The 117,799-nt window shown below is 41.2% G+C and overlaps 7 protein-coding genes across 13 annotated transcripts; 6 read left to right on the top strand and 1 right to left on the bottom strand.

Annotated features, from left to right (window-relative positions):
* The first annotated feature begins 6,433 nt into the window (after positions 1-6,433).
* Positions 6,434-16,345, top strand: tmcc3 (transmembrane and coiled-coil domain family 3). The gene is made up of 6 exons (XM_028953972.1): positions 6,434-6,604; positions 11,523-11,777; positions 13,032-13,717; positions 13,904-14,039; positions 14,541-14,633; positions 15,491-16,345. The coding sequence occupies exons 1-6, from the start codon at positions 6,602-6,604 to the stop codon at positions 15,698-15,700; spliced, it is 1,383 nt and encodes a 460-aa protein (XP_028809805.1). The 5' UTR covers positions 6,434-6,601; the 3' UTR covers positions 15,701-16,345.
* Positions 16,346-20,409: 4,064 nt separating this feature from the next.
* Positions 20,410-44,063, top strand: lamb1b (laminin, beta 1b). 3 transcript variants are annotated; one of them, XM_028953970.1, is made up of 33 exons: positions 20,410-20,544; positions 21,197-21,369; positions 23,246-23,378; positions 23,550-23,623; positions 23,901-24,089; positions 24,182-24,245; positions 24,475-24,677; positions 24,767-24,887; positions 25,060-25,248; positions 25,415-25,591; positions 25,885-25,997; positions 26,079-26,158; positions 26,620-26,755; positions 26,988-27,146; positions 27,295-27,404; positions 28,281-28,401; positions 29,870-30,050; positions 30,754-30,843; positions 31,190-31,226; positions 31,309-31,472; positions 31,665-31,889; positions 32,878-33,092; positions 33,178-33,274; positions 35,106-35,475; positions 37,317-37,501; positions 38,087-38,328; positions 40,264-40,464; positions 40,976-41,120; positions 41,829-42,033; positions 42,142-42,283; positions 42,384-42,560; positions 42,683-42,842; positions 43,792-44,063. In XM_028953970.1, the coding sequence occupies exons 1-33, from the start codon at positions 20,514-20,516 to the stop codon at positions 43,926-43,928; spliced, it is 5,046 nt and encodes a 1,681-aa protein (XP_028809803.1). In that variant the 5' UTR covers positions 20,410-20,513; the 3' UTR covers positions 43,929-44,063. The 3 variants fall into 3 exon arrangements, with proteins under 3 accessions (XP_028809803.1, XP_028809802.1, XP_028809804.1); XM_028953969.1 differs by having other exon boundaries at positions 30,754-30,897; positions 30,995-31,226; XM_028953971.1 differs by lacking the exons at positions 42,384-42,560; positions 42,683-42,842; positions 43,792-44,063 and having other exon boundaries at positions 30,754-30,897; positions 30,995-31,226; positions 42,122-42,262.
* Positions 44,064-46,487: 2,424 nt separating this feature from the next.
* On the top strand, positions 46,488-57,076 carry slc26a4 (solute carrier family 26 member 4). Of its 2 annotated transcripts, XM_028954878.1 has the most exons (21): positions 46,488-46,594; positions 47,873-48,018; positions 48,343-48,482; positions 48,566-48,676; positions 48,771-48,937; positions 49,401-49,565; positions 49,637-49,789; positions 49,897-49,979; positions 50,258-50,405; positions 50,900-51,013; positions 51,120-51,197; positions 52,201-52,296; positions 52,696-52,802; positions 53,442-53,511; positions 53,808-53,900; positions 54,034-54,129; positions 54,258-54,494; positions 54,980-55,034; positions 55,904-56,049; positions 56,380-56,448; positions 56,533-57,076. In XM_028954878.1, the coding sequence occupies exons 2-21, from the start codon at positions 47,885-47,887 to the stop codon at positions 56,554-56,556; spliced, it is 2,286 nt and encodes a 761-aa protein (XP_028810711.1). In that variant the 5' UTR covers positions 46,488-46,594; positions 47,873-47,884; the 3' UTR covers positions 56,557-57,076. The 2 variants fall into 2 exon arrangements, with proteins under 2 accessions (XP_028810711.1, XP_028810712.1); XM_028954879.1 differs by lacking the exon at positions 53,808-53,900.
* Positions 57,077-61,255: 4,179 nt separating this feature from the next.
* LOC114765195 (chloride anion exchanger-like) lies at positions 61,256-71,156 on the top strand. Its single transcript, XM_028955276.1, has 20 exons — positions 61,256-61,386; positions 61,498-61,637; positions 63,199-63,309; positions 64,568-64,728; positions 64,797-64,961; positions 65,458-65,610; positions 66,056-66,138; positions 66,233-66,380; positions 66,454-66,567; positions 67,438-67,515; positions 68,107-68,202; positions 68,281-68,387; positions 68,811-68,880; positions 68,984-69,076; positions 69,550-69,645; positions 69,835-70,062; positions 70,170-70,224; positions 70,753-70,898; positions 70,991-71,059; positions 71,130-71,156. The coding sequence occupies exons 1-20, from the start codon at positions 61,256-61,258 to the stop codon at positions 71,154-71,156; spliced, it is 2,271 nt and encodes a 756-aa protein (XP_028811109.1).
* Positions 71,157-71,870: 714 nt separating this feature from the next.
* Positions 71,871-76,013, bottom strand: cbll1 (Cbl proto-oncogene-like 1, E3 ubiquitin protein ligase). 2 transcript variants are annotated; one of them, XM_028954724.1, is made up of 6 exons: positions 75,958-76,013; positions 75,251-75,418; positions 75,057-75,157; positions 74,265-74,348; positions 74,105-74,178; positions 71,871-73,437 (listed from the first exon to the last, which is right to left on the bottom strand). In XM_028954724.1, the coding sequence occupies exons 1-6, from the start codon at positions 75,968-75,970 to the stop codon at positions 72,408-72,410; spliced, it is 1,470 nt and encodes a 489-aa protein (XP_028810557.1). In that variant the 5' UTR covers positions 75,971-76,013; the 3' UTR covers positions 71,871-72,407. The 2 variants fall into 2 exon arrangements, with proteins under 2 accessions (XP_028810557.1, XP_028810558.1); XM_028954725.1 differs by having other exon boundaries at positions 71,871-73,362.
* Positions 76,014-76,860: 847 nt separating this feature from the next.
* On the top strand, positions 76,861-86,695 carry LOC114764784 (sortilin). 2 transcript variants are annotated; one of them, XM_028954706.1, is made up of 21 exons: positions 76,861-77,128; positions 77,324-77,386; positions 77,477-77,553; positions 77,639-77,741; positions 78,200-78,367; positions 78,774-78,847; positions 79,166-79,212; positions 79,302-79,438; positions 79,525-79,608; positions 79,997-80,057; positions 81,229-81,384; positions 81,734-81,831; positions 81,939-82,038; positions 82,471-82,642; positions 83,988-84,181; positions 84,528-84,720; positions 84,800-84,916; positions 85,047-85,122; positions 85,491-85,594; positions 85,706-85,823; positions 85,933-86,695. In XM_028954706.1, the coding sequence occupies exons 1-21, from the start codon at positions 76,898-76,900 to the stop codon at positions 85,945-85,947; spliced, it is 2,388 nt and encodes a 795-aa protein (XP_028810539.1). In that variant the 5' UTR covers positions 76,861-76,897; the 3' UTR covers positions 85,948-86,695. The 2 variants fall into 2 exon arrangements, with proteins under 2 accessions (XP_028810539.1, XP_028810540.1); XM_028954707.1 differs by lacking the exon at positions 81,229-81,384.
* A 2,718-nt stretch (positions 86,696-89,413) lies between these two features.
* Positions 89,414-96,522, top strand: fam3c (FAM3 metabolism regulating signaling molecule C). 2 transcript variants are annotated; one of them, XM_028954639.1, is made up of 10 exons: positions 89,414-89,488; positions 90,056-90,093; positions 90,462-90,566; positions 90,717-90,743; positions 91,373-91,496; positions 91,991-92,049; positions 92,429-92,479; positions 92,573-92,657; positions 92,767-92,893; positions 95,308-96,522. In XM_028954639.1, the coding sequence occupies exons 2-10, from the start codon at positions 90,081-90,083 to the stop codon at positions 95,395-95,397; spliced, it is 681 nt and encodes a 226-aa protein (XP_028810472.1). In that variant the 5' UTR covers positions 89,414-89,488; positions 90,056-90,080; the 3' UTR covers positions 95,398-96,522. The 2 variants fall into 2 exon arrangements, with proteins under 2 accessions (XP_028810472.1, XP_028810471.1); XM_028954638.1 differs by having other exon boundaries at positions 89,421-89,488; positions 90,042-90,093.
* Positions 96,523-117,799: the final 21,277 nt, after the last annotated feature.

The following is a 117,799-nucleotide window of genomic DNA, read 5'->3' as shown; positions in this document are numbered from 1 at the left end:
GGCTGATTCACAGGGGTCAGCGTTGTAGTGCACACTTCTAGTTATTAAGTTCTTAGGCTTGGTCTCAGTCCAGACTCCTGTTTATGTGTATTGTGTTGTAATAAATGTCACCTTTATGTTAACTACATATCTCTATATATACATATATATTGTGTTTCCCAGGTCCCCTGAGACAGAAAAATCGTTTTTTTTCCATTTTGTGTGCTAGCTCTTGCCACGCTGAGCTACAGTATTTCACACGAGGGTGTTTGTTTCACGAAGTCAGGTGACCTCTGGATCAAGGTGTAAAGCTCATGTGAGGGTGTGTGCCATCAGAGGGGTGTGTCTTAAACCACTCACACCACCTTTACTGCGGGCTATTCAGAACAGCAGGGACCAGCGTGGCAGGTTGGGGCGTTTTACACGTCCCACTTCTGCAATAAAACGTTCTGTTCTGTTGTGCTGATATGTTGGAGTGGTGCTCTTTTTTTAGGTGTGTTTTTGAGCGGATGTGTGTAAAGGTTTTGTGAAGTTTTTTTTCCCCCCTCTGTTCCCTTTTGTAAATGAGGAGGTTCACGTTGGGAACGCTTTTTGTTCGTGATGAGGTTAGTGTCTCTCTCTCTCTCTCTCTCTCTGTCACACACACACAATGTCTTAAAGACGATCTGACAGTGTCCGATAGAAAAGGTTGACATTGGAAGGAAGACTGCGGTGTCTTCCTAACTGGGAGTGTTGTACAGCCTTGGTAGATCATTTTTAGTTCTGAACCGAGCGTCTCTGTTTATATGTGTAGGGGGCAGTATTTGCCCTATTTTTTACCACAACCTGGGTTATTTCAGGGCCCCTGCCCTGAATTACAGGTCTGATTATATAAATCAAACACATGGGGCTCTTGCACACCAATTCCTCCAGAAATGCTTTCCTTCCAACCCAGGGAGCCGCCTGGTGTATGCACGGACATGCTAAACGTGTCTTAACATTTGCACACTGAGCATACGTGACTTAGCAGTGCTTGCCCTTCAAAACTATCCATGGCAGACACAAGCTCACCTGTTGGAGAAAGGGCTTGGCATTTAGGGCTTTGTGTGTGCCTGAGGCCCGAATATTAATTTGTTTCCCACTTAGTTTAATGTGCAAGCATTAAACTCTTAATTGTGGGCATGCTAATTCACATTAATACTGTTGCTGTGTATGTTTGAATGCACACATATTTATATTAACACAATTTCTACATCTCTGTTGAATATTAAGCAGGAACAATCACATTAATGGCATTTATCAGGCAGTCGTGTCCAGAGCAACTTACAAGCAGTAGTTACAGGGACAGTCCCCCTGGAGACACTCAGGGTTAAGTGTCAGGGTCTCAGTGATAGTAGGTGAGGTTTGAACCTGGGGACTGAATGTGTCCTCTGCTTTTAACCCATCACCCTTGGTGAGCAGTGGGCAGCCATGACAGATGCCCGGGGAGCAGTGTGTGGGGACGGTGCTTTGCTCAGTGGCACCTCAGCGGATCGGGATTCGAACCGGCAACCTTCCGATTACGGGGCCCACCACTACTCAACAGGCTACTACCATCTCCTGCCTTGGTCATTTTTGGTAGCCATTTCGATCTTGCTCATCTTGAAGCTACACTACACAACACTCCTCTGAATTTCCTCTAGAAAAGAACACGAACTGCAAACGGGCAGCGCGCTGCACACACCCCTTCTCCTGCCATTAGATAAGGCTGCAGCGCGTTTCCACGAAAGGAAATGAGGCCATGGCTTTGTGTTTGACATTGCGTGTGTAGTCGGAGCGCAGTCCTCTACACGAGGACGCACCGGGCAGCATGTGTGGGTGGCATGTGCGGTATTGGAGAAAGGGAGGAAAAAGCGATGAAAGGATCCACAGAAACAGAGAAACAGAAACATTAGACCCTGACAAAAATTTTTTACATCAGAGATCAGGGCTAAATGCTGAAGAACACATACGACACTGAACAATAATACAGTTAAATGAATACTTTAGCAATTTTTTGGACCAGTTTACTCACAAACAAAAAGATTCAGCTGCAGATAGTGGACATTTCTGAACCAAACTGGAATGACCACTCCATGCAGGTCATGTCTCTGCCAACCAGTTGAATTTCATTCTTTTTGTCAGCCTGTAAACATCCCCCAGGCTGTAAACAAGTATCAGTGACCTCTGACCCTTCGAAATCTAATCAGTTCAATCTTGACTCGAGTACATTTTAAGAATGAAATGCTATTGAATCATGTGTGTCTCGACCACAACAGGTCGACTCCGTAGCCATTCTAAAATCTAAATCAGAATTACAGAATTACTAAATGAAAAAGTGTGAGCAGCTTTAGAAGAACACTGATGAATAAAACGTAATAAACGGCTACTTACTACGCTGCTATGCTGTAAAATTACTGATGGAGATAACATCACTGTAATAGTAATGTAATAATATGTTTAAAAAAAAACTTAAATACACTGGAGTAACTTAACCATAACGTGATCAAATGTTTATTAAAATATCCTAATTCTGATTACAGAATGTACAGACTGTCACTGGACAACATTACAATGGTATTTCCTACAAACAATGGAAAAAAGGTCTTCAGCCATTTAAATGAACAAGAAAATTATGTTATAATACTAGATTTTGTGTGACTGCAGAAAAAGTATGTGATATTTAGGCTTCCCAGCAAGACTACTAAAATTAAAAATCCTCCCAAAATCACAACACTTTCATGCACCGTATTGACTATTATAAAAGGTGTGTTTAATATATATTAAAAACTGGGTCACACACACCTTTACAAACTGGGTGAAAGGTACGGTGTTGTCAGACTTTGAGTCTGGTTCAGCATGAGAACAGTACGAGTAGAACAGGATCTTCTACATTCTCACTGCAGAACTAGAAACAAACACATTAATGAAGACTGAAAGCATCTCTGAGTAACATGCACATGTGCATACACACACACACACACACACCTACCTAGTTAAAATCCTGTGGCTCTGTGTAAATAAGTAATTAAGTGGACAAACGAGTCTGAGAGAGAGGCTGTGGCCTCTTTCTGTCTAAATTGTCCGGCTTCACCCCACTCTACACACACACACACAATCACACACACACACACACACACACACACACACACACACACACCTGCCGTCCAAATCAATAATTCAGGCTCTGTTAAAGGAAGGAGCTGAATCATTAATACGATGGCAGCGTGAAATCAGATCAGGTTGACTGATGTGATCCAGCCTGTGTTCTGAGTTGTCGTCTCTGTCCAGGCTGTGTGTCCCGTCATTTTTGAGCTGCTGAGTCTGTAAGGGGTAAAAGGGTGTGTGCTGACCCTGCTGGGCTTTTAGCTCCAGCGTTTACCGGATGCACAGAAACAGGCCCATACAGTTATGTAACATTCTGGTCAATAGCACTAATTTAGGTCTAACACACTCACCATCCACTTTCTTCAATCAAGCCAAAAACACACACAGCCTGGGGTCTCAGAACCTTTCCACTCTTGAACTCATGGATGAATATGTCAGTGTAGAATAGAATAGAATGAGATTTAAAGCAATTCCTTCAGTGCAGACATGAATGTAGAAAACAGAACAAGATCAATACAAAATGTACAAAAATACAATATACAATAAGGTGTCAAGAATTACAAAGTGGATGTATGCATATGAAAAGAATACATAACTGAGTACGGGTTTTTATATACTGTACAGTCTGTGTGGGTTGCATGTTATTGCACATTGATTTCAAGGTATTTACAGTAATGATGAACGTAGTGAGTAGTGTGTAGTATGTAGATGTAATTGCATGCAAGTTGAGTGGACTATGAAAATGTTAAATCTGGATACATAAAGCTGGCACATTTGTGTCATTTACATTTACAAAAGACAAGGATTCAATTTGGAGACTGCAGGAAAGAGAAAATTCCATTTTGTAGCTGAATTTGTATATATGGGTTTAAGACTGACCTTACACCTTTATGATTCAGGTATTACTTATTTATTAGCTATAGAAACAAATATCTTGTTCCGAGTTCTGTGATGGAAGGAGTCAATATTACTCCTGCTAAGCGAGTGTGTGTGGAATGATTCATCTGGCCATCAAACAGGCCAAACACACACACAAACACACACAAACACACACTTCATAAGGTTGCATCAAAAGGTTTAGATCTCTTTGTCCACACCTCACCAGTCATCTTTGTGTTCAAACGTGGGAGCAACATAATGTCTGTCTAGTTAGTGAACATTTAGCTAAGTGCCATTGGGTGAGTGCACTAATTCAATGTGAGTGACCTTTTATCTGTTCACTGCTCACAGATACATTCACACATGATAAATAAATTCCAAAAAAACTATAAAAAATATATAAAATATTTTATGTGTGCGTGTATGTGTGTGTATACACACACACACACACACACACACACTTTTGGTACAAATCCTGCTGTAGTTACAAACTATGGATTCAAATAACATTGAATATAACACTGCCCATTCTTAGGCTGCTGATGTTTCAGACCCGTGCAAAAAAACTGTAAAAAAACTTGCTGAAATTGTAGAACACAAATATTATAGTGCAGACAAAATGTCCATTATGAAAGTGAAAGTGAAAGTGAAGTGATTGTCATTGTGAAACACTGCAGCACAGCACACAGTGACACGACAAAATGTGTCCTCTGCTTTTGGTGAGCAGTGGGCAGCCATGACATGCGCCCGGGGAGCAGTGTGTGGGGACGATGCTTTGCTCAGTGGCACCTCAGTAGCACCTTGGCGGTTTGGGATTCGAACCGGCAACCTTCTGATTACGGGGCCACTTCCTTAACCACTAGGTCACCACTAAAAATCATCATTAAATTAAATGATTAAATGTCATTTTTAGGGTCAACACACATGAGTGACATACATACAGAAAGTTCCTACTATGTGCTGTGGATTGTGATTTGCTATTTGAACATGTTTGTTGAGTCCTGTTTACTTTTGCATGATAATGGAAGATCAGATAAACAGAGGAGAAGAATTTCCTCTCATGTGATGACCATTATGGGTTGTATATCACTCATTTCCCTTGTTTTCTTGTTCTTTTTTTGGGGAAATTGGGTGTGTGAATGCCCAGTCTCCCAATTTTTTTGTCACATTATTAATATATGAATAATAATGATCAGTGAGGGTTGGGCAACACTTTGAATAACTTTAACTTTCTAGTGATCGGGATGGCGGGGGGTGGGTCTACCTCGGCACTCAATTGCGTCCCAATTGAGTTTTGCATTCCTCTATAGACCATGTGAACTAAAGCCAGACGATCGCACTGAAGCCAGAGACAGGAAGTTTAACAGGAAAACGAGCGAGCAAACACTATCACAAGTATGTTGATTACACACAAACATGGTCTGACCCTCCACAAAGCCAAAGAGTCCCCCCGCCCCCAGTGACTGTAATTGTCAAACACACATTTCTGTCACTGAGTCGTGAATCAGGCACACTCACAGACTCTTGCAAATGATCACTGGCCTCAGGTTGATGGCTCTGAACCCCCATTTCTGTACACATTCTGGAGACGCCCACTGCAGGTTGTTGAGCGGTGGGCTTAGACACCAATGGGCAGGGCGCATTGCACTCGGAGCAGTCGGGTGTTTAAAAATTCACAACTCAATGAAAGAGTTTCTCTCTGAAAAATTAATGCCACGTGCTCTGGTCTGAAGCGGCTGTAAGATATCGAGTTTCTCACCTATCTCACTTTCTTTCTGCAGGCCGCTCTTCGCGCTTCCCCTCTTTCACATGATTGTTACCGACGTTTGATTAAAAAGGTATTGCAGTAAAATATAACTCGCTCTTTCCATTGTGAAGTGAATGTGAAGTGATTGTCCCTTGTGGTACACAGCAGCACAGCGTACGGTGCACACAGTGAAATTTGTCCTCTGCATTTAACCCGTCACCCTGAGTGAGGAGTGGGCAGCCATGACAGGCGCCCGGGGAGCAGTGTGTGGGGACGGTGCTTTGCTCAGTGGCACCTCAGTGGCACCTTGGCTGATCGGGATTCGAACCGGCAACCTTCTGGCTTCCTTAACCGCTAGGCCGCCACTGCCCCCAATTTCCAGTAGACCATGCTCCTAAGGTGCTCCACATCAGTTGGTAGTTTTTTTTAATTACACAGCATCAGAAAATACAAAACATAAATCAAGAAGATTTAGGTTTTTAGTTTCATGTGAAAGCTACAAGGAGAATACAGTTCATTTTTTTTCATACACCTAGTGACGAGTCTGTGACGTTGTTCACCGATTAAAAAGTTAACAAAATAATACTTATTTCATTCCAATGCAGAGACGAGAGATAAATCGCGAACTTGAGAGGAATGATAATTGGAAGTCTTTGTTCAGTCGCAGGCCCCGCCCCTTTCTCGCCCCAGCCCGGGGGGTGGGCGGAGCCTCGGTCCCAGCGCGTCGCGCCGCGCGTCCCGGTTCGGAGTCAGACCGACGCGAGCGTCCGTCGCTGCCGCTGGCGGGACGCAGGACGGGGCGATGCGGCGGCCGCCGCTGGTTCGCGGGAGCAGGTGCCGCGGCGGGTGAAAGTTTGACGCCAAGTCCGAGGCCCGAGCGTCTGCGGCCGAATGGTAACTATGCGCGTTCCCGCGCAGCCCGAGTGGCGGCCGCGCGCCGCGCGTGTTTTTGTGGGTCATTGTGCTGTTCGCGGGGACGCGCCGCTTGTATACACGCTCTGCGGGTTGTGCGTTAATGGCACATCCGTGGAGTTTTGATTGAAAGCTTTATCGGCTCTATGTTTGAAACAACAGTGGGACGCCACAAAAGCACATAATGGAATAAAACCTACTAAAACAGTAACGTTCTGCAAAAATCTGAAACAATCTTAACAAAGTTCTGCTAAGAAAAAAAAATATATATAGACCTTTCCTAAATTAGTATATATGGTTAATACAGTACTATATACTAGCATATAGGAGTGGGGGGAAATGTTATTAATAAATTATCTTCAGGCAAGTGACGTTTAAAGCCATAAACTGTTACATATTTGGTTTTGTAAAGTCTAATGTGCTGGAATTGTCGAGTTGTAATATCATTGTTATAGCAGGCAGCATATCAGTATACCCGTGTGCTGATTCCGTAGTCGCCTGAACACTTCCGTATACATGCCTGAGGATTTAAAATGTCACATGACTGGAATGGTGTCTGTTCATTTGGGTTACTTAAAGTAAGTACGTAAGTACTTTTATTTTAAGGACTTAACCTTTCTGTGTAAAGATAAAAGAAAATCTTGCAGAGATAAAATGGCATGCAGAGTCCACGTGCACGCACACACACACACACACACACACACACACTCTGTTGTTGGAGAACTGTGGGCATTCTGTTGTTCTGAGCAGAAGCCCTTACTTGTTGTCAGGGTAACCACAGAATCCGCCCCACCCCCATGCTGAATGGTCAGAGGGCAGACTTCTGTCCAGCCGTGTGCACCCCACTCTTCCTCTCTCTCTCTCTCTCTCTCTCTCTCTGTCTCTCTCTCTTTCATTCTTTCGTTCTTTCCTTCCATCAGAAAGGTTGTTTTTTTTTGGTTGTCAGTTTGGTGGTGGGATGCGCGTGTGTGCTGTCACACTATGTCACCAGACATCGTACGCACAGTTGCGCAGGCGTATAAGAATTTGTTCCGCCCGACCGCGGCATGCATTTGCATGTGTTTGCGAACGTGTGTGTATGTGTGTGTGTGATCCTGTAAAGATCCTGATCTGCAGTTGACGTTTTGTCAGGATATGCGGACGCGCCGCCCCGTGTTGCCGTGTGTCTTCATATCACTTTCACCACATTACCTCTGAAGTAGTGTTGCTCTGACAGGATTACACAGTTCTCTCTCTCTCTCTCTCTCTCTGTCTCTCTCCCTCTCACACACACACACACACACACACACACACACGCTCATACACACAGAATTTCCCATTCACACCAGCTGGGCCGCTCGCTTTTCTTGAGCTGAAGGACAGGGCTGGTAATCTGTGATCTGGACAGGGAGGATTAAGAGCGAGGGGGGAGAGAGCAGGAGAAACAGAGATGCGGGGATTATTGCTTTTCCAGGCTTTTCACGTGCGCCGCTGCCAACTATCGCATACCTGCTGTACAGGCGCCGCTTTCCCAACACGCCGGTACCAGGGGAACAACTATTGGCCGAATCATCACGATACGGGGGACACAGTTCGCCGCATTATGACACATTTAGACGCATTGAACCGAACCCTTCAGCCACAATGTTGAAAAGGTTGCATGGATTATGAAGTATTGCAGAAATGTTTGAGAGTCTATTTTACCCCAGCTGTTTGTTTAATTGCCATTTCTTTTACATTCTTTTACTGTCACAGGACTAGCTGCTGCTAAACGAAAGTGAAAGTGAAGTGATTGTCATTGTGAAACACTGCAGCACAGCACACGGTGACACAACGAAATGTGACCTCTGCTTTTAACCATCACCCTTGATGAGCAGTGGGCAGCCATGACAGGCGCCCGGGGAGCAGTGTGTGGGGACGGTGCTTTGCTCAGTGGCACCTTGGCGGATCGGGATTCGAACCGGCAACCTTCTGATTACGGGGCCGCTTCCTTAACCGCTAGGCCACCAAATGATGTTTGCTCACGAGCCACTGGAAGATGAATTTAATTGAGGCCTTTTAAATACTTTATTATACCAGTGTACAGTAACAGTATAACTGGTAAATAACAGCACACGTTCATCAGGCAGGGGCTTCTCATACAGTCCACAATAACACAGATAACAGCATTCAAGTTTAGAATTTAGAAAAAAAATTCTTTTAGTATTCAGAATACGCCATTGTGGTTCGTTAAAAGAGTTACAAGGTGAAGGTGCTTCTTTTTTTTGCTGTTGTTAAATTACAATAAAACATAACTAAATTATAACAATTTTCTTATACTTTTATGGGGAAAACACGACCCGGGCTACGGTGCTGCCGCTGCTGGTAACTCGTGACGGTGGGTTCCGACTGCAAGCTGCAATCACCAAAAAAACGTTTTTTTCTATACCACCATGAAGTTTCTTGAAATATTGTGATATAATTTAGAGGCTCCATCGCCCACCCCTACGCAATATATCTCGTAACTTAAGATGTGTGTGTGTGTGTGTGTTGTTTCCACGTGTACAGTAATTCCTTGTCAGAACAGGTTTGTGCAGGATTCCCCTCCCTCCAGCAAGACAGCACACACACACACACACACACACACCTAAAACAGATAAAGTTGAGGCAGCTTTATCTTTAGCCTGCTGCATCTGGACATCTGGATGGTGCAACATTTCGTCTGCAGGGCCGCAGATGGCACCTGCGTCATCTTACGCGATCGCCCGGCGCTTTGGAATGCTGCCGCGCCAGGTGACCAGCTGACATCATTTTAGGCCGTGGCATCGGATTGCCTGTTCTCTGTGTCTGGGATAAGAATCACTTCATCTTAATCACCTTTTTCTCGTCCATTCCATCTCGCCTCCCGCCCTTCCTGTCTCGCAAAAAACACAGACACGCTCATTGTCTAATGATCTTCACCCCGTGACTCTTTAATACACGTACAAACCCACGTGGCTTTAAAGTGCTTTCAGGTTTAGCTTATTTAAATGGAGATGACTTACACGACTGGTCTGAGTATGGGAGCTGAGAGAGATAAACCATCATGTTGGACTATTTAACATTAAATATGAACGGCAGAGAGAGAAGCTCAAATATATATGAGCACATGTGCATGTGCAGGGACAGGAATATTGGCCAACACCCTTGCAGCCATATGTGCCAGTGTGACCCAGATATGTAGCCTCTTTGGGTCTTATGGTAGCAGCACGGTCTATTGAGAATTCAGACGTGAAACAGGACACACACACACACACATACTCTCACACACACATTGCACATGGTCGAACAATGTCGTCCCCGAGTAACAAAGAGTCCCTGAGTATTCGGTTGCCCTGCTGTCATAGTAACAAAACCTAATGGAATTTAATTTTGACCCAAGAGTGGAGTGTTATTCTGAACCTTCGGTGTGTGTGTGTCTGTGTGTGTGTGAATCTGTTTTTAAACTATCATTAGCCGTCCTAATTGTTGTTGTGTCATGGTGTGTATGTGTTATGGGTGTAACCGCTCTGTCCATAGATGTACCAATCTGTCAATTATTTCTCATTGCTTTCCCACTAAATGCGTTCACTGGTCACAGTTTGCGAAATCTATTTACTGTTCGCCGTTGGCCTTTTCTGCAGCTTTTATTTTGCGAGTCATTTTGAGATCTCATTCTGATTTTTTCTTGTATACTTAAGACTAATGTACTTATACTTATACTATATACTTATAATATACTTATAATATACTATCCAATAATTATGTAGTGTTCCCTGTTAGTGTGTTAGTGGTTAGTGTGTTATTATACATTAGCCAATTTAGATCATTTGGAGACTATAAATGACCAAGGTGCACACTTGCCATGATGATTGTGTGTCGTGGATTGTGATTGTGTGTTCATTGTGTTTTGTTCATCGTTATCCTGATCGTGTGCAGCGGTTGTGAGTGTCTAAATGTTACCTCTTCTATCGCCTCCCTGTTGGGTCCTTCATCTGTGAGTCCTGTTCTGATGCGCGTACCTGTTTTATTTTTGGGTACCCCCCAAGGTGATCAAGGTACACGGGCGCTTTTCTTGGCTGATGGGTTAAATGCAGAGGACACATTTCATAGTGTGCACCGTGTGCTGAATGTTTCTGTCATTGTGAGTCACAGCAATCATTTTCTCTGCATAATGTGCTACACAATAATGTCCCTTTCGCTTTCTTTCCTTGTTATACCAATGTTCATATTGCTGTTGGTGGACATCTTTGGACCACGTCCACTTCCAAACCAATAATGCAGATAGAATTTCAACGTTTTAATCCAAGACCTCTTATTTGCAGACAATAGTTAATGTTACATTCATGAACGCCCCTAATGTTCTATATCTTATTTAGCACAATGAATATGTCAGAATCAGTAGAGCACACAAGCCATGTCTCAACTTGGGTGCAGCAATGTTGTAAAGGTGCTTTTGAAGATCGAATATATCACTGTGGCATGACAAGGCTGCCCCATTTCAGAGACATCAGTATGCAAAGGATTTTATATGCGGAAAAAAATATGCATATCCTGGAAGGGCCCTGTCATACCGCGATGATGCATAATGCTGCATTAGAAGAATGTGTCCCTTAAACTGATACACACCCATTGAATGTAAGTGTCTTTTTTTTCTGCTATTACAATCATGAGCGGGTGTATTTCTGGGGAAATGCACAGCTCAGGAATTCCTGCTTTTTTGGACCATGCTATCTAAAAGGCACCAGTTGTTCTGGTGCTTCTCAGTGATATGCTGACAAAGATTTTCAGTGAAACATCGGCTAAAGATACTAAATATTATTAATAAACCCCAGACACAATGGAATCGTTACAACCCTTAAATAAAAACTGCATTTGTCAGTGAATTCGTTTGTATTTACTGTATCTGTGTGTGTGGTTCCAGGCGGAGCGTTCTGGTGAGGGTGGTGTTCTTGGTGCTCCGGCTCTGTTGAAGGGCGCGTCGGAGCCAGAGCTGGACTGTGATGGAGCGGCACGGGACTCCCTGCGCGCTCGGCCACGATTGGACAGTCTGCAGCAAAAGGTGCTTAAGGTCACGGAGCAGCTCAAGATTGAGCAGACAGCCAGAGACGAAAACGTGGCCGAGTATCTGAAGCTCGTGAACAACGCCGACAAGCAGCAGCTGGGCCGCATTCGCCAGGTGTGTAACAGTTCCAGTATTCCAGACATAAACCTCACCGTTGGTTTATTATCCATTGATTCAGTACATAAGGTATAAATTATATGTCTATAACTAGAATACTTTCAATTGGTAAGAATGCTGTAAAGTAGATGTGATAATTGAGCAATCAGAACCGGTGAGCTACAGTTATAAGTTCAGTGCATCAGCACACCGGTGCCAGTTTCTCATCACGTATCGTGTGTATTTGCTCCTGATTACTCATGTTTGGCTATGAGTGTAGGTGTCAGAATAAAGCTGAACTCTGGGTCGACTACATGAGAATTTAGAAGTGCTTGGTTTTCAGTAAAACCTTTTCTAACGTTAAAGTACTTTAAGGCATCAGATTATAATTTCATGGTGCAACAAATCAAAATTTCATTTGGAACTACCTGGAACATATTTATGGTATAATTATAAACTTTATTTTTCAGCCACACTTTACGGCCTATTTAACAGCGTGTCAAAATCATGGCCCACGGGACACCTCCCACGAGATCACTTTATATAGATCTATTATTAAGGCCCAGCGATATGAAGCACTGATAACACACAAACTACAGATCCCATAATGCAGTGCTTCAGTTACCTTGCCGAATGCGAGGAGCTGAATTTGTACAGGTGCAGTTTCCATGAAAAAAAAAAAAACGAAAAAAAATTGGTTTGTGCTTTAAAGTCACCAAAGTGCAATGCGAACCATGTGTAGGGCACTCAGTTTGTCAGCAAAGTGTGCACTGCATTATGGGATCTGTAGTTTGTGTGTTATCAGCGTGTCATATTGCCGGGCCATAATAATAGATCTATGTAAAGTGATCTCGCGGGATGTGGCCGAGTTTGATACATGTGCTTTTAACTTCCTGACCTCATCAACATCCCGAGATTTGGTGCATTCTGACGTCCCGCTGGTACACTCTAGTACATGTCACGGTGGTTGGTATAAATTGCTGGTGAAAAAGAATAGTACCATTCTATTTGGATCTGTTCTAATCCATAATCCATTTCTAGTTTTTGCTGTTTAATGCGTGTTAGTAGCCTAGTAACACACTCGCCTATGAACCAGAAGACCATGAAGTCACAGGTTCAAACCCCACTTACTACCATTGCCTCACTGAGCAAGACACTTAACCCTGAGTGTCTAACTACTTAACTACTGATTGTAAATTAATCTGGAGAAAGACGTCTCATAAATACCACAAATGTGAATGTAATGGACCTTTGATGAATCTTCTTTGTAAGGTATTTGAAAAGAAGAACCAGAAGTCCGCCCAAACCATTGTTCAGCTGCAGAAGAAGTTGGAACAGTACCACCGCAAGTTGCGAGAGCGTGAGAACGGACCCAAGCAGCCCTCATCCACCGCTGTCAAAGAGGACAAGAGCTCATCCAAAGACAGTCTGAAAGATTTTGTTATAACACTGAAGCACCCCTCCCTGGACAAGGTGAAGACCGTGGGGCCGGGGGTGTCTCTCTCGTCCCCGTTCTTCTTCAGCAAGCCCCGCGAGTTTGCCAACCTCATACGTAACAAGTTCGGCAGTGCGGACAACATTGCCCACCTCAAAAACTCCATGGAGACGACGGGCAGCTTCCAGGCTGAGGGGGCCGGACGCACGCTAAGTGGCAGTGCCACCATAACGCCCAAAAGCAAATACATGCCTAGCGATGACGAGTGCTCAACAGGCACCTCTGTATCGGCCGACAGCAATGGCCACACTCCCGCCGTAGGCTCCCAAGGCGCCGCCGCCCCGGGAGGCGGGGATGGGGAAGGCCAGGGCGAGGCCTCCTACAGGCTGGTCGAGGCGTTGCAGGAGGTGCGAGAGGTCAGGGAGTCTCAGGCACAGCTGGCAGAGGACATGGAGGCTCTGAAAGCCCAGCTGAAGCGGGACTACGGCTTCATCACACAGACCCTGCAGGAGGAGAGATACAGGTACCCGTGCATTTAGACATGGGACTTAAACGCGAGTGTAGGAGGGAGGCCGAACAGAGAAATACGCTCTCTCGTAGACGGGAGGGGATTTAAGGTTTATCTCATTTGCCAGTCGATTTTGCGTCCATTTCAGTGTGCACATCATGCAAATCACCACACTTAAACCTGCCTCCATCGCCGCCTCAGGTACGAACGACTGGAGGACCAGCTGAATGACCTGACCGAGCTCCATCAGAACGAAACAGCGATTCTGAAGCAGGAGCTGGCCAGCATTGAGGAAAAAGTGGCCTATCAGGCTTATGAGAGAGCACGAGATATACAGGTGCATGCAGATACACGTTCGGGCAAATGGCCCCTTTATTAGAAGCACCCTCTGTAGGTGCAGAGTGAAATTCCCACTTCAAATCCAAATCTCTATCCTTTCAAATCACCATTGCAATATTTACCTGGTTTACATGGATAGACACGAATAAAGTGGGCCAGTAAAAGCTGTAGGTCTGTACACACTTTCTGGTCTCTCGTGTGACACTGGCTAATTGGAAATGCTCTGGAACATATTTTCCTCAGAAGACAATGTAGACAATGTACTGAGACTGAACGAAGCAGTGTCACCGTCACAGCCGCAGTCACAGCCAGGAACATTAGCTGCTTTTGTTTGTATGCAAAGTGTATGTTTTGAATTTGACTGGCTGCGTCCATTCGGTCAGTAGCAGTGCTACTGTGTACAGAAACTGACGATGATCATTATTATTATCATGAAATCAATGAATTCACCTGTAATCAGCAAGGCCTTGTCTCTCTGTCCTCTCCTGTCTGTGTGTAGGAAGTATTAGAGTCGTGCCAGACTCGTGTCTTTAAGCTGGAACTGCAGCAACAGCAACAGCAGATTGTCCAACTGGAGAGCGCAGACGCTAAGGTCATTATGCACGTGCACACACACACACACACACACACACATAATCACACATGTGCTTTGCAGGCAATAATATTGATTCTATCCATTCCCATATCCATACCTTTTGACCATATATAGGGTGTAAATGGTTCAGTTCGGAAAACAGATTTACATTTGCGGCATTTATCAGACGCCCTTACCCAGAGCCACTTACAATCAGTAGTTACAGGGACAGTCCCCCCTGGACACACTCAAGGTTAAGTGTCTTGCTCAGGGACACAATGGTAGTAAGTGGGATTTGAACCCGGGTCTTCTGGTTCATAGGCGAGGGTCATACCCACTAGGCTACTACCACCCACACACTGGAAATGACACACTGGAAATGCATTTTTAGAACAGCTTTTATGAAGAAATGGGGTTTGATTAGAGTTGGCAATTGTATTCTTTGCATAAATATAAAAAACTGCTCTGTACCGTTTAAGTGGCGTCATGGGCATTACACAATCATCCCTTTATACAGGGAACCAGCATTTCTGGCATTCCACCGTGTTACATTGCCAGCACTGTGGGAATCCTGCAAAAATAATCTCTACTCCTGCTGTTTTTGTATTTGTACATGTAACATTACAGCCAATATGCACATATATATCTGTCATATATTTTGTTCAAAGGTCACCCCCCCCAATTATTTTTTCTTGACATCACTGAATAATGGAGTGTATGTTATTATAGGAAAATTATTTATAATGATCAGTAAAATTGTCTTCTAAGCTAATTAAAACATTAATTTGACCACGACTGTCCCTTATATATACAGAGGGGCATGTGTTACTTTTGGTGGGGTGCTTAAGTACCTATTTCAAAATGTCTTTTTTCAGGTCCTGTTGGGAAAGTGCATCAACATCATGCTGGCCATCGTCACGGTGATCCTCGTGTGTGTTTCCACGGCGGCCAAGTTCACAGCTCCGCTGATGCGCAGTCGCCTACACGTCCTTGGGACGTTCCTGACAGTCTGTGCGCTCGCCGCCGTCTGGAAGAACTGGGAACAGTTGCACTGTGCTGTGGAACGCATGCTGCTGCCCACTTGAGCATGAATGTCTGTCTGTCTGTCTGAGAGAGAGAGGGCAGGGACGCTAGTAGCATCTCAGGGTCTGGAGTCAGGCTGCTGTTTTGAGGTGAAGGATCAAGGTCTCCTTTTACCTTTTTGAAGCCTTTGTTTCACTTTGTGATACTGTACTTTCGTCTGGTAGGCCTGATGTGTGTGTGTGTGTGTGTGTGTGTGTATGCGAATGGTGGTGTGTGTAGCTCCTATGCAACTGTGGTTTTAACAGGGATTTTGTGGTTTGCAGCCCAAGGTGGAAGGGTAAAGAATCCCCAAAACAACCTGCATCTTTACACAAAGAGAGAGTCAATGACCTTCTGACTTCTGAAGTGAACTGGGGTTTGAGCATCTTGTCTCTTTCATTTTTTTTGTACATCACATTGAGAACCTCTGATATTTGCTGAAGATGACTGAAGCCCCCAGCTCTTTGTTGCCAGCTCTTTGCCTAACCTGTGTGTGTGTGTGTGTGTGTGTGTGTGTGAGAGCTACCAGATGTGTTCATTTGAGAGTGAAGGTCAAAATGTACATAAATGAACTGTGTGTGTATATGAGTTAGCTGGGTAATCCGGTTTTGAGCTTCTTCCACAACCCTTTTACAAATTGAAAAATAAATCCTCTTGTATTTGTAAAACCCTCTTTTCATTTAGCTTTCTTTCTGTCTTACTTTACCTGTACACTCACCAGCCACAGCATTTAAACCACTTAGAGCTGAAGTCAATGGCATTGATTCTTTACATTGGCACCCGGCAGTGGTTGGGATATATATGGCAGCAAGTGAGCATTTTGTCCTGGGACGTTTAAGGGTGACTGAGCGACTCCAAAACTGCAGCTCTTATCTTATCGTGGTCTGCAGCGATCAGGTCCTATCAAAAGTGGTCCAAGAAAGGAACCCTGGTAACGTGTGCACACCCACCTGCTGGAGCCCATCCTGTGTGGCAGGGCGGTGTGCCATGCCCATTACAGGGCACATACACTGTTCTTCACCATTTTAAAACGAATACTTAGTTGCACTGTTTGATTTAATTAAAGCATTCAGTCTTTGTGGGTAGGATGGTGCATCTTGGCATGGCAATATTTGGCAAAAGGCATTCTTACATTTTCTTCATTATGCTCGATGTTCATTATTGTCGTGTTGAAATGTGAATTTCCAGATTTCTAGCAGACACCCAAAAACTTTGGTACTAAAGTGACTGGTATTTGGAACTTTAAATAATCACCTTGTCTGAAGCCCCCAACTGCCACCACCATGCTTCATTATAGGTGTGAGGTTATATTGCTGAAGCAAAGTGTTGTTTTTGCACCAAACAAGCCTATTGGCCTAAAAGTTCAACCTTGGTCAGGAGACCATAACACACCTTCCCACATGCTTTTGTGAGACTGGATGTATTTTTGCACATTTAATCTGGGCCTGGATGTGTAAAAAAGGGCTTCAGTATTGCAACCCATGCCAGAAATTCCTGAATTTCAGAGTTGCTGTAGGACTCCACTTGATGGAAACTGTGTGCAGAAAAAAAAATGAATTCTGTATTTAAATCAAAAGATATTCATTTGAGGTTGTGCACATTTATGCAATTTTTGTATTTATCCCCTCAACTTATTTGTTTGAATTACACAGCTTATAGGTCACATTAAATGAGGGAAATGAATAGTTAATTTTTTTTACATGAGAAAACCATGGAAGAGTTACTGCAGAACAATGTGTTGAAACCCTGAATGCTGCACATACCAGAAAGGTGTGAGAACAGGCAGTGCCACACAGCTTCCTGTTTATGTGTAGATTTGTCACCCGTGAACCACGTTGGCCCCTGCCGCCATCTAATGTTCCTACATTGTGAGGAGCATCAGAACTGGACTATGGAGAACTGTAAGGTGAATTTTTAGACTGATGAACCCCATTTTCTTGAGGACACCAGGATGTGTGTGTTGATAACCTGTAGAGGAGGTGTTAAAGATTTGGTCGTAGCACTGTTAACATGGACAAAACCAAAAACAATCTAATGTGTCAGTTAAGTTTTTACCTCAGAAAAATTACACCGTATGTGTATTAATGATGCAGTAACCCATCTGTGTAGAAGAAGTGTTGATTGCCTCTTCTGAAAGCTGAATCCATGAAATTAAGGTCAGCATAATGGGCTCATGAGTAGAAACCTGATCTGGATATTAAACTCTAATGAGCCTAATGCAAGTGATAGCAGCACCCGATGTCATCCAGGACCGAAAGGCCAAAGAAGTCGCTTTAAAGCACACGCTTCCTTTAAATGTCGCTTCTTGCTTTGTGTTCCAACATCAGATAAGAAAAACCTTTAGTCACTCTCTCATCACTTGCTCAAAGCATGTCATAATGAAATAGTGTTTATGTCATAGATAATGGCTTTTATTTAACAGACCAAAAGCATTAAATGGCTCTATGGCCTTCACCAGCTTGAGTAACAAAGAAGCCAAACAGCAACCAAATTGTTGTTGCCCTCATATAAGGTATCAGCATGTGCACCGCATTATTTTGACCACTAGGGGGAGGTAATAAAAAAATTACACAGATTCAGCATGCATTTAATCCTACAAAAATTAATCTGATTACACATGCAGAGCTATGTATCATTACACTGAACCAACATATAAATGCAACACCTTCGTTTTTGTTCCCAATAATCATGAGCTGAACATTTTCTACATACGCAAAAGACCAATTATTCTCAAATATGGTTCACAAAACTGTGTTAGTTTGCACATCCCACCTCACAGTTGTGGCATATCAAGGTGCTGACTGGACAGCGTGAATATTGCGCAGGTCTGCCGTGGACTGCCCACACATGGGCTGGTGTGAAGCCGGTTGGATGTACTGTCAAATTCTCTGAAATTCTCTGAAACTCCGTTGGGGATGGCTTATGGTAGCAAAGTGAACATTCATTTCACATGCTGCAAACTGCACATTCCAGAGTGGCCTTTTATTGTGGGCAGGCTTGAGGTGCACCTGTGCAATATTCACGCTGTCCAATCAGCACCTTGATAGGCCACGCCTGCGAGGTGGGGTGGATTAACCCATTTACATTTACATTTAGAACACTTATCCAGAGCGACTTACAATCAGTAGTTAAAGGGACAACTTAGGTTTAAGTGTCTTGTTCAAGGACAATGGTTCATAGGCAAGTGTGTTACCCACTAGGCTACTACCACCCAGTGGGCAGTGGGGAGTTCAGGGGAGTTTGATTAGAGTCCCTATCAGTGGGGACGGTGCCTTGCTCAGTGGCATCTCAGTGGCACCTCAGTGATTTGGGGCATAAACAGCCAGTAGCTGTGAATAAATGTAAATAAATTGATTAAACAAAACATAATTCTCATTAAGAATACAGAGTACAGAATACAGTATTTGCAATGGTATTAGAATAGTGTCAGGAATCCATAAACATAAGCCACAGCACCAAGTGTTAAAAAAAAAGAAGCAGAGATGGTTTATAAAGACCAGTATAAAACCGACGGAAATTACGGGGACAAAAGACAGAAGCAGGTTCTGCAAGTCATTTATTGGTCTACCTGGTAGATGCTCTAAATCTTCTTGGATTTTGGGTATATAAAAAGAAGGCAAATGTGGGTGTTTGCAGAGCACAAAAAAAATTTATTCTTAGCTATTTGTGTGTGTGTGTGTGTGTGTGTGTGTGTGTTTTTTTGTCATGCTCATTAGTTGCTCCATCTTTAGTTGTTTTCATCTTGTCCATGAGGTTTGGCAAAATACTTATATACCGGTTCCAGCCCCCCAATCACACTAAAAGTATATTGTGATCATGCAAAAGCTATTTTAGTGCTTCAGATTCTTTTTTGTGTGTGCTTAGTATATACTCTTTTTGGTAATGGTGGGAATTATAGCAGGTTAGTATTCAAACACTAGGTGGTGCAGCATGTATTTTGTATTTGTCAGGGAAAGAAGAAGAAAAAAAAGACAATTTATAGCCATGTCAGGTGTCTGGGGAGCAGTGTGTGGGGATGGTGCTTTGCTCAGTGGCACCTCAATGACACCTGCTTCCTTACTCCAATGTTATAAAGACTATAAGAGTAACAGCACCAAGGCAGCTTCCTTCTAAATAACCCACAATGCTGCATTTGAAGGTTGCAACCCCTAAATCCCAGACTCATTTTAAAATTATATTTATAATTGTATTATCTTTTGTATATTTCGTATTGTTGCTGGATTAAGTAGAGGTTAAAAAGCGTTTAATACAGTCCAGGCCACCTTCTCATTCAATGTGTTTTCTTTATTTTCAGTTATGTACTTAACAAAAAGTGGAGACCTGGACTCCACAGTCACCGGACCTGAACCCAATCCAGATGGTTTGGGGTGAGCTGGACCCCAACAAGTGCTAAACACCTCTGGGAACTCCTTCAAGACTGTTGGAAGCTCATCGAGAGAATGCCAAGAGTGTGCAAAGCAGTAATCAGAGCAAAGGGCGGCTATTTTGAAGAAACTAGAATATAAAACATGTTTTCAATTATTTCACCTTTTTTTTTGTTAAGTACATAACTCCACATGTGTTCATTCATAGTTTTGATGCCTTCAGTGAGAATCTACCAACGTAAATGGTCATGAAAATAAAGAAAACACATTGAATGAGAAGGTGTGATCAAAAAACCTTTGTTGCCAGTTTGCGCTCTATTTGCGAGCTCCGTTTGCGGCGTTGGGCGTGTTCGTGCTCGGTTGGGTAACGGGATCTGGCAACTGCGCACTCCGCGCTCTGCTCCGCTCCAGGGTGGGTCAGTGGGAGCGTGGGATGTTCCTTCTCATCCTCGGCGCGCCGTGAGACTCCGACATGCTGCTGCTTCACCTCGCAGTCCTTCTAAGTAACTCTTTTCTTCTTCTTCCATGCTTCCAGAATGTTTTACTATTAAATTAGACTTGTTTTCAACGTTCTCGCTCAATGCAGTGTAATGGAGAACATGTGTGGACAGAGATGAAGAGCGGTGTTTACGTGCTGTTACAGACTTTCCAACGAATTGAAATTAAAAAGTTATGTGTTGTAGATAAAGGAACAATTCCTAACTTACAAACTTATTGAACTGTGCTGCTGCAGGACGATTATTTGATATTTTCCAGAACTGTCCGGTTTATCATTGGAAGCATATTGTGCAATCAACTCCTGAAGGTTCCTGACATTTTTCTAACATTTGTAAAGCACACTGAATCTATCTATCTATCTCGTTATTGGGATTGATGTTTTTTGCATTGATAATCAGAATAATTTCCAGATCATTAATCAATATATGTATTGTTGCCAGATCACTGGCTTTCCTTCCAGAACACTACAGACCTCATTACATCACACCTTTTTCAGCTTACGTCTGTTGTACTTTGTACAGTGAACACCAGTAACGGCAGCAGTGTTCTCTGGAGAGAGTCTCAGTTTATTGAATCTGGCTGAGCAGCCATGAGCAGGCGCATGATTCCTGTTTCCTGGCTGCCGTCGTGTCATGTGCTATTCCCCCGACGTTTCAGGCACAGGGTGGCGTGCCGGAGCACAGGGCCCTGATCTGGGTGATGTGTGTGCTCGGGGAAGCTGTTATCCCGCGACCGGAGACCTGCTGATCGGCAGAGCCCACAGGCTCACTGCCTCCTCCACGTGTGGCCTGTCCGGCCCAGAGCGTTTCTGCATAGTGAGTCACCTCCAGGTACGCCGGCACCGCTTCAGTTTCTTTCTGCTTTATACACAGCATTAAGCAGAATTCATCAGGTAAAAATCCATATGTGTGTACTATTAGAAGATATTTTTATTTCTTTATTTTTAGTATTTATGGCTTTTGTGATTCTAAAAAATATTTCTGCTCATGTTGGGCAACTTTGGACCATAAGGCTTTATTTGAAATGATGCATTAGCACCATTAAATTGTAATATAGTTTAATTCTCAGACATTTACATTTTACATTTAGAGCATTTATCAGACGCCCTTATCCAGAGCGACTTACAATCAGTAGTTACAGGGACAGTCCCCCCCTGGAGCAACTTAGGGTTAAGTGTCTTGCTCAGGGACACAATGGTAGTAAGTGGGATTTGAACCTGGGTCTTCTGGTTCATAGGCGAGTGTGTGTGTGACCCACTAGGCTACTACCACCCTCTACCACTACCAGACAAACAAAATGGCAGAACTGTGGGGAAATAGGGATTAAATATGTATTTGTATATGTAAGGGTTCTTTGGTGTTTCCATATGAAAGAATGTTGTGTCTTTGAGGCCTAAAGAACCAGCATAGCCGGACAGTATATCTCTGTCTGTGTGAAGAATAGGGATCAGTGTGGGGGTGTTAATGCTGTCCCTGTTCACAATCAGCCTCTTTGTATGAAACCAGATCAATGTGTGGGAATTTTTTTTCTCAAAAATGCTGTAAAGATGGGCTGCGTGAAAGATGCGTTCATCCGGATATGCGTTCATGTGGTACTGCATGCAATGCGGTAAGAGTTGCATTAGCGCCAGGTCATACAGCTGCTTTCTCTGGGCCACGAGGGACTATCATTTGGTTGAAAAAAAACAAATGATGTGTTGTATGAATATTTACAGCTGTATTTTTTATTGGGCAACTGGCAAATGATCAGTGAAACCTCTGAGCTCCTCTAACAATGTAGCCCATCTGTCCATTATCAAAATCCCTTAGTGCTTAGTGCAGTGAGATTTATTCCCTGGCCAGCTGGTGGTTGTAATCCTTTCAGTGTTTTCCCAGCTCTACCTTGGGATGTGCCTGAAACATCCGTGGTGGAATGGAACAACCACGCCTTTTAGTGCAGGAGGTTGGCTTACACTGTCATAAAGAGTGACCCCTGGAACCCTGTGGAACCCTGTGTAAAAGCAGACATTTCAAGACTAGGCTCCCTACTTAAAACACCATTTGACTGAATAACTTGGTCCATTTCCGTGACATCACTTTCAGTCAAGACATGACTTAACAAGACTGAAGGTTGATATATTAACACGTATTGTGTATAAATGTATAACTGGTTCGTGGTTCAGTTAAATACATTTGGATCATATTATGGTAATTGGATTTTATTGACCAGTCAGCTATTATGACACACATATTGATAACTTACAAATGACATGAAGGAAATGTAGTCTGATCCCTACAGGGCCAGGTCCAACTAAAAGGGCAGTGTAGAGGACCAGTGTGGGATCAACTTTTGCATTGTTGGGACAAATCATCACTCACTCAATAAATCAATCACTCACTTATGACGGCATCATGAGAGACAACAGAATGCCCCCACTCTGGACCAAAATGAACAATTTGATGTGATCACACATACAAAAATGAAATACTTTCTTATACTCACATTTTAAATACACCATACTGAGTCTTAATTAACAGGAGTAACATATACATTCACTCTGTAATCACAATGCCACACATTACATATTGGTAAACAATCATTATTTTATTATTTCTAATTCAAGTTAGTTTTATTATTTCTAATTCAAATCTGTTATGTGATTACACATCACACTTGGATTACACAAGCAGAGTTTGCTCACATTTTGCTATGCTAATGCTGTTGCAGGAAACTCAGAAGTGTTTCGAGTGTGATTCCAGAGAGAATTACAATAAGAACCATCTAAACAGCCACAACATTGAGAATGTGGTCACCACCTTCACACCCGACCGCCTCGTGACCTGGTGGCAGTCAGAGAACGGTGAGTAATGTAGCCTTAAAATGCGGAGTTTTACGTTTAATTGCATTAGAATTTTACCCAAGGCTATGTATAAAAAGAATAGAAGTTTCATGAATAAGAACATTTATTAACAAAGATGGGAAAGAGTCTCCATTTGCTCTCTTTCCCTCCACTTCTTTTTCTTTCATTCAGGAGTTGAGAATGTGACAATTCAGCTGGACCTGGAGGCAGAGTTCCATTTCACACATCTCATCATGACCTTTAAGGTCAGACAGTAAGATAGTGACCAACAGAGAACATATGTCCATTGCTTGGAACACAGAAGCAATCATGGCATATAAATTGATTCTTTAATTAACATTCATGAACCTAAATCTAAAGAAGCATTGTAAATAATTAATTTTCATGAAATCTACTAAACTCGCAAACTTTTTCCTAATTCTTATTCTTTGTGCATCATGCATTGTTTGTTTAAATTCATATTATTCCCTGCTAAAGGAATGGAAAGTTGTGTGTTTCTATAAGGTTTGTTTATCATTACAGACTTTCCGTCCTGCTGCTATGGTGATTGAGCGGTCCATGGACAATGGGAACACCTGGGAGGTGTACCGTTACTTTGCTTATGACTGTGCTACCTCCTTCCCTGGTGTGTCGCGGGGACCACTAACCAAAGTTGACGACATCATCTGCGATGGTCGTTACTCCGACATTGAGCCATCTACACAGGGAGAGGTCAGCGATCCCTCTAAGCACGCAAACCCATGACCATACAATGGCATAGAATCTCCGTTTCTCACTCACTTCGAGCCTGTATGCTTTTCAAGGTGATCTTTAGAGTTCTGGACCCTGCATTTGAGATCGCTGACCCCTACAGCACACGCATTCAGAGTGAGTCATGTCACATTCAAATATGGCACAGTTTTGGGAATCCCACTTTCAGAGTGAACTGATGGCAAAGTGAGAATCTCACGCTCTAGCTCAAAAAACCAAAGGTTACACATCAATGGTTATAAGACATTCCTCTACACTGACATTTCTACATTATGTTGTTATATTATTGTTATGTTAATCTAGGCACGTTGGCATGTTAGCATATTAGCTATGTAATGTGTTGCAGACCTTCTGAAAATCACCAATTTGCGTGTGCGCATGGAGAGGCTCCACACCATGGGTGATAACCTGCTGGATTCTAGGGAACAATTGAAGGAGAAATATTACTATGCCCTGTATGACATGGTTGTCCGAGGCAATTGCTTCTGCTATGGCCACGCCTCCAAGTGTGCTCCCACAGACTGGAGCGAGGGGGATGCAGAAGGGATGGTGAGTCTCGCTCAGATGAGGCGGACAGATGAAATGCACAAATACTGAATTTCTTTTCATGGTGTGCGATTGCTATTATTTTTTTTCAGGTTCATGGGAAATGTGTCTGTAACCATTTCACTACTGGCTTAAACTGTGAGAAATGTCAAGACTTTTACCAGGATCTGCCGTGGAGGCCTGCTCGGGGGCGCAACACCAATGCATGCAAGAGTATGTTAATGCTGCACACACTAACACTCACACAAGTGAGCACACAATCAGGGTTTGTGGGCAGAGCTATACTGAATGTATGTAGCTTTAACCATCATCAGAAGGAAGATTACATATTAGAATCAAATCGCCTCAAATTAGATATACTGACCCATATTTCCCCCTCCCTTAGGGTGTGAATGTAACCAGCATGCCAGTACGTGTCACTTTGATATGGCAATGTACCTGGCATCACGTAACATTAGTGGAGGAGTGTGTGATGACTGTCAGCATAACACCATGGGTCAACACTGTGAGCTCTGCAAACCATTCTACTACCAGCACCCAGAGAGGGATATCAGAGACCCTGAAATCTGCGAGCGTAAGTGTGCGTTTGGGAGTCCCACCTAGCATCAGTGCATGTCTGGAAGGAATGTTTTAGAATCTACTCGTAAAAGAATGCGGGAGCACTGAACTTATGTTGTCAAATGTGAGTTCTGACTTCTCTCTGCTTACCTGTTATGCTGTTTTACACACCTCTCCTGAAGAGTGCGACTGTGACCCTCGAGGCTCTCTTCACGGAGGTGTGTGCGATGCTGTGACTGACGTGCCGAAAGGACAGATTGCTGGCCAGTGCCACTGTAAACCCAATGTGGAGGGCGAGAGATGCAGTGAATGCAGACAAGGGTATTACGGACTGAGCCAGAGTGAACAGGGCTGCCAGCGTGAGTACTGAAGCATTAACCTAAACACATTACTCGCTCACACATAAACACACACATGCACAGTGTCAATGATTAAGCAGCATTTGTACTGGAAATGCCTCTGTGTACCAAAACCTTTCCAAGTCTTAACCTCAATTCTTAGCCTCATTTTACTTAATGAAAGTTTTTTCAGTTTTTCGAGACACATGTACATAAGCCCACATGCAACAGTTGACGATTATGTTGTGTTATTGTTTTAAATACCTTAGAGACGTAACTTCCATTTTGCGTTATCCTCCCATTGTTTTCCCAAGAATGCACCTGCAGTCCATTAGGCACAATCCCTGGAGGAAGGCCATGTGACACAGAGACAGGAAACTGCTTCTGCAAGCGGTTTGTCACCGGCAGGAACTGCGAACAGTGCTTGGTCGGTTTACGTGTGTGTGTGCGTGTCTGTTCAAGCTCTCTGCGTGTTGTGCTTGTTTGTGACCATGTTTGTCCCCCTCAGCCTCAGCACTGGGGCCTCAGTAACGATATGGATGGCTGTAGACCATGTGACTGTGACAAAGGTGGGGCCATCGACAACAAGTAAGCAGAACCGACTCTACAGTCCACCGTTCAAGCTGAATGTGAAAGTGAAGTGATTGTTATTGTGAGACACTGTAGCACAGCACATGATGCGCACACAACCCTTCGCTTTTAAGGTACTTTGCTAGGCCACCACTGCCCCAAGCTAATTATTCAATCACGGGTTTGATTTCAATGAAAGTAATCAGGCACCGCACTTCTTCCCAAATGCACAAGTGAACGGCTGCATTACTTGCTGTGGTGTTTCTGACACAGTCTGTGTGGAAGAGGAGGCTCGTATATTGATAGGGAGGCTGATCCTAAGATTTTAAAAAGGCAATGAAATATGAATAAATACTGTTTTCCGATTCTGCTCTTAATAATTTCTAAGCTATTGCAATGGGCTTTTTCATTTTTTGTTATCTTAGACGAGGATTGAAAATGTCCATTTTAACCAGTGATTTTACTGTATTCTCTTTTAGTTGCTCCGCCTTGACAGGCCACTGTGTGTGTAAGGAGCACATCTTTGGTCGTCGCTGTGATCAAGTCGAGTCTGGTTTCTACTTCATTTCTCTGGACCATTACACTTATGAGGCTGAGGAGGCTCGCTTTGGACCGGTTTGTAATTTTGTGTTTTTATCTACAATTGTGTTTAGTTTTATGCCGCCGCTCTGGATGGAGGCATGAGGTTTTTGGGTTATCCATACATATTTCATCCCATTTTTGTCAGTATGATTTTTCTGGGCCGCAGATGGTTCTCTATGGGGTTGGATGATGTTTACCTCAATTGGTTTCATTGGATGCCTAAAGCCAAAAGTAATTTCAAAATGTTTTGTGTATTGTAACACAGGGTGTTACTGTGGTCCCAAGAACGCCCCCTGTGAATCGTGAGCCAACCTGGACAGGTATTGGGTTTGCAAAAGTTCCAGAAGGAGAAAAAATGGAGTTCAGCATAGATAACACCCCAAAGTCAATGGAGTATGAGCTGTTAATACGTTATGAACCTCAGGTACCACAGAAACTAGATAATCACACTCACACACACACACACACACACACACACACACACACACACACACACACACACACACACACATTACATATATAAAACACACACACACACCTGGAGTAATGTGGAGTGCATCCTGTTACTGTAGTTACCTGATGAGTGGGAGCAGTTGTTAGTAGAGGTGAAGAGGTCAAGGCCGCTGGAGGGACAGTGTAGCACCACTGATTACCAGAGTGTATCACTACGCCCAGGATCCAGGTGTGTATTTGCTACTTTTCGATACTCATGCCCATGTTTTAATAAATATTAAAAATAACACACATTTTGGATTGAGTTAAGATCAACTAATTGTAATTGAAAGTTGTGGGAATGAGGGTCAGCCAATTGGCATGCAGTGGCTGCCCAGTATAAATAGTTGCAGAGAAGCGGATGTTTGAGTGTGTTTTTGTGGCAAGTCACCGGCCCTGACATCGAACATGAGTTCGGTTGTTGGCGATAGACTGTCCGTGTTCTGCATCCTGCGGTTTGCCAGTAAAGGCTCAGTTAAACTGCATTCTTGTCATATGGTCCTTTTCCACACAAACACACAGCATATTTACTGGGCATACTGGTAATCCCAGTAAATATCGGCCTAGTAGCCATTATAAGGAAAAGGGACGTAAAACAATGTTATTGTTAACATTGAATGATACACTTAAATGGTAATATGAACATCAATTCTGATTTCATTTATATACATATATACATATTTTATTTTTTTGTTTTTTTTTACAATTTTTTACTTTACCTACCTGCCTATCCATTTCTAGATATGATCAATGCAATTTAGAATATTTCTCTGCAAAAATGTTCTGAAGACCTGAAGTTGCAGTTATTCCCTTAATCATCATAATATGTTCAGTGTGTACACCGTATCATATTAAACAAAGCTCAAAATTATAGTTGCTCTATTGCTCTGAAATGCACTTTTATTATTTCATGTTCATTTTAAGTGAATTGCGTATTGTTAGATACTTAGATAATGTTATTTTATGTTAATCTGTGTTTTTTATGGCAGATATATTTCACTTTGGTGAGCATGTGCATAGTAAATATGATATTATTTCTTGCTGATTTGTGTGTATTTTTTGGCAGATACGTATCTTTGCCGTGGCCTGTGTGTTTTGATAGAGGACAGAACTACACTGTGGAGCTCAGCTTGCCTCACTACTCCTCTCACAGTAACCACCAGTCTCCATACATGTACATTGACTCGGTAAACACTCCCTTAAACTGTTGTTCAGTAAATATTGTATTGTGATTTCAGTGTAAATATCATTTTTGTTAATGATGTAATCCGAACAATTGTTTTAATAATTTTCATGAGCATTTACATTGGTAGATTCTCACTGAAGGCATCTAAAACTATGAATGAACACATGTGGAGTTATGTACTTAACAAAAAGTGGAGACCTGGCCTCCGCAGTCACCAGACCTGAACCCAATCCAGATGGTTTAGGCTGGACCACAGAGCGAAGCCAACAAGTGCTAAACACCTCTGGGAACTCCTTCAAGACTGTTGCAAAACCATTTCAGGTGACGACCTCTTGAAGCTCATCGAGAGAATGCCAAGAGTGTGCAAAGCAGTAATCAGAGCAAAGTGCGGCTATTTTGAAGTACATAACTCCACATGTGTTCATTCATAGTTTTGATGCCTTAGGTGAGAATCTACCAATGTAAATGGTCATGAAGATAAAGAAAACACATTGAATGAGAAGGTGTGTCCAAACTTTTGGCCTGTACTGTACCTCTCACATGTTGTGTATATATTTGTGTATATATATTTAAAAAAAAAATTTAATCATCATTTTTGCACGGAAAGTATGGAAGGTTCGCACTGCTTTGTCTGTAAGTGTAATTCCATGTGGGGTTGAGGTGAGGAAGACAAAAACACCAATTTTTAAAGTGAGGGATGTTTAATGAACGGGAAATAAACAATGACATGATGGCCAGAAAAACAGAAAGACCTGCTGCATACAGCGATCACCAATGCACAACAAAGGCACACAGTGGCACACAGTCTTACATTTAAAGGGTCCTAATCACCCAAATATATTGGGCGGCACATGTGGGTGATTAAGACCTATGCAATAGGTGGCAGGGCACTAAGGCATCACTGTTAGTATATGCCAAAAGGGAGCAGGTGCGCACTTGAAATTCTTCACATTCAAGCACATTTGAAATCTTCATTTAGAGAAGATCTAAGGACAATTGACCCCTCTTTGACATGCAAATTAGCAAAAGCAACCATGTGTGTAAACTTTTGGATCATGTGCTCCTAGACTACTGTTTTCTACTTGAATTTGAGCATTGGGGGCATTGCCTGTGAATAATTAGAATTGACCCTCACTGCTATCTACTGGACTGTAAGGTGAAGTGCAGCTAAACTAAAGTGAAAGTAAATTCCTGGATCTGTCCTGTGACATGGATCAATTCTAAAATTTAGCTGGTTCTTTATTGCCACATTCTAAAACTGTCTACCAAATTTCATGGAAATCAGGCTAGTAGATTTTGCATATTTTTACACAGAATTAAACACAACTCAGCTAAAAGCATCAATCCTTGGTGGAGGTAATAATGTCTTTTTGATGTCATACTCATCCACTGACAAACACTGCCTGCAGTAATCTGTGTTTCGTTTGTAAATGCTGTTCAGGGTCAGAACTGTGCCCTTTGCCCTGCAGATGGTACTGATGCCCCGTGTGAATTCGCTGGACTTGTTCTCTGGCTCCCAGTTTGACTTGGACATGTTTGAGCGATACCGTTGTTTGGAGCACAGCCGGAGTGTGGTCAAAGCACGGACGACTGACATTTGCAGGGATTATGTATTCAGTTTGTCTGCAGTGCTTCACCAGGGCACCATGGGTAATAATGCTCTTATGATCATGACCATTGTGTGACATACCTCACAGACTGAGGTAACATTGCCTTCTCCATATATGCTAATTTCAGATTATTTCTGACAGTATAGATTCAACTTTTTTCACTTTATGTCATGATTTACGAAACAGACATTTTGTTAATCATGATTATATCTGGAGTGTTCGCTGAGTGTTTAATTACATGTTCATGTGTGGTGCTATTGTTTGCAAATTCAAACCCCTCCATCTGCACAGCTTTATGTTCAATTTCACCCTACTAAATCCACAATGCAGTCATTATGCATGGTGCACCGGTTCAATATGTCTGCTGCCCACTCTACCTTCAGGTTGCGGTGGGATGGGATACGCCTGAGACAGATTGTATTTTGTTGGCAAAAAATGTATCCTCTCTTTCACCATGAGCTATCCTGCCACACACTCCTGTCCTATCCTAGACAAATATTTAGAATAGAGTAAGAGAGACGCTCAACGCACAAACCACCCCAAGTATGGCCAGCTGCAGATGTTCTGTGCTCTGCTTTTCTTATTTGCATTTATGCCATTTAGTTCAGTAGACATTGTAGATGGAAAGGCAGATTAGAAACATGGTGATGGGCCGAGCTAAGCACGGGCACTAGACCTGTGGTGGATTCACTTTTAGGAGAGGATGTGATGTCTGTTTTAACACATGAACCTCTATCTTTTAGAGTGTGTGTGCGATCCAACTGGCTCCTACAGCTCAATCTGTGACCCTGATGGAGGCCAGTGTCAGTGCCGAACAAATGTAATGGGGCGGAGCTGCAACAGTTGTAGCCCTGGCTATTTTCTCCTTGGCCCATCAGGCTGCAAATGTGAGTACAGTTCAGGGCTCATTGTTTTCATTATCCGTTTCTCTTTATTCTATTTCATTTTCCCCCCAAAACCCAAACACACGTTGTCCATCTCCAGCTTGTGAATGTGACCCACAAGGAGCAGAGCACCCATTCTGCCACGAGAGCACAGGCCAGTGTACATGTGTGCCTGGTGCGTATGGTCGCCAGTGCGCCCACTGCTTGCCCAGCCACTGGGGATTCCCCCACTGCCAGCCATGCCAGTGCAATGGGCACACAGAATTGTGCCACCCACACACCGGCGAATGCCAGGGCTGCAAGGGGCACACTACTGGACACAACTGTGAAAGGTCAGCAACATAGCAAAGCATGGATGCACAAACACTGTTGAAACTCCCACAAGTGTACACAGTCATGCCATGTTGCCTGTAGGTGTGAGCGTGGTTACTTTGGAGATGCTTTGCTGGGTACAGGGGGACAGTGTCGTCCCTGCTTGTGCCCAGAGGGACCTGGCAGCAGGAGGCAGTTTGCAGAAGGGTGTTTCCAGGATCTACGCTCCCAAAAGATCAGCTGTGTATGCAGTCCTGGATACAGAGGTGTGCATATACACACACACACTTAATAAAATATATTTAATAATATATCTCTAAGCCTCAACATCGCTTTTTGTTTCATAATTAAATCTTAAATCTCATTTATAAATAATATTTTAGAAATAAACATAGTCTGATGGAAATATTTGTTATAGGTGAGTGAGAATGTGTGTGTGAAATGTTTTTTCTGTTTAGGATCAAGGTGTGATGAGTGTGCACCAGGTTTCTATGGGAACCCCAATGTGCCAGGTGGGCGATGCCAGCCTTGCCAGTGTAATGGCAACATCGACACACTGGATCCAGAGGCTTGTGACTCACGTACTGGCACCTGCAGGAAATGCTTGTACCACACCCAGGGCACAGCATGCCAGTACTGCAAGAGAGGTTACTATGGTGATGCCAGACTTCAGAGTTGTAGAAGTGAGTAATCATCTGAATTGATTTCTGAATTTCTAAAAGTAACAAAGGGATTCAAAATATATACTATTTGCAAATGCACTTCATCCTGTTAGTAAATGGCAGGTGTGACACATCTCTTATGATAAAAACAAGTCCTGCCCCAGTCCCATGCCACTCTATTGGTGTGTAAACAGAAACTGACATATTATGATGATTCCCACACACTCCTGTCCTGTCCCAGTCAAATACTAAAGTCAAATTGACTTTTTTCCCATCCCCCAGGAATCTCATAGTATTCCCACGACCACAGGATTCTCAAAAAAAAAAAATGTCGGTCTCTAGTGCAAGGCTTTGACTTGCTCCTGTAAATGGGAATAATACACAATACAATATTACCTCATGCATTTTCCTTATTTCATCTTTTAAACAACTAAGGACACTCTCACACCTTAGTACATTTGCTTTTGGGAGTCTGTAACATTGTATCATTTTCCTCTTGGATTGGGGAGAAATCCAAGGGAACCAAAATGTGTCACTTCGAATCACTTCAAAAAACGTTCTCTCTGCTTATTGGTCAGATGTGAGACATTTTCAATTTACATGGGTTGCTGTTGCCCTGGCAATGTTTTAGCCTTTTGCACTGCAGCTCCTCAAGTTTGACCATGACTCATCTAATAGGATGTTGAGTGTGCAAAAAAAATAACTACACTGTTACCCATAATTCACTGGATTTATAGTGTTTGGTCCTGTGTTAGTTCTCACCATGGAGATCGCACCCGAGATTCGGATCGAGACCACCTCTTTTTGGGGGTGCGGTGGTTTTGGTGCACACCTGAGTTCGATTACTGTGTTCAAACCAGACCAAACGAAGCCCACCAAGGGTTGAACTTGACTGAAACGGACTAAAGACTGTAGCTGCGAAAGCACCCAAACCAAATGTTGGTCATTAATATTAAGCATTTTCAACCCTTATGCTGATATTTTAGAAGGTGTGTAATGTGTTTTCTAGGGTGCATGTGTAATGAAATTGGCACTGCCAGCCACGGCTGCTTGGATGGAGAGTGTGTATGTGATGGAGCTACTGGACAGTGCCCGTGTCGGCCTGGCGTGGTGGGTCAGAACTGTGACCAGTGTGCCAGCGAAATGTGGAATTTTGAGAGTGGAGATGGATGCCAGTTTTGCCAGTGCCACCCTGTCCACTCCTATGGATCGTCCTGCAACCTGGTACATTTGTCACACACGCAAACCACACAAACACTGGGAGTCATGCTTTGGTGTGTGTTTATGTGTGTGTGTATCTTTGTTTCAGCTCTCTGGCCAGTGCTCCTGCAAACCCGGTTTTGGAGGCAGAACGTGTGATGAATGCAGGGAACTCTTTTGGGGAAACCCAGAAATCAAGTGTCATGGCGAGTCCTTCAGTTTTCTCTCTCTCTCAAATTTTATTTTTAGCACCGCATGATTTGTAAGGCTGCCAATCGACTAATTAATTGCACATTTTGCAATCCTTTAAATGCTCAGCGGTGTCTCCATTTGAAAAGAATTAAATGCACATGCAAAAGAAGCCTGCAACTCCCTCACCGACCGTCTCCATCTTTCTGTAGAAAATGTCTCTCGGAAGAATTTAGGCCAGATCAACACAGGACCTTACAGTTCTGTAGGAGAGGACACAGAAAGCTTGAAAGCTTGGCTGGTAATCAGCAGGGGTCAAAATCATAGTTAGATCTGCCCACACAGGGACATACACAATCTGTAGCCTGTCGGCATGGGAACAGATCACATGTACCAAAGCTGGCCTCCCTGTCACCGATGCAGAGCCCACATCCTCCAAGATGCTGGCCTTGGTCTGACATGGTCGCCTTTCTCACAGCATAGTTGCAGAGCTCCTGTCCCAAGAGGATTGCTCTTGCAGCGTGCATGCTGGACAGAAGCAGTGGTCTCTGTGAATTGTGGGAAATAAGGGAGTTCCAGCTGTTCTGGAACACTTTGCGAACTTGGTGTAAATCCGAGCATTCCTTCATGGCGGGATAAGAACCAGATGAATTCTGATCTGTAAAACTTGGAATTGTGCTCCCACGGCAAATACACATAAACACTACATGGAAAGATCTAGACACTTGCTGCAATCTCTCACACACACGCATAAATATACAGACTGTTAAATATATAGTTTTAATTACTTGTTTGTGGCGATGGAAGTCATAATGCTCTACATATTCCACCAGGAAACTCAGTCTTCTCTGTGTTTCGCACACATAATTAAAAACAGACATCTGCATGGTGTTGGCTGCAGCTGTTTATATTGGAGGTCTGTTTGAACATATGGTAAAAATGGGGACATCTGTGATCGAATGTGTGTGTTTTTGACCAGGAATGGGAGCAGTATAGAGCATTTCCTTGGCAGTTTGACCTTCACATTCCTGCAGTCTGACTCGATGCCTTAGTGTTTGTTTTTGAAGCAGAAAGAAGAAGGGAAATTGAGAGATTTTGGAAGAGGTCCTAGCTGGCAGGGCTGACTACAGCCATATCCAGCAGGCATGGGAATAAAATAGGTTTTTAGAAATGAAATAACTTTGAAACATTTTCAGCCCATTTTTTTTACAGCACTATAGTAGTTTTTGTTTTATAAGCAATGTTTAAAATGGGAGGAGCCAATAGTGATGATTGATAACCCTCTTTTTTTTTCATGCTTCCCTCGGCTGTCTTTGCTCATATTACCCATATCAGCAGATATCACCAATGCAATCTCTCTTATAGACACTCCCAATACCAAACCAAACATGGAGATAGTTCATTCAAGTGTTCTGATGAATAAACTAAGGAAATTGTCATAGCCTGACTTTGCTGGGTGCGCTGGTTCTGCTTCCAGTCTGGAATTTAGTGTTGGGTCTGTGTGTTCCTGATGTCTTGATTGTGTACACGTGCTGTCAAATGTATTAATGTAGCCTCATTGTGTCTAGTCCCCGTCGGGTCATATAGTTTAGTAAAAATATTTTTGTGTGTCATGTCTTTAGTAAATCCCCTGCTTTTGTGAGTTGTGCGATTGTGTCCTTTTTATCCTGCCATGTCTTGCCACTGTGACAAACATACGTTAATAAACACTCATGACATGCTATGTCCTGTATAGCCTGCCCAAAATGTTTATGGTTGTAAAACATATATTACAATCCAACGACTTCCAAAGCAGTGTAGCTGATCTGAGAGTTAATGCATTTATTTGTGTTGATGTGTGTGTTGCAGCTTGTGACTGTGACCCTCGAGGCATTGCATCTGAGCAGTGCAACAAGATGACTGGCGACTGCGTGTGTGTGGAGGGTGTGGCCGGGCGCCGATGTGACACATGTGGGCGTGGCTACACAGGCGAGTTCCCCAACTGTGAGCCGTGTCATCAGTGCTTCAGCAGCTGGAATATCGTTGTGAGCGAGCTGACCAATCACACTCAGTATCTGCTGCAGCTAGTGGACAATATCAAAGTGAGCGGGGTCACCGCCCCATACAAGGTCACAATTGACAGCCTGGAGAAGAGCGTTTCTGAACTCACAACCATTCTGGAGCATGACCCTATCAGCGAACCCCTCACACACACAAAGCTGCTCCTGCAGGACGCTACGTATGTACAGACCAACACACACACACACACACATACACACACATGGCCACCCGTATTTGTGCAAGCAGGATTATGCACATGTCGAGATTGCTTTACTTTTTGGGATGTAACAATTAATAATTAATTAATTGTTAAACAAATAACTGTAACTAATGATATAATTAACTTATTTTTGTTAATCTGGCTAAGTTTACCAAAAAAAATTAAATGGATATTTCTGTGCAGGTAGACCACAGCTTCCACAGTGAGTCATGCTCCTTATACACTGCTCAAAAAATAAAGGGAACACAAAAATAAGACATCCTGGAAATGCATGAAATATTCTTTTTAAATACTTTGTTCTGTACATAGTTGAACGTGCTGACAACAAAAACACACAAAAATTATCAATGGAAATCCAATTGATCAACCCACGGAGGTCTGGATCTAGAGTCAGACTCAAAGTTAGTGGAAAAACACACTACAGGCTGATCCAACTTTGATGTAATGTCCTTAAAACTAGTCAGTAGTGTGTGTGGCCACCACATGCCCTTCAATGCCTGGGCATGCTCCTGATAAGGTGATGGATGGTCTCCTGAGGGATCTCCTCTGAGACCTGAACTAGGGGCAGGGGTGGCCTAGTGGGTAATCAGAAGTTTGCCGGTTTGAATCCCAAACTGCCAAGGTGCCACTGAGCAAAGCACCGTCCCCACACGCTGCTCCCCGGGCACCTTTCATGGCTGCCCACTGCTCACCATGGGTGATGGTTAAAAGCACATTTCGTTGTGTCACCATGTGCTGTGTTTCACAATGACAATCACTCCACTTTCACTCCTGGAGTGACAGTCTGTGTGAGACATGATGTCCCGGATGTGCTCAAGTCCATAGCATCAATGCATTCATCTTAAGGGAACTGCTGACACACAAGAGGTCTAATAGTGTCTTGCATTAGGAGGAACCCAGGGCCAACCACACCAGCATATGGTCTCACAAGGGGTCTGAGGATCTCATCTCAGTACCTAATGGCAGTCAGGCTACCTCTGGTGAGCACATGGAAAGAAGTGCCACCCCACACCATTACTGACCCACTGCCAAACCAGTCATGCTGGAGGATGTTGCACATCCTCCATGAATGTCCTCCATGGCATCTCCAGAATGTCACATGTGCTCCTGATGCACTCACCTGTCTCCTGGTAGCGCCTCCATGCTCTGGACACTACGCTGACAGACACAGCAAACCTTCTTGCATCGGCTCACAATGATGTTCCATCCTGGATGAGCTGCACTACCTGAGCCTCTTGTGTGGGTTGTAGAATCCATCTGATGCTACCACTAGAATGAAATCACCACCAGCATTCAAAAGAGACCAAAACATCAGCAAGAAAGCATAGGAACTGAGAAGTGGTCTGTGGTCACCGCTTGCAGAACCACGCCTTATTTGGGGATGTCTTGCTAAAATTTCCACCTGTTGTCTACTCCATTTGCACAACAGCATGTGAAAGTGGACTGTTTTCAACGAAATGTGATTGACTTGGAGTTACAAGTGTTCCCGTTATTTTTTTGAGCAGTGTACTTAGTCACTTGGCTGAAAGCTTCAGCAGTAGCCAGTTGCCAGGATACAACTGCATTTGCAGTTGTCTTTTGAAGTTCCAAATATTGGGTGGGGTGGTGAGTTTGAGAGAGCACTTCATCCATGAAAAGAGGACTCTCTCAAAAAACTGATTTATCAAACACATTTCACTTCCTCCTGCTACAAAAATTCTAAATATGTTTCTTGCATTGGAATCTTCCAAATGCCCTACATTTTAGTCTCCATAACCACAGTAGGAATAATTATAATGTAATAATGTTGTCTCTTCCAGAGCTCTTGTTGCACGTTTGACTCAGTCTTTAAACCACACTGATTTTACTTTGGAAGCAGTCTCTGAGAACCACAACAGAACCAAGATCAAACTAGACTCTGTAAAGGATGATGCTCAAAAACTGGATCAAACAATCAAAGACCTGCAGGAGCAAGTGGAACTTGTGAAGAACTCTGACATAAGAGGTATGTACTGATAATGGAATGTCCACAAATGGCCCAGAACATCATTTGCTCTTAACATCTGAACAGCAACAAGTGTTTCATTGAGGCCAAGCTGCTTGAGTCTTTTATGACTCAAAAGTTCTTTACATTAACGTTTCACTTTTCATATATTTTCATGCATTTGTCTGATTAGTGCCTCAAGCAGCTGTTGATGTACATGACATTGGATCTATCAAAATAAATCAGATATTGACAATCACATAATGACAATCAAATATTCTCTCATATTGACAAAGATAATGTGGCAGTTGTACTAGTAATAGCACATGGAGTTTTAGTTTGGAATGTGTGTTGAATGATTTGCATGCTTCATAATTCATATGAAGTAGGAAAAGTGGTCCTTTGTGGTCTGAGGTCTAATTTGTATGTGTATTGATATCTCATTCATTGTCACAGAAGAACCAACCATTGATTCATACTAAAGCATCTGTATTAACATAAAGTGAGATGAGCACAGCACGTTTTGATCCTGAAACCTGTAGGACAGAAGAGTTTAGCACCAAAACCTAATCCATGCAAACACTTCACTGATTTTTGTCTGGACAGGAGCGACTGATAGTATTACCAAGTATTACCAGCACTCCATCATGGCAGAGGTGAAGGCCAACAGAAGCACTGATGGGCCGGGCAGCACAGTGCAGCAGTCTGCCGGCCTGCGCCAAACAACAGAGGACATACTGAAGCACTCAAAGGAGAACTTTGAGAAGAGACTTGAGCAGAACGCTCAGAAAATGAATGAATTTGCCAGTCAGCTTGAGGCCCTCAACCTTTCCAAACTTAGTGACGAGGTTAGTATACATATACAGTGGGTCAAAAAAAGTATTTGGCAGCCACCCATTGTGCAAGAGGTTCCACTTAAACAGATGTGAGATTTCTTTATTTTCATCATATGTGAGAGACCGAATGTAAAAAAAAAAAAAAACAAGGAAATCAAATTGTATGTTTTTTAAAGAATTTATATATATATATATAATGGTGCAGAAAATAACAACAACATAATCACATACATAATCACATCCATAATCACATACAGTATGTCTGTATGTGACAAGCCCTACATTTGACATGCCCCACACTTGACCCTTCTGAACATAGGGAAAAAAAAACTCTACACAAAAAAACTCTAGGAGAGAGAAAAAAGAAAGGAAGAAACCCTGGGAAGGAGTGATACAGAGTGGGAGGCCCTTCCAGGGTAGAGTGAACCTGCAAATGGTGTCAGTGCAGGGTTGGTGATGATTTGTTCAAGATAAGAAAAAAGTCAAACATGTTTAGTGGTGGAAGAGTCCAAAGTAAAGAACATCTGTCTATGTTTGGAGGTACAGGACAGTGCAGAGTAGGTTTTAGTCCAGTGTCATGGTGAACATTATGTGTCCATTATAATGAAACTGGTTCATTTGAAGATCCCTGAAGCTTTAGCCATTACGGTGGTGCTGACTGTGGTGGCCCTCTGGTTCGTTTCATGCTAAGTCGTGTCGTTAGCAGTTGCCAGGAACCAGTAATAAGTATTTAACACCAACAAACAGGCAATAATTCTGGCCCTCACAGACCTGTTACTTCTTCTTTAAGAAGTTCCTTCACTCGTTACCTGTATTAACAGCTCCTGTTTGAACTTGTTATCTGTATAAAAGACACCTGTCCACACCTTCAATCAGTCAGTCCCCCAACCTCCACCAGTGTCCTCAGAGAGCTGTCTGAGGACACTAGGGACAAGATAGTACACCAGCACAAGACTGGGATGAGTCAATCTACAAGCAGCTTGGTGAGAAGAGATCCACTGTTGAAGCAAATATTGGAAAATAGAATCACTGACAATCTCCATCGACCTGGGACTCCATGCAAGATCTCACGTAATGGGTGAGAACGGTGATCACCTAATGATCTTGAGAACGTAGACTTCAGGAGACATTCCCCAAAACTGCTCCCCCTCACCATATCAGACAGCCAAGTGCTTCTGTGGAGCTCTTCAAGTTCCTGGCTACCGCCATCTCTCAGGACCTGAGGTGCGAGACATCTTCTCCATCCTCAAGAAGACCCAGCAGAGGATGTACTTCTTTCACAGTCTGGAATGGAGCAACCACCAAACAGGACAGGGTCAGAGTGCAACAGACTGTACGGATGACAGAAACGTTTATTGGTGCCCCCTGCCCTCCATCCAGGACCTGTTCCTCTCAAGAAAACAGGAAATGGACAGGCAAGATCATCACAGATCCCTCACACCCTGGACATTTTGATCTGCTGTCTTCTGCCAGATGATACAGAACTCTTCAGACCAGGACCAGTCGACACAGCAACAGTTTCTTAAATCTTGCCATCACCCTCCTAAACAACTGAAGGGTTACCAATTGCACTTTATGTACATCTGTTATCTCTGTAGTCTTTGTATTTGGTGTATAAAATATTATATTGTATATTGTCATTGTTTTTATTCTATCGTGCTTGAGAGACAGCATCGACCGGTTTCAAATTCCTTACTTGGTTAATAAACACGATTCTGATTCTGATCAGGGTGATACAGAGGAGGAATGGGAGAATGTCATGGGAAATGTACCTATGATGAAAATTACAGCCCTCTCTCATCATTGTATGTGGGACAACTTGCTCAATCGTTGGCTGCCAAATACATTTTATTTTGCACCACTGTATGCATAGCTATCTAACTTTGAATAACCCACCTTGTTTACATGGTAAAAACTTTATTTATATCTGTATGTGCATATTTACAGGTGTGCGGAGACTCTCAGGATACCGAAGGGTGTGGTCCTTGTGGAGGTATAGGGTGTCAGTCAGAAGACAGACAGTCACACTGCGGTGGAGAAGGGTGTGGTGGGGTGCTCACCACAGCAAAGGATGCTCTGACCAAAACCAAAGACTTTGACAGAGAAATCACACAAGGCCTGGAGGAAGTACACAAGCTTAACAAAATGGTGGGTGGTCCATGATGAAAGGCTTCTGATCGACGAATCAGCAGCTAGTGTTGTTTATAAGCGGTGTCAGTCGCTAGCTCAGTTCGGGTACAACTGTAAATGCTGAAAAGGCGTATATATTGTATATAGTGACGCTGATACTGTTGGGACCCCTTCAAAATCCCCGGCTGGTACAGTGCTGTGCAAACGTTTTCAACAAGCCATTCTCAGGGGAAACAGGGAGACAAAGTACACTGCACTGAAAATCGATTTTTGATTCAAATTTAGAGGATATTTGGAGGCGATCAGGAGAGAGCTGTGGCAGTGGGTGTAGAACATAGTGGAGGCTCTGTGGTTTGGGGCTGAATGTGATTGAAAACCAGCAATACCAAATATTGACATGAAAGCTTGTTAAATTACTATTCTATCTCTCTTTTGAGCACTGTATTTACAGTATTACATGGTGCAATAAATTATTGTCCCTGTTGTGTCATTGTCCCAGGTGAATGATGTCATGTGTGTGTGTTTGCAGGTCACAGAGGCTCGTATACGTGCTGATATTGCCAGAAACAGTGCTCATGATGTTATTCTGAAAGCCATCCAAAGCAAAGAGAGGGTGGAGCTAAACAACCAGGAGCTTCGTGAGCTTATCCAACAGATACGAGACTTCCTTACAAGTATGACCACAGAGAACAACAGTGACAGAAATCTCATGACTTGTAATAATGCTGAGAAGGCAGAGGCCTAATTTATGATAGGTTTTTCTGATGATTAAAAATATATATGTAATTTTCCCCAATTTAATTAGTTAAATAAACTCACTCACATGACAATAACGGCGCATAAAAGAACTGTCTACATATTCAGAGGTGTTTTGTGGGTGTAAAATATGGTAAACCAGTCAGTATGGCATGTCACCTCGAAAAGGGCAGGGACGGATGACCTATGGCAGAAATGGTGCCGTAAAGTAGATTAGTTTTCAGCCGACCTGAACATACACAGTAGAACAATGTTCAAAAAACAGCATTCCGATTAGCATGAAACACGTATAAAAGTAGTTTGAGTAAGAGATAAGTAAATGAGGCAAGAAAATGGCAAGCATGCCTCCAGACAATACAAGGTGGAGGTGGAGAAATTGCAGTGTCATAAAAAGAAGCACCATTTTATGGCGCTGCCTGATTGCAAACATGCAAATGAGTTGTCAGATGGTGAAGTAAACATGCATAGAGTTTATATCAAACTTTGCTATTTAAGAAATTATGATTTTATGTATTTAAATGTGGGCTAGTTTTGATACAACACTGCTTTGAAATGTATTAATAAATACAGCACAATGATTAATAATGTGTTTTATGATGATTTTTGTTTCATGTGTGTCTGTCTAGATGGCACAAACCCCAATACCATAGACGCGCTGGCCAATGAGGTGCTGAAGATACGTTTACCTGTGTCATCAAGCGAGTTAAAGAGCTTGACATCTGACATCAGAGAAAGTGTCAGCGGTCTGACCAGAGTAGAGGACGTTCTGTCTCAGAGTGCTGATCACATTGCACGTGCGCAGAACCTACTGCGCAGTGCCAAAGAAGCCAGGTGAACACACACACATACACACACACCCATTAACACACATTCTCCAATTGAAATCCTTTAATCCTCGTCTTTATCTTTGTGCTAATAGTTGAGTGTGCCTCTCTGTAGTGAACATGCCACCGATATAAAGAATCAAGCTGACCAGGTGAAGGAAGCGCTGGAAGAGTCTGAGCGCGCTCAGTCTGCTGTGAGCAACGTTACCCAACAAACCAAAACTGTCATTGAGTCAACAAATGCCCAGCTCACCTCTGTGAGTGTGTTGGATTACCGCATACAGCGGAAAGGCCACAACGTCATTGTGTTTGCTTTGAATGTAATGTGCGTGTGTGTATATGTGTGTTTCTGTGCAGGTTGAATCTGAAATAGCAGACTCTGAATTTAAGATGAACAACGGCACTAAGTGGCTGTTCAAGATGGAGACAGAGGTTGGCCTGCTGAGAAACAAAGAGCTGGATCTCTCAAACAGCATCGATCACACACAAAGAAGTGCAGAATACGTCACCCAGCAAGCTGAGCAGACCAGACATGTACAGAAACACTATAAACTTTTTTGTTAGTAGTTGGGAAGAATAAAATGAAACATGAATCATATGCATTTGATTGACATGTACAACACAGTGCTCACTGTTCTGGGTGTGTCCCTTTATAGGAGCTTGACTCTGAAGTGCAGAGGAAGTTCTCTCGGGTGAAGGAGGTCATGGAGACGAGGTCTGGGGGTGTCCTTGATGCTCACAGGAGGGCAGAGGATCTCCAACAGGAGGCCAAAGCGCTGCTGGGCCATGCTATTAACTCTCTTGAAAGGCTGAGAGGTAGAATAATAATAAATTATGGCCACACAGTACTGGGTAAAGGCATCAACACTCAGTGTGACTACTGCCATAAAATTCCATAATGAAGGCGGTGTATGTGGGACACCCGTTTGTCCGTGGGTCATTTTTTTCTTCGCTCACATGACCGGACAGGTCTGGAGAGGTACACTGGACAAGCACGGCCACTATTTCTTACATACTGCCACTGAACTAATGAAGCCGTACTGTCAAAACTAATAGAGCAAGGAATGTTCTGCTAATAGGTTAGTCTGGGTTCGAAAGGGGAACAAAAGAACATGTGAGTCATACTAATGCAGAGTTTTCTAACAAGGACTCAGCTACTGCTGGACACTACTACTGTTGAATCTGTTGGATACTGCTACTACCCAGCCAACTGACCGAAGGAAATGCACCAACGTGGGGGAGCATGCAATCTCCACAAAACCAAAGCTGGAGCCTGGATTCTAATTGCTGTCTGTTTGGTCACTTGATTGATTTATTTTTATTACGTCTTAATGATTTGCATGTGGCAGCCTGTGAACAAGAGAGTGGAGACACTTTTTTCCCACTGAACATGATTAAACCGAATGGTTGACAGAACTGTCCCTTCAGGGTTCAGTGTGCCAAGAAACAAAGGTGACCTCATGCAGGTTGTCTGGAGAGTGTGTAGCTGAACTTGGGAAGGGTGGTAGTAGCCTAGTGGGTAAGACACTCGCCTATGAACCAAAAGACCCAGGTTCAAATCCCACTTACTACCATTGTGTCCCTGAGCAAGAGAAGTTGCTCCAGGGGGACTGTCCCTGTAACTACTGATTGTAAGTTGCTCTGGATAAGGACGTCTGATAAATGCTGTAAATGAAACGAATGAACGATGGGCAAGATGTAGAGCTACTATGGTGGCGTCCTAATAACTAATGCATTTTTTGCACATTTCTCCTGTTTGTGTCAGAACTGGAGAGGTCTTATGCTGTGAACCAGAAGATTCTGGAGGAGAAGTCCCAGGACCTGGAAGTGTTGGAGAATGAGGCACAGGAGTTGCTGCAGGAGATCAGCCAGAAAGTCTCAGTTTATAGTACCTGTGCATGACCCTCACATTTTTACTATTGAGTACTCTCAGCATTTAACTATCACGAGAAGCAGTATTGTTTCAATATTGTACTTGTTTTTGTCTCTAACATGTTTTATATTGCACAACATAATAAAATAATACCTAAAGCAGAATTTTTATTAATTGACAATTTAATTGCCACATAAGACACTACACATACACAATGGTTTAATGTCATGGTTGCCGGCGTGGAAATGGAGGATGCAATCGCTTGAATTATACACATGAAAGGGGATTTATTACAAATAAGGAAGCAAAGCACGCATGGTAACTCTGGACAGGACACATAAAACGTGCAATAACCCGACAAAGACATGATACAAGCAGGGAAGATTTATACACATAACAGCAGGTGCAAAAACTCCAGAGCACCCCACAATGCCAGTCCATGACTGAAATGGATGGAAAGCTTCTTTTATGACAAAAGTGTCTCTGGCATGTGTTAAATATTAATTTCACTATTGATAGGTCTGACTTTACTCACAGTATCAACACTATGAAAGATATTTTTCCATTACACCTGGACAGGGAAGATTTAAATAAATTCAGAATGAGGACGTAAGCTGTCAACAGGCTCAGAACACCAATAAAAATGTCCCCATGCTCTGCATCTGTTATTTCACAGTGACACCAAGGCTCTAAGCTTTTAATTAAACAAAGCATTTTATGTAAAATTATATGAATCTAAAATATTTATTCTGTATAATATAGATTAGCACTGCTTTGCTGAATGATGGTGTATGGTAACAAAAACACATCCACATCTAAATCAACTAAATCCTCCTGAGCTGCACTATGGGCCACTGCCTGAAATGACCTCTGTGGTTGTGGTTGGATTTTAAATATCTCAGCTTTCCTCAGGGGGCCTCCCTGTGATCTTTCAACCTGCAGGTGGAGCTCCTTCCTTGCATGATGGTCCATTTCATTCTCTGCTTTGTTTCTTGTCCAAAGATATTATGTTTATAAAAGTCTTCAAAATATATGGTGCATTTTAACAAAGGTTTTCAAGGTTGTTAATGTTATCTGCACCCTGGTGATTACAATTTTACATTTCAACTTAGCTAAGAGCAAAGGAGGACCATTCTTCAAGATGGTGCCATCTGATATGAAGAACTGCAAATTCAATTTTCTGTTACCTGTTGCTGAGATGTTTCATAGACGTTTACAAAAATCAAAACATTCAAGAATACAAAACGACCCCTAAAACCCCTTGGCATTAAACCATAAAAAACTTGAACGTCAGCCCATTATCAGTAGCAGAGAAGCCTTTTTAAAACAGATTTGAGTAACATTTTATATTACATAATATACAGAGTGACAAATATAATTGAAATATATCACAGTTGATAGAATGCCCAACATCTGTCTTTCATGACAGAATTCAAAATGTTAGACCAGGTCTGAATTACCAACTGTGCAATATCTGCAATATCAGTATACGGTTACACTGATACAATCATCAGATTAATCATGATAATATCAGATTAGAGTGAAAATTTTCACTTAAATTTAATTACAACGTACCATACTAAAGAGATCATGCGACTTGCGTCCTTATTTTTCAAATTGTCATATGACTTGTGAAGAAAAGATTAGCAGTTAGATTTGATCATTTATCAGGAATGAATAGTAAGAAAAAGGCTGTTATAATGGATTCATTTTAGTGTTTCGGATTAGTATATTACCATTTTACATCACTGAATATATCACAACACAAAAGGTTTTGTCCCCATATTGGGCCTCTAGATTTTTGAAAGGGTTCTCCTGTGTATTAATCCCACAGGACTTTTGACCATAGGGTACACACACTCACACCTACAGCCAATGTAGAGTCCACCTAGCATGTATGTTTTTGGGAAACCGGGGAACCCAGACAAAAAAAAAGCAGGGTTTTAATGGGAACAGAGCAACTGACTGGGAAAACATAGTATTCTGTAGTAATGAATTGTAACAGGTATGAGGTATGTATGAATGAAGCATATGAAGTGCTACTGGTGGTGCTGTACTATGAGATATCATGACCAGCTGTGGGCTTCTATATATAGAAACAAAATGTTATTATCTACTCGGTACATTTGAGTAAAAAGCTTTGCATCATCTTTAACGCATAAAGAAGGAATTCCAGGGTGGTGTCAGTAGCTCCCTGGAAGCTGCAGCATCACTATTACTCACAATTTTCCTAACTTTGTCAAAGGGACTTGATGTTCTTGTTGCTTTGACAAATGTAGACATCATGGGGACAATATTTCTAGATATATCAAGTGAAGTTAAGCTGACATGATTTCAGAATGGTACTGGATACACTGAGATCAGAGCACACCCAGTACCATCCCACCCACGGGGAGCCAGAGCTTTTTCTGTTAAAATGTGTGCGTGTATTGTAAACACCCAGATACTGTGCACCCACACGCAAATGATAGTGAGGCCGTCCACCTTTGGCAGGGTCCACTCTTTGGTGATGTCACCCTGTCACTCCCTCCTCTTTCCTCTTTTTGATACACCTCCCACAAGCACCGCTGAATATAAATGAATAAATGAGGGCTGAAGGGGTCAATGAAGGGAGCATCTGCATGAGACCGAGGTTATATTCTGGATCAACGTTTAAGGAGACTACTGCTCTGGAACACTCTTCTTCACCTGACAGGTACGTTCATATAGAGGTCAAAACAGTGGGTTTTGGATTCTTGTACTGGGGAATCAGAAACGAAAATCATGACCAAATGCTTGCAATCAGGACCAGTGCTTTCTTCATGAAAACGCAATGAGGCTTGATCGGTTCCAAAATCCTCCTTCTTCTGAGGGCTGTGCTGGATTAGGAACCGAGCTTCCCCGCTTGATTATGGTGTCTGATGTCAATAGCGCGGATAAAATGTGAGCAGGGTGAAAGCAAGAGTGGATAACTTGGGAAGAGTGCATGTCCTTGGATGAGGACAGCAAAAGGAGATTGATGGCAGAGATGCCAGAAAATGTGTGTGTGTATGTGTGTTGATATTTGTTCAGATAAGAACTGAGCCTTTGTTTCTCTGTTTGCTTCATCCTGACGGCCCTTGACCATTTCAGTAATGGTGGAGTCAGGACATGATTAAGGACAAGGGACAAGAATGTTCCCATGGCCTTCCTGCACTATATAAACAAGTATAACAAAAAAAAAAAAAAAGAAAAAGTGAAGTGATTGTCACATGTGATACACAGCAGCATAGCACACGGTGCACACAGTGAAACTTGTCCTTTGCATTTAACCCATCACCCTGAGTGAGCAGTGGGCAGCCATGACAGGCGCCCGGGGAGCAGTGTGTGGGGACGGTGCTTTGCTCAATGGCACCTCAGTGGCACCTTGGCGAATCGGGATTCGAACCGGCAACCTTCTGATTACGGGGCCGCTTCCTTAACCGCTAGGCCAGTTTTTTTGTCATGTAACTAGCTAAAACATACTAAACATATTTAGTAGTTCAAGCACTAATCATTTTTTTGTCTATTTGTATTATTTATACTATGGTCCCTATTTAGAAAAATGTCCAAGCGCGATTTTGATATTAACATCCCCATCCCCTTGTTGGTGGAAAATAAATTAGATTATCTGACATTTTCTAGGGTAGGAAAACCAATGTCCATGTTCCAATGTGAAACGTCCTTTCCACTTTTCAAAATTAACTTGCCCTGCATTGTTGTTCTGTGCTTGCCTACTGTTGAAATGTTATAACTGCTCCAGTCCAGTCCTCTTCAGAGCACATGAGCAGCATGTGGACAGTCATCAGCTGAATATGAATTTTAGAGCAGATTATTAGAAATGCTGCCAGTTTCATGTTGAGGGAGGTGTGCAGCACATTCGGATCTCGCAGCTAAACTCTTGGAGGGTTCAGGTCCAGAAACACTTATTAGCCACAGCGTGCCTGCTGATGCTGTCTGCTTTGTTTGCTGTTAGGTGCACGGGATCATGAGCCCCGAGCCTTCAGACACATTGTACTCCATCTCCCGTCCAGTCTATTCCACACCCACATTCGAGCATGACCACGAGAGGCAGGAGCGGGCGCCCCAAAGTCTGAGAGAAAGATTTGTTAATTCCTGCAGGTGAGACCCGACAAAATCTATTCTCCCAAGTTTGTTTCAAGAACTGTTGCATGCCTGTCAGGTACACATGGCTGGAAGGTTAAAGGGTCCACACACTGACACCTAATGGTGAGCACAGGATACAGCTAGGATACATTTATACAAATGATCACAGATGCACACAATCAGGTAATCAGGTTACCCGACAACAACTTACTACCATTGTGTCCCTGAGCAAGACACTTAACCCTGAGTGTCTCCAGGGGGAACTGTCCTTGTCACTACTGATTGTAAGGCGTTTATTGTGTCACTCCTTGATTTGATATTGCTGCCTAATCATTACAGATGTTCAGGAAAAGGGGCCTTGCGAGTTCTGAAAAGCCACTTTCCTGTCATAGACTGGCTCTCGAAATACCCTGCTAAAGAATGGTTCATCAGCGATTTGATCTCTGGAGTCAGCACAGGACTGGTCTGCAGTTTACAGGGTAGGTGTGATACTTTCTTGACTGACCATCAAGATACTCTGTGAAGTATCTGAGATCTGCAGTAAATTCACTTCATCTCACAGGCATGGCCTACGCCCTGCTGGTGTCTGTGGCTCCAGTGTACGGACTCTACTCTGCATTCTTCCCAATCCTCACCTACTTCCTGTTGGGCACATCCAGGCACATATCTGTGGGTAAGGTGTTAGCGTGGCTCGTACAAAATACACAAAACTGAATTATTCATGCATGCACACATCCTCTGCTGAGCCATATTGTCTCCTCCACCAGGTCCATTTCCTGTGACCTGTCTCATGGTGGGCTCCGTGGTGCTGACTCTGGTACCCAACAACCCTACCTTGCTGGCTCTTAATGGGACAGTTTTGAATGACACAGATTTACAAGCAAAGAGAATTGTAGTTGCATCCACCATGACTGTGCTGGTGGGATTATTTCAGGTAAAAAATAGATTAAGTCAAATTTAAGAAAACCAAGTAAATGCCCCCTTTAAATTTTGTCATTTAGGAGCAAAATCTGCCTTTGAGATTTCTGGATACATCGATAATCTTAAATGCTATTATTCTTTTTATATACATGTTTTTTACTTGATAATCCATACACACAAATCAAGAAATTCTCGACAGGACAAGAGCAGGTAAAATGTCTGTGATGGATCAGTATCTCATTGGTCTGCCAAGCACCAGACTTGAACTAGGCCACCTTATCCAAAGGCCATCTTTTTTAACATTGTTTTATTTGACACAATAAACCAATTAGAATGGGATGTGCGTAATCTTTGCCAGATTGCTATTATGATCACATGTATACGTGGTAAAGCAGGGCTGTTTTGTAGCTGTCTTAAGAAAATGGACCTACCCGCCACAAAACATTGTTAACAGTGGGCACTTTCTTCTTCCACAGCTGGCCATGGGGTTTCTGCAGGTGGGCTTTCTGGTGCGGTACCTGTCTGAGCCGCTGGTCGGAGGCTTCACTACAGCTGCTGCCATGCACGTCTTCGTCTCCCAGATTAGCATCATCCTCTCGGTGTCCACGGGGAGTTACAATGGCCCCTTCTCCATGTTCAAGGTAAGGGGGGCAGTCAGCGATGCAGACAGTCCTTCAGAGAAGCATATACATTTTGTGCTTTTCTCCTGCAGACGCTCAGTGATGTCTTCAGCAACATTCATCTAACCAACATTGCCGATCTGGTGGCGGGCCTGTTGACCATTGTTGTGGTTGTGACCGTTAAAGAAGTCAGTGCCAGATTCCAACATAAGATTTCCATTCCAATCCCCATTGAAGTACTAGTGGTAAGAGGGTTTAGGCCTTGGGTAGAATCTTACCCAACCCATCATATCTCCTTTAGGAGAACATGCTGGCCATTTCTTTAAAAAAATGTCTGCCTCTATTCCTTCAGACCATGTTAGCAGCAGGAATTTCATATGCCGCGGACCTTCACTCCATCTACGGCGCCAGTATTGTCAGTGAGATCCCGATGGGGTGAGCAAATTTCCTGTGGCATTTCCTACTTCCTGTGCTGCATGGAGTGGAAGTTCTGCTCATTTTATTGACAGTCTATTATTATCTGTGCTGTTAGGTTATTTAACAGATACCATTCTAGGCCGAGAAATGTAATCTCCAGAACAATAACCAACCAAACCGTTTAAAAAGCAGTCTCCAACAAAAACAGAGATTGCATGACAGGTTATGCTTGCGCCACAGCATCCAAATGAATGTACTGAATGGAATTTATTGGGAAAATGACGTTTTCCCTCCAGGTTTATACCAGTCCAACCACCAAACACAGAACTGTTTTGGGACATTCTCGGACCGAGTCTTTCCACAGCTATTGTGGGGTATGCTGTCGCTGTTTCTGTGGCCAAAGTCTATGCATCCAAATATGACTACACCATCAACGGCAATCAGGTGTGTGATATGTGTGTCTGTCTTATCTGTCTGGTGGACCAGGAGCCCATGAAATTGTAGGATAGAGTCAAATCAGGGGGCAGATACACACATTTCATTTAGATTCAAAACCTGCTCTTGACCTCGCAATCCTGTAGATGGCAGGAAAGTTTCACAATATAAGTCATATAAATTAGTTTACAACTCAGTGCAGCACAAATATGTTGTACCTCTTTAAAATAGACCAAGTGAACCAGAAGGCTCGATTCAACTGCTGTCATTTTGTGTTCTCCTTTCAATCTTCAAATTATATTAAAACTGCTTTTGTGAACATGGCCGAGAAACTTTTGTGCTGTTCCTCAATTATTGGAAGAAAAGTCCAGCATCCATATTTACTCTTTTATTATATAGAGGGCTCAACATGGTGGCAGCAGGTGAGATACTGAGTCTCTGTTCCTGAACATCACCGACTTTACTCACTACGTTATATTTACCGCGCTCTTTTGCCTTTCTAGGAGCTGTTAGCATTTGGGGTTAGCAACATATTCTGTGGATTTTTCTCCAGTTTTGTGAGCAGCACAGCTCTGTCCCGCACCGCCGTTCAAGAGAGCACTGGGGGAAAGACACAGGTGGAGGAAATTCACACACACTAACTCACATGCATGCCATGTGCATCCTGTACGTCTCAATAAGCGCTTTTGTTCGTTTGTGATTCCATGGTTTGTGCTCTTGCAGGTTGCTGGCATCGTCTCTGCTGTTTTAGTGATGATTGTAATCCTAGCTCTTGGGAACCTCCTGGAACCACTGCAGAAGGTCAGGAAAAGTTCAAATGCTGTATGGACAATTTTTAATTGCTTATCAGTGTGACATCACATCGATATTTGTTTCATACTGTGCTTTTTTTTCACAAAACATTTACATTTACAGCATTTATCAGACGCCCTTATCCAGAGCAACTTACAATCAGTAGTTACAGGGACAGTCCCTTTGGAGCAACTCAGGGTTAAGTGTCTTGCTCAGGGACACAATGGTAGTAAGTGGGATTTGAACCTGGGTGGGATTTGAACCTCCGGGTGGTAGTACAAATTGATGGTAAAACAAATCTATTGATCATATGATTATATAACTAAAATGATTGATTGTGATAAATTCAGGTCGATCATTGATTTTCCCGCGGGACTTCCATTTGTAATGGTACGCTCATGTGCGTCATGTCACTGTTCCTCAGTGGGCATGTCTACCATGCAGAGACCACAGGAGCTTAGTATTTTAATATTATTTCAATATATTTGTACTTTTTGTCACCTGCAATGTGAAGTGACAGACCCACAATCCCGACGACATGTGAGTGCAGCCTGAGCCTGAGCAAAGCGCAAAGTGCAAAGTGAACGAAGGTGGAGCTGACAGCAAGCAGAAGTTCTCAGAAACTGATGTCATCCTTGATTACAAAACATCAGTTGTCAGGCGATGGTTTGGTTATGGCCATAATGGTGCTGAAATTTTTTTAGCGTTATTTTGTTATTTTGCTTGATTTTGCTTAATGCTCTGAAATTCTCAAACTTTCAGTATCAAAAAAGAAATTCTGACAATTGATATCACTCAATATGGGAAAATAACTCCCTTGTGATCAGTTTTTGCCATATCACCCAGTTTAACCATAAATATGGTTAAGATGTCTGACCTGTTTAAAATATGTCTTTTCATGCTGGTCATACCAGTTAAGACCAGTTGTTACCAGCCACCAGTATTATGCTGTGTGATTGAATTGCCTATGTGTGTAACTAAGATTGCATTGTTCTCCATCAATGTTCCGCAGTCAGTGTTGGCGGGTATTGTGATCGCTAACCTGAAAGGAATGTTCCTTCAGATGACTGAAGTTCCATCTCTGTGGCGGAAGAACGGAACGGACTGTGTGAGAGACATTAATAAATAACATGGTCGAATGACCCGAGAGGTCAAGATTGTTTTAATGAATAAAGTGGTTGTGAAAAAAAAGGGGATTTTAAACACATTCCTCTGTTTCTTTTAACCTTGACTTAAAAAAAAACCTTTTCACAAGAAGGATTTTATTTGACTATCCACATCGCCTTGTGGTCTCCAAATATACATATATCAAACAAAAGGCAAAGTGAATGATTTGGAAAGCATTCATATGCCTGATTTAAAAGATTGGAAAATGATTATGTAAAAGGAGCATTTCAACTGAAATATGTCTAAAAAAAATCTCTTAGTATTTCAACTGAAATATACACATGAATTTGGTACATAATATCTCTAATAGCTTTAAACACATTTTTCTCCTGTCTTGCAGTATATCTGGATAGCTACCTTTGTTGCCTGTGTGGTTCTGGGTCTAGATGTTGGCCTGCTGGCAGGCTTGGGGTTCGAAATGGCCACAGTTGTCATCAGGACACAGTTGTGAGTAAAACAGTATGAGCCAATAAGAGAAAATGAGTCCTCACTGAATTAAAACAATCAAAATGCATAACCACAGCAGAATACCTTTAGATTATTTAATGGTTCATGTAAGGTCCCAAGAGTGTAGACAATATTCAACTAACTAAAATTGTGCAACACCTTTGTCGCTGTTGTAATGAAAGCATAGATAACTTCATTGTCGGTGAGATTATATCCAGGATACATTGAAATCTGAAACTGCTGAGCTCAGTGGTAGTGCCACAGCAGCACCAGAACTGCATGACAATGACAGGGATGTAATTGTTGGTACATAATGAATGGCTACCCAGTATGCAATTAGTTAAACATTATTATTATTTTATTATTATTATTATTACAATTATTATTATTGATTTTTTATTTTAGACTGTATCTCCTCTGACAGCTTTTTAAAAGTCTTTCTTGATGAAGAATTGTTTCCTTGATCACTTATCCTAGAATTATGTTCATTCAACACATGTCCGATTAATCTTAGATTCTTTCAGCAATTGAACTCTTTATCTATTATACTTGGCACCTATTATCTGTGACACAGCCTGTTATCTGTAACAGTTTTTGATTATGAAGGTGTGCAGGACAATAATGTGTGCTTTTATTTAGCCCTGCCTGTTCAGCTTTGGGAAATGTTCCCGGCACAGACATATACAGGAATATATCAGACTACAAGAATGTAAGACCTTTACTAAATGTATCTTTGTATAAACCGCACTTATCGTATTAGATTTTTGTACCTTTGCAATGCATATGCTGAACTTTTTTACGCATGATTTAAATGATCCTTTATGTTACCAGGAAGTAGCATGAGATGGCCTCCTTTAAAAAATATTGAGAATTTTATATGGCTTAGAATAAGCAATAATGTGTTTCAATATGGTGTCCAGTTTATGAAGGCTTTTCTGAGTTGGTTCTTAAAAACAGACATAGTGGATGACTGTAGCTTATATATATTTTTTTTGTCCTTTCCAGCTCACTGAAGTTCCTGGAATTAAGATTTTTAAGTGCAACTCACCCCTTTACTTTGCTAACATTGACTACTTTAAAGAAAGCTTGAGAAATATTGTAAGTTGAAAAATATATTTACTGAGAAATACATGTATCAATAAAGGATATACTTGTTATTTATAAGAATAACTTGCAGAATGCACGTCAGGCTAGAGGAAGTGTGAATTTATGTTCTTGCTATTCTCATCAGGTGGGCTTTGATGCAGTGAGGGTGTTCAAGAAAAGGACCAAGGCTCTCAAGAAAATCCGTAAGGTCATCAAAAAAGGGACGCTGAAACCTTCTGGGGTATTTATAATTCACTTGGCCAAATTATTAATGCAATATTCAGTTTTGTGCAATATACATTGTATTTTGTCTCAAGTTTACATATCTTAGATCTCAGACTGGTTGTCTCTCTCTTTGCTTTCCCTCAGGACAGTGTCGTTTCTGTTGTTTCACTGGGGTTGGATAATGAGGGATTTGAGAGTGATCGCGACTTGGAACTAGAGAAGAGGGGTGGTGGGCAGGATCCTGTTGTAGATGTTAAAGTGGACTGGGCCTTAGAGCTGCCCGTCAGGGTGTCGGTGCCAAGGGTCCACATCCACAGTCTGGTGCTGGACTTCTCTGCTGTTTCCTTCCTAGATGTAGTGGCTGTGAAGTCATTAAGGCTGGTAAGACAGAGTAGAACTTTGCTTCATAAAACATAATACACATAACAAAATCAGCTCCTAATAGATTGTGATGCAATTCTTTTTGGCAAGGTTTATTAAAAAAAGGTATTGCATTCTGCATTTGATTGTATATGTAGACACACACAAAACACCATGGTAACCAAAACAGCAAATTTGCCAGTGTTAAACCTAAAAATCGGTGAGGTCCATATTGGTCAAAGTGGCAATAAATTCAGCTTCCACTCTTGCTCCTCATATATCTAATACTTATCTAATCTGTACAGTGTTAAAAGTAAGTGGACACATACAAACACTGTGCAGTGTTCATATAACACTGGGAAATTTGCTGTGCACTGTGAGTAATTAAAGGGAGTTCACTCATAGGAGTTTAAGAATGTGACAATATTGCAGGGCATGATACTTCTTCGTGTATTATTGCTTCATTTGTTGTAATTTATCATTGCTTTATTTTTTGTTATATTCAGGTCATTAAGGAATTTGTACGAATTGGAGTCAGTGTCTACATTGCTGGATGTGATGGTAAATATTGTTGGCCACAGTCAATAGTATATCACCTTGTATCAAAAAGTCACACACAGTATGTGTCAATGGGCTTTGACTCCCCTCACTTGACCCTTCTATACACAAGGAAAAAACTCCCTCTGACACACAACACCTTCCAGGGTAGAGTGAGTCTGCGGTTGGTTTTAGTGCAGGGTTGGTGAGGATTTGTCCAAGAAACAAGCCGTTTATTGTTCCAAAAATATTTAGGACCGTTTATAATATGACATGTATTTGATCTCAGTGGACTTCGACAAAAAAAAAGAGAGAAACCTCGAGAAGAAGTAAAACAGAAAGGGAGAGTGTGCAATGAGTGTAACAGTAGAGTTGGTCTTAAATAGTCCAATGTGGTGTACTGGAGTATGAAGGTGCTGGACCGTGCAGAGTAGATTTCAGCTACACCAGTGTCATGGTCCATTCTGATGATATTGGTCCATTTGAAGATTCCTCTAGCTTCAGCAGTTATGGTGTTGGTAGTAGTGGTGACCCTCTGGTACATTTCGTATTGGTTTGTCTCAGCAGCAGCTCGATGTCAGGATCTAGAGTTGCTTATAGAGCGAGACAGGTTAAACTCGGGAGCTTCTTTCTCTTCTGTTCCCTTCCTAATGCCCCCTGTACACCCCATGGATGTCACAAACATGATCTCTGCTGTGGACATCTCAGGGCCGTGCTCACAGCCAAGAGCAAAAAGCAGATAATTAGCATATAAATTAATATGGTGAATTAGTGAATCAAACACATCCAATGTGCTACACATAGAAAATACAATCAATAGTGTCACCGGAGAACAACCAGAACCCAGAACTATCAACAGACAAAATTGTTGAACATCTGCTGTTGTTTAACAGATGAAATCATTAGAAGTATGGACGCCTTGGCTCTATTTGATGAGGTTGTGACAAGAGACCTGCTGTTCCTCTCGGTACACGATGCTGTTCTCTTCATCAAACTGGAAATGGCCAATGGAAATCCACAGAATCCCACTGGAGTCAAGGTGGGAGGAGTCTCAATTTTCAGGCCTTGTCTAGCATACTAATGGATGCAGCATCTCCAGCTGCAACTTTTGTGTCTAAAGTTTACGATCACAATAATTTATTTCCGACGCCATATTTTCCGTAAGATTGATGTTTCCCCACTTTCCTTCCAGCTTTTAACTTGTTGCCAGGTGAAACATATTCATCCATGCAGTAATCATCCAAAGGGATATTTACTTTGTTAAATTCCTTGACCACCTGAATCTAAAGTTGGACAGAGCTTTGGTGATGGTTAACCAGATGAGTGGGTGATCTTACACAGAGATGAACTCTAATTCTCTCTAACACAGGACTTCAAGGAGCCGTTGGCATTCCCCGAAGAAGAGGACCTCATAGAGACCTATGATAAACAACACCAGGTGGGTAAATTCCTTTCCCATTTCATGCTGTACCATGTAAATATGTCCAGCTGGTGGGTAACCAGTTTTCTGGTTCATTCTTAGGCCATTCATGAGCTCTCCAACTGAATCCAACAGACTCTACAACCTCTACAAAACTTAATCAAATAAAGATTTCATACAGAATTTTATAATAATCTATTTTATTTATATAGTGCTTTTCTAGATGCTTAAAGACAAACATGTGGGATCCCATTCAGCACAACTCCCATTTGTTTGAGAAATGCTCAGTGACACGCCTTAAACACATCCCAAAAATATTTTTCTGCCAGACCATTTACATCGAGGGTTGTCCAATCAGAAAAAAAACATGGAAGGGATGCAGTGAAGTAGAGCCAGTCTGTGAATAAATAGATGATTTCCTCCCCGTTTTCGGGGTGGGGTGAGAGAAGCTCACAACCTCAAATGAACCCAGCCATGGAGGGACGGCACTGTCCTGGTATCACTGAAGAAAAGATGGAGAAGGGATCAGTAATTGTAATTCAATGCTTTAATCTGAAATAAAATCTAATATTTATGTACTTTGTTTACATGAAAAAAGAAAGTGCATTATCTGCTTTGTTAAAGTGATGGAAATATAGATTTTGAAATTAAGTGCATTTTTCCCACTGGCTCAAGTGCAGAACCTCCTTCTTTGAATGTACAGATGTGGTCAGTTTTTTGTAAAACAATAAAGGTGTTCATTTTTTCAGCCCTTCTTATTGCTGCCATCTGACTCAAGTCCTTTTTATTTACTTTGCGCCTAACACCAAGAGCTGCAAAAGAAAAAAAAAAAAGATCACATTTAAACACACTCACATTCACTCACGGACTCTCAGTCATCTACTCAACTACCTCAGCTTTTGAAAGCAAGTGGGATCAGCGTGGTTCATCCAGGAGTAAGTTCATTTCATGTTCTCTGTTTAATTATGAACACTTTATATAGTGAAGTATATCATTTGTGTGTAGCTGTAAAGGTATGTGTGGTCAGACCGTACCCTGCAATGGTACATATTCTATAGGACGTCTGAAAATGAACAAAAATACCAAAAGCAAAGATCTATCAAGACCTTTTTTTTTTTTTACTGTGTGATGTCTGGTGACAGTTCAGTGTTTTTCTTTCATAGCACTTGCCTCAGCAGCAGCTCAATGTCAGGATCTAGAGTTGCTTATAGAGTGAGACAGGTTAAACTCGGGTGCTTCTTTCTCTTCTGTTCCCCTCCTAATGCCCCCTGTACACCCCATGGATGTCACAAACATGATCTCTGCTGTGGTCATCTCAGGGCCGTGCTCACAACCAAGAGCAAAAAGCAGATAATTAGCATATAAATTAATATGGTGAACTAGTGAATCTAACATATCCCATGTGCTACACATAGAAATTACAGTCAATAATGTCACCAGAGAACAACCAGAACCCAGAACTATCAACAGATTTGGACAATGTAGAATCGTTTCCACAGACAAAATTATTGAACGTCTGCTGTTGTTTAACAGATGAAATCATAAGAAGTATGGACGCCTTGGCTCTTTATATAGTGAAGTATTTCATTTGTGTGTAGCTGTAAAGGTACGTGTGGTCAGACCGTACCCTCCACTGGTACATATTCTATAGGACTTCTGAAAATGTACAAAAATACCAAAAGCAAAGATCTATCAAGACCTTTTTTTTTTTTACTGTGTGATGTCTGATGACAGTTCAGTGTTTTTCTTTCATAGCACTTGCTACGTGAAATGTGGCCTGATAAGAGCCAGAGCCCAGATAATGATGACAGATATCGCTCAACGTTAATATAAACAGCACTTTAGCGTAGGTGCCACTGCACTCTTCTCTGTTCTGCAATTCCGCCACGTCAATCAGCTCCTTATCGACTCTGTATAAATATTTATTGGGCCAAGTTTAAAGTCTGCAGCTATAAAAATACTACAAGAAACAAAAAAAACTTTGTTTGCCATGCAGTCTGTCCAAAAGTATTTTGATAAAATATTCACGCTTCAGCGCTTATATCTGTGCGGAGAGGAACGGGCAAAACCAATGATAGATCTCACTGATCGCCACACTAGAGCAGACAATTCGTGGCACAGTTCAGGGTCATCTTACGCTAATTCTGCGTTTGCTCTTCTACCAGCGGAAACACTTGTGAGGAACGGAGCACGTTAGCCTGGATAATAAACAGTGCAATGACAGCCTTTATCTAACCTTATTAATCATGAGCGCACCAGAGTTGCTGAGATCAAAGAGATGAATTCCATCGACGTGTTTCCCCGAAATGACCGCTCTGATAAATCCATGTGAGGAATGCATTCTCACACAAGCACACAAATCAACACAATTTGCAGTACTGTGCAAACAGTTTAGGCAGAAATGTATTGGTGGCAGTAGCCAAGTGGGTATACCACACCACAGTTCCAGGTTCAAACCCATTTATTACCATTGTGTCCCTGAGCAAGACACTTAACCCTGAGTGTCTTCAGGGGACTGTCCCTGTCACTACTGACTGTCAGTCTTCTTTGTAGTCTGTGTGTTTTTGTCTGACTTAAATGTTACTCTTGCATTGTACCTTATGAAGCCCAATTTGTCGGTATAAATGTCACATGTAGGGCCAGGATCCCGAGAAACGATGTTTCATTTCATAATGTACAGTTTAACATGCATGTATCTGAAATGGCAATAAAACACACGTGAACTTGAGAGTCTGATAAACGGCGTAAATGTAGACCAGTATGGTGAAAGCGGTTTAGAGCTGCTTTAGATCAATTTATTGCAGAATTCCCTCCTCTATTATACGATAGAGATCAAAAGTCTCCACAGTTCTGATTTTCTTCTGCGGTTCTCAAAGTAACAATTTAATATTACTTTTCATCTGCAGGCTTAGAGGACGTCATAAACATGTTTACAAATGTACTTCTAGCAAAATTGTAATCAACAGTGTTTCTGAAATCAAATGTATTATTGTCATGTTGACTTTTTAATAATAATTATTTGTACGTCTGCAACAATTTCAATGTTCACATTAGACTGTCCACTCTTAATTCCCTGTAGGCATGACTGTGTGAGTGAATGGTGTCTGTGCTGGTGGGCTGGCATTCACCTGTCACACTACTAATCTGGATTTTTAAATTTTTTATCTGAAGAAACTCTGAGTTTCTGAGTCAGGGTGGAATTCCCCTTGATGTCTTGAAATGTTATTTGCCATGCTCCTAATCTCAAGTCCCCAATCAAAGCAGGGCCTTTAACTGGAGCTTTTCTGTGCTGCTGGATGCAAAATAAAAATTCAAAAGATGCGGTTAGAATGAACAACTATGTGAGCTGGTTTTGAGCTCACCAATCTGTCTTCGCTGTATCTGACGCAGAGTCTGGGGGGAACCTCATTTGTACAAAAGTATGTGCGAACACACACTCACAGCCACCACAGGGTTCACTATAACTTTATGTCTTTGGTACCATGAAGAAACGTTTGTAAAGATCTTGCAAGAAGAAGCAATGTGTTGCCACAGTCTGATGATTTTGCTACAAACTTAGTAAGTAGTAGTGGTGTAAAGTAGTAGTGTACTTTTATTGCACCTTTCATCCCTCACTGTATTTGTGATGCAATACCGACTGAGTGCTCTAATTGTCATACCCAACTCAAGTTGCTTGTTTGCTTCCAAAGACCTGCGGACAAGACCATGTATTAATGCACTGAAAATGTGAACTGAGGTACGGTTGTATGATAACTTGTATGATAGGTTGATGCTGCTTTAAGCATAAAGGTATGAAGATCAGATATTTGAAGTGAAAGTGTCATTTGTTATTGTGTAACACAGTGCATACAGCACACAGTGCACACAACGAAATGTGTCCTGTGCACGTAGTGAGCAGTGTGTGGGAAATGCAGCTTGTCAGTTTGGGATTTGAATCTGACTACAAAGCACTGATGGGGTTTATGTATGGAGATTGTGCTGGCCACACCATGTTTTCAAGCTTGTCATCTTTCTTTTTTAAAGGAAGTTCTGGCACAACTAAGATTTGTGTTTTGGGGCATTACCATGCTGTAGGATGAACCCCGAATCTAGCAAATCAGCCCCAGACCATCACAACTCCTCCTCCATGTTTGACATTGGAGGACACTGAGAAAACTTATTTTATTTTACTTGACATTATGGGAGCACCAAGGCATCACACTGTGCATGAAGTGATTTTGAGAAAGAAATACTTTTGTTCAGATAGTTGTTTCAGTGCACAATTAGGTACCATTTGAATGTGTCAGAACGAACCATTTATATCAACATGAAAAAATTATTTAAGAATTGCAACTCAAATTACAATGACCACCATAACTGCATCCAAGCAGCAGGTAGAGGAAATTACCTAGATTTAATGGAGTGTCCTAGGATTGGTTAAATGACCTTACTAACCAGCCAAACATCTATCTGTGAGAACAATGGTCATGGATAAGAGGCATATAAAACAAGTCTGTAAAGCAAGATGGTATCCTGAATTCTGTTAATAATTACAGATTGAGATTATTAGATTCATGGACAGAAACAGTCATCAGCTAGTCCTTGCGGAAAACTGAGACAGAAACCAGTGGACATCATCATTAGAACCATTTTAATTATTAGGTAAGATACCCCTGTCATATGCTATCCTGAACCTAATAATAACACTCTTATACCAGAAACAGAATATTATAATTCTTATGTTCTTTGACAACACATATGGGGCGTGGCTTCAGACTCTAAATTTGTTGATGAACTGCAGGACTCAAAAGGTGCAGAGGAAGATTCGAAGACAAGAGGGGACCGGATGATGCAGCCATCGGGGAAGCAGTATGTGGTTACCAGGCCCCTGTACTCAGAGGACAGCTTTGTGGAGCAGTACGAGAAGGTGGTCAGAAAGCGGAAAACTCTGCTAGACCACATTAGACTTTATTTCACGTAAGATGATTCTGTCACCTGCTCAGTATTTATTATACAAGCTACAAGTTACAAAATTATTGTAACACATTCCAGCTTAGAATTTATATTTGTGTGTGTTATGATTTATAGATGTGACTCCAAAAGAGCCAAGAATGCAGCTTTGTCCCTTCTTCCCATTATTGGCTGGTTGAAAATCTACAGGGTAAAGGAATGGCTGCTGAGTGACATTGTCTCTGGAATCAGTACTGGACTGGTAGCCGTGCTCCAGGGTAAGAAACTTACCCAAAAAAAACAGTTTATATAGAAATTTAACAGGAATAATACCAGTGGATTTTTTTAAACTCTTAATTGTCCTTCAAATAGAACTGATATTTATATTAAATGTATGCTAATCATTAGCTGTTCAGTTTAAAGTCCACTTTAGTAGGTGTTCATGTAGATTCATGTAGTATTCACAGCTTTTCAAGACTTTTGCCACATTTATGTTATGTTACAGACTTATTCCAAAATGGATTAAATGCATTTTTCTCAAAATTGTATACACAACAACAACCCATAATGGCAAGATGAAAAAATTATTAACCATAAAAAAAAGAAAAATCTATTGTATTTAAGAACTTTGCCATGAAGCTCGAAATTGAGGTGCATCCTGTTCCCCTGATCATCCATGAGATGTTTCTGTATCTTAATTGGAGTCCACCTGTGGAGAAAACAGTTGATTGGAAATTACCATGCATGAAGTCAAAGGAATTGTCTGCAGACCACCAAGACAGGATTGTCTTGAGGCACAACTCTTGGGAAGGTTACAGACAAATTTCTGGTGCTTTGATGGTCCCAATGAGCACAGTGGCCTCCATCATCCTTAAGTGGAAGAAGTTCAAAACCACCATGACTCTTCCTAGAGCTGGCTAGCCTGAGTGATTGGGGAAGATGGTCCTTAGTCAGGGAGGTGACCAAGAACCCGATGGTCACTCAGTCAGCGCTCCAAAGCACCTCTGTGGACAAAGGAGAAACTTCTAGAAGGACAACAATCTCTTCAGCAATCCACCAATCAGGCCCGTATGGTAGAGTGGCCATTAGTAAAAGGCATATGACAGTGAACCTGGAGTTTGCCTAAAGCCACCTGACATGTCTTTGGTGTGAATGCCAGGTGTCACTTTTGGAGCAAACCAGGTACCAGCCATAACATGGCCAATACCACCCCAACCGTGAAGCACGGTGCTGGCAGTATCATGCTGTGGGATGCTTTCAACTGCTGGAACAGGGAGACTGATCAGTATGGACAGAGACATCCTGGATGAAAACCTGCTCCAGAGCACTCTTGAACACTATTGGGGTTTTGTTAGTAGAATTCTGAGGAAATCTTAATTTAATCCATTTGGGATAAGGCTGTAACATAACAAAATGTGGAAAAAGTGATGAGCCATGAACACTTTCCAGATGCACTGTGTAATATACTAAATATACTATATATAAACTACATCAAATGTACTCTATACTGTACACTGGTGCACGGAGGAATGGCAGTTAGCAACGTAACTTCACACCTCCATGCATGTGTTTAGTGTGAGTCTGATCTCCACCAAGTTCTCTGGTTTCCACCCACTGTCCAAAGGCATGTACACTAGGTGAATTGGCAACTCTGAATTGTCTGCAGGTGTGTAAGTGAATGGTGTGTGTGTGTGCCCTGGTCTAGTTGAGTCCCTGCCCAGTGCCCAGTATTTCGGGATGAGCTCTGTCAGCTGCTACCCTGAGTATAAGACTAAGCAGTAATGTAAAGTGAGTGAGAATATAATGTACACTGCATTTTTATTTACTTCTGACTTCCAGGTCTGGCATACAGCCTTCTCGCCTCGATTCCACCCTGGTATGGGTTGTTTACCGCCTTCTTTCCTGTGATCATATATTTCTTCTTGGGAACTTCCAGACACATCTCTGTTGGTAAGGATCAGCCAGTTCAACATGTACACAGTAGTATAGCGACATAGGCCTTTCTCTACGTTTTCTACAGAAGCAGCTTCTGTTCTTTTTGGTGTTCTAGATTCAGGAGCGTAGCCAGGGTAGGCTGGGCCTATGATACTGGAAGATCTATGAGAGTAGTCAAGGCAAGCAGAGCTCTTACCAATAATCCAGAAGAGCCAGAAACAAGGCACAATCAAGGGGCAAGGGATCGTTCACCATTCATACAAAGTAAACACCAGTAGCACAGAGTATAAAAACTACTATGAAAGGGTGAGGAAACTGTGTTGCTGGTGGCTTTTGTCACAATCTGGACATTTCCTGGTGCCCAGATGTTTGCCTTGTCTTGTGTTTACTGATTGTTTCCATCTGTTATGTCCAGCATCTGTGTGAGGGTCCCTGTGCCCTGTTTAATTTATTACTAAAAACTGTGTCCCGACACTCACCTCACAGTTTCCAGTTGCGTCACGGATGCCCGCCTCCCTTGTCCATGGGTTTGCTTGAGGTATGGTGGAATTGTCTGCCCAGAGAGGTTTTTTTTTGGTTAGCACAGAACAAAACTGCAGATGTTGGTTGTTGGTTGTTGGAGTGGTTGGAGTGGGTGTTACTGTCATGATCTGGACATGACAGTTGTGACCCCTCCTCTAGGGTCAGTGCCAGACAACATGGGTTCCATGAGTGCTCCTCCGGACCATAAACCCCCCATTCCACGATGAATTCTGTCAAACGCAGGTGCCATACAACAATTCGGAGGCAGGGAGGGGGGTGGGGGTGGGGTGGTGTGGTTAGGGGGTGTGTGCAGAAGGAAGGGCAAAGCCTTGTGAATCAGGGATACATGGAAGACTGGGCTTACTGCCATTGTATGCAGGATGGAGAGTTGGGACGCCACTAGGTTGATTCGGCATACAACTTGGAAGGAGCCTAAGAACTGGGGGCTCTGCTGGAGTCCCATAGTACCAGGTAAACAAAGAACAAAATGCAATTTCCCACTGGTAAAATTCTGCAAGCATAGAAATATGTATAATTTTCTTTTACAGTACGTAGGTGTGCGCATTAGAAGTGACACAGCCATTTACCTCACTGAGTTTAGTTTTATTTTATTTTTGGGTTGTTTGTTCTTTAAATGTATAAAACTCATCGAAAAAATGTATTACAAAAATTTTAAATGGTGACTGCAAACCTGTAAACTGAAAACATAATCATTCTCTTTTTCTACATATTCATGCTTTCTCTCTCCCAGGAGCATTCCCAGTGCTCAGTCTGATGGTGGGAGCTACAGTGACCAAGCTTGTTCCAGATGATGGACCCCCAGTCAACATTACTGGCTTTGAGGGTTTGAGCATGGACCAACAAAGAGTGATAGTAGCAGCTTCAGTCACCTTCCTCATGGGAGTATTCCAGGTACAAGGACCTGGCACTTATTAATAATAACTGGTTATGAAGAGTCTTAAAGAGTCTTTATTTTTCAGCTGGCCTTGGGACTTGTCCAAGTGGGCTTCATTGTCATGTATCTGTCAGACACCCTGGTGTCTGGCTTCACCACAGCAGCTGCTGTCCACATCCTCGTGTCCCAACTGAAGTTTATTCTGCAGTTGAAAGTGCCAGGCCTGAGTGGACCACTCTCTATCATATATGTGAGATCTGGAGACACATTGTCATTAAAATATATTAATTTAGCAATGATCCAATTTTATCCAAATAACAATATATTATTTTAAGCAAATTACATTTACATTTTCACTGGTGTGAACTAATTAAGTTTTCTTCTTCAACTTCAATCTATACATAGTGTACACAGCCATTCCAACATTTAGGGTAATTTATGTATTTCCATGTAAAAACAGCATAATTAACACAACTTGCCATTGGAACTCAAGAACTCAAATGTTGCTGGGCTATGATTTAATAGGATATTATACAGAATAATTTCCAGTTGCCATATCATTTACAACATTAACAATGTCTGGACAGAACAATGTCATTTTAATTGACAAAACAATTTTTTTATGAATACAAAGACATTTCACAGTAATTAAAAAAAAAAATTCATTTTACCATTTTGAAGGAAATGTTTTGTAATGTTCCATGTGCAGTTTAAGTATTAAACATTTTCATTTTTTTAATTTCTAGACTCTAGAGTATATATTCACCCAGATCACAGATACAAACATCTGTGACTTGGTTACAGCCCTCGTAGTGATGGTCGTGGTGTTCGTGGTAAAGGAGCTCAATGACAGATTCAAGTCTAAGCTGCCAGTACCTATACCTGTAGAAGTCATAATGGTAAGCTTGGAATGATCTCATTTGATATTTGATATTGATAAAAGACACAAGGTGGCTATGGATAAAGAGGGCTGATTCATGTGCAAATACTGATGGGACATTGGCTGGGGTCTGATGAAACATGGTCGGGTCGCCTGGGTGAGGGTGTCCGATGACTGAAGCACCCATAATACCCTATGACCTCACGGATGATGTGTCCCAGTGCATCCACAAGCTGTATCTTTCAACAGATCATGAACATTAATTGTGATATATTTCATAAGTTTTTGATCACTAACGGACTGTACTACCAGCTACAAGATTGTAAGGTCAAGGGCAGCTGAGTTTTGTCAAACAAAATGCTGTGTATGACCATTTGTGGATCAATCCCTTTTTTTGCATAATTTGGTGCCTTCTTGGTGGAGGAAAAAGTTAATGTCCTCATTATTTCATGTTTCTCCTCTAGACTATCATAGCTTGTGGGGTCTCCTATGCTTTCAACTTTAAAGATAAATATGGTGTCGATATAGTGGGGAAGATACCTACAGGGTAAGCTGTCACACCATCTTCAGGTACTTTTTTTTTTTCTTCTAAAAAAATTCAACATTGTTATCAATTTTCATGTCAATATTTTACCTACCAGATATGAGTCACCAATGGCACCAAACCTGGACATTATCCAAAGGACTGCAGTAGAGGCTTTCCCCATTGCCATAGTGGGGTTTGCTGTGGCCTTCTCCGTGGCCAAAGTATACGCAGTCAAACATGACTACCTCATAGATGGGAACCAGGTGAGCAGTACTACGTTGCACATCTTTGAAAACCCAAGCGCTGTAACCAAGGCATCTAATACTCTACTTCCAGGAGCTCATAGCTTTTGGAGTCAGCAATATGTTTGGGGCAACATTTAAATCGTTCGCTGCGAGCACAGCTCTTTCCAGAAGTGCAGTACAAGAGAGCACAGGTGGTAAAACACAGGTAAGGACCTACATACATTCTGTCCATCTATCTGCATGGATTGAAGCTTTCTGCTGCTGTGACGGCTCCAACTTGATTGAACCTACGTGCGCTTGACTAAGACTGAAATGTGCAGGAAAATGAGGGGGTTTAAAACATAATCACCAGTCACGCCTCACCTTCTCAGCATCCGTTTTCTCATGATCTTTCTCAGGATAATTTGCCTGACGACAGTGGGTGAAACTTTTCAAAATCAAATTCACAAAAAAACATTTCACAAAAAAACAAAACAAAAACAAACATGCAAAACACTTCTACCAATCAGCGAAACAAATTTACAAACCAAATGTGTCCAGCGCGTTGTTTTCTATGGGCCGATGAGCACCTTAGTGGGGAAGTGGTGGCCTAGCAGTTAAGGAAGCGAGCCCGTAATTTGAAGGTTGCCGGTTCGAATCCCGAGCCGCCAAGGTGCCACTGAGGTGCCACTGAGCAAAGCACCGTCCCCACACACTGCTCCCCGGGCGCCTGTCATGGCTGCCCACTGCTCACCAAGGGTGATGGGTTAAAAGCAGAGGACACATTTCGTTGTGTGCACCATGTGCTGTGCTGCAGTGTATCACAATGACAATCACTTCACTTACACTTCCCTTAGTGGCAAGTGACGCTCTGGGAGCCTCTGAAGACACCACATGCAAAGTTGAATACTGTTGAACTTTGACCTCTACTGTTGTGATGTCTTAACATGCAACCAAGAGAAACAAAGTGTCAAACTGTGTTAGTCATTCCTCTTTTTTTAGCCTGTGACGGGTGCATTAAAAAAATTCGTCAAATGATTTTATTGCTTTAATCCACGCATCTATCTGTCTGTCTGTCTGTGTCTTGTTGTTACAGATTGCTGGCCTGCTTTCTGCAGTCATTGTGATGATAGTTACTCTGGCTATTGGATATTTGCTGGAGCCTCTTCAGAAGGTAAGGCTGAGTAGAAAGGTGCCTATTTGGGGGGTGTATCTCAATTGTGGGGCTGCATCTTTTTAAGAACATTCAATTCATTGTGTCCTTCAAATGCAGCCCAGAAATGCTTTCTTCTTATCGCATGATGTTAAGAACTGATCCAGCGCCATCTCATTATATGCTTGGAGCTTTGGCCATCGTAGACTGCATCCTCTGTAGTAAAATAAATTTAATTTCTGAGGACTGTAAGAACAGGCAGCCAAAGGCAATATATAGGAAACTCCACGGCTGCACAGTTGTATTCCATTGTTGGAAGAAATGCTTTTCAATTTTAATCAGGGGCAGTAGTGGTCTAACAGTTAAAGAAACGGATCCATAATCAGAAGGCTGTAGGTTCGAATTCCAATCCATCAAGGTGCCACTTAGGTGCCACTGAGTCCCCACACACACTGCTCCCTGGGCGCCTGTCATGGCTGCTCACCAAGGGTGATGGTTAAAAGCAGAGGACACACTTCATTGTGTCACCGTGTGCTGTGAATCACAATCACTTCACTTTCACCATATGTATTGAAGTGTACAGTGTTTCATATGTAATACATATTCTCTCAGTCAGTGCTTGGTGCAGTGGTGATTGTTAACCTCAAGGGGATGCTGATGCAGGTCAGAGAGGTGCCATATCTGTGGAGAAAAGATCGCCCTGACTGTGTGAGTCTTATTCGTTAACCCATCTACTTCCATAATTCATCATATCTTTTTTTTATTAACTCATAACAATTCTCTCAGGTGGTTTGGGTGGTGACATGCCTGGCCTCCATCCTACTGGGATTGGATCTGGGACTGGCTGTGGGCCTCGGGGTGGAGTTGCTTTCCGTGGTATTTAGGACTCAGTTGTGAGCATCAAATCTCTAACAAAGCTAAAGTATTTTCAGTGGTTCCATCAAGTTCCATAAATTATTTTCATTTATCTAAGAAAACGAATGAGTGGCAGCAATGTAACCCCAGTGCATTCTGAAAGAGATGATTGAAATGAAATGAAAATGTGTCAGATTGGATCTAGAAATTTTTGTGTTGAAGTCAAACTAAAAGACACGAGTTGCTTTACGGGTTCTATTCCGTTATTAAATATTTTTATAATTTTATTTTGTTTACATTTTCCTTTCAGAAAACTATTGTTAGATACTGTTATATGTAAATATTCTTTATAAGCCTTTAATGAACAATATTGCAGTTTCAGTTGTTAAAAGTGACTTTGAGCTTTTGGAAATACATTCTGGAAAGTTTTATGTGAATGTTAATTATTTCCTATTTTTTAGCCCACGGTGTAGCACCCTGGCAAATTTCAAAGGAACTGACATCTACAGAGACAGAAAAGATTATCATAGTGTGAGTTAACCCCATGAGGCATAATCTGAAACAACGACACCAATTCAGTGATGTCGTGAAGCTGAATTGGTGAAGGATCTTCTCTCTTACATCCTGTCCTCAGGTTAATGAACCATACGCAGTGAAGATCTTCAGGATCCCCTCACCAATCTTCTTTGCCAACATTGAGTTCTTCAGAAGCAAGCTGGTGGAATCGGTATGTGAATTAACCAGACATACAATGTAGAATGTGCCGTGGCAGTGGCCTTATCTACGTGGCCTCACACCTTGAAGGCTGTGAGTTTGAGTTGCTCCTCTGACCTTGAGTGTGTGGCGTTTGCATGGCGCGGGTTTCCTCAGGGTTCTGTGGTTTCATACATCCGTCCCAAGTTATGTAGATTAGGTGAACTCTGAATTGTCTGTAGGTATGAATGGTGTGTGTGTGGACTCAGGGCGGGGCACCAGCATCCCAGGATGAGCCCCATTGGTGGCCATTCATTTGCATAATTGCAACAAATGCATAACTGCTATGGCTATCTGCATGCCTCTGTGGGTATTAATGTACTCTTCTGTCATTATTGTTCTTGTGAACGACCATCAGTCTATCATAATTATTGCTGCAGTGTACAAGTAATTACACAGCAAAAAGGTCTTGAAATGCAGTCATTGGCAACACCTAACTCCGTTCAGGTGGGATTCAACCCTCTAAGAGTTTTGAGGAAGAGGAACAAAGCACTAAGGAAGATCAGAAAGATGCTAAAGAAGGGAGAACTTCGCATAACAGAAGTAAGTCTACAAGATTTTCCATCTTCCAAGCATAATATTTTATAAATTTAGAGACTAGTTTCGTGGCTGATGTCCCTTCATTTCAACACTGTTGATGTTGATCAAGCAGCGATCAAAGGCAAATACAGTCGGTATAGTAAGACCAGGAAGATACTGTTAAATTCTTTATGCTGTGACTGTCTGTTGCAGAAGGGGCTGCAGAACACAGGTCATTTTCCTATCGAGGAGTCAGGAGATGAGAGTAATATGGAGGATCTGGACCAGCCTACAGACTTCTCGGGCCTCCCTGTCCAGGTGAACTGGAACTCAGAGCTTCCAGGCAACATTTGTGTGCCTAGAGTGGACATCCACAGTCTGATCCTGGACTTTTCTGCTGTGTCCTTCCTTGACATTTCTGCAATGAAGGGGCTGAAAACGGTGAGTCCCCTTTTTTTTCTCTGTCTCTCGCTGTGTGGGCTAGATGTTCTTAGGATTTGTATTGTGCTGTAAATTTTCATAACCCCAATATCTCAAATTGTTTGCAGGCACTAAAGGAGTTCATCCGTGTAGATGTTGATGTCTATATAGTGGCCTGTGACCGTAAGTATTGGTTTTCCTCTAAAAGGAAAAAAATTGTTCAGTTTTTCATGTTTGAAGTTTTTCTCAATCGTTTTGGTTAGAATCTCTTAGATTTCGGTTAAAATATTTTGTTGTGCAGATCATTACAGTAAATTTCCAATTTTTTTGTACAAATACTAAAAGCTTTGTACATCCTTGCAACTAGGGGTGTGAGAAAATATCAATACAGCAATATATTGCAATATTTTATGTGGTGATATTGTATCGATAATGGGGCTCCAAATATCAATATTTTTGAATACAAATATAGTCCAAAACTGAGTTCTGACATGTTGTCTTGCCTGAATTATTAATGCAATACGATCCTCACAGATTGTACACAGCATCTTGTATATCAGTTGTTTTTACTTTATATATATATATATATATATATATATATATATATATAAAAATCATATCATGATCAGTGTATCGCGATATGTAAAAAACGTGTGCTGTAATCCTTTTATTAGATATATATTAGAGTGTGTGACTTTTTTTCACACCCAGCATATATAATCAAGAAGCTGCATGGCTGCAATTTCTTTGATGAGGAGATCGAGACATCCCTGTTCTTCCTGACTGTCCATGATGCCATGCTGCACATTCTAGAAAAACACCCTTATTCACCAACGATTGACAGTGTGTGTGAGAAGGTGAGAACCGCTACACAGGGACTGCTTGGTGCATGCGAGCTGACATGAGCAGCATTTGATTGAATTTCTTTTTAATTCATCAAATCGTTCAGATAATCTACAGCAGCGTCACAGACAGTCAGCGCAAGGGTTTGGAAAGCCTGCGTAGCCGAGAGCGGACGGTACGTTCACAATATAGTGAAATAAGTCTTTTGGCAAGTCTGTTTTTATAATACATGTATCTGTTTTTAGGAGAAATCACCAGAGACAAGGTTTTGAGCATGAAAAGCATGGTCCATAGCACGAACAGTTGATTAATTTTAAATGTATAGTACACAGCCACAATACTGGCAAATTGATAGTTCCTTCTGGGAACTAAAATACTTAACACATGGGAAATATTGGCAAAAACCTAATTTATATTTTGCATTTTGTACGTTTGTAGATGCCCTTTAGATAAATATTAGCTTTTGTACATTTATCTCTTCTCAATGGAATTTATAAAATAAATAAGTACAAAAAAATTATACAGAGCAATGATGAATGATTTTTTCAAACGTCAGTTGCTGCACACCATCAGAAACTTTCATTAGCACCTTGATAAAAATTTTAAATGCATATTAAAGATGTGGATAAGCAACAGAACAAAAAATATCATAGCTGGAAATGGAAAAGAAAAATTCTGAATCAAAAATGGAATTACGATGGACAGGACTTAAAACTTATCTTGAGATGTTCTTCAGAATGTAGCCAGTTATGATTTTCAGAGATGCAATTTGGCAGTCGTCATTTTTAAAAGACAATGTATAATATGTTTTTGTCTCAACAATGTTTCTATCAAACGTACAAAAGGAATTTTAATTGCTTTTGATTTTGTATTAATTGCTAAATCATACTTGGAGCCTGATTATTCATTTTTATTAAAAAAAAAATAATGAAAGACTTTAATTAACCAACAACAATCCCTCAGCTGTCATTCACATGGAAATGGGGTTTAGAAGCAGCCGTTGCTTTTATTAACCACAATCATTTTTATATTAAAAATTGCCCATGACTACATTATAGACTGAATTCTGATAATTACAATACATAAAAGGCTTCTGAAGCTGCACCAGAAACACAACTGTAACAAGGCCTTTGTGTAACCCTACAAACATTCGTAAGCCCACGTTAAAAATACAAAAAAAAAAAAAAAGTTAGTCTTGTAAAGAAACAAATTCTGTGAATGTTGCTCATTGTTGACAAAGCACAAAGGCTTTTTTCTTTTTTTACCAGACATTAATTTTCATGACCAAACATGACGAATCACAGACGGACCTGGACAAGAGTCATGATTTCAGTACACACTGGGTCATTCACAAACATTCTCAAAGTAGGAGCACCAATCACTGTCTCCCCTTCCACTTATGGACTTGATTCATCATAAACCTGAAGACTAAACTAATATCAGCTTAGCACTTCTGCTCTGAGAAGCTTTGCGAACAGACAGCTAGAAGGTGGGAAAACACTTGGACCTGGGATGTGACAAGTTTACTGGTAATAGGGCCTATATCGGGACTGGTCAGGGTGGTGTGGACCAGCTAACTGTCCCTGCGATGGTGGACCCTGCATCCGTGGAGGAGGACCTCGAGGCGCTGGCCACATCCCAGGACTGAGCCCACCTGGCTGGGCGAATGGAGGGCTAAGTGTGCCCTTGTCCTCTGAGAACTGGGGGTTGTAGTGGTGTGGTGGAGGCCCACTTACAGGGGGACCTGCATGCTGAGGAGGGGGTCCTGGAGGGGGGTGGTTCATGTAAGGGGGCATCTGGCCCATAATGTGTCCTGGTGGAGGGGTGATGGGAGGGGGCGCTGAAGACAAGGGAGGTGGAGCTTGGTTGTACACTCCAATGTGTGCCCCTGAGCCCTGCGGTGGATGCTGCATGGCAAGGCTTAGGGGTGGAGGGGGTGGTGGTGGGCCATAATGTGACTGTGGCGGTGGCGCCATCATGTGGTGAGGATGAGAAACTATAGGCTGGCTTGGATAGTCACCAGGGTGATGCAACGGGGGTTGGGATGGGCCGGGTCCAGGTTGGGAGAGGTGGTCCCGGGGTCCACCAGGGACTGATGAGTCATCCTGGATTGGCACAGTAATGAGGTTGCTATGCTTACGCGTGGTTACTGTGGCAATGCGGAAGGTTTCCTGCGCCAGAGATCTGGGCGGCCCCAGATCCCCGACCTGAGACGTTCGATGGTCATCATGGGACGATGGAGGCGGCTGGCTGTAGGGGTCATGACCTCCATGAGACAGCGGAGGTGGCAGCAGAACATGGTGTTTGGGCAGGAGTGGAGGAGGCAGGCGGAAACGATCGGACACGTCGGATGCAGATGGGTGATGCATGGAGTCTGGGCGGCCTCCAGACGGCTTGCCTGCCCTCATGTGGCGGTGATTGATGTGGGCCTGCAGATCTCGCTGGGACAGGTAGGTCCGTTTGCAGCCCTGAACGATGCTACACATGTAGAGAGACCCACGGTGACAAAGCTCAATCCGTTGGACTGGATCCGTACAGCTATACAGGGACAAACTGAACTTGAAGATTTAGTAAGGAGAAGTGGAGACGATGTCAAAACAAAAGCACAAGAAAACCTAAAAACACATTATTCTAAAAAAAAGAAAAAATGATTTATATATAGTATAAAATAAAACAACAAACTCTAGTCACTCTAGTGTATTGTAATCTTTCATCTCTAAGCCTGATACACCCAGATAATAAAACTGGGAGTCCAGCTACCCAAGCAGATGCTCCCAGGTTTTTGACCCACAAGCGACAGAAGCAGCATTGGTATTGTCCGCCTTCTGCCAACACCATGACACAAGAGATAATCTGACTATTAAAGTGTGCAGCACGTACAAAATGTAAAGAGATGTCCAATGAGTTGTCTCTTCGTGCTAAAATATTTGTCTGTCCTTTCAGTTTGCTACAACCAGAAAAAAGCAGAATACGTATCATGTGTCAGACACAAGTCAATAAATTGATTCCGCTTCCATACTTGTGTACTGGGACAAGGAGAGTAGTCCAACTAAACAGCGTAGAGCCGAGTTATAACTCTAGCTCAATTAAACCCTGTACGGAAATGTACGGAGTAACTTCACAACCAGCATGGAAACACTGAAACAGAGAAGCCCAGCCCTCAAAAGGAGGAATTCAAAATTTGTCATAAATCAAAAACGGAATATGTAGAGGTTCTTACCCTGGACACATCTTATCTCCTTTCTTCTCGTGAAGCAGCGCACAATCATAGCAGAAAACATGCTTACATGGGATCTGGAACAGGTCAACAAAACCAAGACAAAACAGAGTTGGTCACTGCTCTTAAAAGTTATGCGGTCTCATACAAAATGTTTCCTCACCATGCGACCATACGTCTTTATGGGTAAACCACACTTATCGCAGAAATGTATTGGAGTCTCATCCTTTTCTCCAAGCAAATTCAGCTACAGATAAAAGAAAAAAAAAAAAAAAAAAAACACTTAATTAACCACACCATGGACATATAAAGCATGGGCACATCACAGCCGCTGTTGTAGAAAACTTGCTGAAGGAAGTTTACCCCCTGTACTATCAATAATTCCAAAAATCCCATAAAGAAATCAATAATCTTACCACTTCAAGTTATTTTGTTAGCATGACCGGATACAGATCTGTTTTTGTCTGGCTGCTCAGACGCACCATGTAACACGTCATTTTCAAACTCGCGAGATCATTTAATATAGATCTTTTAAAATGGCCTGGTGATATGAAGCACCGATAACACACAAACTACTGATCCCATAATGCAGTGCTTCAGCTGCCTCGCCGAACATGATCTGTTCTGTAGTTAAAACTTGCATTATACACTATAATATGCGACGTCTATGATAATATTGTTAATAGTGTTATTGAAGCAGATTTACTGAGCAATGTCAGAATGGAAAATGCGTGTACCATACTAAGGGGCAGTGTAGGGCCCTAGTAATCAGAAGGTTGCCGGTTCAAATCCCGAACAGCCAATGTCCCACTGAGCAAAGCACCGTCTCCACACACTGCTCACCAAAGGTGATGGTTAAAAGCACAGGACACCAAGTGCTGTGCTGCAGTGTTTCACAATGACAATCACTTCAACATTTATGATCTGGCAACACCGATCAGGGCAGCCTGCGTACTTTGTAATCCCAGTACATCTGCTGTGGGTAACGCCGCTGGCTGGCAAACACATCGCCAGCCTTCGCACCACAGTCAAACCGCTCTTCCTTCTTGTACGCTCCTGAGAGAGAAAGAAAAAAAAAAAAAAAAAAAAAGGTTAATCACACTCGTTCTTATAGATGATACTTCTCAGAACCACGACCATCCCAGTCACCTTCATCGCCGGGCTGGGAATTCAAGCCCTGTCTGCCGGCGGGTCTCTGTACGCGGCTGGCCGGTTTGCCCCGGATTGCCTGCTTGGACAGCAACTTGATTGGAATCCTTCTGCGGACATCCAAGCCTCCCAAAACGCCAGAGCCTTCCGTGCCCTGCATATCATGGTCTGCGAAAGTGAACGGTCACCATAAGACAAGCAAAGAACATCACAGTTCACACTGAGCACCAGTTTACTACAACGGAGTTGAATTTTAGAAAAAAAGAAACTGGTGTAAATAATGTGAACGTCCCACGGATGCGCAGGGCAAGTAAAGATAAGACTTTAAACAGAACAAACGTCACAGGTGACAACGACAGCAGTAATGCATACTGCAGTTCTATTACTTTAACACAAATAGCTGCGTTGAAATCCGCGACTTTTAAAGGAAATAACAATCACGGATAAAAAAAAAAAAAAAAACACAAGTAATGAAAATCAGCCATGATTCGCTACTTCCTTCTTAGCGAAGATTAGCAAAGTGGCTAAGGCCGCGTCGCGTTTTTAAAATATTCTTCTGGTGAAACGCGCAACTGAAGAAAAAAAAAAAAGAGACCACGGGCGGCCGAATGCAGCCAAATCGCCGCTACAGTCGCGGCGTCAAGATTACGGAGCGCAGGCGTGGAAGTAAACGCCAAACTCCGGCCGCGGCTAATCGCCCTCCTCACCATTTTGGTCCATGATGCGCCGAGGTGCACCCTGGGAGAAGATGTTCTCGCGTGCGCCTTCGGGAAGCGGCCGGTGACTCGGATGCTGGTCGCGGTTGCCAGGTCCTCGTACCTCGACAACGTCGCTCGCTGAACGTTTGTGCTTAAAATGTCCACAGTGACGGAAGTCGCGGGTTCCGTTATTAATTTTTTTCCTTGTTTTTTTCCCTCAGGCCTTGTCCCGTTCTCTCTCTAATATTGCAGTTTATTAACGGGGAACGGATAATTGTAGGACCCGTTTTCCGTGTTGAGCGGGACCAGGGTTGCCATGTCCGCTGTAAATAAACGGCCTGACATTTTTTTTTGCCAGATTCAATGTCGAATGTGAAAGAGTGAACAGAATATTTTATCATATTAAAGGATTTCTTGTATGAATCGTCCTTTATACGTGGGTCCAAATACCAATACAAATACCAATACAACACATTGCGAACTTTCATTCATACTACTTAATTATTAATTATTGTATGAAATTGTTACAATACACAATATACCACTGTTGGGTCATTATTTATTTAATTATAAGTTTCTATCGCTATTTAATTTCACAAAAGGCACATAAAGATTTCCTATGTTTTATGACAAACTTCCCCAATCCACGCCGCATCCTCCACATTACAGCACTTTGCACATTGTTAAAAGATAAAAAAACTGTCTATATTAAAGCACAATGTGTTTTGTTGATTTTATTTAATTCTCACACAGAATTATTTTTTTTTTGATTGCCAGTCAAAATTGCCTTGTGAAACGGCACTAAATGAATTACATAGAGGACTGATTCGAATCAAAGAGCCGACTCTCTGAGGGCTGCAGTGGCGCGGTATATAAGGCCCTCCTGCCCGCGCTCCGGCCTCCGCAGGGGACGATGCTGCGTCGCTGAACGCACGCCAGCCTTAGCGGGATGCGGTGGCAACTGGTCGTGTGCTGCGGCCCGTGGCTCCTGCTGCTGAGCCACGGAGTTCTCTCCAGGCCCACGCGAGACTCGAGAGCCGTCACGTTCGTACGGAACGACCGGTCCGGTCCGGTCCGGTCCCGGAGCAGGAGATCCTGGACCAGCGCCGAAAGTTTCATTTCCTGCAACCTACCTTTATCTCAGTCAGAGCACGGAGTTCTGGACGAAAACACACATGAGGTAAAGACTACATATTTGCATTATTAAAAAAAAAGTGTAATTGTCGTGTTGAAGAATAATAATACATTAATACATTTAGCTATTGAGGCATTCTTGAACACTACTTTTCAGCAAATAACCATAAACTTGCTTCATTATTGAAGACTAAATAAGAGAAGGAGAACAAACCAATGAAATAAAAATGTGCTCATTCAGACGGGGTTCCACGGCGATGATGGGTCCAGCTTCACATTAACATGGGTTGGGGACGGAACAGGGGTAAGTTCAGTGTCTCGTTCGAACTCACCCTGATGTGTAACTGCTGCTGGTCATGACACGGCCCCCAAATCCGGCTTTTGACCCCCAAAGGTCATCTTGCTGTTGTCCACAATCAGTGCCCCGATTGACTCCTTCTTCGAAGGAGGGTCGTCGCGCCTCTATAGGAGGTATGTGCGCTACACCAGACACTTTACAGCATATTGGTGTGTGATTTTGCATGTTTTAACAAATTTGCATGCATTGTTATTGCAGTATAGATTACGGGAAGTCTTTCCGTGACATCTCCAGTCTCATCAACAATACCTTCATACGAAAGGATTTTGCAGTTAGTGCAGGACCAGGAAACTCTCAGCAGGTCATTATAAAACACTGCATTATGAAAGTTGGCTATTTAACTGTTTAGCTAATTATTCATTATTTTTGTGATATCATTTTTTTTTAAATTCCAGTATACTGGCCAAGTCAAAAAGCTTGAAAATTGAGGTCATGTGTTCACCGCAGAAATGTTTGACAGGTTATATTAAGCCTGTGAAATTCATTTTCTTACATTAAATAAGAGATATTAAAAGTTTCTTCATCATATGTTGAACCAAACTGGCTAACTTTCTATCAGAAGCCTGAAAATGAACCATCATCACTTTGCAAATACAGCAACTGCTCTGTTTTTTTTCATATATCAGCAGTAGTGTCAGCATGATTTTCTTACACAAGTTGTGTAATGTTTAACTGATGCTTTTAGATTCAAGCATTAGATTTCATTTGGCATGGTTTGACGTTTTGCTAATGGCTGGTCATATGACTTTGATGCCACAGGTGATTCTCACAGCTGACCTGCCCATCACAGAGACCCCTGGGGGCATCATCTTCACCTCTGATGACGCGGGACTGTCCTTTAAGTCCATTACTCTGCCTTTTCACCCTGCACAGCCAATCACCTTCCACTTCCAGATTCCGAGCTACCTTGTGACCATCAGTATAGATGTAAGTGACAAAACACTCATTCCTCTCCTTGAAATATTATACTCTGTGCTATATGTTGAATAGGTTTGATATTCAATGCAATAAGTACTAGAAGGAGTATTCTCTTACAGTATATGAAGGTACAGTAGGTACAGTATATGAAATTATAACTTTCTGGTGTATACATCTACATCTGCGAGTGTGAGCCTTCCCTTTTCCCATTTCCACTTCCCTTTTCCCAAAGCGGATTCCTTCATGTTTGTTTGTCCCCAAGTAAAATAAAAGTGTTTTGTATCCCGCCTGTGCCTGGGTGCCCCCCTTCCTTGTGTAGTGACCTCATCTTGATTATGTGATGGTAATGACCACATTTTAAATAACCTCCAAGAGACTGCTCATAATCTGCCGTGGTGATGTTTGCCTTTCTTAGGGCGGCTTGTGGATCTCCCTGGACTTTGGAAACAGGTGGATGAAGATCCATGAAGGAGTTAATTCTTTCATGTGGTGAGATTAAATGAGAATGACAGGACATGGCAATACCTCATAAATGGTCCATGGTGCATGGTATATAGTACAGAGTAACATTAAACTGTTTTTTTTTTTGGAATTATGATAATTAAAAAGTAAGTGTAGTTAATAAGGCCAGAGTTATACCTACTGTGAATTGGCATAATGGCTGCCTCATAAATTAACTGTCTGGTTTTTGCACCATATGCAAAATGCAATATAAATGAAATGGGGCATTAAAGGAACAGATAGAAAGATAGATAGGTATCCACTTTCCTAAACGATCTGTTTTTGAAGTAATGTTCTCTTCTCCAGGGGTTCAGACATCACCCTGTATTTCAGCTACAGCCCTAAAGGAACAGGTCAGTGTTCAGTACAGTAATCTGTCAACAGGCTCAGTCAACATGAAGATGAAGTGTGTGTGTGTGTGTGTGTGGTTGTGGTTGAACAGTTGAAGCTGATCGGCGGGGAGACCTCTCCTTGAAAAGAACGAAGGACCTTGGCAAGACGTTCTCAACCATTGCTCAGAACATTTTTTCCTTTGGCTACATTGGTGGTTTTCTATTTACCTCAGTAATGGCGAAAATGGTAAAGTACAACACCCCCTGGATGGAACATTTCACATGTTCCCAATTATTTGACCTTTTTCTGAAATGTGTCCTCTTTGATAACAGGGGTCGCCTCGTGTCTTATATGTGTCCTCGGACCACGGGGACAGTTTCAACAAAGCCCTACTTCCATCAGCATCTACTGAACAGGTCTGAATGTTTAAACATGCACAGTAACTGTAGTTTCATTTGTGTTTAATCTTTATTTGTAGTCTTTGGTCTGCTTTTTTATTTCAGTTAGGTTTTCAGTCTTATATATAGTATATATTTACTTACTTGTCTTAGTTACTTTGTTATTCAGATATAATAAGGAAAGCCTTGATATATAGAAGGTGAATCAATGCACAGGTCCAATATTTTTCTGGAACAAGAGGGAACAATTAGAATTTCCCTCCTTCTGACTCTCCTCTGTTACACACACAGACTTTTATATTTTATATCATGATGCTAAATGTAGAAAATTGTGACTAGACACACTCAAATAAAAACACACAATTTTTCAGTACCTTACAAGTGTCCTTCTGTATTTTTCTTTCAGTTTTACTCTGTTCTGGACGGCGATGAATACATGATTTTTATGCATGTGGACACACCTGGAGGTAGGTGTCTGCCCACCACCATCCATGTATTTCTCTTTAGCAAAAAAAAGCTTGTTCAATTTTAAACTGCAGGTCGAGTTGCAAATTTCCTAATAACCCAGGTCAGTTTTTTCTGGTTTAATATACATTTTATTTGGTGCTAACATTTAACACATCTCACAATTTAACGCTTATAGTCATTGTGAGAAAGAGGAAAGACTTGTTTTGCCAGCTGAACGTTTTGCTGACGAGAGGTGCAAGGACTGTTTCTGCAGACTTTGTGGGCAGCTCTTTCTTATGGGTCAGTGCATAAAGGACACATGTCTCTGTTGTGAGTGTCAGAAGTTCTCTTGGCCGTTGCGATCAGGTGGGCAGATAAGGCAGGGGGAGGTATTATCTTTCCCAGCATAATGGCTTCTTCCAACGTTACAGGTGCACAGAACAGCTGACCTTTCGAATGATTCATTTGGGTGGCTGATAAAAAAACGTTCAGAATACTTGTTACTACAACGTTAATACTCGTTACGTTAATAATTGAGTAAGAGTGTAGGATCTTATTTATCGTACTGTTAAAATTGACTTCTGAACTAGTGTGAATTGCAAATAGCTCACTGGAAGTCATTTTAAGGTAAATGCTGAAGACCTTTGTTTGCCAACATGTGGGTCACAGAGATGTTGTTGATAGGCCAAAAGAAACAATTTACCCAAAAAATCTAAAGATTAAATATTTAATATTAAAATACATTTTAAAACGCTAATAAAATTATTATTTTGTATTCTTTACTTATCAAACCTTTGGTTTGTAGTGTTGATCTCATCAGGGGTGGGGAACTGTGGTGTTCACTTGAATACATTACCGTGTTTAGGTTTAGACATGGACAAATATTTTAAGACCACTTTGGTATGATCCAAGGAGAAATAAAAGAGAGAGAGAGAGAGACAGAAAGAGAGAGAGCAAACTGCTGTTGAGCTATGAAGATGTTTTGAAGGGTAACACACACAAGGTGAGACACAACATATTCAGACACTTAATTTCCCGATAGATCAGCGGATTAATTCCATTGTCGCTATCTAGAAGATCTTGGCCACTGTCTCCACGTTATGCAGTTTATGTGCGTTATGGTGACAGACCCTTATTTTACTGATGGACAGAAAGCTGTGTCAGCTCTGACTCATGTTCCCATGCATCCAGAGGAAACGTACTTCGGGACAGTGTACACGTCTGACGACAGAGGCATCCTCTACTCCAAATCTCTAGAGCGCCACCTGTTTGGTGGGGAAGGGAAAAGTGACTTTACCAACATAACCTCTCTGCGTGGGGTTTACCTCACCAACGTTCTGGATAAAGGTAGCATGCTATCAATGAAATATTGAGGTTCTTGAACATTCTAAAAATAAAATCACTAATGACCACTGGCCTAATAAGAACGAATAGAACATGACTGATTTGCTTTTACTCAATCCAAGCAGGCAAATAACTATGACAGTTATTTAAAAGAAACATCATATGATATGCTTTTCCTTATGTTGGGTAATGGTAGTGAAAACTACAACTCCTTTTATATATACATGGTTTCAGACTAGAGTGGATAAACAAAAGAGAAAGTACTTAATGTTGTTGTAGCAGCTTGAATGAAGCTACATCGCAGTCATTATTACCTTTGACATAACCTTTCCTGTTGTCTTTCGTTTCGTAGATGGACTCATCCGCACCGTCATTTCCTTTGACAGAGGAGGGGAGTGGAGACTCTTAACGAAGCCAGACAACGTGGATTGTGGGAAAGGCATGAATAACGTAAGTGTGCTATTTCTGTAGCAGGCTTCCTTTCAGCATTCTCCTTTCCGATCAAGTTAGTCCAAGCGTGTGACAGGCCTTGTGGCCGTGTGCGTTCCCTGTTCCAGTGTAACCTGCACATCCACGGAGAGACCAGCCTCTACAACGGCATAACTCCCATGCTGCCCCTCTCTGACCCCGCAGCTATTGGCCTGGTCATCGCCCATGGTAGGATAAGTCATGGTCTGGTTCTACTTCTACTGTGGTTTTACCTACAATAGTCATACATTTGACTTTCAGCTGAGGCCACATCATTTCTGCATTCATGCTGACAAATGTATTTTGCTACTCTCGATGTTTAGCTTGCACTTTCATTCAGGTCATTGAGTAATTGAATATTCACCCAGAATAGCCGGTGAAGGAGGAGTAAGCCTTCTTTTCTCTGAGGGGCCGCCTTGTGTCAAGCAGCTGTTTCATATTACAGTGTCACTTTCTCCCAAGAGACAAGTTTGACTATGTTCTTTGAGTTGGAAGAGGATTGTGGGTAAATTCCCTTTCACGAGGGACATGTATAGGCCTGAGAAGGAAGCTGCCTACACCTGGAATAAATGTAAAAAAAAATATGAAATGCCACCCTGTGCATCTCTCACCCTCGCCCAGGCAGCACTGGCGACTCCATATCCTCCATGCGGCCCGATGTGTACATTTCGAGGGATGGTGGGTATACCTGGAAGCGCACACTGAAGGGCCCCCATCACTACAGCATCCTGGACTCTGGGGGTCTGATTGTGGCTGTGGAGTCCCGCCGAGACCAGCAGGTGAACTCTATAAAGTAAGACTTACCTGCAGGAGAACAGATCAACATCTCAGGCATAGGATTTCTGACAATCAAAGCACGTTTTAACTTATTGATATCCTAAACCATTCGGCTTGAATTAAATTAGTGAGTGTGATAACAATTCAAGCCAATTAGAAGGATCAGCAAACCAGAATGCAGCTTTTTGACCACAGGCGCTAACAATTGCTTCGTCCCTGTACTCGGTGGTGGGCGTGTCTGCTGCTCAGGGAGCACAGGAGTGCCAAGAAGTCATTATTTCTCACTCTTAACATCAGACGAGTCTTAACCCGACTGACAACAACAACAACAACATTTATTTCTTATATAGCCCAAAATCACATACAGTATGTCTCAATGGGCTTAATGGGATTGACTGGCCGGCGCTGGTGCCATGCTTGAAAAGTTGAATTTTTATATTTTATCTTTATGCTGCATGACGGATGAGTTGCATGAGCATGAGTTGCTGGGGAAGGTGAAGCTTAGAAAAGAACAGAATGACAGAAAGGGGAGCTAAGGGAAGTGAAAGGGATTTTGGACACGATCTGGATTTCTACTCCAAAAAGGATGTCATCTGTGTGGTGATGGTTTTGCGATGGCCATTATGATACAAACTTAGCAGACAAATTGTGATGAATATTGTAAAAGCATTTTTAATTTTACTTTATGTGTTAGTAAAGTGTTTTACAATGTTAACATTTCACTGCCTTTAAATTGTAAAGGCTGTAAACAAGTGCTTTTTTAATATTTCTTATTTGTCGTTATATGTTGTGGTCCAGACATCTTACAATATTGGAAAATATATTGGGATTTATATTGTAAATATCACACAGGTCAGGGGGTCAGAATGAGCAAACATTGAACAGCTTATTGTTTCAAGACAGGAAAGGATTAGGCAGTGTCACAGCCAGGGATGTAGAAGCCAAGCGCGAGTGGAGTGAAAATTTATTCTGAGGTCGTAAAACTGTAACAAACGGCAGAGACGTGACTAGAACAGTCCTTTTAAGGGATGAACAGAAAAATGCAGGGGCTGACAGACAGAAACAGTGAACTGGGGTGTGACAGACAGGCAAAGCACAATAGTGATCCTGTTATGATCAGAAAAAAATGTCATTTGTTGTCTCCTTTACTTTCTCATCATCAGTATATGGTTGGTTAATTTAACCTTAATGCATATAGTGTCCACTGGGCAACTTTAAAATCTAGCATGGGCAGCAAAAGCTTAACCGGGACATCATCTATAATTTAAATAATACAACCATGATTACGCAGTGTTGCTGACCCTACTGTTTTCTGTCTTTTCATTTTTTTCCCCTGTAATGTTTACTGTTGAACTTGCAAGATTTTCCACTGATGAGGGCCAGTGCTGGAAGTCATACAATTTCACCGACCATCCTATATTTCTTGCTGGCCTGGCATCTGAGCCTGGTGCTAAGACCATGAACATTAGTGTGTGGGGTTATCGACCAGAGGATGATGATCAACCTATGTGGGTTGCAGTAACCATCGACTTTCAGCACCTGCTAACCAGAGAGTGTGAGTCAGTTTCATGAATTAATATCCCTGTGTCTGGAGTAAATTCTAGCATTAACACTAAAATCACTGAAATCTTTAATGGCATTATTTTGCATTACCTGTAAAATCTGTTCTGAACCATTGTTTTGCACATGCAAAACATGTAAAGTGTTGGAATGCTTTAGTAGTTTAAAGTAATACTCAAGATGTCAGTCAAGAGGGACTTTTCTTTTATGTAAGATACAACTATGTACAAATACTTATATATTTGAAATGTACTGTACAATCCTGGATATATGGTCAAAAGTAATACAAGGAATGCTCCAAAACTTTATACAGAATATATAACAGCCAGGTGCCTTTGCAGGTGGAGATCTGGATTACGTGGAATGGCTGGCTCACTCCACAGGGGGCGGGGTTTCAGAGGCAAATGGGTGTGTCCTGGGCTACAAGGAGACGTTCAGGAGGCTGAGGAGCCAGTCTGTCTGCCGGAATGGGCGGGACTACGTTGTCAGCAGGAAGCACACGCCCTGTCAATGCACCATTCATGATTACATGTGGTACGTTAACAGCGTCCACTGTACAGTATGTGCTCATCCATCATCATCATGTTCTCAGTCTGACCTTTTGCCCCTGCAGTGACTATGGTTACTATCGGCATGAGAACAGCTCAGAGTGTGTGAAAGAGACAGGCTTGTCAGATAAACCCAAGGAATCCTGTGAGAATGGAGAGGAGGTGGAACCGCAGACTTCTGGGTATGATGGAAACACAGACACATCATCATGCCAAATAGGCACACACTGGTGCCATGTCTGCTATTGTTTTGTGACTATCATCCCAGGAGTTAAATTCACCAACTGTGTATTGTTATGACTGGTGGTACAGATACCAGAAAATTCCCAGCGATAAATGTGAGGGCGGATTTACTCCCAAGCTCCCAAACGCAAGAAACTGTGGGAATGTGAGTGTGGCTGTTATTTCTCTATATAATAATAAATAAACAGCATGATTTTCCAGAATGACAGAGCTTTGCGTCGTTTATGACGCATTCAATCAATTGATACATATGTAAGAATTATACATGAGCTATGATGTATTTGTTTACTGAAATGATTCCAGCATGCCTGGAATAAAAAAAATATCTTGTTGGAAATTTGTTTGCATGTCTACCAGTAATGTATTTTTATCAGCAATGTTTGCTGTTGTACGTTTGGTGAAATGCAAAAAACAACAACATTTCCAGGGACCTAAGTGTCATAGCGGTGGGTGTGTGTGTGTGTCAAGGCCTGAGCACAGGTTGCAGAATGACCGCTCCTTTTTGGTTCGCAGAATTCACTGAATAGGATTCTGGCGTATGTTGGCGTGGGGATTGCAGTACTTTTGCTCATAACTATCACAGTTATCGTCGTACGGAGGGTCTCAGCCATCCAAAGGTAGAGGATTATTACGTTTTACTGTGACAAAACTGACATGTGTTCCTTGTTTAAGACATATATATTTAAACAGCATAGACTGCAGGAAACTTTGCTTAACTCTCTCTGCAGAACACCTGACTATCATTTCTCCGCCCTGCAACTGAACGAGGATAATCAGTCCACCCGACAGGATTCTGGAAGCCTCGCCAACAGCAATCAAGGAAGTTGTGAAACAGATTCAGATGACGTGGGTGTAGAAAGTAACACAACTATCTCATTAGTCCTTTTTTTCCAATGCAGTTTCAGAAGTTGTCATAACCCAATCGGACACCCTTTCTCTTGCTCTCTCTTTTCAGGTACTAATTGAATGAGCTGTATAGAGATATAAGTGGTTTTGAAAGGACTAACACCGTGTCAAGGACAGTACACAGTACAGATGAAGTCTTGGCATAACCATGTTACATGGATTTCTGTCCAGGAGATTGTTGCACAATCTCACAAGGGAAAAGTCTTTAATGCTGTGAGGAAATATTCATTTGAGGTAGTTCAGCATAGTCTTAATACTGTCAAGCAACAAGACGACGTATTGGACCAGCTGATTTTGAAAATCCACACATTTATTACCTTTTTTGAGAAAAAAAAATCTATTTCCATATAGATGCACTTTTGTCTTAGCAAACGTTTTTGCAGTGTGATGAGTTTATCTGTTCTGACTGTGATTTTAAAAATACATTTAAATAAAAAACATTATTTATTAATAAACAAACAACATTTTCTTCATTATATATAATAATTGAATTAATCTAATCACTCCAATCTTATCATAAATTGCAGTGAATTAATTTAGCTTGACTTTTGCCTCATCAATTGCTGTGCTGTTTCCTTTGTTGGATGCATCTTAACCAGTCAGGCCCTTTGGAGTCTGCTTCCTAGCATTCAGAGATAACATAATAGAACATGTAGGATACACACGTGAACCCATTAAAAATTCATCGAATTAAGGACATGGAACTGACTTTTAATGGAGTCCTGGAAACTGACCTTCAGGTTCACAGGTTCATCAGTTAGGCCAGCTAAATCATTTGAGTAGAGTCCAAAAGTGGCCTTAAATTCTTTATACTGACCAAAAAACAATGGTAGTCAAGACCACTACTAAGTAGCTATGGGTTATGCATATGTGTCTGGGACAACTAAAAACTTTCAAAGAATCAAGAAACCTGGGAGGTGATTGCACAGGAAAATAGATTAAGTCATGGTTGTACATAAGAGATTGGTTAAGATGTATTCCTATTGGACAACCATGATTTCTAGTTTGTTTTACCCCAGTTAACTGATTGTATCAAATATTCAATAAAACACACCTTGTTCTTTCACTGTTGAATTGCGGGTGAATTTAATCATATTTAAAGGTCCCCTATTATCATTTTTTTGCTTTTATATAGATCTTAGTGGTCCCCTAATACTATATCTGAAGTCTCTTTCAGAAAGCCATGGTGCAAAGTTACAGCCACTTTTAACCAGTCCCACAATAAGATTTCCCCAGGACGAGACATTTTGGTGTGTATTTCTTTAAATGCTAATGAGGAGAAGAGAGGCCTATAGAAGTGCATGGGAAATGTGCAAACAGGAAGTTATGATTTGGCGTTTTTCTGCGATATTAAAAAAATACATTGTGACAATAACCGAGCAACTGCAATGCTTCACACGTTTTGGGAGAGGTGGGAAATTATCTGGGCAGACAAAGCATGAGGAAGGGGAGGTAACCTTTTCTATTATGGCGACATGAGTGGTCAAATTCCAGATCCAACCATTTATGGCATTTAATAGCTAGAATGGATATATATTGCAGATATCCATAATTATTCCTAGTCAAAATGAACATTTCAGATATCTACAATGAAACTTCCTATCCACAATTTCCCTTTCAGACGTCCACAACATTATTCCTTATAGGAGAAATGACATCATGTTTCCCATTAGTGTCTATTGGGCTGTCTATTTCTTACTAGGAGAAATACACATGTGAGATATTTACAATTCAGTTTTTAAATTAAAAAAACATTTCTGATATCCATAATGATATTCTGAATATCCACAATACATTTTGCCTATTAAAAATACTATGGATATCCACAATTTATATTATGACAAGTAATGAAAAATTTTAATTTAGATGTGGCCTAGTGGGTTAGACACTCACCTATGAACCAGAAGACCCAGGTTCAACTCCCATTTACTACCATTGTGTCCCTGAGCAAGACGCTTAACCCTAAATTGCTCCAGGGTGACTGTCCCTGCAACTACTGGATAAGGGCATCTGATAAATGCTGTAAATGTAAGTAGATTTGTAAGTAGCCACATCTATTTAATCTATTCAGAATGCCAAAAGAAAGGTCTACAATTTCACTGGAATAGTTATAATTGCCTTTTGAACATCACAATACCAATAATAATTAATTGAATTTAAGATATCTTGAAATACAGCAGAGATTTTGAAATTTACTCGGTAGACCAAATGTGTATTGTAGATGTCCATAATTTAATTCTGCCTAGTGAAAATTCACATTTCAGATACTCAGAACGAAACTTTTCCTAGGAGAAATGACGTCTCATTTGCCATTCATATCTATTTGGCTTTCCATTTCAGATATCCAGAATTACATTTCAGATATTCAGATGAATATTCTTCCTATCTGCAGTAACATTCTCACTCGCCATAACCTGGTGTGATCTAGGTCTAGAACAACTTGTGACTGTTCTAGGTCTGGACCATGGACATATTTAGACGTCTCATGAGCAGCAGCACCACATGTCAACTTCGCCACCTTATTGGGAATGGCTTGTTATCCAGAGCGACTTACAATCAGTAGTTACAGGGACAGTCTCCCTGGAGCAACTCAGGGTTAAGTGTCTTGCTCAGGGAACCCGGGTCTTCTGGTTCATAGGCGAGTGTGTTACCCACTAGGCTACTACCACCCTATGTGCTAAAATGTGCTAAGTTATGTGCTAAATAGCATGGGGTTGCTTTTCATAGGTAAGACCGAACAATTGTTTTTCAATATATTTGACCAGTATATTATCATTAAGATCATTGATCAAGATTAACATTAAGATCATTGTATATAATGTGTGTATTAAAGTATTGCAGTTGTCATTGAGTGTATCAATACGGTGGGTGGTAGTCGCCTAATGGATAACACACCTATGAACCAAAAGACCCAGGTTCAAACCCCACTTACTACCAGTGTGTCCCTGAGCAAGACACTTAATCCTAAATTTCTGCAGGGGGACTGTCCCTGTAACTACTGATTGTAAGTCGTTCTGGATAAGGCCGTCTGATAAATGCTGCAAATGTAAATGTAATACACTTCAGAAAAAAAATGTTTGATTTGTCCATTTTTCTGTCTTTGATTGCCATTATTAATTATTAATAATACAATATAGTATAATAATAAAAATAATTAAAATTAATACTATTAATGTAGATTTTGGTGTTTTAAACCAATTTGCATGTCGTACCTCTTTTGTTTTACGGGGTGGACCTGCCACTCGCAATATGGCGGGCTCCAATGTATGGGTTCCAATGGACGAATACGACTTCTAGTAATTCTATGTATGGGGCTCCTTATATGGTAAACACAGGAATAAAAAACTACTTAAAGAAATTATAATTAATATAATATAATTAAAACAAAGACTGGTTTAAATTAAGGACGAGTAAATCGTATACGAGCTCCGAAATATCCCCACCTAGTCTAGCAAACGCCCAGAGTAAACAAAATCCACGAGCCCTTTATTTGGCCAATCAGCTGGCCCGTTTAAAACACGTGACCAAACCCGGAAACAAACCTGCTAGTCGTAGTTCCTCTCCAGGAGTTTGTGTGGAACAGCGAGGCTGCGTGTCAACTGAAGGTAGGGCTGCTCCTTTCTTGTCTGTTTAAAAATTTTTAATGTGAAATGTTGTAATGTCATGTCTGTCTCGTGGAAAGCGCTAGAATGCCGAGAATGGCCTTATGTTATGTAGAAGGAAAAAGTCAAACTTATTTCAAAGTATTCTGACTTAATTTGTTTGACTAATTATTTTCCCTCGCACATGTATGACAATACAGCCACCAGTTTTACTTGTAGAAGTGTAAGCCTTTGCGTATTTTAATAATTTATTTTAAAAACTATTAGCTAACGTTAGCGTGGATTGTTTGAAATGTAGCTTGATAGCACCGAGTTATATAGCCCGATAGCTAACATAATTGAATTCAGACCACGTCCAAATTGTAGTTTTCTTAAACTCTTCTTATTCACATTCGTTTATACGCCTTTAGTCTAAGGATCGTATTTATGCTTGTTTCAGCTTCTCCGCGGCACTAACCATGGAAATGTATGGAATTTGAAACGCGCAATGGTCGCTTTTTTATGTCCTTGTTTGAATGAAATGTATGTACATTTTAATGAACGTTCTTATCTTCAGATATTTTTGTCCAGGGCAAAGCCCTTACAGAAAAGGAAGATGCGAGCTGGAGGTGAGTGTCTGGCCAGTTTATTAACATTAAATAAAAGACCACTGTAGTTTGCTGAAATACTAACAACCCATCCATATATATAGACTACCAGTCTAAAAGTTGGATGCTCCTACACTGTGGTGGTTGTGGAGACTAAGATGGATCCATTTTAAAGAATCCAAAACTATAAACATATTTCGCATTTGTTGTAACAGGAGAAAGTGAAGCATGTTTTTCCTTCATGGCTGCTTTGTTCCCTATTGTCATGATGAGATGCTCATTAATATGAGTGAATGATAAGAAAGTGTTCCGTATTTTTTTTTTATTTTTTTATTTTTTCATAGTCCTCCTGCTTCAGGTTTGTTCTATAAACTACAATGTTCCTACAGGAATAGTCAAACTGGTGGTCCTGGTCTCTGCCTTTTGCTTGGCCATGTTCTTTTTGGTGGAACTTTTTGACATCAATATGGACTTCAATGTAGCCAAGATTTTCGGTGAGTGTGCAGGAAGGAAAATAACAGCTCAGTTCTCAGATGATCTCAGACGTTGTCAAGTGGAGTTAAAAAGTGTAAGCCTGTCTGTGTTTTTCATTTTGAAATGTTTCTGTTTTTTTAATTTAAGTTATTATTATTTGTTATTATCAGCAAGGTCATCATCTGTCAAAGACACCAGTAAGTACCTCCTAAAGTACCTTTCAATATGTTACTGAATACTCAAAGGCATTTTATATTTAATTATTCATTAGATGGGATCTGTTTCACTCAATGAAAGTGGCCTGGCAGGTTTTGCTTGTCTCATCATTGGTTGGTACCGATGATGATGGCCAGTTTTGACATAAACAGTGTGACAATTTTGTAAACTTGCAAGCTGTCTGCATCTATCTAAATAAAGACAAAATATAAACGGATGGAACACAACATTTAAGAATGTGATTTATTGAAGGATGTGTGTTTAAGTGATCTAGAATGCAGAAGTAATGTGCGTGAGAGCTGGCAATCATTTTAATGTCGTCATTTAGAAAAAAAAAATCATTAAATTATGTTCTTTTTATGGGTGGCAGGACATTTTAGTGTTTTAGCTCAAGAACGTAAAAACCTGTGTTTACTCAGCGCTACGCTTCAAAAACTTGTTCTTAGCTGTGTGTCCTTAGCTGTGTGTCCTGTCTTCTTTCTGTGTGTTCATGGTGTACACTTCCTACGTCCTTGTGTTTCTTATCACTGTTCCTTGTTGCTGATTTAGTAAAGTAACTAAAAAAGTAAAAAAATGTTTAGTCTCAAATCTGTACCTGTTGTCTCATCAGCCACCAAAGCCCCCAAGTATAAGTGTGGTATCTCGAAGGCTTGTCCAGAGGGGCACTTCTCCTTCAAGATGACCAGTGGGGCAGCTAGTGTTGTCGGCCCGAAAATGTGCCTCGACGACACCATGTAAGTCCTGCCATATCAGGTTTGAATTCTTACGGTATTTGTATTTGTTCAGGGGGGTGATTCGGTAGACTAACATCTTGGTAATTTGACAATTATGATTTGCAGTCCCACTTTTTGTTCAAACCTCTTTCTGTTAAATCTACTTCCATCCTTGTGAGAACTGATTCTGAATCACTTTTAAAAACCTGTTCATTGTGTGAAAAGCGAATGAACAGCAGCTCTCCTTGAAAGCACACAGGATGTGCTTCCTGAAGGTTAGTCCCATAAAAGGAGTCTATTCGCCAGAAAGTCTAGTTAAATGACTGAACAGCACCTTTATAGAACTGTGTCATTATTCTCAGTGTAAATGTGATATGATGTAAGGAAACACCTCGCATAAGAATAGTCTCTTGAGCCATTCTGGCTTGTTACATAGTAATTTGTGTAAACTCAGGCGTGGTCGGCTTCACAAAGCACCTCAACCCACTTTTTTTTTTTTTTTTTTTTTTTAACAGTTTGATGAGTGGAGTGAAGAACAACGTTGGCAGAGGAATAAATATTGCCCTTGTCAATGGTAAGCCTTTATTCTTTGTGTAACAGACTGGATTTCAAAAGAAGTCTTCATTCTTAAGCTGCTGAACGTCTCTGCTCTGCTCTTTTATTTATGTTGATAGTCAATCAAAAATATAAGGGACATTAATTAAGAATGCACATTGAGAATTATTAAATGAATTGATTTGGAATGATATTGTTCCATGGGAATAATAAAGATACAAGAACATCAGCAAGGTGCATATTTGGGATTGCTACGCCCATGATTGCATGAGTTATCTTTGCTTGGTTAAAGGATGATAAAGTATTTCTATCATTAATAAGGATCATGATTATTTTACTGATTTATTGAGGCAGAGTTGGATCTCAAAAGATGAAAACAAATGATATTTCATTTACAGGGAAGAGTGGACAACTGTTTAAAACTGCGTTCTTTGATATGTGGGCTGGAGGTAAGTCTAATTGTAATTTATTTTTTTTTTTTTTTATTGAATCTTTGTACTTTTGGTAGCTTTTTGTGTTTTTAAAAACCTCAAACTTTACAGATGTCAATGAGCTGATACAGTTCCTGAAGACCATTGAAGATGGAACTGTCGTGATGATGGCCACCTTTGACGACTCAGCCACAAAGTAGGCCATTCAGTCCACCTGATATAAAAAATTTATTTGGGTGCATCAAATAATCACTGCTTGGTAATCGTTTCCCCCCCTCTTCTCCCTCTCAATCGTTTGTTCACAGACTCAATGAGGAGGCACGCAAGCTGATTTCTGCTCTTGGGAGCTCAAATGTCCAGACGTTAGGCTTCAGGGATAACTGGATATTTGTTGGTGGGAAAGGAATAAAAACAAAGAGTCCTTTTGAACAGGTAAGTCCCCATCACCCAGCTTCATCTACCCTTTTCATCATACTGAAATGGTGTATTAGCCACTGCCTGTTTATTTAAACTTGTCTCTTTCTTAAACTGGGGTATATGGGGCAGTGGTGGTCTACCAAGGGAAGTGGACTCATAACAAAGGTTACAGGTTCAAACCTAACATGCCAAGGTGCCAGTCAGGTCTTGTTGAACAATGTACCATCCCCACACACTGCTTTAATGGCTGTCACTAAGGGTGATTTGGTTAAATGTGGTAGACCCATTCCATCACAAAGACTAAACAATCACTTTCACTCTTAGCCAGATATATGCACATGGTTTTAAGAATACTGTACATAGATGAACAGAACATTAATTTGATATGTTTTTGGTCCAATTGACAGTGCTGTATATGGTTTATACCCCCCCCCCCCCCCCCATACCCCCCCCCCCCCCTTTTTTTTTTTTTTTTTTTTCTCTTTCTCATTACCAGGAGGCATGTGTGCTCAGGATATAGCTAATCTTTTGTTTTTCAAATGTTTAAATGTAGTCTTACAGAGACCCTTGACGTGGGTATATATTAATAAAATAAATGGATATAATATTAATAATTTTACATCTTTATCACCAGAAATAATTGTTAGTTGTAAATCCTTTAATGCATTCTTTCAACGTTTGAAGTTATGAACCTTTAACTGGTCCATTGCAAGTTAGAAGTAAGGAAATAAAAAGCAATTCAATACAAATTGCTCACATATACTGCACATTATATTCTTAACCAAAACATTTACAGACAACAAGGTAAAATGAATATTGAACTATTCTTTACAAACTCAAATATTTACTGTATAAACTGTAAAATCAACATTCAACATTCTTGTAGAGCAGTAAACTAATATTTAGTTGAATAACCACTTTATCTGAGAACTGCTTTTCATCTGTGCTGCAAACAGGTACAGAGCATCTGGAAAGTATCCATAGCTTATCACTTTTTTTCACATTTTGTTAGTTAATTTGTTTAGTTCATTTTTTCCTTCAGAATTCTACACACAAACTTCATAAGGACAATGTGAAAAATTATTGAGATGTACATAAGTATTCACCTCCTTCGCCATGAACCTCCTGTTTATTTTACATGATTTGGAAAGGCGCACACACATGTTTATATAAGGTCCCACAGTTGACTGTTCATGTCAGAGCACAAACCAAGCATGAAGTCAAAGGAATTATCTCTAGACCTCAGAGACAGGATTGTCTCAAGGCACTAATTTTGGGAAGGTCACAGACAAATTTTCTGCTGCTTTGAAGGTAGCCTCCTTCAAAGCAGCCTCCATCTGTATGTGGAAGAAGATCAAAACCATCAGAACTCTTCCTAGAGCTGGCTGAGTGATTGGGGCCTTCTCCCTGAATCACTTTAGGGAGGGGACCAATAACCTGATGGTCAATCTGTCAGAGCTCCAGAGGTGCTTTTTATTTTTTATTTTTTTTTAATATATATAATTTGTCAACCACAAACTTTTATTCACGTTGTCATTATGGGGCAATGTGTGTAGAATAGCATTTAATTATTTTGGAATTAAGCTGTAATATAACAAACCATGGAACGATATGATGTGCTGTGAATACTTTCTGGTTTAACTGTATTCCATTGCAGGATGATTTGACAACATTCCACAGTTCCTCTGCATATTGTGGTTTTGCATAAAAAAACATCGGATTAAGGCCCAGAGATTGCACTGGCCACTCCTTAATTTACTTTGGAGGCTTTGTCTTGTTGAAACATCCATTTCAAGGGCGTTTCCTCTTCGGGATGAGGCAACATAACCTCTTCAAGTATTTCAATATATGCAAACTGATCCATGATGTGATAAATTGGGCCGACACCATAGGAACACCAAGAAACATGCCCATACCATGATGCTTGCACCACCATCAGTCCACAAAAATGTTTCCACCAAATATTTCTCAATTTCTCTTTAGGCCAGTCAGTTGATGTATTATTTTGGAGAATTGTCCTCTTCGACAAGTCTATCATTTTCTGTACTACTTTAAAACATTGATTATAGAGGGGAGAATGCATAATCAAAGGTTTTTAGTCCGCGTTCAGTCCATGCTCACCTGACTCCATGTACTTCAGGAAAACGCACGGCTTAGACGTCCATGTGAGCGAAACTTTAATCTCGATGACTTATTTAAAAATATAATGACGTATTTAAATATAATATAATGCAGAAACATTTATCGTATGCATCGATAATCAATGCATTCATAATCGTTATTGAATCAAATCATGAGACCAGTGAAGGTTCACGCCTCTAGTAAATATTGGTTTTTCCATACCATGTCATCTCTTGCATGTTAAAATAACACGTCTGAGTTTGAGCAGAATATCTGGCGTGTTGCTGAACCCTGTTCTGCCTTCGTAGCACATCAAGAACAATGCTGAGACCAACAAGTACGAGGGCTGGCCTGAGGTCCTGGAGATGGAGGGCTGCATCCCTCAAAAGCAGGAATGAATGTCCACTGTTGACCGTCCTTTTGCATGACATACAGTGCGAAACACCCGAAATCCTGTTTGTGTATGATTGTGAAAAGAAACAGAATGTCACCTCGCCCGTGAGCGTGTGGAACATGCAACCATAGAACTTGTTTCCAGTTTCCAAGAAGCCCTGTTGATTCTGCGCTCCTGCGAAAACCAGCACGTGGAATGCTTCATCTGTTTATTAAGACGCTGTTTCCCCAGCTCTGCAGACTGTTTTCTAATTCCAACCTTTCCTTAATGAGGATGACCTTGACCTATCAAAGAAATACGACAATGTGGTTATCATGCCAGTTTATCAAGTGTGAAGTTGGCAGTATTTCAGTGATGCCAATTACAGGTAAACAAGCCTGAGTGGACTACTGTACACAAGTAAACGTTCACAAGCTGACTCTCACATGTTGGATGTGAAAGCAGCCAAGCAGCTGGTTGCTTTCACAATTGTCCAAAATATTTACAGATACTGAGTGTGTGTTTTATTTAAATGAGTTCAAGCTATAACTTCAAGTAACTTATTGCAAAATGAGACAATGAATTGGTAAATTAATAACAATAAAATAAATCTGAAGTAGCACCCTCCATGGGGAAACCAAGACTTTTTTTTTTTTTTTGTACTTAACCTAAAATATTTATAAATATTGTAGATTTTTTTGTATAATTTGAGAAGTGAGTGCTTTGATTGCTTTTCTTTTTACATTTAGAAACCTGCACACGCCTCCTTGCTAACGCTTGAGCTGCAGTCTCAGGCTAAAGGCCAAGCTCAGTAGATCAGCGCATCAGTTTCAGTATCTCACAATGTGACACACTGTAATACTGTGATTGTCACAGTGGTTTACATGACCATAAGGACAATAGATTAATTTGTCATGATAAAATAATGAATCTCTGATCTACCTGTTCCTAAGCAATGACATTCAGCAGCAGCTTGGTTCATGATGTCTAACAAGCTGGAAAGATGGTAGCATTATGAACACAAAGCATTGTAGTAGTTTTTTAATATATGATTTTAAACTTTTTAGATACAGTACAGGCAAAAGTTTGGACCCACCCTTTCATTCAATGTGTTTTCTTTATTTTCATGACCATTTACATTGGTAGATTCTCACTGAAGGCATCAAAACTATGAATGAACACATGTGGAGTTATGTACTTAACAAAAAGTGGAGACCTGGCCTCCACAGTCACCGGACCTGAACCCAATCGAGATGGTCTGGGGTGAGCTGGACCCCAACAAGTGCTAAACACCTCTGGGAACTCCTTCAAGACTGTTGGAAAACCATTTCAGGTGACGACCTCTTGAAGCTCATCGAGAGAATGCCAAGAGTGTGCAAAGCAGAGCAAAGGGCGGCTATTTTGAAGAAACTACAATATAAAACATGTTTTCAGTTATTTCATCTTTTTGTGTTAAGTACATAACTCCACATGTGTTCATTCATAGTTTTGATGCCTTCAGTGAGAATCTACCAATGTAAATGGTCATGAAAATAAAGAAAACACATTGAATGAAAAGGTGTGTCCAAACTTTTGGCCTTTACTGTATTCAAAAAGTTTAAAATCATATAAAAAAAATAATTAAGAATCATACAAACACATTTCAACTGTTATTGTGAATGGGTGTTTTTCTGTTTATTTTGATGTGCCAATTAATGGGACATTCAAACATGCTCAACAAAAGCCTTAACATGGGTTTGATTATGTTTGATTGTGTATTATGTTTGTTTTACAAATGAACTGCTCGTGCATACACCTCTCACAGTATATATATATATATATTGTATAGCTTGTATTGTAAAATTTGTATTATTCCATCATAATTAAATTCCTTTCCTGTACTGCTGTACCTTTCATGACAATTGTTTTGCGTAAGCAAGAGTGCCTGGATGATGAAGGTGACATTGATGTGTGTGTAGTATGAACTGATGTATTCTGAATTGTTGTGTAACTTTCTCTACTGATAAAAGGACTCGTGCAGAATTAGTCTCAGAGCCAAATACACAATCCTTTCACCATGGGGTTCTTGTACAAGATTGAAAGCTTCCGTTATTATTAAAAACCTTTGCAATAATCAGAATGGACACACTTGTTTTTTTCAACAAAAAACACGACTTGTTTTTGCAGCAAAAGGCATAATTATGAATTATTAATTTCAGTCCTTTAACTGTTAATTTTCCTGATAACAGCAGAGGCGACCCTGTTCACCACGTTCAAACCTGAGGACTCCTCACGGTCTGTAGTCTCAGCTTGTGCCTTGTGCAACTGAACTGAACGAATAGGACCTTCCAATTCCTGTCCCAATAAATAAATAAAACCATTTGCTGTGTCTGCCTTCTACTTTTGTGATTTTCTGTAATGAGAGCTAGTATTTTTAGTCCATGTTAACATGTTCAAATGTAGAAAGTATTGCATTATTGGTGCATTCCCTCAGCTTCAAAATGTGAAATTCAACAAAATACACCTCAGGGAATCTTTACAGTCAAACATTCAATCAAAGTTAACTTTTTTGTTTTATATCAATAAATATAGTATTAACATTTTGCATTTGTTAAATAATGAGAGAGAATATTATGGATAAGTCAAAAAGGTTTCCTGTTTTTTTTGCCTTTGTGAAATGTCAGAACAATGGGAGAACTTTTTTTTTATTTGATCAGTCATGCATACTGTACACTGATACAGTATTTGGTATAATTGCCCCAAAAATTGTTTCACTTGTGCAAAATGTATCCTTCCACAAGCTTTCTATAATAGGAATTTTGTCCCAATCCTCCTGACAGAACTGGTGTGACTGGGTCAGGATTCTAGGCCTTCTTGCTCACACTTGCCTTTTCAGTTGAAAAGACCCATTAACGTCCTGACTGATGTCATCAGATTTTGCTTCAATATATGTACATCATTTTCTTTTCTCATGATCCAATCAATTTTGTGAAGTGCACCAGTTCTTTCTGAAGCACAGTAGCCCCACACCATTACACTATCACCCCCATATTTTATAGCTGAGATGGTGTTCTGAGGCTTTAGAGCTTCCCCTGCATCTCTCAAAATATATTGTTTATCATTGTGGTTGAATTTAGAGATGTTACCATAATTTAAGATATTTGTCCCCATGTGCAGTCTGGCTTTATCTTATGGTGGTAATGGCTTTCTCCTCCCAGAGTAACCTTTCAGCTCATGGTGGTCCAGGACTCTTTTTACTGTAGATATTTTAATAATACAGGGAGTGCAGAATTATTAGGCAAATTAGTATTTTGTCCACATCATCCTCTTCATGCATGTTGTCTTACTCCAAGCTGTATAGGCTCAAAAGCCTACTACCAATTAAGCCTATTAGGTGATGTGCATCTCTGTAATGAGAAGGGGTGTGGTCTAATGACATCAACACCCTATATCAGGTGTGCATAATTATTAGGCAACTTCTTTTCCTTTGGCAAAATGGGTCAAAAGAAGGACTTGACATGCTCAGAAAAGTCAAAAATAGTGAGATATCTTGCAGAGAGATGCAGCGCTCTTAAAATTGCAAAGCTTCTGAAGCGTGATCATTGAACAATCAAGCGGTTCATTCAAAATAGTCAACAGGGTCGCAAGAAGCGTGTGGAAAAAAAACAAGGAGCAAAATAACTGCCCATGAACTGAGAAAAGTCAAGCGTGCAGCTGCCAAGATGCCACTTGCCACCAGTTTGGCCATATTTCAGAGCTGCAACATCACTGGAGTGCCCAAAAGCACAAGGTGTGCAATACTCAGAGACATGGCCAAGGTAAGAAAGGCTGAAAGACGACGACCACTGAACAAGACACACAAGCTGAAACATCAAGACTGGGCCAAGAAATATCTCAAGACTGATGGTTTTATGGACTGATGAAATGAGAGTGAGATGGATGGGCCCGTGGCTGGATTGGTAAAAGGCAGAGAGCTTCAGTCCTACTCAGACGCACGCAAGGTGGAGTACTGGTTTGGGCTGGTATCATCAAAGATGAGCTTGTGGGGCCTTTTCGGGTTGAGGATGGAGTCAAGCTCAACTCCCAGTCCTACTGCCAGTTTCTGGAAGACACCTTCTTCAAGCAGTGGTACAGGAAGAAGTCTGCATCCTTCAAGAAAAACATGATTTTCATGCAGGACAATGCTCCATCACACACGTCCAAGTACTCCACAGCGTGGCTGGCAAGAAAGGGTATAAAAGAAGAAAAACTAATGACATGGCCTTGTTCACCTGATCTGAACCCCATTGAGAACCTGTGGTCCATCATCAAATGTGAGATTTACAAGGAGGGAAAACAGTACACCTCTCTGAACAGTGTCTGGGAGGCTGTGGTTGCTGCTGCATGCAATGTTGATGGTGAACAGATCAAAACACTGACAGAATCCATGGATGACAAGCTTTTGAGTGTCCTTGCAAAGAAAGGTGGCTATATTGGTCGCTGATTTGTTTTTGAATGTCAGAAATGTATATTTGTGAATGTGGAGATATTATATTGGTTTCACTGGTAAAAATAAATAATTGAAATGGGTATATATTTGTTTTTTGTTAAGTTGCCTAATAATTATGCACAGTAATAGTCACCTGCACACACAGATATCCCCCTAAAATAGCTGAAAATAAAAACTACTTCCAAAAACATTCAGCTTTGATATTAATGAGTTTTTTGGGTTCATTGAGAACATGGTTGTTGTTCAATAATAAAATTATTCCACAAAAATACAACTTGCCTAATAATTCTGCACTCCCTGTATTTAAACTCACACATGCTTAAAATGCAGGCATCACAGCACAAGTTACAAACTCACAGATGTGCAGACATGTTTGCCAGCACCTGTTCTGCCACTGTGGCCACATTGGGATGACATGTCAGACATATTTCTGTTTTAGCAAAATGTCATGAAGGAATGAGAAGGACTGGTAAGTTTTTTGCTGAAGCAAATTGAAAATAGAAGCAGATGCCTTTTATGGGTTGAAAGACAGGTGGAGTCAGAAATCGCTGTTGGGGATAAAAGTTATTCATTTTTATCAAAAATAGTAATAATATCCATGTCACTTACCAGATTCAACCAGCATCTTCACATTTCACAGGGTTCATTTGCAAACGTCACACCAAAAAAATGTTCCTCTCTGGGAATCCGTCTCCTTCCTGAGTGGTATGACGGTTGCACAATCCCACGTTTTATATTTTCAGGCATTGGAAATTGTACCTATGGACAAGTCATGTATACAGCTACAATTATTTTTCTAATGTCTTGGCTGATTTCTTTAGATTTTTTAGATTTACATCCACCGATGTGCCGAACTCAAATCAATGAACCTATCACAATCTTCTTAAGCTCAGAATGGACTCATCTGGGGTTGATTTGTTTAAAGACACAATAAACATAGTGTATACTGCTGACTGACTTTCTGATGAAAGTGAAAAAATACACAAATATTCTCCCTTGCTTGATCCAGACATTTAACAATTAATATTTATTGATGTGATGCCCAAGGGCCACTGGGCTTATACAGCGGGTGTTAGCGGAGGAGTCCCGAGGGCGTCACGAGGGAAAACATAAAGGCAAAACATAGGAAGGGAAAAAACAGGAGGAAAACATAAAGGCAAGGTCTCTCTACATTAATGCTGCACTGATTACTGATTATGCAAGAGTAATCAGGACTCCTTAAAATCAGGCATGCAGCACTCAGATTGTGCTGCAGCATTAATGTAGAGAGACCTTGCCTTTATGTTTTCCTCCTGTTTTTACCCTTCCTATGTTTTGCCTTTATGTTTTCCCTCGTGACGCCCAGTCACACACCTTCGGGTCAGTTTTTGTTCCTTTTTATGTTTCCTTTTTGTGCCAGGATTGGGTTCTTGGTAAATTAAATTCTTTTTCCTTAAATTCTGCTTCTGCGCCTCCTTTCCCTTCCAAGCCCGAACCATGAAAATTGGTCTAAAACAGATTAGGTTGACTCTGATTCAATGTTTGAAGGTAAAGGAAAAACAGGTTTGTGTTTCTTTTCTGAGATGTATGTGAATATCTGGTTCCAACTGTAAGCACTGATGTTTGCCATTGAAAACGGCAGTACTTAGAGATGACCACTAGGTGCCACCCTTACTACACGAATCGTGCTGCTGGGGCTCTCCAGTGCGTCTCCTCTTTCTTGTCTGGTTATGTTTTTCGCTGGTAAATAGAGCACTTTTGTTGACTTTATAGAGTTAAAAAAGAAACTACAATTATTTAAAATTTTATACTGAGCTTTACTCACACAGTACGATATTACAATAAACGAGAAAAGCAAACGGAGCTGAATTAATTTTTTTTATTGATATATAGGCAGACACAAAATGGCTATTGTAGTTTGTAGCCATTAATATTGCCAAATGTTACAAAAATGGTCCACTTCAGTTCCACCTTTGATATTAACCATTTTGTCTGGTTTGAGAATGCTTGTCTTCACACCTACAGAAATGGCGACGTTTTCACCTTGTGACACAGTTTTATTACAGGAACCCAGTTAAGAACACTGCCTACGCCCTGCCCCCATGTGCTGTAAACTCCCTGAAATTTTCCTTCTTTCCTGTTCTTACAGTACAGTGCTACACCCACACAGGGATTTTCATTTTGCTGATGAACATAGCCCAGATGCCTCACCTTTCATGCCTCCATGTGAGCTACACAGCTTCCTTTTTACTGTAGAAAAAAAAACTCTTCAATGTGCTGAATCAGCAGGCAAACTTCATTTTGGATGAAGACCATATAAACGGGACTAATTGGACAGACATACATACTCAACAGTACCAAACAGACGTGTGCCAGCTGCTGACATGATGTGCACAGCACAAAATACTATGTGTGTAATATTTAGGCATGGAATATGTTTATGTATGTGTATGCATAGAGTAGAATTGTAGGACCAGTGCTGATATCTGAAGGTACAGCACCACCTCACTACTGCGGTTCCAGCATCTTACTTTAAATTTATCTGTTGTCATGAAATCGCTGTTCCTAAGCAACATCATTCAGCTGTAGCTGGTCACTGTAATAATGTAATAAGATTGTGATGTTACGAGCTATTATCACTCTCAGGGGGACAATAAAAGTAAATAAAAAGTAAATGAGTCAATAAAAAGTAACTGCGTAATTAGAATTAAAATATGTATAACATGTGTTATACATATTATCCCCAGATATAACACAAATTGCAACAATAATTTCAATAATCAGCTAAAAGAAAGGAATCCCTGCACAAACACACACACACATATAATTGCTTGTTATAATTTCTTTTGTTTTTCTAACCCTAAATCAATTTTTTATTTTAATGAGTTAATCTTTTGCAAATATTTTTCAAGTATCACCAGACCTGGAATTTTAAGTGTTTTTCATGAGGACACAGACACAGCGTAGACACCTCCAGATCCTCCCTTGCTTTTCACCTGAAGTCAGGCATAAACAGATCTCCTGCAGTAAATAAGGTCTTTGTTCGCGGCGATGTGGGTGACTGTGGGCGTGACTTAGTGAGTGGAGGAGATCAGAATGGGGTGTATACACCCCATTCTGATCTCCTCTACCCACTAAGTATATGTATATGAAGATAGAGTGTGTGTGAAGATAGAGTGAAGATCTTTCATCAGCAGGGTCTCCTGAGGCAATGCTAACAGTAAACACAGCTTGTTGTCTCCACAGCCAATGGGATCACAGCTTTGGCAGACATATAGGGTTAAAAGAGCAATAAAGGTCAAAGGGGAAAGAAAGCAGAGGGGGTGGGGCTCATGTTTCCAGGGGGCTTTGACTGAGAGCTTGCTGGCCAAGAACGTATGTATGTTTGTATGTATGTGTGTGTGTGTGTGTGTGTGTGTGTGTGTGTGAGAGAGAGACTGCATTACCTCATGCTTTCACAACAGTGTGTCAATATAAGGGCTGCAGAATTCCTGGAAACGCATTACCTGGAGAAGGACGGAGATCTCACACAATGCTGATGAATATAATGTAATGAAGAACCTCCCTCCTGATCCTTATTCATTCATTCAAAAGTGTTGCATTGCTTCTATGTCTGATGAGTGGAAAGAATGGACAGAATGCATTTACTTTATGATTCCAAGAAACATGGCAAAATATTGTACAAAAACACCTAGCTTGTGGAAAAGCATGAAAAACATACGATCAAAATAAAAATTCTGTAACATTTTCACTAAATCCATCATTAAAATACTTTCAAGCACTACTTTAAAATTAATATAATCTCCTTTTACACGGGATATTCAAGATGTGTGAATAGTCCCAGTATGGAATAGGGGTCGTTACTTGATGCCTTCATAAAATCTTACATATGTAGCTGTGACAGAAGCATTTCCAAATCACTGTTTTATGTCCTCCGAAAGAGGACAGAAACCAGCACCTAATGTCATATGCAGTATCCAGTGCTCCTCTTACACATGCTTTATAAAAATATATATATATTTTTTTACAATGCTTTATTTAGCCAGGAAGACCCAGTGAGATGAATATACAATAAGTGAATAACAAATATGGCAGAATATTGAAACTATATTTCATCATATAATAACACATTTTAGTATTTTCATGTAAAACAGCTGTTTAGTTGGATTATGTCCATCAACATCAATGCTGAAATATTATTGTAGTTTGACTTTTTGACATCTGAGAAGCATGTTGTTTAAAAAATGTATAGCTTTCTGTTCAACTCTGTGAGTGAATAGAAAATCCATTGCATAACCATACACCTTAACCTCTTTAAATGAATCTAATTCCTATACGTGGTACAGATTTTTTAACTGGCTCAAGCTTCAAATTCAACAGCTTCAGTATGGCTGAATAAATGGACAAATACAGTATCTTGTTTAGCCAAATAGACTAGTCTGGAGATGCTTGTAATTTCATGATTCTAATCCCACCGGAGAGCAGCTTTCCAAAGAAACAGTGGCCAATTTGAGGCTGTCGCGATCACGGCTGACGTCTGAAACAACTATATATGGGAGAAGCAATCTGTCGCTTAAAGCTCTTGGTTGTACTCTAGCTCTTGTGCCTGGGGACAGTGCTTGTGCGTGCAAAGCGTATATTTTAAGTTGTTGGATGTTTGATGTCCCACACAAGACATTAATCCAAATGTTTCTTGTGGAAATAAAGACACAAATATGGTGACAACTCTCAAGAGTCTTTAAGTCACCAAACTCTTGGTCTGGTTTATGTTTCGGAGTCCCAGTGTTTGAGTGTTTACATGCGGAACGAAAAACTTTACCATTTTGGTCCCACACCAGGCTGACTGCGAGACTGTCATACATTTCTCAGCTGCTTGAGAGGAAGTGGTTCTATTTATGAAGCTAACCAAAACACACCATGAGCATTTGTGCACCATTCTTCTTTCTTTCTTTCTTTCTTTCTTTCTTTCTTTTTTGTTCCAAGACATTGTGAAAAAACTTTTACAATCTTTCCAAAAAAAAAAAAAAAAAATTACATGAAAACAGCTTTACCAAATCTGACTGATTCAATTTAGAAGTACAGGTAGAAAAGTAATTTTGGATAATTCATATCTATTACATACGATTGATTTATGAAGCTTTTGCAGAACCTTTGGTAGGCAACATTCAGATAACATTCAGTTTTACATGGTGTAAATTAAGTTTGACTGACAATATGAGACAAACATTTCAACCACTTCACCACACCTTGTGTCCAACTGTAAAAAAATGTATATGCTGACTTAGCAAATGCCTGCCCCTTGTTGGGTTGGACTGGAAGAATAGACCATGGCCTTTCGCTTCGCTGAATGTAACTGAAGAGCTTGAATACAAGTTGCAGAGCATTTTTTTCACTGCAAATTGTGATTTTTAAAATAAAAACAGCGCATCTACCTGTGTTGCACTACTCTCATGTGCCTGAGAGTGCTTCGAACATATGGATTTTTCTCCATATGTTGCCATCGGGTTCCCCGTTTGTAACTCTAAATTGACCGTAGCGTGTGAGTAAATGACCCAGAATGGTCTCTGGCACTGATGACCACCGCAAGATGCCATCTTCTTCTAGTGTGATATCCCGGGTGGCATTCCCTGTTTCCTGTCTTCATTTTTTTATTCTGTAGTCCTTGTATACATATGTTTTCTGTATAATTCTTTCCATGTACCCTAATTTTTCATTTTTCCAAATTATCTTAAAATCTAAAAGTGAAACAGTGTGGAATGGAAAATTGCTGGAAGCAGCAATGTTTATTAGCAGTGAGAGGAAGGATTTCAGGAAGCATGTCAAGCATGGGACTTAATGGCTAATGTCAGGCAAGAGGTATCTGCAGACATCATTAAAAATCATGATTCTTTCTTGTTTTATCTATGTTTTATGCAAATCATAAGGCCACAAGTTTTTCAGTATGTTTCGGAAATAGTGCCTCTTGTGCCAGTGTTGAATGAGAATTATTCATTAATAATGCGACCTATTATTATTCATTTTTATGATGATTTGTATGGGTACTGCTAATCACCAAAACCATCAAAATAGAATATCTGTATTTAAATGTGAGAGGTCGGTCTAATGTCCCGCTCCCATGACCCCTTTCTGTTAACATTCTGCTGTTTAAGAGAAGTGTGGCTGTTTCAGTTCACAGTCTTTGTCATATGACAGTTTGATATATTTTTTTCCTGCTTTTTCAACTTTAAGGCAGCTCAAAATTTCAAACAGCTTGCTGAAAAACTAACCAGGCCTTCATAAAGGTACAGGGCCTTTAAAGAGCAAACAGGGGCATATTTCCTGGGTTCATGGGTGATCCAGCCTGTTTCCGTCCGCTGCCCCTCCCTCCTGGACGTGATTTGCGTGTGACTGCAGAGGTCATGGACACACTGCACTCAGTGTCTGGAGTGGTTTTGGTTTGAGCGTGCATTTGAGAGAGAGAGGCCAGAAAGGAGTGTTTTGAATGTTCTAGGGAATGACGTTTCCATGACTCTACCCCCATGCTGTGAACCGCTGGCCAACAACATCTGGGCGTGTTTGGAGGAGGTTTAAAGGGAGAGGAGCGTCTGTGTATGTGCTCGGGAAAAATTCCAGTGCCAAAATAAGGAAAAATAAACCCAGCATGCTTTGATTTACCACTGAGTGGAACAGCCACCACTGGATAAGCACTTTCACGTGGAGCCTGCGCTCAGACAGAGCCTGCAGACTCCAGCTTCTGGTCCACACTGATTTGGAGCATCAACCACTTTTCCAGAACCAGTTCCGTTCTGATTAACAAACCTAATTTTAAATAATGTTATAAATCACAACCACAAAACCACAAAAAAAGAGAACGGAAAACAGTGAACAGTGAACATAAACACTAAGTTGACGCACTAGTCTGCATGCACAGCGGTGATTTTATTACAGTAGCAATCTCTGCCTAACAAAACTGGTCAAATAGTCTGTGGCATTACCCACAATATGCAACATTTTGATGCTTACTGCTGTTCAGTGACATTTACCACAAATGTGTTGAAAGTGAAGTGATTGTCATTGTGAAATACTGCAGCACAGCACACGATGCACAACGAAATGTGTCCTGTGCTTTTAACTATCACCCTTAGTGAGCAGTGGGCAGCCAAGACAGGCACCTGGGGAGCAGTGTGTGGGCACGATGCTTTGCTCAGTGGCACCTCAGTGGCACCTTGTTTGGTTTGGAATTAGAACCGGCAACCTTCTGATTACGCGTCCGTTTCCTTACTCTGCCCTACTGATCTGAATTATAAAAATGACTAAAATTGTCGAAAGGTCCACACAGCCAAACTTACATTACATTGACTTATTGCCATGTCTTTGCTGCAATGGAATCAAATATTTTATATGCATCTCTCACATCATAGCATGTTCAAAATATAATATTAAATGCATAATGCTAGATAGAAGTTCCAACTTTTTTTTTATTTTTAACAGCTATCAGTCACAACGTTAAAAAAAGCAAAGCGGATATTTTGTATCTTGATATGTTCCATGGATGCTTTATGGACAGAATGGTGTGTAAAAGTCTGCAATCTGTAATCTGAGCCATTGTGAAGGTTCATAATATCCCTTTGGGGCATGCATTGAGAGTCAGACGTGCCCCCCTACAGAGCTCAGTATCCTTGCTGTTTGCCATTACTGTTTCCTGTCATTTTCGCACCCACCACAGAAGCCCAGGCAGACCTGTTATGGAGTGCCGTCTCTTAGAGCTATGGTAATTTGCTGCACTGAAGGATAATTATAGCTAACTGGAAACAACGCTTCACTAAAAAAACCTGCTCGGGGAGGAAAACAGCCCATAAAAGACACGTCTCACTCAAAAACGCCCTCTTTCACCCTGTTACACTGCAATGCCTTGCACGGGGAGGTAAACAAATCCTTTGGTTTTCCACTGACTTAAGATGCTTGTAAAGCAACATATGCATTGGTATGTTTTTTGTTAATAAGCAGAGTTGAAATATGGAGAACCTTTTTTTTTTATTGAGCTGTTGTGGCTCAATAACATGAAATGCATAACACTTCAGCAGTGGCAGCTAGCTCACACTCTCAGTTCAGATCAGTGAGGCATTGACTGATCCAAATGAAATAAATTAATATCATGCTTATGATATTCAGAACATTGGCAGGTGCTCAGTTAAAATAAAATATAACATTACTGGTCAAAAGACTAGTGTGGCGATTAAACATTTTTTAATCATTTAATCAGTTTGAGTCATGGAAGGAACTGTGCAGGAGGTTCTTACTGTCTTCCTCCAGGGCCGGAACACCTTACACAGTCGATGCCCTCTGAATTGTCTGTAGGTGTGAGTGTGTGAGTGAATGGTGTGTGTGTGTGCACCCTGCGGTCGGCAGGCGCCCCGCCCTGGGTGAGTCCCTGCCCTGCACCCATTGTACTGGGATATGCTCCGGCAGCTGTGAGCATGAGTAGCGGTTATGGAAAGTGAGTGAGTGAGTTAGTGATAAGCGAGAGCAGCAAACACCATGTTCTTACTGCTTTATATTGGCATTCCGCTCTGCATGTAAAATGTCAGGAATAAGTACTTAACAGGATGGTAGCAGCCTTATGGGTAATACAAAAAGTCACAGGAACAAACTCCACTTACTACCATTCTGTCCCTGAGCAAGACACTTAATCCTGATTTGCTCCAGGGGGACTGTCCCTGTAATGGGTGTCTAGACAGGTCCATGATCTAAAAGCAACAATTTAAATAAATCTGCCAACTTTAACACAACGCCTCTTCTGTCATTTGTCCCCGATCCATCAGGAATTGGACTTCATGCCCCCAGAGACAATGTCACACTGTTCTGTTCTTCCTACGGCAGCTGAGATATCACAATCATTTACATTGGTGTCTCCTGAGATCCCTGATGGAGCACAGGAGGTACAGCAGCGGGGTTTTGAACCGCAGCTGGACGGGTGGATTAAATCAAAAATGATAACTGCGCTCCCTTTTGTACTATTGTGGACATTACAGTGTGGTGATGAAGGTATCTCTTTAATTACAGCTTTGTCTGGTGTTGCTGTGTCCTTGTGGTCTGTATTCTGGAAGATGCAACCTGAGAGAACCTGTTCAATAATTCACAATCGCACATACTTTAATCAACAGTCACTACACCGCACACCAACAATCAACACCACTTCACATGTACACTTATGGCGTTATACCATTTCTAAACTTTTGCTGTGTTTAATGTGACCTATTCAATTCAACTCAAAAATAAAAAATATATAATAATCTGTTACTATAAGATGGTATGATAAGGCGGGTGAATAAAACACCTGGCACATCTAAACTTGGCAATATTTGCCCACTATAATGTCACATTCTGTCCAATCTGATTGGATTTGTCCTTGAGGTCTTTGTAGAGTTGAAATGTTAAAGTTCTCATCAGCTTTCTAGCAGATATCCCGATATTCACAATTGCCTCCAACTTGTCTGAAGCCCCAGTTCCAGGTGAAGAACAGCAACCCCAAAGCATGATGATGCCACCACCATACTTCATCATGAAAATGCTGTTCTTTTGGTGAGGCAGTGTTAATGGACCAAACATACTGTGATTCAACATATTCTCATGCTTTTTTAAATTAATTTGATTTATTTTTTGTAGATTTTACCCAGGCCTGTGTGTTTTTCTCTGTAACAAAAAGCTTCTGCTAAATTCCTAACCCATACACCAAACACATGGAGAATAATGTAATTGTGATTGACAATCACAAATACTTTCAGTTCCTTTAGCCTCCCCGACCACTTTTTGTCTTGTCTTTCCATCAACTTTGGACATCTATTTCTTGGAAAAGTCTCTGTTGCCACATATTTTGTCCACAGATTTTTTTTTGCATTTGAATTGTGCATGTAGGTCATATTAGAGTTGGAACAAAAACCTGCTGACAAGGGTTATATTCGCTGCAAGTGATTTGAAGTTTATTTCAGCAATTTTAGAATAGATATCTAGGAGAAGCTAATTCCACAAACTAGATGACAATACGGAGAACAGTCTTAATGAATCAGTCCACCAAATTGTTCTAGTAGTGCTGGAGGATCTGGGGGATTAGTGCCTAGAGGTAGGGTGTTGGACCAATATTTGGAATCTGATGTAGGTCGCAAGAAACCAGTAAAGGCTACATGTGAAATAGAGCGGTGAAGATAAACAAGTCCTTGTGTAATTTGTATGGTAAGAAATGTAAAACCAGAGAGTTTTCCTGGGAGATTTCAAGGTCCCGCTGTGGGATTAACAGCAGTTTGCTCTGGTTGAATTTCAGATGGTGATCTGCTACAAGTGAAGAGATGTCTGACAGGCATGCTGCAATCCAGGCATCGGAAGGTGAAAATGAGAGGATAAGATGAGTGTCAATTTGTTATTTGTAGATTTGATCTCTGTAAGTCTAGTGGAGAAAGGGAAGAGAAGAGGACCAAGTGCCAAAATGTCAATCTCACCTCATAAAGTCCTGTTTGAAGAAGTTTCTGTTCAATGATGTTATGCGATGAGAAATGTTTGCTCCGATTTCTATACTTTTTTTTTGTGAAGTGAAGTGAAGTGATTGTCACATGTGAAACACAGCAGCACAGCACATGGTGCACACAGTGAAATTTGTCCTCTGCATTAAACCCATCACCCTGAGTGAGCAGTGGGCAGCAGTGGACAGGCGCCCGGGGAACAGTGTGTGGGGACGGTGCTTTGCTCAGTGGCACCTCAGTGGCACCTTGGCGGATCAGGATTCGAACCGGCAACCTTCTGATTACGGGGCCGCATCCTTAACCACTAGGCCACCACTCAGTATTATGCCTCATCAAATCAGATCTGAGTTGAATTTTTAGCCTGTTTTCTGTTTTATTTGTGTTACGTAAGACAGCAGACCATCCTTGTGAACGTTCTTGCTAGTTTCCTGAGTTTAGCCTGCTGAGGTAGTGCAGAGTTGTTGTCAGATGGTCCTGGTCACACCTTTGTGTTCAGCAAACATTGACAGGAACTTGTGGGTGCCGCCATATTGGTATGAATGAGGTGTTTCTGCTTTTCTTTCTGCAGAATGTGTGTCATTGACCAGATACCACATTTAGCAAAAATAAAACATTTGACCAAATTTAGAACCCCTTTTTTTGATGGTATTGATGGTTCTGTTCAGTTACGTTGTTTTCACTGAGGGCATTTCCCGGCACTACTTATATTATTGTGTTTGATAATGTCATAAAAAAAAGAGCTAGAAACTTGAAAGGACTGCTTGCTAGTTGAATGAGCGAACATCACAAATGTGGTGTTGTGCAGTAAATGTCTCACATCCACGGCTGCCACCAAACCAAATGGATTGGTGGACTAGTGAATGTGACGTTAGTGAATAATACCCATACGCTGCACCTTAAATAGTGCCCCAAAAATACTCATCCGCTGCCAGTGGTGCTGCCTTTTAATGTAGTGCAGGAATAGAATTGTTCCTGCTGTGGCCCACAATGAAGGCCATTGAGGGTTATCAGCGGTGTCAGGGCTTGCTGTTTCCTGCGTCAGAATTCCTCTGCTTATCTTTTACGTTCCCTGTGAAAGGATGTCATTGTAAACGCACATTTTTTCCTATCGCCCTCAGTATCAATACCCATCCGGGTATATCTGCGACAGCAGAGCATGGACGGCCAAAGTGCAGTACTGAGCACACATGGGTCCAGTTCACTTCACTTCTAGTGCTGTGTTCTGTTATTAGTGTTACTGCTGAGGAGCCTCATTTCACTGATCCTGGGCTGCAGAAAATATCCTTAAAGCGTGAGTAGCTAAGTTGACATCACAATTACTGAACAATTCAATTTTGAGCATCATTAGCCTTAATTAGCCAGTATTTTGCCCAACCCTCCTTGCATGTAAAATGCACACACACACACACATACACACGTACACGTATACACACACAGATACACACACACATAATATATATATATAGCTGTTTCAAAGAATATATATATATATATATATATATATTCTTTGAAACAGCTTTCCTGAGAGAACCAACCTACGTCAGCTCAGTCCTGATTACCTGGAACTCGTGCTCCATTCTCTGTAAGGTAAAAGGGCATCAAATATCTTATTGTCTTCATTGTAGCTGGCTCTATGCTACAGGTGAGATGAGGTATGATAGGTGGGGCAGTTTACACTGTACACACACTAGATATGAATCTATTTATTTTTCCATGGAAGGACTCTCTAGGCCATCAAATAGTGCAACTTTCAGCAGAAGCTCTGTGACAGGTTTGCAGCAATTAAAGTCTTTTTGAGTATGATGCTATAAGCTTGACTCGCACATTTTGGGCCAATTTCTCATATTCTTCTTTGCTGATTTTCTCATGTTTCATTGTTTTTGCTGTTGTCATCGTCATCAGGTTGGATGTGGCACATCAGTGCATTTTCAGATCTCTCCAAATCTCTCCAAATCTCTCAGTCGAGTCTGGGCTCTTCCTGAGCCAATGGTATCAGTCGTCTGAAGAGTGGTGCCTGGTTTTCAGGAGTCCAGGCAAAAGGGTTCAATCTTTGATTGATCAGACCACAGAATTTTGTTTCTCATGGCTTGAGAGTCTTTCCAGGGGAGAGTCAGGCTTGGCTTGTGCTCTGACATGCACGGTCAACAATGACTCCTTATACGGCGCAGCGTGTTCATGTCGTGTAGTCATGTCCGCTGAATTTACCACAGGTGAACGCCAATCAAGTTGTCAGATGATCCGTGGATTGTCACGGCATGTTTTTTTTTTTACCAATAAATATTATGTGTAGAATTTTGAAGTAAAAAAAGGAGTTTTGGAAGGCTGTAACATAGTTTCAAAGCGTGTTGAGTAATTGAGAACTAACGCATTAAAAAAATTTATTTCAAATAAAAAAAAAATGTGGAAAACCAGAGAAGCGAGTTTCATGTTCAGTGTGTGTGTTCCTAATTTCCTGATTTTTGTGTCCTGTCCCCACCTGGTCATTGTGCATTTTATGGTGTCTTGTGTACTGATGGGAGTGATCACTGTTCCGTGTTTATTAAGAGTAAATCACTGGTTTTGTTATTTGTGCCCTTGCGTCCAATTCTTGACCCTGTTTCTTGACCCCGTCAAGGAATGGATAAATAAATCATTAAAAAAATGATTCTAAACAGAATAAAGTAACTGTAACAATAAATACATACCACTAAAAAATAATAATAATAAGAAAAACCTGCTAAGCCAATTTATCAATATATTAAGACAACCCTCATAGATAAAAGCAAGGTCAAGCACAGCAAGGTCAGAACAAGCTGTAGTATCATCTTGATGCAGGTCTGCTGCAATTTCACGTAATGCAGCATTTTCTTTAGCTTCTAATGTTTCTGCAGGATGCAGGGGCTATGACTCACATGTAATGAAATGAAATCTTCTATCACCTTCCCACATGATCTCTTCTATTCTGTGTGCTGGCCAGTATTCCTTGTTAGGGTGGTGTCACCCATGCTCTGAAGATTGGGTTTCTGAAACACTTGAATTAAGTTAGGTTAGCATTAATGTGGTGTGAGAATCTGCCATGTAGGTACACCTCACTCCACCCATTTGCTTCACGATCTCCACCTTGCCTTTTCAGTCCCGTCTGGATGAATTCCATCTGTTTTTATTCCTTGTGCTCCCTGGAGGTTCAGTTACCACCATGAATCTGTTTTTCACGGCCACCACCACATGCTCCTTCAGGCAATCACTCATTGTTTTCTTATTTTTAATTATTATTATATGATAGCTGGTTATGGGACCTGGTCATTGCAGTGTGTTCCAACGTGCCACTCTCTCTGATAGCCTCGGGAGGGCTCGGCATGGCCAAATGCTCCAGATTTATTTCTTCTGGCTGTCCTCCGAAATGCAGCTGATGTGTAGTCCTGAAACATGGGGATTTAATAAATGAAGCAGGGCACTGGGGCCCTCACACAAACACATGAAACAGAAGTAAAAATGACAAATGACAGGACAAGGACAAAACGCAGCAAGGAGGCATTTATACTACTTACGACTGATAAAAACTGCAGATATGGAAACCCAGGAAATGTTCGGAACATGACACAATCCCATAAATCCTGCTACACCACAAGGTTTTGAATACAATTTTAGGATGTAACTATATTTGTAATCATGACTCTTACAATGAGTAAATGTAATTTAATTACAGTTTAAAAAATTGTAGTTAAATTATGTAATGTTGTTGCGTGTATCTTGTTACTCCCCAACTCTGCCTGTCAGCAATCAGTGATGGATGATGGCATCATCCAAACCCCAATATCTATTGTTACAGGGATAGGGACTGAAGGAGTGAGCTAACTGTAGCCAGTGCCTCACCCTCAGATGCCCATTGTGCATGACATATCTGCCCCCTCACTGCAGGTTAGAGGTCGCTATTTTTAGTAGATGCATGCAGCGCATTGCAGACAGGCATTAAAGATGAACAGTGGCAAGTTCACCCAGAGTTGTCATCGTTCCAGAAGCAGTTTGTCAGCATAGTTGGACATTTGGTTCCAAAATAATTTGCCAGCATGTAGGTAAACTGGTTTTCGAACACATTATGCTGCCTAGTATAAATCAGGTTTAGTCAGGGGCATTTCCCTGAGTTCAAATGTTTGACCAGATCTTTAGATGTTTCACCTAAAGGAAACTTCTGTTCTGTATAACATTCACAACTTATTCACAACAACGACATTAAAACAGACCACATTTTAACCCACAGACCTCATTTTTTACCACTGTTCCATAATCCAATTTTTCCACAGGCTTTCTCCAGAGAGATCCAGATGTTAAAAATTCAAACAAACCACATGTAGAATCATGTCTGGCCTAGACCTTCTTGTTCTTATGAAAAACAGAGATGGTGACAGAGATTATTTCGATTCATTGTGTAGTATGATATAATGTTAAAAGTCTGAATGTGGAATGCTTGGCTAAAAAGATATGTCTTTAATATGGACTTAAACATTCTGTAGCAGAAGCTCTTCCATCGGCTCGCCTTACCCAAAAATACTACTGTGTTCTGTAAACAGGAGCCGCTGGAGATGGACCCACTGGAGATATGAAGAAGCATTTCTTAGTTTGTTTTGATAGATATGGACCCGCCAGCTCACTTGTGAAATTCTGTCCCCCTCCCTTTTTAATGTAATGATTCACCATCTTCAACATCACACATTTATGTGAAAGTCCTATTTCCAAAGATGAAAGAAAATAATCTAGACATATTTGTTTGGCATGAATACAGTAGGAGAATAAAGTACATCTACAGACATATACCACAACCAACAACCAATCCGAATGACATCAAAATGGCTTCTGTTTTCATCCCTTTAAATAAATAAGACTTGAACTCCAGGGACATCACAAGGACATTATGTCTAAGTGTTTCTTTACCCGGCCCATCACTTCTTTGAGTATTCATAGCTATGATCTGTGTCTCACCCACCCATTCCAGTAAGTGGCCTTCGATCACTTAAATAGAGAGGATGGCGATGTGAAGATGAAACAGGGCTGCAGTCAGCAGGGCTCTAGTTTGCACCAGGAGCAGATGAATGTAATCCAGTCATCTGCAGGCGCTTGCATGTGTGGGACACTATGTCTTCCAGACAGGTAGTAATGTAGGGCGTTCGGGGCTCATTTGGGGGCCCATTCATACAGGAGCACCGCTGCTGGCCATTTGTCCAAATATGTGACAGATTAATAGCGGACGGAGTGACGCTGCAAAAACTGGCCATTTGCTGAGGGCCTCTGCTGGTTATGCCTGAAGAGCCAGGGGGTGTGGAGGGTCAGCCTTTAACTGAAAGCCTGTCAGCTGTGTGTGTGTGTGTGTGTGTGTGAGAGAGAGAGAGAGAGAGAGAGAGCACTGTGCACATTCTGCATACCAGCTTTTACAGTTTCTGTCTCTTTTCTTTCATGTTGTGTGTTTATGGCTGCTCACCCTTGCAATGCAAACTAACCCCCCAAAAAAATATATATTCCTGGTTTAGATTCCAAACTTTATAACACATTCACCTCACTATCAGGAAAAAAAAAGTGTATAAGGGAGTTAAAAGTCGCATTCTTCTGCAGCAGTGCTGGGTTGAGGGTCCATCATCCCTATGAAGGATTGTTTCACTGATTAGCATTTCCTTATTTGAACCTCAGAAACTCATATACAGGTATTAAAAGCAGCTGAGACGGGCTGGGAAGCTTTTGGTTCCAGTTGTATTTCATTTTGAATGAGCAGTAATTTGCCGATTGTGTTTACACCTTTGACATTAGTAAAATAGTATATTTGCAGGGTCGTGATGTTACAGAATTTAATTTGCAGTTACTTTCTTTTTGAAATTAGAGAATATTTTCTGCCTCCTGTGCTCAATGAAAATCTATTAAACGATATTTTATTCATTCATACTGATATGCCATTAGTCAGGACATCCCATATGCTTCATACTCTCAAATGTGGGTGACAATCAGTCATAAATAACATTCTGTTTGAATAACAAGTATTTTAGAAGCATTCTAAAAAGAATTCTGGACTCATTCTGTTCTGGATCAAAAACAGTGGAAAAAGACCAGAATCAGCTGAACTGAATTAAACATTTAAAGGTGCAATGTGTTGTAATGACGTCTTTACCGGTCCCGGGGCACTGAGTGCAGGCCACGCCCCCTCGTGATTACCTACTCTTTTCCTCTCCTTTAAAATGAATGTCTGCACCACTGTTCTGGGTCTGGTCTCTTTGTCAGCACATCTCTGGTCCCTTGTCTACTGTATTGGTCAGGTCCTGGCTCAGTCAGTGCGATTCCCTGAGTGGGTGCGAGCAGTGTCCTCTCAATCTTGCTGGCATGGCTGCATTCTACCATGTGATTTCCTGCTGTATGGCTGTGCGGTCCGCCCCAGGGATTTTAGTCCATGTTACAGTGTCTGCCTGTCCTGCTCTCTGTTTTCAAATTTCCAAAGTACAGACACTGAATGTGTACGTTTGATAATGTTCCTGCGTATATTCTTGTGTCTGCCAACCAACCAACCTGGAATCACACCAGAACACCACTGCACACCTATCGCACCTATTGTGTAAAAAAATACCCATATTTTTAATGTATTTTCACTTGTAACATTCAGCCAGCTACCTTATATTTGACATGTATGCCATTTAGTTCACTGTCTTATCCAGAGCAATTTCCTGAGACAATTTCCTGAGCACGTCCATTCACCAAAATCATGATATCAAATGTAGACCCATCAAAACTTATCATATACCTCCTACAGAGATGTCTTTTTAATACAAATTTTGTAGTATTTTCTTAAGATGTGTTTTTCCAGAAGAGGTGTGGTCACGAAAAGTGTGGTTACCAGTGGGTTGTCAAAGAACCAAACACAATAATGTAATAGGACAGTTTTTTTTCTATTGCCCTGCAGCAGAACTTCAAACCCAGACCACGAGTCTCGGATTTATCAGTTCTTCACTTGAGGCGACTACGTCTATTTCTAACAATGGTTCTGTATGACCTATGCCTTGCCTTTACCATTGCAAATATGCTCATTCTGTGAGGGTCAAAGGGTATCTCTCAGGGTGGTGTCACTTACAAAGCTCTGAATAGGTCCCTCTGTTTCAGAAATGTACCTTGTCTCAGACCAGAAATGTGTCAATATGGACAGAGGTGGCAAGAATACACATGTTCATCTCCCAAGTAGAAGAATAGATGTGTTAAAAAGACTGACTGAACTCAAGTGAAAGTCAAAATCTATGGATTCTGAATTGCACTTAGAGAAAAAAAAGTAAAAGGTAACACTGTGAAGGACAAAAGAAGCACTCCTGTCAGGTCAATATAGTTGGAATAAATGAAGAGAACACACCCGTGCTGTGTCTTTTTCACCTCTAAGAAAATATCCCTCTTGATGTCTGGGTGGCAGGAAATTATGTGCTGTGAAAATGCAAGGAGTGGAAGGTACTGATATTCATGTTAAAAATGTATCAAAAAGTACAAATTTG

The sequence above is a fragment of the Denticeps clupeoides genome, chromosome 15 (genome assembly GCF_900700375.1).
Source record: "Denticeps clupeoides chromosome 15, fDenClu1.1, whole genome shotgun sequence".
NCBI classification, from domain to species: domain Eukaryota; kingdom Metazoa; phylum Chordata; class Actinopteri; order Clupeiformes; family Denticipitidae; genus Denticeps; species Denticeps clupeoides.
This window is presented reverse-complemented; position numbering and strand designations above follow the sequence as displayed.

Bases quoted from the DNA above. Each gene is read 5' to 3' on its own strand.
- tmcc3 (XM_028953972.1), top strand. The intron at 13,718-13,903 runs GTACCCGTGCAT...TCGCCGCCTCAG, and splicing joins CTGCAGGAGGAGAGATACAG to GTACGAACGACTGGAGGACC. The intron at 14,040-14,540 runs GTGCATGCAGAT...GTCTGTGTGTAG, and splicing joins AGAGAGCACGAGATATACAG to GAAGTATTAGAGTCGTGCCA.
- LOC114764784 (XM_028954706.1), top strand. From the start codon at position 76,898: ATGCGGTGGCAACTGGTCGTGTGCTGCGGCCCGTGGCTCCTGCTGCTG. The intron at 78,848-79,165 runs GTGAGATTAAAT...TCTCTTCTCCAG, and splicing joins GGAGTTAATTCTTTCATGTG to GGGTTCAGACATCACCCTGT. The intron at 79,609-79,996 runs GTCTGAATGTTT...TTTTTCTTTCAG, and splicing joins CATCAGCATCTACTGAACAG to TTTTACTCTGTTCTGGACGG.
- fam3c (XM_028954639.1), top strand. The intron at 90,567-90,716 runs GTGAGTGTGCAG...TGTTATTATCAG, and splicing joins CAATGTAGCCAAGATTTTCG to CAAGGTCATCATCTGTCAAA. The intron at 91,497-91,990 runs GTAAGTCCTGCC...TTTTTTTAACAG, and splicing joins ATGTGCCTCGACGACACCAT to TTTGATGAGTGGAGTGAAGA.
- LOC114765195 (XM_028955276.1), top strand. From the start codon at position 61,256: ATGATGCAGCCATCGGGGAAGCAGTATGTGGTTACCAGGCCCCTGTAC. The intron at 69,646-69,834 runs GTAAGTCTACAA...TGTCTGTTGCAG, and splicing joins GAGAACTTCGCATAACAGAA to AAGGGGCTGCAGAACACAGG. The intron at 70,899-70,990 runs GTGAGAACCGCT...CAAATCGTTCAG, and splicing joins TTGACAGTGTGTGTGAGAAG to ATAATCTACAGCAGCGTCAC.
- cbll1 (XM_028954724.1), bottom strand. The intron at 74,349-75,056 runs GTACGCAGGCTG...TTTTATCTGTAG, and splicing joins AGATGTACTGGGATTACAAA to CTGAATTTGCTTGGAGAAAA. The intron at 74,179-74,264 runs GTGAGGAAACAT...GACCTGTTCCAG, and splicing joins TAAAGACGTATGGTCGCATG to ATCCCATGTAAGCATGTTTT.
- slc26a4 (XM_028954878.1), top strand. From the start codon at position 47,885: ATGAGCCCCGAGCCTTCAGACACATTGTACTCCATCTCCCGTCCAGTC. The intron at 48,938-49,400 runs GTAAAAAATAGA...CTTCTTCCACAG, and splicing joins TGCTGGTGGGATTATTTCAG to CTGGCCATGGGGTTTCTGCA. The intron at 55,035-55,903 runs GTAAATATTGTT...GTTGTTTAACAG, and splicing joins CTACATTGCTGGATGTGATG to ATGAAATCATTAGAAGTATG.
- lamb1b (XM_028953969.1), top strand. From the start codon at position 20,514: ATGCTGCTGCTTCACCTCGCAGTCCTTCTAA. The intron at 26,159-26,619 runs GTAAGCAGAACC...ATTCTCTTTTAG, and splicing joins GGTGGGGCCATCGACAACAA to TTGCTCCGCCTTGACAGGCC. The intron at 33,093-33,177 runs GTACATTTGTCA...TCTTTGTTTCAG, and splicing joins ATGGATCGTCCTGCAACCTG to CTCTCTGGCCAGTGCTCCTG.